This window comes from Triticum aestivum, chromosome 2B, assembly GCF_018294505.1.
Source record: "Triticum aestivum cultivar Chinese Spring chromosome 2B, IWGSC CS RefSeq v2.1, whole genome shotgun sequence".
NCBI lineage: Eukaryota > Viridiplantae > Streptophyta > Magnoliopsida > Poales > Poaceae > Triticum > Triticum aestivum.
Window position 1 is genome coordinate 30,514,808 of NC_057798.1, and position 104,584 is coordinate 30,619,391.

At 46.3% G+C, this 104,584-nt stretch overlaps 5 protein-coding genes across 5 annotated transcripts; all 5 read right to left on the bottom strand.

Annotated features, from left to right (window-relative positions):
* Positions 1–21,366: 21,366 nt before the first annotated feature.
* Positions 21,367–22,813, bottom strand: LOC123040155 (probable WRKY transcription factor 62). Its single transcript, XM_044463085.1, has 2 exons — positions 22,488–22,813; positions 21,367–22,409 (listed from the first exon to the last, which is right to left on the bottom strand). Exons 1-2 carry the CDS (start codon positions 22,730–22,732, stop codon positions 21,809–21,811), a joined length of 846 nt encoding a protein of 281 aa, XP_044319020.1. The 5' UTR covers positions 22,733–22,813; the 3' UTR covers positions 21,367–21,808.
* A 5,903-nt stretch (positions 22,814–28,716) lies between these two features.
* LOC123040156 (transcription factor WRKY19) lies at positions 28,717–29,926 on the bottom strand. The gene is made up of 2 exons (XM_044463086.1): positions 29,621–29,926; positions 28,717–29,399 (listed from the first exon to the last, which is right to left on the bottom strand). The coding sequence occupies exons 1-2, from the start codon at positions 29,872–29,874 to the stop codon at positions 28,787–28,789; spliced, it is 867 nt and encodes a 288-aa protein (XP_044319021.1). The 5' UTR covers positions 29,875–29,926; the 3' UTR covers positions 28,717–28,786.
* A 5,060-nt stretch (positions 29,927–34,986) lies between these two features.
* Positions 34,987–39,614, bottom strand: LOC123043281 (uncharacterized). The gene is made up of 4 exons (XM_044465690.1): positions 39,464–39,614; positions 39,230–39,347; positions 35,724–38,773; positions 34,987–35,566 (listed from the first exon to the last, which is right to left on the bottom strand). The coding sequence occupies exons 2-4, from the start codon at positions 39,239–39,241 to the stop codon at positions 35,563–35,565; spliced, it is 3,066 nt and encodes a 1,021-aa protein (XP_044321625.1). The 5' UTR covers positions 39,242–39,347; positions 39,464–39,614; the 3' UTR covers positions 34,987–35,562.
* A 32,743-nt stretch (positions 39,615–72,357) lies between these two features.
* On the bottom strand, positions 72,358–73,251 carry LOC123040157 (uncharacterized). Its single transcript, XM_044463087.1, has one exon. It carries the CDS (start codon positions 73,249–73,251, stop codon positions 72,358–72,360), a length of 894 nt encoding a protein of 297 aa, XP_044319022.1.
* Positions 73,252–73,786: 535 nt separating this feature from the next.
* LOC123038843 (uncharacterized) lies at positions 73,787–75,419 on the bottom strand. Its single transcript, XM_044462274.1, has 3 exons — positions 75,283–75,419; positions 75,064–75,166; positions 73,787–74,706 (listed from the first exon to the last, which is right to left on the bottom strand). The coding sequence occupies exons 1-3, from the start codon at positions 75,417–75,419 to the stop codon at positions 73,795–73,797; spliced, it is 1,152 nt and encodes a 383-aa protein (XP_044318209.1). The 3' UTR covers positions 73,787–73,794.
* Between the last annotated feature and the right edge of the window lie 29,165 nt (positions 75,420–104,584).

Genomic DNA, 104,584 nt, shown 5'->3' on the forward strand with positions numbered 1-104,584 from the left:
GAGCCCCCGCGCACCTGCCCTCCCCCCTGCCGCCGCCGCCGTATGATGTTTTTTTGTTCATAGATGTGATGCTTTTTTTCATAAATGTTCATGTATATATATTGATGTACGGATATATGTATGATGTTTTTTTGCATATATGTTGATGTAATGTTTTTTTTCTACATATATATATGATGTTTTTTTTGTTCATAGATGATCATATGAATTTTTTTGTTCATAGATGATCATATATATGATGTATGCATGGATGTGGATGGAATATGATGTTTTTTTGTTCATAGAATATGATGTTTTTTTATTCATAGATTTTTTTTGTTCATGAGAGAGGTGGGGACGTCGAGGAAGTTGTACTGTTTAGGGTTAGGGTCGTCGAGGAAGAAGGAAAATAAGGAAAAAGAATAAAAGAGGAAGAAGGAAGAAGGAGAAGAAGAAGGAGAAGAAGAGGAGAAAAAAATAAGAAGAGGAAGTAGAAGAAAAAAAGAAGAAGAAGAAGGAATAGAGGAGAAGAAGAAAAAAATCTATTTTTTCTTCTTCTCCTCTATTCCTTCTTCTTCTCCTCTCTTTTTTCTTCAATTTTTGTTTCTTCTTCTTCTTCTTCTCTTTTTTTCTTCTTCTCATTTCTTCTTCTTCTTATTATTATTATTATTATTATTCTTTTTATCGAGAACAAGGGTGTCGAGGATCGCCGAGGGGTCGAGGGTCGGGAACTAGGCTAGAGGGTCGCGAGGGTCACAGAGGGGTCGAGGGTCGTCAAGGCCGGTCAAGGGTCAAGGTTTTGAGGGTCGAGAGTTCGAGGGTTCTAGGGTCGAGGGTTCGAGGGTTCTAGGGTTCTAGGGTCGTCGAGGGGCCACCGGTTCGAGAGTCGAGGGTCGTTGAGGGGTCGCTGTTTTGAGGCACGAGGATTTGAGGGTTCGAGGGTTCTAGGGTCGAGGGTTCGAGGGGTCGAGGGTCATCGAGGGGCCAAGGGTTTGAGGGTCGAGGGTCGTCGAGGGGTCGAGGGTTCGAAGGTCGAGGGTTCGAGGGTTCTAGGGTCAAGGGTCGAGGATTTGAGGGTTCTAGGGTCGACGGTTCGAGGGTTTAAGGGTCGTCGAGGGGCCGAGGATTCGAGGGTCGAGGGTCACCGAAGGGTCGACAAGTCGATGATTTGAGGGTTCCAGAATAACTTTGGAGAGCTTCGTACCATCATACGCCTGTTACTTTCGCCTAATGATGAAGACATGGTTTTGTTGAATCCTTTGACACTAGACCCTAGAAGCGCTGGCGAGGCCACCCAAATTTACCAAGTTAAAATAGCATTGTCGTCGAGGCCACCCCAAACCCTTGAAGCATTGCCGAGGCCACCCCAAACCCTAGAGAAGCATCGAGGCCACTAATTAATATAATTCCTTGTTGTGATTAGCTATAGATAGGTCTACGTTTGCCACTAATATATTCATCTGCCATGTTTGTATAATAATTTCCATGTTGTAATATTTGCAGAAACTAAGGAGCACGGCCGAGACGAGGAAGCAGAACAGGTGTTGGGGGACATAATCGCAGCCGGAGATGATGTTGTATCTCAACGAAACCGATGGTCTGGAAGGAGAGGGTGAAGTAGACTACGGTTATCGAACAACAAAGGAGGAAGGACATGATTATGATGGCTCTGGTGACCGAATGCCGGTGCAAGAAGGAGACCGTGATGACGGCTCCCGTGACCAAACAGAGTCCGGACAGGTATATATATTAATTAAGCCTCTGCTGACTAGCTAATTGATGCATTCATTTTTTGGTATCTACAAATATTAACTCTCGTCTTTCTTGTTTTCCTAGCCCTCCGGATCGAGCACAACTTCGGTAAAGAGACGAGGCCCGAAGAAAAAGTTGCGCTCGGATGAAAGGTTCACGATCACAGCAATCACGCGTGATGGCCAACCGATTGAACCCCTCCGGACCAAGGATGCATTTACTACTCAGTGCAGGGTTCTTGTTAGGGACATGATCCCGATCAGCATCGAGCTATGGAATCAACCTAAGAAGGAAGAGCTTCAAGTTTCTTTTGTCGAAGATACACATAAAGAGGATCTTTGGAAAGCGCTGAAGGTAAATTTCACCCTACCGGAAGAGGAGGATCCGGAGAATCCAGTTATAGAGTCATTGATCAAGTCCTTTGCTCTCAAGAAGATGCAGATCTATTCAGGAGGTCGAAGAATGAGCTGAAAGCAAAGCTTGTCGACGAAGAAAATACACGAGAATTCATCGGCCGGTATGAGAAGCTCAGAGATTAATAGGACGCATTTGTGGCCAACAAGACATCAGAGAGGAGTAAGAAGATGTCAGTGACAAAAAAGATAAATGCTGCGAAGAAGGAGCATCACCATCGCACGGGGTCAGGTGGCTACCTCAAAGCCCGACCGTTGTGGGCCAAGGCTGAGAATGACCTGCTTGATAAAGGGGTCGAACCAGACACATTGAACTGGCCAGACTGTTGCCGGACTTGGTTCTTCGGGGTTGGTGGAACATTGGACCCTGTAACAGGGAAGTGCATTTGGACGAGCGACCCTGTAATAGGGAAGTGCGTTTGGATCTCTTTGACCTCTAAACCCGGCGCAACTTTTCACTGCCGTCCAATTCCATAAGGATATGCTAGGGACAAAATAACGGAGGGATTTGAGGAGCTCGTGCTTGACCACCCTACCGTTGAATGGGAGACTCGGATGAGTTCTGCTCTGAAGACTCCATGCCTATGGCAGAAGGAGCTCATCAACCTTCCAAACTGGACGCCTCGGCCTCCTCCTCCTCCTCCGGCGAGTCAGGGCACTCCGCCTCCTCCTCCGCCTGCTCCTCCGGCGAGTGATCAAGGCATTCTGCCTCCTTCTTCGGTGCGTGGCGGCACTCTGCCTCCTTCTCCGCCTGCGCCAGCGCGCCCGACCAGCCAGCCTCCTTCTCCGCCTCATCATCAATGGCGGAAGAGACCCGCCATCGCTCCGGCTGCTCCGGCGCATCGTAGTCCTTCTCCTCCGCCTCGTAAGCAACGAAAGAAGACAGCCGCAGCCGCTCGGCCTGCTCCGGCGTCTAGTAGTACAACCAGAGGCGGGAGGCAATACAGATTCGGTCCATCTCTCAAGACTCCTGAGAAGTTACCATACGATATGACCGAACAGGAAAATGTGGAGATCTGTCAAGCCCAAGTGAAGGACTACATTGAAACGCAAAGAGCTAAGAGACATCCACCTCTGGAGGAGAAGATAGATCCGATGAAAGTGAAGCGCACTTTGGATGCCCTGCAGCGACCACCACCGTCTCTGCCGCAAACCAACTATGAGCGGATTACTGAAAAGACATATAAGGAAGCGAAGCGGTCGGGAAGTATTTGCAGTGACAAAATGTTACAAGAACGAAGAAGTGGGAAAAAATTTCCCAACTCAGTGAACACGCGAACCAATCGTGTCCCCCGCTCAAGGTGTCTAGCGATATCGTCACTAATCATCCGGGGATCTTGCCCGGTACCAATCCTACAGACTACATGCACGACGACGATGCACATTTTGATATAATGGAGGTGGACGGATTCAAATACAAGTACGAGAAGCCTCTCGTCAAAGATGGAACTACTCTAACAACGATGATGCGAAGATTCCATGATTGGTACATGGAAACCTGCAGAAACAGTCGGCTGAGAAGAAAATCGATACTTTGACGCTGAAAGTTAAAGAGGATCATCACGACCTCATTGGAATTGAGGAGTTGTCTGTTCCATTTGAGGAGTTCTTCCGGTTTTTCAATCTAAAGGCCCTCGATAAATTAACGGTCACTTGCTACTGTCTGTAAGTAATACTTCTGTCATTAAGTCTCTATATGTAGCTCAGCTCTTTCATTGCATGTATATATAATTATCCTCACTATATTATGCAGATTGAAGATCGTCGAATGCAGAAAAGCTGAAATGTATGATATTGGGTTCATTAACACAAATCTCATAGATGAATTTACGGTTACATTTCATGCCAAAGAAACCGAGGACAACTTGCTACGATCGTTGGTAATAAATCAAAACAAAGATACAATACTCTTTCCTTACAACTTCAAGTGAGTGTTATTGTCTTGTGCATATTCGGTTTCCCTTAATTATTACTCGAGGTTATAGTAATTAATGTAATTGATGAGTTATGCATGCATGCATAGGTTCCACTATATTCTCCTAGAGATTAAGCTTGAGCTGGGACTAGTAAACGTCTTAGACTCGAGACGAAAAGATCCCCAGGACTATGCGGACATGTCTAAAATGCTCGAGAAGTAAGTTGAATTGATCATTATCGCACCATATCGGCAACTTTGTTCATTTCATGATATCAAGTAATTGTTTTCTTTGTCTCGCGGGGTTTGGAAAGTATTCACCGCACAAGTTTCAGGACTGCCGCGAGATCTGTGATGGAAATACCCGAAAGTAAGTACTACTAGCTAGCTAGTTCCGCGCATCTCCTGTTGATTCTAGCTACTTTCATCAATGCCATTTATAATGCTTCATTATCAGTTTGATTGACCTCTATTTCTCGTAAAGTTCTTGTGGCAGGAAGCCGGGAATAATTACTGTGGATACTACGTCTGCGAGTTCATCTGCAACGCGACGACCAAGAATTGGCGGGGCTACTCTAAAAGACAATATGAAGTGTGTAAGCAAAAATATTCACAAGTTTATTTTATTACCATCATATTGAGTTTCATTCATATATATGTATTGACACCCTTATTCAAATTAGATTTGGGAAATGTGGAATGAACTCCTACCACAAGATCGCATGCGAGCAATTCAAGAGGAATTGTTGGATTCTTTCTTGACCACGTCATCAATAAAGCTGGAGAATACCATGTTGGGAATATGCCCTAGAGGCAATAATAAAAGTATTATTATATTTCAATGTTCATGATAAATGTCTTTTATTCATGCTATAACTGTATTATCCGGAAATCGTAATACATGTGTGAATACTTAGACCACAATATGTCCCTGGTGAGCCTCTAGTTGACCAGCTCGTTGTGATCAACAGATAGTCATGGTTTCCTGACTATGGACATTGGATGTCATTGATAACGGGATCACATCATTAGGAGAATGATGTGATGGACAAGACCCAATCCTAAGCATAGCATAAAAGATCGTGTAGTTCGTTTTGCTAGAGCTTTGCCAATGTCAAGTATCTCTTCCTTCGACCATGAGATCGTGTAACTCCCGGATACCGTAAGAGTGCCTTGGGTGTATCAAACGTCACAACGTAACTGGGTGACTATAAAGGTGCATTACAGGTATCTCCGAAAGTAGCTGTTGGGTTGACACGGATCGAGACTGGGATTTGTCACTCCGTATGACGGAGAGGTATCTCTGGGCCCACTCGGTAATGCATCATCATAATGAGCTCAATGTGACCAAGGTGTTGGACACGGGATCATGCATTACGGTACGAGTAAAGTGACTTGCCGGTAACGAGACTGAACAAGGTATTGGGATACCGACGATCGAGTCTCGGGCAAGTAACGTACCGATTGACAAAGGGAATTGCATACAGGGTTTGATCGAATCCTCGACATCGTGGTTCATCCGATGACAACATCGAGGAGCATGTGGGAGCCATCATGGGTATCCAGATCCCGCTGTTGGTTATTGACTGAGAGCGTCTCGGTCATGTCTGCATGTCTCCCGAACCCGTAGGGTCTACACACTTAAGGTTCGGTGACGCTAGGGTTATTAGGAAGACTAGTATGTGACTACCGAATGTTGTTCGGAGTCCCGGATGGGATCCTGGACGTCACGAGGAGATCCGGAAGGGTCCGGAGGTAAAGATTTATATATGGGAAGTTGTCAAACGGACACCGGGAAGTTTCGGGGTCATACCGGTATTGTACCGGGGCCACCGGAAGGGTTCCGGGGGTCCACCGGGAGGGGCCACCCCTCCCGGGGGGCCACATGGGCTGCGTGGGGCAGGGAGCCAGCCCCTGGTGGGCTGGCCGCACCCCCTCCCTTGGGCCCATGCGCCTAGGGTTGAGGGGGAACCCTAGAGGGGGCGCCCCCCTTGGCTTGGGGGGCAAGCCACCCTCTCCCCCTCTCCCCTAGGCCGCCGCACCCCCCCTAGATGGGTTCTAGGGGGCCGGCCCCCTTCTCCCTTCCCCCTATAAATAGAGGGGTGAGGGGAGGGCAGCCGGACCACCCTCCAAGGCGCAGCCCTCCCCTCCCCAACACCTCTCCTCCTCCGTTGTGTGCTTGGCGAAGCCCTGTCGGAGTACTGCCTCTCCACCATCACCACGCCGTCGTGCTGCCGGTGGAGCTGTCTTCCTCAACCTCTCCTTCCCCCTTGCTGGATCAAGAAGGAGGAGACGTCTCCCGTCCCGTACGTGTGTTGAACGCGGAGGTGCTGTCCGTTCAGCACTTGGTCATCGGTGATTCGAATCACGTCGAGTACGACTACATCATCACCTTGCAAGCTTCCGCACGCGATCTACAAGTGGTATGTAGATGCAAACTCACTCCCTCGACTCGTTGCTTAGATGAACTCATAGATGGATCTTGGTGAAACCGTAGGAAAAATTTTAATTTTCTGCAACATTCCCCAACAGTGGCATCATGAGCTAGGTCTATGCGTAGTTCTCTTTGCACGAGTAGAACACAATTTTGTTGTGGGCGTGGATTTTGTCATCTTACTTGCCTCTACTAGTCTTTTCTTGCTCAACGGTATTGTGGGATGAAGCGGCCCGGACCAACCTTACACGTACGCTTACGTGAGACCGGTTCCACGGACTGACATGCACTAGTTGCATAAGATGGCTGGCGGGTGTCTGTCTCTCCCACTTTAGTTGGAGCGGAATTGATGAATAGGGCCCTTATGAAGGGTAAATAGAAGTTGACAAAATCACGTTGTGGTGATTCGTAGGTAAGAAAACGTTCTTGCTAGAACCCAATTGCAGCCACGTAAAAGATGCAACAACAATTAGAGGACGTCTAACTTGTTTTTGCAGCGATTGATCATGTGATGTGATATGGCCAGAAGTTGTGATGAATGATGAATTGTGATGTATGAGATCATGTTCTTTGTAATAGGAATCACGACTTGCATGTCGATGAGTATGACAACCGGCAGGAGCCATAGGAGTTGTCTTTATTTTTTGTATGACCTGCGTGTCATTGAATAACGCCATGTAAACTACTTTACTTATTGCTAAACGTTAGTCATAGAAGTAGAAGTAGTCGTTGGCGTGACAACTTCATGAAGACACGATGATGGAGATCATGATGATGGAGATCATGGTGTCAAGCCGGTGACAAGATGATCATGGAGCCCCGAAGATGAAGATCAATGGAGCTATATGATATTGGCCATATCATGTCACAACTATATAATTGCATGTGATGTTTATTATGTTTATGCATCTTGTTTACTTAGGACGACGGTAGTAATAAGATGATCCCTTATAAAATTTCAAGAAGTGTTCTCCCCTAACTGTGCACCGTTGCTACAGTTCGTCGCTTCTAAGCACCACGTGATGATCGGGTGTGATGGATTCTTACGTTCACATACAACGGGTGTAAGACAGTTTTACACAGCGAAAAACACTTAGGGTTAACTTGACGAGCCTAGCATGTGCAGACATGGCCTCGGAACACGGAGACCGAAAGGTCGAACACGAATCGTATGGAAGATACGATCAACATGAGAATGTTCACCGACGATGACTAGTCCGTCTCACGTGATGATCGGACACGGGCTAGTCGACTCGGATCGTGTAACACTTAGATGACTAGAGGGATGTCTAATCTAAGTGGGAGTTCATAATTTGATTAGAACTTTATTATCATGAACTTAGTCTAAAACCTTTGCAAATATGTCTTGTAGATCAATGGCCAACGCTAATGTCAACATGAACTTCAACGCGTTCCTAGAGAAAACCAAGCTGAAAGATGATGGCAGCAACTATACGGACTGGGTCCGGAACCTGAGGATCATCCTCATAGCTGCCAGGAAACAATATGTCCTAGAAGGACCGCTAGGTGACGCTCCCGTCCCAGAGAACCAAGACATTATGAATGCTTGGCAGTCTCGTGCTGATGATTACTCCCTCGTTCAGTGCGGCATGCTTTACAGCTTAGAACCGGGGCTCCAAAAGCGTTTTGAGCACCACGGAGCATATGAGATGTTCGAAGAGCTGAAACTAGTTTTTCAAGCTCATGCCCGGGTCGAGAGATATGATGTCTCCGACAAGTTCTACAGTTGTAAGATGGAGGAAAACAGTTCTGTCAGTGAGCACATCCTGAAGATGTCTGGGTTGCACAACCGTATGACCCAGCTGAACATTAACCTCCCACATGAGGCGGTCATTGACAGAATCCTCCAGTCGCTCCCACCAACCTACAAGAGCTTTGTGATGAACTACAACATGCAGGGGATGGAAAAGACCATTCCTGAAGTGTTCTCGATGCTGAAGTCAGCAGAGGCTGAAATCAAGAAAGAACATCAAGTGTTGATGGTCAATAAGACCACTAAGTTCAAGAAGGGCAAGGGTAAGAAGAACTTCAAGAAGGACGGCAAAGATGTTGCCGCGCCTGGTAAGCCAGTTACCGGGAAGAAGTCAAAGAATGGACCCAAGCCTGAGACTGAGTGTTTTTATTGCAAGGGGAAGGGTGACTGGAAGCGGAACTGCCCCAAATACTTAGCGGATAAGAAGGCCGGCAACACCAAAGGTATATTTGATATACATGTGATTGATGTGTACCTTACCAGTACTCGTAGTAACTCCTGGGTATTTGATACCGGTGCCGTTGCTCATATTTGTAACTCACAGCAGGAGCTGCGGAATAAACGGAGACTGGCGAAGGACGAGGTGACGATGCGCGTCGGGAATGGTTCCAGAGTCGATGTGATCGCCGTCGGCACGCTGCCTCTACATTTACCTACGAGATTAGTTTTGAACCTTAATAATTGTTATTTAGTGCCATGTTTGAGCATGAACATTGTATCTGGATCTCGTTTAATACGAGATGGCTACTCATTTAAGTCTGAGAATAATGGTTGTTCGATTTATATGAGAGATATGTTTTATGGTCATGCTCCGATGGTCAATGGTTTATTCTTAACGAATCTCGAGCATAATATTACACATGTTCATAGTGTAGATGCCAAAAGATTTAAAGTTGATAACGATAGTCCCACATACTTGTGGCACTGCCGCCTTGGTCACATTGGTGTCAAGCGCATGAAGAAGCTCCATGCCGATGGACTTTTAGAGTCTCTTGATTATGAATCGTTTGACACGTGCGAACCATGCCTTTTGGGCAAAATGACCAAGACTCCGTTCTCCGGAACAATGGAGCGAGCAACCAACTTGTTGGAAATCATACATACCGATGTGTGCGGTCCAATGAGCGTTGAGGCTCGCGGAGGATATCGTTATGTTCTCACTCTCACAGATGACTTGAGTAGATATGGGTATGTCTACTTAATGAAACACAAGTCTGAGACCTTTGAAAAGTTCAAGGAATTTCAGAATGAGGTAGAGAATCAACGTGACCGAAAGATAAAATTCTTACGATCAGATCGTGGAGGAGAATACTTAAGTCACGAATTTGGTACACACTTAAGGAAATGTGGAATCGTTTCACAGCTCACGCCGCCTGGAACACCTCAGCGAAACGGTGTGTCCGAACGTCGTAATCGCACTCTATTGGATATGGTGCGGTCTATGATGTCTCTTACCGATTTACCGCTATCATTTTGGGGATACGCTCTAGAGACAGCTACATTCACTTTAAATAGGGCACCGTCTAAATCCGTTGAGACGACACCGTATGAATTATGGTTTTGAAAGAAACCTAAGCTGTCATTTCTAAAAGTTTGGGGATGCGATGCTTATGTCAAGAAACTTCAACCTGAAAAGCTCGAACCCAAGTCGGAAAAATGCATATTCATAGGATACCCTAAGGAAACTGTCGGGTATACCTTCTACTTAAGATCCGAAGGCAAGATCTTTGTTGCCAAGAACGGATGCTTTCTGGAAAAAGAGTTTCTCTCGAAAGAAGTAAGTGGGAGGAAAGTAGAACTCGATGAAGTACTACCTCTTGAGCGGGAAAGTGGCGCAGCGCAGGAAACCGTTCCTGTGATGCCCACACCAACTGAAGAGGAAAACAATGATGATGATCAAGGTACTTCGGATCAAGTTACTGCTGAACTTCGTAGGTCCACAAGGACACGTTCCGCACCAGAGTGGTACGGCAACCCTGTCCTGGAAATCATGTTGTTAGACAACAATGAACCTTCGAACTATGAAGAAGCGATGGCGGGCCCGGATTCCAACAAATGGCTTGAAGCCATGAAATCCGAGATAGAATCCATGTATGAAAACAAAGTATGGACTTTGACAGACTTGCCCGATGATCGGCGAGCGATAGAAAACAAATGGATCTTTAAGAAGAAGACGGACGCGGATGGTAATGTTACCATCTATAAGGCTCGACTTGTCGCTAAGGGTTATCGACAAGTTCAAGGGATTGACTACGACGAGACTTTCTCTCCCGTAGCGAAGCTGAAGTCCGTCCGAATCATGTTAGCAATTGCCGCATACTATGATTATGAGATATGGCAAATGGACGTCAAAACGGCATTCCTTAACGGGCATCTTAAGGAAGAACTGTATACGATGCAGCCGGAAGGTTTTGTCGATCCTCGGAATGCTAACAAAGTATGCAAGCTCCAGCGATCCATTTATGGACTGGTGCAAGCATCTCGGAGTTGGAACATTCGCTTTGATGAGATGATCAAAGCGTTTGGGTTTATGCAGACTTATGGAGAAGCCTGCGTTTACAAGAAAGTGAGTGGGAGCTCTGTAGCATTTCTCATATTGTATGTAGATGACATACTCTTGATGGGAAATAATATAGAATTTCTGGACAGCATTAAGGCCTACTTGAATAAGTGTTTTTCAATGAAGGACCTTGGAGAAGCTTGCTTATATATTAGGCATCAAGATCTATAGAGATAGATCGAGACGCCTCATAGGTCTTTCACAAAGCACATACCTTGATAAGATTTTGAAGTGGTTCAAAATGGATCAGTCCAAGAAGGGGTTCTTGCCTATGTTACAAGGTGTGAGACTGAGCTCGGCTCAGTCACCGACCACGGCAAAAGATAAAGAAGAGATGAGTGTCATCCCCTATGCTTCAGCCATAGGATCTATTATGTATGCCATGCTGTGTACCAGACCCGATGTAAACCTTGCCGTAAGTTTGGTAGCAAGATACCAAAGTAATCCCGGCAAGGAACACTGGACAGCGGTCAAGAATATCCTGAAGTACCTGAAAAGGACGAAGGACATGTTTCTCGTTTATGGAAGAGACGAAGAGCTCGTCGTAAAGGGTTACGTCGACGCTAGCTTCGACTCAGATCTGGATGACTCTAAGTCACAAACCGGATACGTGTATATGTTGAATGGTGGAGCAGTAAGCTGGTGCAGCTGCAAGCATAGCGTCGTGGCGGGATCTACGTGTGAAGCGGAGTACATGGCAGCCTCGGAGGCAGCGCATGAAACGATTTGGGTGAAGGAGTTCATCACCGACCTAGGAGTCATACCCAATGCGTCGGGGCCGATCAAACTCTTCTGTGACAACACTGGAGCTATTGCCCTCGCCAAGGAGCCCAGGTTTCACAAGAAGACCAGGCACATCAAGCGTCGTTTCAACTCCATCCGTGAAAATGTTCAAGATGGAGACATAGAGATTTGCAAAGTGCACACGGATCTGAATGTCGCAGATCCGCTGACTAAACCTCTCTCGCGTGCAAAACATGATCAACACCAGAACTCTATGGGTGTTCGATTCATCACAATGTAACTAGATTGGTGACTCTAGTGCAAGTGGGAGACTGTTGGAAATATGCCCTAGAGGCAATAATAAAAGTATTATTATATTTCAATGTTCATGATAAATGTCTTTTATTCATGCTATAACTGTATTATCCGGAAATCGTAATACACGTGTGAATACTTAGACCACAATATGTCCCTGGTGAGCCTCTAGTTGACCAGCTCGTTGTGATCAACAGATAGTCATGGTTTCCTGACTATGGACATTGGATGTCGTTGATAACGGGATCACATCATTAGGAGAATGATGTGATGGACAAGACCCAATCCTAAGCATAGCATAAAAGATCGTGTAGTTTGTTTTGCTAGAGCTTTGCCAGTGTCAAGTATCTCTTCCTTCGACCATGAGATCGTGTAACTCCCGGATACCGTAAGAGTGCCTTGGGTGTATCAAACGTCACAACGTAACTGGGTGACTATAAAGGTGCATTACAGGTATCTCCGAAAGTAGCTGTTGGGTTGACACGGATCGAGACTGGGATTTGTCACTCCGTATGACGGAGAGGTATCTCTGGGCCCACTCGGTAATGCATCATCATAATGAGCTCAATGTGACCAAGGTGTTGGACACGGGATCATGCATTACGGTACGAGTAAAGTGACTTGCCGGTAACGAGACTGAACAAGGTATTGGGATACCGACGATCGAGTCTCGGGCAAGTAACGTACCGATTGACAAAGGGAATTACATACAGGGTTTGATCGAATCCTCGACATCGTGGTTCATCCGATGACAACATCGAGGAGCATGTGGGAGCCATCATGGGTATCCAGATCCCGCTGTTGGTTATTGACTGAGAGCGTCTCGGTCATGTCTGCATGTCTCCCGAACCCGTAGGGTCTACACACTTAAGGTTCGGTGATGCTAGGGTTATTAGGAAGACTAGTATGTGACTACCGAATGTTGTTCGGAGTCCCGGATGGGATCCTGGACGTCACGAGGAGATCCGGAAGGGTCCGGAGGTAAAGATTTATATATGGGAAGTTGTCAAACAGACACCGGGAAGTTTCGGGGTCATACCGGTATTGTACCGGGGCCACCGGAAGGGTTCCGGGGGTCCACCGGGAGGGGACACCCCTCCCGGGGGGGCACATGGGCTGCGTGGGGCAGGGAGCCAGCCCCTGGTGGGCTGGCCGCACCCCCTCCCTTGGGCCCATGCGCCTAGGGTTGAGGGGGGAACCCTAGAGGGGGCGCCCCCCTTGGCTTGGGGGGCAAGCCACCCTCTCCCCTCTCCCCTAGGCCGCCGCACCCCCCCCCCTAGATGGGTTCTAGGGGGCCGGCCCCCTTCTCCCTTCCCCTTATAAATAGAGGGGTGAGGGGAGGGCAGCCGGGCCACCCTCCAAGGCGCAGCCCTCCCCTCCCCAACACCTCTCCTCCTCCGTTGTGTGCTTGGTGAAGCCCTGCCGGAGTACTGCCTCTCCACCATCACCACGCCATCGTGCTGCCGGTGGAGCTGTCTTCCTCAACCTCTCCTTCCCCCTTGCTGGATCAAGAAGGAGGAGACGTCTCCCGTCCCGTACGTGTGTTGAACGCGGAGGTGCTGTCCGTTCAGCACTTGGTCATCGGTGATTCGAATCACGTCGAGTACGACTACATCATCACCTTGCAAGCTTCCGCACGCGATCTACAATGGTATGTAGATGCAAACTCTCTCCCTTGACTCGTTGCTTAGATGAACTCATAGATGGATCTTGGTGAAACCGTAGGAAAAATTTTAATTTTCTGCAACGTTCCCCAACATACCATGCATGTGGAAGTTGAGTTCATATGTTAGGGTATTGTAAGAGATCTTATGCATTATATATATATAGCCAGTACCGCCGGTAAGATATACGAAAACTTGTTGTTCGACCAATCTCTCGGAGAAGGAGAGGTCGATCACTTCTCTCTGTATATGTACATGACGATCTTCTGTACCTAATAGTTTCCTTCATTTGCTTACTAGCTAGCTAGCGTGTCGATTCCTCTCTATACGTATAGTACGTAGTGTCAACCAAGCACGGAGATAAGAGAGAACACTTCTCTCTATTAGCTAGCTAACACAATATATGAAACCCCTAAATTAACCCTAAAAAAACCCCAAAACCCCCCCAACCCCCCAACCCCCCCCCCCCCCCAGAAAAAAAAACAAAAAACCCAGCCCCTGAACTGCTGACGCGTGGAAGCCTTTTGGTCCCGGTTGGTGGCACCAACCGGGACAAAAGGCCCCACTGCCTGGGCAAGCGGCAGTGGCCACGTGGAGCCCCAGCTGTCCCGGTTCCTGGGCGAACCGGGACTAAAGGTATAGGGCTTTAGTATCGACCCTTTAGTCCCGGTTCGGGAACCGGGACAAATGGCCCTCACAACCGGGACGAATGGCCCTTTTTCTACTAGTAGGGCTCCAGACTGGGAGTCCAGGACTAACCCCACTGATCGCACCCTGGTGCTCAGTGGGGTGGAGACGCGTCGAAAGGCGGCCTCTCGGAACCATCTCCTGTGGAGGGCCTCTCGAGGCAGTACCCCTGCTAGAAGCGGCAGACATCTCCGGGCCAACCCTGGCCTCACTATGGCTAGGGTCAGTGGAGGACGGGGCACCCAGATTCCCGCGCTCGCTTCCTTTCTGAAAACGTTGTTGTTGAAGAACCATATGGTCTATGTGATGTCATGAGATAATTGGTGTCGATATGCTCATTGATGTAGTTTGATGATCACAGATCCGATCGCTTTCTGTTTTTTTTCTCATCTACATATAGTTTTGATCTTATATAACTTTGCTATTTGCCGGCGTGTTTTTTCTACCGATGTGTTGGCGTTGGCTTTCTACATTCAAACTATGCAAAGACCGGATATGTGTTTATTGTGTTTGTATTCTTTTGATGCTTGATTTTCAATCAACAAAAATCTGAAAAGGGACAGCGGATTTGCGGCCCTGCACCATCAGCTCGGACAGCAGCGCCACAGAAATGGCTGCGCTGGCTAATCCCGCCATGTCCTGTGCATTATATATCCAAAAATGCCCTCTGCAACCGAATTGTTTTCTGTTTCAAGCTGGGCAGGGGAAGATGCCGACGGAAAGGTGATGCCTATTTTTACGAAAAAGGGTTTCTTCCTGCTTTGTATTCCAAAGCAACAGGTGATGCCCATTTTTACAAGAGATCCAATGCAAGCATAGATTTTTTTTTTGCGATGGTAAAAGAGTTTTATTCCATAAACATAGGGTTACAATCAAGTGGCAAAAGCTCCTCCACACACAGAGGTCCCCGCCCAAGCCATACAGCAGTTGTACTCTCTGTACGGCTATACGTAGCCAAACGATCTGCTACCCTATTTTGCTCTCTTTTAATTTTCAAAGGAATAAACTCTCTTTCACTCATAAGATAACGAATCTTTGCAACTAAGTGACCATAAGCCGAGCGGGAAAGGCTGTCCCCTGTCAAAGCTGACAAGGCCTGAGAGGAGTCGGACTGGATGATGATGGGAAGATAACAATGCTGCATTGATATTGCCATTCCTTGCATTATTGCATGTAGCTCCGCCTCCAGCGCATCATTGCAGTTGAAGATACATCGATAAGCAGCAAAAATTACCGTACCATCGTGTCTTCTTAGTATCATGCCCGCTGCTGCAGACCCATCCGATGAAGGAAACGATCCGTCGACCGAAAGTGCGATCATGTGGGAGAGACATCCGGGCCTTTCCTCGGTTGTGGCAGAACGATGGGAGCGGAGCCGGCCGGCGGGAAACCTCGGTGCGGTCTGTGACGCACTGAAAGAGATGATGGTCAAGCTGCGGTCTTGGAGCAAAGAGAACTTTGGGCATGTCATATCTGACCTGGAAAAGCTGCGCGTGGAGTTGGCGGACTTGCAGCTTCGTGACGCTGATAGAAACCTGATAAAACAGAAGATGCATCAACTGGATGAACTCCTCTATAGGGAGGAAATGCTTTGGCTTCAGAGATCTCGGATTACATGGTTAAAGGAGGGAGAACGGAATACGGCATACCCCCACCGTCGCGCGGTGTGGCGGGCTAGGAGGAACTATATCCAACGCTTACGGCGTGCGGATGGTACATGGTGCTCTGTCCCGACGGATATGCAGCGAATGGCGACGTCGTACTTCAAGGAGGTGTATACAAAGGACCCAACTTTGACGCCGGAGGTCGTTTTGGAGAGTATTGCACCCAAAGTAAACCAAGGTATGAATGATATACTATGTGCTCCGTTCACGGAGAAGGAGGTGTCTGATGCTTTATTTCAATTCGGTCCTCTTAAAGCACCAGGGACGGATGGTCTCCCGGCGAGGTTTTTTCAACGAAATTGGGCAGTGTTGAAAGCTGAAATTACAGCAGCTGTGCTGGAGTTCTTTAGGTCAGGTGCAATGCCAGACGGTGTCAATGATACGGCTATTGTTCTTATTCCGAAAATTCCTTTCCCCAAGGAACTTAAGGACTTTAGACCAATAAGTTTATGCAATGCATTTATAAGATCGTTTCAAAATGTTTGATCAATAGACTAAGGCCAATGCTTGGTGAGCTAATATTGGAAAATCAGAGTGCTTTTGTCCCCGAAAGACTTATTTCAGATAACTCTATAATTGCGTTTGAGTGCATTCATCACATACAATCGCTGAAACAAAACAAGCCGGCGGCGTGTGCTTACAAGCTTGATTTGTCAAAGGCATATGATCGTCTCGATTGGGATTTTTTGGAGAGTGCACTTCGCAAATGGGGATTCGCTGAACAGTGGATATCGTGGATAATGGTATGTGTCAGATCAGTCAAATACTCTGTCAAATTCAATGGACAATTGCTGGAGAGTTTCTTTCCTTCAAGAGGACTAAGGCAAGGTGACCCTTTATCACCGTTTTTGTTTCCCTTTGTTGCCAATGCAAGCATAGATTGGGTCCATGCAGGCATCATCATCTTGATCTGGATAGATATGTAAAGTGCTAGCTGGAGGAAGCAGCTACGGAGGGTCCACGAATGCACAATACCACGGCCATTCTTAACCAAATCGTCAGTTGACGCACGTGCCGTTTTATTTCATACACAGCACGGTCTTACACTCATCCCCTTGGAGTTGGATTGACCGACCGATGATGCTTGCATAATGTCGCACGGCGCGTCGTTTAGCTAATTTTGACTAGCGATAGTCTTAGGGGAACCAACCCGATTGAGATGCAGGGTTCACACTGGATGCATGCACGGGCAATCATAGTAGGAGTACCCATTACAATGCAGCACTACAAAACTACAAATTGCAGGCAAATTTTGTTAGTTAATGTGCTGGCCGAAGGAGGACTCCAGAAGAGGCGGCAAACAGATCTATACTAGAAGAACACCCGTGCGTTGCAACGGAGCCACATTAACTTTAAAAGTTCAATATTAATATTCTCATATATATCAAGTGACATTGGCGACCTTTTTTATCATCAATTCCTCACACACACTCTCTGCCTCCCTCTTCCTCACTCTCTCCCCCTCTCCCCCTCTCTCTCTCTCTCTAACACACACATATCCATCTTATTGGGTACGGGACCATAATCCATCTATTTCACACACACAAGCTAGTACATAACAATATGGATTATGTGTATTATATTTGCCACCACAACTGAGGGAATTAATTTCATGTAAATCGGCCAGCCACAGCTCCAAGAATACGCGGAGGAGGTGGCCCGGGTCGGCGTCGGCGCCGTCCGGCACGGGCCACGGGCCCGCTTCCAAGCGCGTTTGCGCGTCGGCCACCCACGCCGTGTCCTTCAAGTGCCACTTCCACCGCACCAACTCACAGGGTCACGGCCATGGCCAGGGCCAGGGAAGCCGCCCTTCTTTGCTCCCTTCACCGGCCGCGGCCAACGCGGTGCCGCGGCACCCGGCCTCGCCGTCCTCGTCCTCCAGCACTGTCGCGACCCAGTGACGCAGCCCAAGCATCGGCCTCGAGAATCAAGAACGCTCGACAACGTAGAGGGAAGGAAAGATCATATACATGTCATAAGAAAGGGAGTTTATTTACTGCTCCCTCGATGTATTGTTTCCTTTGTTTGGAGATTGATTACCATCCGTGAGTTAAGGTAAGGTTTACGTGATTGAGCGATTTTTTGAAAATCAACTATTTGTTTTCTAATTAATGTAACTGAGTGATTTAAGGTAAGGTTAATTAATTTAGATTTGATCTTTAGAGATTGTTCGTGATTGATTCTACATTACTAAATAACTTGCGCCAGTATGAAAAGTTCTGATCTGTTTAGATTTCTTTCGTTGTGTGAGAGGGTGACGCGAAAATAAACCGATGAAGTGAGGGGAGGGAACGAAAAAAATCTACGAAAAAAACCCAGCAAAGGTGGGAGGAGGTACCAAAAAAAACCATGGAAGGTGGGAGGAGACTACCAACTGTTTCATTAGGAGTAGAAATTATTAGAGATTAGAGATTATTTGTTTCTTGAAAATCTATTATTTGTTTCCTAAAGCAAATTGCATTAATGAGAGAGATTTTGTAGATTTGGTTAAGGTAGGAAAGAATCTATTATTTGTTTGCTAAAGCAAATTGCATTAATGGGAGGGATCCGTTGATTTGGCTAAGGTAGGAAAGAATCTATTATTTGTTTGCTAAAGCAAATTGCATTAATAGAAAAGATCCGTTGATTTGGCTAAGGTAGGAAAGAATCCATTATTTGTTTCCTAAAGAAAATTGCATTAATGAGAGAGATTTGTTGATTTGGCTAAGGTAGGCGGTTTTTGCGGTTCGTGGCGGCTTAGTGTGAGGTGGGACGAGGTACCAAAAAAAACCATGGGAGGTGGGACGAAAAAAACCTGGGAGGTGGGAGTTGTCCCTGGTTAACCTACGAAATTTCGTAGATTTTTTTAGGACGAAAAAAAACCGTGGAAGGTGGGACTAAAAAAAACCTGAAAGCGAGACTACCAACTGCTCCCTTAGGAATAGAGATTTTTCTTATGTGTAGGAAGAAAAATAGAGCAATGTTGGATACACCATTGATAGGTAATTGAATTGCAGGTAGAAAGTATACCAATAATTTTACATATACATTTTGACCGAAGAAAATTATGCTTCCAAAAGGGTGGAAATTTGTTTCCAACAACAATCACTTGTACTTCCAATGTGAACAAAATCTGAATCACGTGTGGCTACTACACATATGGTATCCTTCAACCCGGCCAAATGCAAGACCGCTGGAGCACAGCCGACGTAGCACGCATGAGAGCATCGCTACCACGCAGCCACATTGAAAAGGGACCTCATGAGTCTATAGCATGCAGCCCCAATTACAGGCTTCAACGAGCAGAGCACGACCATACCACTTCAAGCAGCAACTACAAAATGTCTGACGAGGAGTAGCAGAGGAAACGAAGGTCTGCACACCGGCGAAATTACAGTGCCACACCGGCCAGATTGGGGATGCAGCGCGACGAACGGATCACAAGGAGCGTTGTGGGGGCATGAAGCACACATGCACATGCTTAGCCATCAAGGCGACATGGTGTGTGCGTTCTTGCCGGAGGACTTGCTGGTCGAACGTAGATGCGGTGGTGCGATAAGAGCGAGGTTGAAGCGAGGAGGATCCAGATGGCAGGTGTGGCAGAGAGGGTGGCGAGGTAGTTGATTAGAGTTTGATGGTGGATGTGAGGATGATTCGGAGGGGTTATATAGTACAGCCAGGCGTTGTTGGATGCATGGCTCCAAAACGATTGGTGAGATGCTGGTCTGACGAAAGCCATGTATTAGACGTCTCACAGGAATAGTTTTCCTTTATATTTATAGCCTTACCATACCTGGATTGATTTATTGCCATATAATTACCATATTCGAAATTTCCTGAGTTATGACCTTACCATACCTGGATGGATTTATTACTATAATAATCATATTTGAGATTTCTGAGTTTATAGCCTTACCATACGTGGATTAATTGTGATTGATTACCATAAATACATTGGGTGTTGCCGGTTAGATGAGAAAAGAGGAAAACCGGTGAGAGGGTGGTGGTGGGAGGTGGGATGAAGAAAAACCAGATGAAAAAAAGCCAGACGAAAATAAATCGTGGAGACTATTCACCAACTCAGATTTCCTTCTCTTTCACTGAACTCGGGAAATCCTTCCTGCATGTGACGCACGGCCTTAACTGCCCTGCAATCTCCACGATTATCTTCCCTACATACACGTGATTGTTTCCTTCTTATTTGTTAACAGATTGGCTAGCACCATTATATATCGGGAGCAAGAAAATCGCCCGAGATATCGCTTCGTTTTATTGAATTGATTGTGTCTGGTTACCTTAAGTTAATTGATTGCGTTTGGAAAGAATTGATTGTCATGCATGATTGCATTTGGAAAGAATTGATTGTCATGCATGAATCGGGGACGTAAGGGGGAAAACGGAACCTGACTGCGTGCGGTGAATGGGGTGGGGTAGGGGTGGGCATGGTGTGATGAAAAAAACCGGTTGAAAAAAAACCATGGTAGGTGGGACGAAAAAAAACCATGGTAGGTGGGACGAAAAAAAACCTCGAAGCGAGACTACCAACTGCTCCATTAGGAGTAGAGATATGGCAGGCATACAACCGAAGAAAGTAGCTAGTTGTAGTATTAATTGGTCAAGCTTGTACATCCATCATCCAGAAATAGGACTTTATCAAAGCCCCACTAGGCTAATTAAACCCCAGTTGGCAGCCTGTTGGCAATACAAAAACATCTGATTCTGCCAATACCATGGGCGGATCTGGTGAGCATGGGAGTGGTCTGGATTTGGCTTTGCGTTTGGTTAGTTACGGACTGGTACCCGAACACTACAAATAGAGAAAAGGAAACTCTTCAAGGGAGGACCCAAAATCATCCCCGAATGTTCAGGTTGTTCGCAAACCCTAAACTCAGCTCATATGTGAGGTGGAAATGGGGTTGCCCGGACATATCCGGAGAGCCCACAACACCCCGACAACTTTTTTTTCTTCTCTCTTTTCTTTCCCACCAATCAAATGCATTTGTATCGAAATTTGGAGACAAATGGATCGTGAACATTGCATGCATCGACAAATAAGATTTCCGTGGGCATGTATAAAGACATTATGTTGTTTGGACGCTTCGGTGGAGAAATGGGCGTTCAAAATAGCCTAGTATGATTCCAGAGGCTCTCCGGTACGCCGGTGTTTTAGGGCTAACTAATCGCATGACAGCCAAGTTTCAGGGAACATGAGCGGTGAATGTGTCGCCCACACTTCTCCCCTAACTCTAGCTAGAAGCCATGAGATGTGCTAATATGTGTTAGGTGCGATGATGAGGACAATGGTAGCAACAGCGAAGCTAATGTGCATGCCGGGTGCCGGTGTCCCTGGCTTTGGCTCGGATGATGGTGGGATTCTTGTTGGCTTAGCATCGCCGATCTTGCCTCGTGTATGGTAGGTTTAGCTGTGATGTATCCTCTGTTCGGGCCGAGCATCCCTTGTCTCTCTGCTCTGGGCAACATGTTCACACCTGCCTACATTTGTGTCATGTGTTCTATCCGTCTATACTCATTCTACTCCTTCTATGAATGAAATGATACACAAGCTTTGCATATTTACGAAAAAAAAGGGCTCCGGCCAGTGGTGGTGCCACTGGTGTCTGGTGATCTACACTCTGTTGAGCAGCTGGTGGTGAGCTTCCGCAGATTTTGTGTGATTTTAGGTTTGGACAAGGATGTCTTTTCCTCGTACACGTATAGGCTACAAGGACCCTAGATTTGCTTAATTCCGGGCTCCATAAATGGATTACAGAATTGCACCTGCTTGATGCGGTGATGACCTTTACCCAAGAAGATTAACAAGAAAATGTCAGCATAGGTATGTACAAACTAGCCAGCTTAATTAGTAGGCTGAGGCTTTACTGACGGCTTTTCGGCCATCGAATCCGTGCTTCACCGACGGAAGGAGAGCGTTGGCACAAGCGAAACATGCTATCGGTACAAAGCAATGTCTTCAACATCGAAGAACTCGCTAACGTAATCAAAGGAGCAGTTGCCAAAGAAATCCCAGTCAGAGCAGACAGCCGCTGACTCCCAGGAGGAGGAACAATGGATGTCGTCGGTGGAGGAGCTCAGCTCCGCCACTTTCCCCGCCGGCCGCATGTCTGGCAACGGCGTTGACTCGACTTTGGCCACCTCGGCTGGGAGCTCCTCCGAGAGTGAGGTTTTTCCACTCGGATCGTCACCGTCGTCAGGCCGTGGCGAGCGGCTGCCCACGGACCCAAAGTCGAGGATCTTGACGTCGTCCAAGGCGGCGAACGCCGCCTCGCCACCGTGGCAGCAGGTGTGGTCGGCGAAGTAGGTGAGGACGTAGAGGGGAGGGTCGTGCTCCTCCGACCGCTGGACCTGCCTCCTGGCCGGGCAGCCGCCGGCGTCGAGCGTGTAATCGGCGCACCTGAAGTAGTGCCTCGGGTGGTCGCTGCCCCGGATGTGCTTCTGCCCGTACTTGGTCCACACGAAGCCGTCGTCCCAGTTCTGCTTCGTCTCCACCCTCGTCGGCGTCGCCGCCGTCTCTCTGCTGCTCGCGCGCGTCCTGAAAAAACACAATGGTGGTTGGCTCGTTGCTCGACGTGTACTGTAGCAGTAGTGCTTCGTAGTTAGTTAGATGTACCTTCTTTTGGTCTGGGTTGTCTCAGTGGCTGCGCTCTGGGGCCCCAACTTGCGCTTCTTCCGGCCTGGTTTGCCGTGGAGGGCGGCGAGGGCGCGGTCGCAGCAGCAAAGGATCTCGGCGGCGAGCTCCCGTATCCCGGCGTGGTCGTCCTGGACCTGGAGCAGGGCCTCGAGGGCGGCGGCGGACTTGCGTCCCTGCGCCATCAGTTCGGACGCCCGGGCAGCCGGAGTGACTAGTGTTGCCATGTCCTCTCCTCTCCTCTGCGACTGGGATGCTTTCTCCCTCTGTGTGAGCGCGTGTGTTTCTCTGAAGCTAGCTGGGGTGGATCTAAGCTGGCGGGAGAAGGTCACCTTTTATATATACAGTAGATCTGAGCATAGATTGGGTACTCCATACTACTTAATCTGGATATTTAGGTCAGTAGCTGCCGGTTGCCAGCTATAGGCGGTAGCCGGAGGAAGCAGCTAGCTAGCGATCGAGGGTCGACGAATGCACATGCCAAGCCGATCGATCGAACCATTAATTACTACGTACTCCATTAACAAAAACATAATCGATTCGTTGACGCACGCGCCGCTTTTATTTCATACTCAAACAACGCGGTCATACTCCCACTTGGAGTGAGTTGGATCGACCGATGATGCATGCATGCTGCCGCGTTGCACGCCGCGTCGTTTAGCTGCATTTGACGATGCAAATGCATGCACGGGCAATCATATAAGTAGTAGTACAAAACTGCAAATTGCAGGGGAATTTTGTTAGCTTTATGTACTGGCCGTCCAGAAGCAAAAAGATCTATATGTGGCAGGCACACCCACCCATGCATCCATCAGCAGGTGTCGTTTTCCTTTCAGAATGCCTCATGTGTGCCGTCTAGTTGTAATATTAATTGGCTAAGCTTGTCCATCCATAATACAGAACAGGAGTTTACCGTGGCCCACTAGGCCAAACCCGGACCCAGTTGGGAGCTTGGCATTAGAAAAGCATGTGATGCTACTAATACCATGGGCGGATCTAGCAGGCATGACAGTGGTCTCGATTAAAATAGGCTCCATTTGGTTTTGCATTTGGTAGTTGCCTTCGTTCGGATTGGTTTGGATGGCTCACATGACATAGAGAAGTTTGGCTTATCAGGTCGACAATGAGTTGTTCTAAAAAAAAAGGTCGACAATGAGTTTTTTTAAGTTCTAAACTAGTTTAAACTTAGTTCAAAATTGCGACACTTATTTAATTAGGATGATTTTTCTAGAATGGTAAGACGAAGTCACGACAAAAATTGTTCATCGGTGGAATAGCGCGCACATAATGGATCGCAACATCTATTGATCCGTAGCCTGTTACTCCTTCACTCTGAAAGAAAAAAAGAAAGAAAGAAAGAAAATTTCTCTTCATAAAGAGGAAAGTATCTTGATCTGTATGGATAGGTAAGGTGAGCTGCCAGCTAGTCTCGCTAGAGGAAGCAGCTACGGAGGGTCAACAAATGCACAGGCCACGGCTAGCTACTATTGTTAACCAAATCGATTAGTTGACGCACGTGCGCGCCGTTTCATGCACGCGGTCACTCACTCACCCCCTTGTCACCGCGTTGCATGGCGCGTCGTTTAGCTTAATGAACCGTACTCTTTGGGATCCATCCATGGTCTCGTCGAACGATCGAGGACCCCAGAAGAGGCAAAAGATCTATACATGGCATGGCAGGCAACCACCCATCAGCAGTTTGCACGTTCCTTTCAAGATGCCCCAATAGTATCTAACGAGTTAAGCTTGTCAATCATCGAGGAAAGGACCCACTAATTAAGCTAAACACAGTTGGCAGCTTGTCATTAGAAAAACACCTGATGTTGCTGCTAATACCATGGGCGGATATAGCAGGCATGGGAGTGGTCTCGGTTAAAATAGGCTCAACTTGGTCGGTTTCGTTCGGATTTGTTTGAACGGTGTGAGATGTTGCTACAAACGATTGGCTAATTATGTCAACAAATGAAGATGAATTAATGCTAAATGCAACATTTTAGTATTAATTAAGTAGTATAGTAGAATCATGACATGAAGTCACCACAGATATTGTTTCATTTACTAGATATTCCTATGCCTTCCGACAGCCACCGTGCCGGTTAAGTAACTGACAATAGAACAATGGATGTGCGTGTTAACACGGAGGCAGGGGATTATCCACTTTCTCGACGAAAACAAACAAATGAAGAAACATCAAATTGGCGTACGGAAAACAAAACAAAAATCATCAAATTTCAAATAATTTTCAAGGAGCCAGTTAATAAACCTTATGTTTTTAGATGATGGAGGTTTTATTAACCCCTGCATCATACATGCATGGAGTACTTATTTACCATGTTTATTATAATATCACATAACAATGTTCGTAACAAACGCTAGAAACCACAACACTAAGACCAATCAACGTCACAACAAGAATATGCCAACCAAGACAACCCCCTAAGCTAAGAAGCCTAACACTGACATGCCATCAAAGCGGGACATAAGCTTAATGATAAGTGATAGCCAACCCAAGTCACTTGGCGCGAAACTCTATCGACATCTTGTGTTGCTCCTTTTGACGATTGCCATGACAACATCTAATAAGTACATGAGAATAGCACTAAAGAGGAGGCGTGCAAAAATCCTTGTGTTTGGCTAGGAATGTGTTCTTCTGGGCCAACATGAATTATCCGTGGAGGTGCACGAACAAGGTCGAAGTTGTTGTACTCCCTCCGTCTTTTTGTTTGCATATAACTTTTGTGCGAAGTCAAAGTATCTCTATTTTGACCAAATTTATAGAAAAAAGTATTAACAATCACAATACCAAATGAATATATTTAGATTCATTATGGAATGTAGTTTTATATTATGTATATTTGGTATTGTAGATGTTGATATTTTTTTATACAAATTTGGTCAAAGTTTGTATTGTTTGACTCGACACAAATCTTATATGCGGAGTAAAACGGATGAGTAGATTTTACATGGAAAAAGCCATTCCCCCACGCAAAGCTCCATCCTCCAAGTATCCTGACGGTGCTGGTTGATAATGATGTTATTTCTAATGTATTCCGCATCATCTATAGAACACACTAAAATATTTATACAAGGTGATATATCTCTTAGTGTTGACTCTAGCACTTATGTTACCAGATATCCTAAAATAGGGTATGTTAAAATTTAAACAAGCGCATAAGGCTATGCAGTCTAGATGTGTCATTCAGTTGGATAACTCCAGTTGGCTCACACATACAAGGCAGGTGGCCTGGACAGTCTAGCAGTTTGAAGAGAGGTCGGTCGGAATAATTTTCTTTAAGATTGATGAAAACATATAGGAGCATGGTGTTGGTGGTGGTCGACTTCTGGGCATGGAAACACATGATTCGTGTGCAAGGGATTGGGATCTTCAACAAGGCGATTGCGCGGGTACGATTCAACACAGTGCACATATGGGAGCTTGAAGCGGATGGGACATGAGATAGCGTGTACAACTACATAATGTCATGTCGAATGGAGCAGGGGTTTGATGGAAGATTTAACTCTCGATGTTGATGTAGGAGTGACAATGTAAGACGTGAGAGAATCAAAACTTATTTTATCGCGCGCGGTGGAGTGGGCAAGCTAGAGCTCCATGCTTCAAGGGATATGTGAAACTCGGCATCGTTCGGTGATGATTTGTGGTTCTCTACAATGGGGGTTGAGTGAGTGCAGTCGACCGGGGCATAGATGACATCGGCAAGACATATGGTATGCACAGAACACGCCAACAAAACCAGGGCATAGGTGGTCACACAATGTGCAGAGAGGATGTCCTTAGGATCAAGATTCAAGTTCATGACTAGATCTATTGATCTTCACCCATCATATGGATAGGAATTGACCATGAAGAACCCAAGAGAGTATTGAAAAGTCTGAAATGTCCAAAGCATTAGAAGTATCTACCCATATATTAGGTAGTTTTTTTTATGAAAACTGTAGAAGTAGGTGGAGTGCTATAGCTATGGGGCAAACATAAACTATCTTGAAAAAAATAAACAATAAGGAATTTGACTTGGAATGACCAAGGCAATGTCAAAGTTTGTTCAAAGTTGAGACACGTAGTTAACAGGAGCAATGATGATTTATTTCAAATAACTCTGATACGTAGCATTCAATATCTGAGTTGTTCACTTTCTTATAGATCTGAAAAGAGGCAACTAGGATACGATGCAAACAATCTTATCGAATATGGTGACTTTATAGTCAACATGTAATGGCATTAAATGAATAGTCCCGAAGATGGGAACGCAATGCAAGAGCCCGAAAGAACTTTACTTTACATAGGAGCATTGAATGTCACGAATAAAAATGAGACTACAGTTGTGCTCCCTCCTTTCATCTATATAGGGCCTAATGTGTTTTTCAAGACTAACTTTGACCAAATGTTAGAGCAATAATATATGACATGCAAGTAACACAAAGCATACCGTCAAATTCGTATGTGAAAGGAGTTTTCAATGATATAATTTTCACATTATACATCTCTGGCATTATTGATCTTATCAATAGTCAAAGGCGGTCTTGAAAAATGCATTAGCCCCTATATATAGATGGAATGAAGGAGTAGGTGAATGTCACGAGTATAGTGACTGGCCGGTTGCTGGTCTCCACACGAGACTACAGTTGTAGTTGGAGATATGTGAAGACAACCGGAGTAGCAACAGCAACAACAACTATCTCAGCTTCTGCTACTTCCTAGCTCCGGCCACCGGAGAGCATGATTGGGTCGAGTGATGGCGTTTGGTGTGCTTGATGCGGTGATGACCATATACGAGACCGTTCACAAACAAATGTCAGCACTATCGTCAAAAACGTTTGTCAACTGAACTGCTTTTTTCTGCAAGTGTTCATCCTTCGTTGGTTGAGTCTGCACCGACAGGTTCTCTACCATTGAATTACTTTGGAGTATATGTTTTAAAGACGAAAGAGGTTTCCCCGCTTTATATTATAAAGCAATCGTCACGGCAATACATCCGAGCAAACAATAAAAAGGAAACAAAGGAAAAAACTGCAAAGATATATGATGCTACAAAACGGCTAACGGGATCCAAATGCACCAAGCCAAGGCTTGAGCATCGAAGCCCTCAGCGAGCTCCACACCCTGCCATTGATAAGGTGAAGCCAAGGGGACTACTCGCCGCCGGAGGACAATCATGTGTCACCTTCCATGAACCACCACCGCAAGGCCGCCATCCGCCTCCGCCACCAAAGAGGCCCCCTACCCTCTCATCCTGGAATGTAGGACGCCACGCTGTCGGTAGGCAGAGCTGCTCACCCCCGAGCACGCATAGACGGCCCAGACGGTGGCCGGGAAGGACGGCAAGACGGCGACCCCACCAAGCAGAGCAATTCCTCCACCGACACATCTTCTCCAGCAAAGAGCGTGGTGCCTAATGCAAGTCGTCGAATGGGGGAACCACTGAAGATAATTGACGACCCACCACTTGCTCAGAAGCTCACACCATTACCTCCACCGACCCAAGGAGGCATCGTCTTCAAGAAGAAAACGGCGCCGGAAGGTCACCGCCGCCCAATCCAGGAGATTTTGGGCTTTCACCCGGGTCACAGAGGTGGAGGAAGAGGGAAAGGATCACGGTGTCGCCTTCAGGAAGGGGAGCAATGCCCGGAGCATTGCCGGCATCGTGGCCACTGACGCCGGCCAGGAGCTTCCCCCGATCCAGAACCCACGCCTGCATCACCCCACCCAGCAGCGGGCTAGCAGGGCGAGGTGTACCTGGAGCAGAGGAGGATGTCGTCTTCAGCTCGATGCACGGGGCCAGCGGGTCAACCACAGCCTCGATCCCCACGTTTGCCACCACCTTGTTGCCTCACCGAAAGGGGCTGCCGCCTCAGATCCGCGCCCACCACACACGGCCCGCGCGCTCGTCCCCACACGCCGGCGGAGAGGGGAGGAGCCCCAAGGCGGCACGCGAGCCACCGCACCGCCCCATAGCCACCGCGCGCCACGCCTCCGCTGGATCTCGCCGCCCCCGCGCCGTCAGACCAAGCAAATGGGAGAGAAGGGCCCGCCGCAGCCAGCGCCACGCGGGCTTAGCCCCGCGACGCCTGCCGGCCGCGGCGGAGGGGAGGGCAGGAGAAGAGGAGACGGGAACCGGCGGCTAAGGTTGAGCCCCCGGGTAGTGGCGGGGGGCGACACGGGAGAGGGAGAGGGGTCTTCTACACCCTGTCAGTCTCAAGGATACGCACCTCAGTCGTAGTACTACGACACAAGGAACTATTGGTAAAGGAGTTACATGCTATTGTTACAAGACAACGTCTTCCAAATCGAAGAACTCTCTAACATAATCCGAAGAGTTGTTCACGAAGTACTCCCAATCGGCAGCCGATGGGTCCCATGCAGCAGGGGGAGAGGAGCAACGGGCGTCGTCTGCCGACGAGCTCATCTGCGCCACAACCGCCGGCACCGCGGGGAGCAAGTCTGACGACGGCGTTGACTCAACTTTGGTCACCTCAGCTCGGAGCTCCTGCGAGCGTGAGGTCTCACCCCAAACAGTATCGCCGTAGTTGAGCCAACAAGGAGAGCGGCTGCACGGTGCGGCCGCCGACCCAAAGTCAAGGACGAGCGGCGGCTGCATCTTGACGTTCTTCACGACGGCGGCCGCGACGCCGTGGCGGCAGCAGGTGTGGTCGGCCAAGTAGGTGAGGACGTAGAGGGGAGGGTCATGCTCCGGGGATCGCTGGACATGCCTCGAGGCGGGGCAGCCGCCGTCGTGGAGCGCGTAGGCGCATCTGAAGTAGTGCCTAGGGTGGTCGCTGCCTCGGATGTGCTTCTGCCCGTACTTGGTCCACATGAAGCCGTCGTCCCAGTTCCGCTTCCACTCCACCCTGGTCGTCTCTCCGCTGCTCGCGCGCGTCCTGAAGTCAGAAAAAGTCGTGGTTGGCTCGTTAGTCACGTGTATGTTATTCACTGTACTCCCTCCGTTCCAAATTACTCGTCGTGGTTACTTTTAGTTCAAATTTGAACTAAAAGTAACCACGACGAGTAATTTGAAACGGAGGAAGTAGGAGTAATGGAGTATAGACTATAGCATGGTTTTGGTTACCGCTCGAGATATTCGGTTATCGCTGAGCCGTACCTTGTTTTGGGCTTTGTCTGAGTGGCTGCGCCGCCATGGCGGGCCGGCTTGCGCTTATGCCGGCCAGCAGGTTTGCCGTGGAGGGCGCCGAGGGCGCGGTCGCAGCAGCGGAGGATTTCAGCGGTGAGCTCACGCATCCCGGCATGGTCCTGGACCTGGAGCAGGGCCTCGAGGGCAGCGGCAGACTTGCGGCCCTGCGCCATCATCTCGGACACCAGCGCCACTGAAGTGGCCCGAGTGATCAGTGCCGCCATGCCCCTCTCTCTCTCTCTCTCCCTCCCTCTCTGTGTGTGTGTGTGTTGTCTCAAGCTGCTAGCTGGGGGTGGATGAGCCGGCAGGAGAAGGACACCTTTTATACACGAGATCTAAGCATAGATCGTGTGTGTGTGTGTGTGTGAGCAATAGATCTAGCTGGAGCAAGGAATGCCCCTGAGGTACTACGTATTGCGTATTGACCAAATGAATTCAAGCACGTGCCATTTCATACAATGAGGGGGGGGGGGGTCACTCGCTCACCCTCTTGGATTAATTTTTATTTTGAAAGATCCCCCGTTGTTGCATTAATTTGGATCGGTCATATGCATCAAGTTGCACGGCATGTCGTTTAGCGGAATTATATAGTCCTTGAGGGCATGTGTTGCATTTCACATGCACGGCAATGATATACACTACTCTCTCTGTTCATTTTTATAATTCGTTTCTAAAATTGAGTTGTTCTGCACGCCGTCTGCAATGTTTACAACGCGTTATAAAACTGAACAGAGGGAGTAGTAAAACTACAAAAAAAAATTGAGGGTGAGTAAAACTACAAGTTGCTCCTACCTTAATACAAATGAAAGCAGGGCTGCTGCTCTTCGTCAAAAGAAAACAATTTGCACGGGAATTTTGTTTGTTAGTTAATGTACTGGTCCAGCAGCGAGGACTTCAAAAGAGGCAAAATATCGATATATATCTATACTCCATGTACTCCGTCATGCCGTGGTGGTGGTGGTGGTATAGTAGGTAGTGGTGGTATTGAATGGTTAAGCTTGTCCACTCCATCCACCATCCAGAACAGGAGTTCAATAAGCCCAAGTAGGTTAATTACACCCCAGTTGGTAGCTTGGCATTTACAAAAACATGTGGTGCTAGCTAGCTAGCTAGCTGCTAATTTTTTTCAGGCAAAGTTAGCTGCTAATACCAAGGGCGGATCTAACAGGCTTGGCATGGCAGTGGTCTGTACTAAAATAGGCTCAATTTGTCCTAATTTGCGCTCGGTTGGCTTCGGACTGGTTTGGATGGGCTGAGATGAAACAGAAAGGTTTTGCCACAAAATTGCAGCATCTATTGATCCATAGCCTGTTCCTACTTCGTGTTTTTAGAAAAGAAACGGAAACGTCAACCTTTTAAAGAGGAAAATGGTTACGTATAAACGTCTCTTCAGAAAAAAAAAAAGCAAGTTCATAGTGTTTTGCATAAGAAAAACCTTGTCTAAAACTCTAGCATTTCTTTGTTTCCAAATGTCTCAAACAGCTAGTACCAAATAAGTTTCACCGAAGAAGAATAAGAAGGCTTATTATTTGAGAGTCCACCTGGCCCGAGATATCATCTTCTCCTAAGAATTGGACGGAGTTAGAGCAAGATTAAAGGATGTTCAGCGGACACTACTTAATAAAAGCGCAATTACACCAAAGATGATCCCTGGTATTCTCCAGTGGCGCACAGAGAGAAGAGGGGAACCGCTATCATGTCTCTGAAGAAATTTCGTCTTAAATCAAAGCTACCTGATCTATGGTGTTTACCGAGAAGCCAGGGGGGGGGGGGGGGGGGGTGATGTGAGTTTGGCTGCGCATTTAGTCTTCTTGATCCACGATGTGAAGGCCGGCAGGTGCTTCGACATGGTCGAAGTAGCTGCGGTATATTTTAGGTGCAAAGAAGCCACCACCACATACGGGGAGCTCCAACCATCATGATCGGCGCGACTTATCTGAATTTGTTGCAGAAACTGTCTTTGCTCACTGAAGTCTGAATGCATCGAAATGCCGTGAAAACACTCGTTGCTGGTGCCCGTGGAGGTGTTGCATGCATGGTACCTAATTGAACGATTTTTTCCTTTCATTTCAGTGACATGGATAAATAATAGGGATTCTGCTTGAGAGCGGCGATAGCGCGGACGGGCTCGCATGCTCCCGTTTCGTCGACCAATGGTATGGCTCGCATGTCTCGTCAGCATTTATTGGTCGAGGAAATACGATTACGGTACGAAAGAAAAACTGGGGCCCAACGCCAACGTCGTGCGTTGGAGTTACTGCGGAACAGGAGGGGCAGGGATGCATGTACCGACGAATGTGGGGAACGGCGTCGTTGAATGGGGCGAGTGGAAAAAAAGGTGAGCCCAAAATTGAAACCCATTATTTGCACTTCCCGATGGAGAAGCCAATGCCATGGCGTCGGGCGGATGTGGATTGGAATTCCTCTTGGATTCGGTCGACAGGTATTCTTTTCTCAACCCGATTTTGATTCCGCTGGTGTTGAATCATTTGGTAGCTTCTTCCTTATTCGATGCGGTCTTCTATTAGGTTTCCACTGCCAGAGATTGGAGGCAGAGGGCACGCCGCAGCAGTTTGGGGTAAGGAGATCACGCCGCCGGTGCAGCCGCTCGCAGATCCGTTTTACGCAGCGTCCGAGTCCAGCATTGGTGAGGTGGGGCAGGAGCTGCTGGCACTGTGAATGAAGTTGAACGCCCTTCGATCAGCTTGTCGGCAGCGGATTCCGGGCAGTCAACGGGCAGGGACGACCCTCAGGAACCAGCCTGTACAAAGAGGTAATTTGGTCGTCATAATTTCAGATTATGTGGATGTGGCGCTCGCAGCGATTGCTGCTTTGCATATGAACAGACTTATATGTGTAGGCCCTAATTGTACCTGTCATGTCGTGCTATGCCTTTGTCAGAAATAATGAAATGCATCTCCTATGTGCAGGGTTCGTGCCTGTCTTTGAAGGCATGTTTCTCAGTGTTGAGGCTTCGATTGTCGTTCATGCATAAACAGGCGTATACATAGAGTCCTGGTATTTGGTGTTATGACCACATGCTGTGCATCTCTACTTGGCGATTTGGATGATTTTCATGGGTTTGCTGTGCGTCTCTGTTATCTCCTCAAGTTTATCAAGTTGGTATGGTTAGAGGGTTAGCAGGTGTACCGTCCACATTGTCAGGCCAATACCAAGGGTACAGGATGGGGGCACCGGGGCTTGTGCGGCAGTCCATGTTGGGCTAGCCGGTAACCAATCCAGGAGTTCCAGCCAAAGGAAGATTTTGCTGTAACTTAGTTGGACGAAAGAGGAGTGTACGTGTTTGTGTTCTCGACTGGAATCGAGTAGTGCGTTGGTCTCTTCTGTACTGCTGCAATGACGAAAACGACAATTTTGTGATGGATTGCAGAGTTCGTGTTTGGTTCAGCAAAAGTAGACTGGATGTTGAGCGGAAAAAATGCATGCAGGAAATCATATGCGGATGCTCGGTGAGTAGTGCATGAATGAAGTTAAGAAAACATAAATCTGCTGTGTGGGATCCACATGTCGATGACAGCCTGCGTGTCTTTTTTGTTAAGGCGAAGAATACAAACACCAGATCATGCAGGTCTGAATGTCACTCCAGGATACAGCTGCAACATTCAGACCACTATGGCCAGTACATTAGTGAACACATACCGGGCCATAATCACACTCTTACCGACAAGTGTTGCGAGAAGATGCACATTGATGTGTATGCATAGAACATCATACGGTAGTTGTGCGACAACAATGTGAGTATTGGAAAGGTGCACCAATATAATGGACTCATAGGGCTATGTGGCGGTGTGGCCAGATAAGTCGTGGCCAAGCAGTCAGTACGATGTCGTCAGGAAAATAATGTAGGTTTTTGCCGAACTTGGGGCAAAAGACCAAGGGTTGTATTACATGGCCCAACTAGAGTCGGAGAGCCGGACCAGGAACCTGATATATCTACATGATCGAGCTGAATGCAGTACAACTTTTTTGGGGATGCAATAACAGTTGACACAAGATACCAAACAAACTTTCATGACATGTTGTTCAGATAGTTTGTCTGTATAATTCCAAAGCACAATATGTCCCGGCATGGGTGAGATTCCAAAGAATCCAAGAAAGGAAGCAAGACGTACGAAATGGAGTGGGTCGGCACCGGAGTGGCAACCCCACTGTGATTCGGTACAAAGTGCCGACGGTGGACGGCATTTCGGAAGGGAGGCTTATATATACGCATCTAGAGTGTTTGTGATTTTTCCCATTAATTCCGCTTTAGAAAAAAAATCCCAGAATTTTTTTTCCTTCGTCCATGTTTACTATTTTTTCCGTCGTTGTGATGTGGTGATGTTGTAACTTAATAAATTTCATCCCGTGTGTGGAAATTGTGTTATGTTGCTATGCTTTCATTATCCATTGGTTTTTTATGTCATCTCTACTCCTAACCGGTACCATCATAGGCATGAAACGGTATTAAAAAACCATCATAGGCATAAATTCGATACTGGTGTGGTTACAAGAATGGCATTTTGGATCTCGGCCTCCATGGAGGCTGAATTTTTGAAAAATTCAAAATTTAAAATGTTTGATTTCATAAAAAACTGAAAAAACTTGTACAAGTAAACAAGGATGTCAGGTGTATGTATGTAAAATTTCAGTATGAAATACGTTGAAATGCGACATGTACAAAAAGACAAATTAATGATCTGGGAGGATGAATATTGTCATGTGTAAAAAGGCCTCAGATTTGTCTTTTTTGCACAGCCTCATTTCAACGTAATTTGTCCTAAAAATTTACACACGTGTGCATTATACCTTCATGTATCTATGTATTTTTTTCATATTTTTTTGAAATGTAAAAATATGAATTTTCGTGAATTTTCAATTTTGCAATCTCCGACGTGGTTATTCTCTTCAATGAGAATGGGTAATTTTACTGTATTTATGCCCGACCTACTGGACTTGAGCACATAAGTCATGCAAATTGTAGCGTGGCACCAACAGACTGCTTTGGATTTTTCTCTTGAGGAGAAACAGTACTGTCTCCTCGTGGTACGATGGTACATGGCCAGGCTGTTAGTTGGGTAGCTTGATGGGCCGCGGGTACAGGATGGAGACGTCCGTCAACTCCACAAACTGTCACAGTGCTGGGTGGGCCACATGCATACATTAAAATGGCAAAGCATGTGCCACGATCAGATTGGGTTTCATATCCCGAGAATGATGGGCGGTTCACGATACCGCTACCACGCGAGGACGAGTGCTCCTTCGAGTTTTCGGATTCTGCTTCTACTTACTTGCCATGTAGGGTTAACATCTTCAGTCTTGCTAGTGTAAGCCAAATCTGCTACAGCCAATAGGGCCTTGCATTAATCAGTTAACCGCTTGTCGCCTAGTACATATTATCTAGCGAGTCTAATTCTAGCTAGTAAAAAGGAACGGTTTCCAGCAACAACCAGTCAAAGAGAAAACGGGTCCAAATTTTACAAGCTTATATGATCAGTCAAAACAAAACATAAAGTCGCATCAGTTCATAGCTGACAAATCACACACCACAACACACAAATGGAGAGCAACAGCAGGAGCAGGCAGGGTGCTCATGCCACCCAAGCTGAATGCCCTCTCTTATTTATTTGTCTCTGTCTCAAAGCTTGTGCCAAACAAACCGAATCAAGCCAAACCAAACCAAAGCAAATCAAGCCAAGCCAAGCCAAACCAAAGCAAATCAAATTGAACTGGAAGACGCACCGCCACACCATGGCAATGCAGATGCAGATTTCACACGGACCAATCAAGCAGCATCAAGTAAGACAGCAATCCACACAAACGTGTACACTCCAGAGAAAGCTTCAGCTAATTAAGCGTCGTAGCACATAGGATCGACGTGCTTGTAGCGCTCAAATCATGGAAGGAATTGTTTACCTACAATGAAGCATAACAAATCGTTGATGATAAGATTGATGCCTTAAACATACATAGTATCCGAACTAGACTAGTACAGATAGAATGGTAAAAGTAAGTTGGCGAGCACACTAAGTAAGTTACTAATGAAATGAGACATGGACCAAACATATCTTACCTGAGCACGGTGCCTCTTGGCAGGTGGGCTTTCTTGTAGTATCGCGAGTGGCGTGTTTCATAGAGCGAAGGGTCGTGTTTCGCCTCCAAACCGTCCCACTTCAGGTTGTCCCACAAGTCCTTCTCACAGTCCACCTTAGGCCGCTTCCTGGCGCTGCCGCTGACGGCCGGCAGGCGGCTAAGGCCCCAGCAGCCCCTAATCTTGATGGTCTCAAGATTGGGCGCAGACATCCTGCTCCCACAGATGCCCTGTAGAGTGGAGAGCTGGTACAGGTGGATGTGCCTTAGCGTGGGAAATCTTATAATTTCCCGCTTCTGTTGGCGCTTAGGGTCCAAAGGGAAGACTTCCTTCAGATCACCGCAACACACGATCTCGAGCGTCTCCAGGCTAGGCAGGATGTCCATATGCTCAGACAAGGGAAGCACATGTATGAGCCTGGGGCAATAGTCCAGGTGCAATAATACTAGGTCTTCGAAGGATCTTCCACTTGGTTGGTATGTTGTACTCCAGTTCCAGATGTAGCACGCCATAGGGAGCTGGGATGCCCAGAGTGTAGACAGCCAGAAAAAGGTGTGCTCCCCACTTCTTAGTTGGGGAGTAGCAAAGACAGAGCAAAGCTTGGGGCACCTCTCAACTCGGCACCATATAAGATTCCTCCACGTTGCACCTTGTGGGCATGGAATGCAAGTAGTGGAATAGCTATCATGCACATACAGCATCCGTGCATTATCACACATGAAAACAGGGGCTAAAGCAACACCAGTATCAATCCTTCGGGCGTTGTATTGTTGCTGTAAAGATCCTCTTTCCATCTTCTCTTCGCCTTGCATGTGGAAGTACCAGTCTTGAGGAAGTGGAGTAGGAGTAGGTGGACAAGCCCACATCCAGCTGATCACACCTTCGATAGTACTGATAGCTTGCGGTTCTTCTTGAAAGACATCACTTGCATATAAGTATTGAGCAAACTGTTGCTGGCTCCCGATGCCTTGAGTAACTTCACCGCCACCAACAGCAGCTCCACTGGCAGGAGATGAATCAATCTCCATGTATACAAAGTTTCTCTTAATTTCTTGCTGAAAGGGCAGAAGCGACCACATGAGCCTTGGATCCACAACAGATATGTACCAATTAAAGTCAAAAGATGCAATACGCCCGGTGCCTAGTTGCGATTCCCCAAAACCAAGGATGGATGATGATCCTCCGGCAACACTAGCCTCCTTGGTCTTCTCTTCCCAATTGTTCTGGTTAGGTGATGCAGATTGGACAGTGCTGATGTGCAACTCCTCCAAATCCCAAACCATTTCATCGTACGCTGGCCATAATATTGCATGGAGCTTCTCGCAGCCCAGCAGCATGACACGCTTGAAGTTTGGAGCTTCCACTTCTCTGAGGTCAAGGGTTTTCACTGCCGTGCCCGAGAGGTCCAGCTCCTGCAGGCTCCCCAAATTTCCTTTGAGAAGTATACTCTTCAACCGAGAACAACCCCGGAAGGAGATGCTAGATATGTTGGCAGCAGTTGCAGCTATGTTGATGAAGCTAAATGACTCGAGCCACGGAGGCAGGACGTCGTTGATGAAGCTAGATGTCGTAAGGCTGTTTGTACTAGACATATTGGGGAAATGTGCTTGATTAGTTGTGTCTTCGTTCTCCATAGGGACCGGATCAGCTACTGTTACTCGAAGTACTACAAGGCTTGGTCTACCGCCACACAAATCACTTATGCTCCCATGCTTGACTCCTTCCACATTCAGCTCCCTGAGGTCGACCATCAACCTCTTCATCATTTCCGACAGTAGCCAGTACCATTCTGTATACCTCAGATCCATCACCCATAGCTTCTGGAAACATGACATGTCTTCATTGTGGCTTGGATGCTCGTCATCATCTGTGATATTTGTGCAATGGTCCAGATGGAGCAATCTTAGTTGGGCACAATGGACGAAGGGAGGAGATGCAAAACTGAAGGTGCAATGAGACAGATGTAACACACGCAGCTTGCTACTTTGTGAATGTTGGAACATGCCAACTGGCAATATTGATGTTGTATTTGTTGGTGGTTCATCTGCAGAAAGGAAGAACGATGTGACCTGTGGAGGCAGCACATGAGTTTTATCATTTCGCAGTTCTTTGTGAGTGGTGAAATTCCAGCGGTTAACATGTGAATCATTCAATACATGTAGCAAAAAAGCTGCAGCCTCATCAGATCCTATAACAGGTGAATCCAAGCTCATGTTTCTCTGAAGAGAATTGCCAATGTCCCATGCTGATGCATTGTCTTGGCCCTGTATAATACCATCACAGATCCAATAGTTTGGTGCATGGGCCTTCAAATCTGTAGCAATCAGTGCCCTGTATATGAGGCACTCCATGACTATCTTGTGGCTCATATCGTCGGGCTGAACAATCCCAGTGCACTTGGCAACATCCAAAGCCTCTTCATGCAGTATATCTAGCACTTCAACTTCAGATTCAGGAGAAGCAGATAAGCGAACATCTGTCTGACTCTTCATCTTTACCTTTTCCCCATCTTCTAATCTGAGAATCATCCGAAACCTCCCGTGCCAGGTCCACAAGACCTTGTTACCCAAAAGTGATATTACTGGGACACCACACTCATACAAATCAATGTATCTGTTGCTTCCGTTGTGGAAAACCACCAGAAATCTACTGTTATAGAGTTTTCTGAATATTTCAATCCTGATATCTGCTATCACCTCTCTGGAGCCTTCATCTTTCCCATTGAAGTCGTCGTCCTTGTCATACTGATCGAAGATGGCCATCACGGACTGCGGAAGCTCCAGCTCCTCCGCTACTGCCTTTTGCAGAGACCTCATGCTTTTCCACGCGGAGCAGTCCACATGGATAACCTTATCAAACTTGCTCGATCTTGTTGATGATTTCAGGCGTTGGGCTACCAGATTGAGAACTGTGGATGCTCCCAATCCTCTCCAGCCCTTGAAGTAGATAACGTTTCCTTTGCGTGCATCCTCCAAAACATCAACTATCTCTCCTGCTGCGGCATCAATGTTTTTTGCCTGGATCTTAATCTTCTGCAGTGTTCAACAAGAATAACACCAAATGAGGCTCGCCATTTTTAGCTTTATTTCTGCAAGTCTTTCATTTCAAACTACAATGCGCATCATAACTAAAAAAAACCATAAATCAATTAAGACATAACTTATGAACACAAATAAAAGCAAGGATCAAGTGGTGCATATAAAATCATGCAAGTGAGTGATAACTGCATAATCACTGATCAACTTGTAAAAAATTAAGTGCCAAAGACCACACTGAATATGCTATAGATTTTTCAAACTTCAAATGCTAGCAGAAGCAAGTGTAAATAAATAGGAGAAAAAGTTCTCGCCATGATGGCCTTTAATTGTTGGGCATACCACTACTGAAGATCCGATTGGAGCTCACAGCTCACTAACTAAAGAAATTAAGAAAGTAGGACACAACTCTGCAGCATTAATCACTGAAGATAAAGGTGAGTGTTACATTACCTCTGGAGGCATGATGAATCAAACCAATCTACTATTTTGGCTAGGATCTAGTTCGCACTTAGCAACAAGGCCAGCAGCTTCATGTCAAACGATGTGCGGCAGCAAATTCCTTCCTTTCCTACACATTTGAACAAGTTAACATCATTTCTCGTTAAAGAATTGGTGACTTGTACAGATTTGGCGAAGGAATTAACTAATCTGTAGATATGTATACAAAATGATTCGGGTTGGTACCTTGATTAATTCCGGCGCTGGCAGAAGCCTAGATAAATCGATGAGGTGGACCAGGAAACTGGAAGTTGCATGGAGACATGTGCCTTGCGTAGAAGGAATATGGATGTAGCTTCGCTAGCTAGCAAGTACAGGAAACGGGACGAGACTTGCCTGCTCCCTCGGCGTGTGCCCATCCGTGCTCCCGCATACGTGGCTTGTTTTGATTGGAACAAAATAAGGCCCGGCCCCACCCCCTTAAAATCAGGGGGGATGATTAGATAGAAAAAGAAAAGGAAAAAAGACAGCTGTAGGATGAAGTGGGAGCACGGATGGGAGCATGGTAAGGGAGCAGGCAAGCCGAATCCAAGGAAACGGGGCATGCATACACATATGTGGTGGCATTCCTTGCGTCTGCTTTGAGGGACGAGACTTGCCTGCTCCCCGCGTGTGTGCCCATCCGTGCTCCCGCATACGTGGCATGATTTGATTGGAACAAAATAAGGCCCGGCCCCACCCCCTTAAAATCAGGGGGGAAGATGATTAGATTAGAAAGGAAAAAGGAAAAAAGACAACCGTAGGATGAAGTGGGAGCACGGATGGGAGCACGGGGAGGGAGCAGGCAAGCCGGATCCTGCTTTGAGCGCTTTTTCTTTGTGCTTTGTCTCTCTAAATAAAAGCTGTGAATTCCTTGCTTCCCACACACCGCATCCATCATTATATTCTTTGCTTGCTGTGTTTAAAGATACACAGGGAAATAGTAAAGCTAAAGATAAAAATGGACTGCTACTTTGTTGCCTGTCATCCCATCAGTAGACCAAGTTATGCATCACGCTATATCTCGTCCGTCTTGAGTAACAGAGAATGACGCTTTGGCAACCCAGACTACCTCTGAAACATAAATCTAATTAACTAATTCCTATGTGCATATACTTGTACGCCATTATCATATAGCCGAAAATTGCATTTTGGACCACATACTTTTATCATATAACCATGTTCTAGGGAGGTACCCTTAAATGTACATTTTAGGAGATCTTTAGTTGGGGAGCGTTGGAACTCCTCGCTACACTTGGTATGGAGGTTGATGGAGATTCAACTATCCGACCAACCTGATTCCTTTCACTGGAAATTAACCAGAAGTGGAGTGATTATGGTCAAATATATGTATATGGATCTAATTAATTCTGGCTCAATCCCAAAATCAATACATATTTGGAAAATTAAGGTTCCCTTGCGTATCGAAAGTTTCATGTGGTTTGTCCACAAGCAAGTGATCCTCACCAAAGCTAATTTACTAAAGCAATGTTGGGTAGGAAGTGCACGATGTTGTTTTTGTGATCATAACGAAAGAGTACAATACCTATTCATAGATTGACCTCTCGCGAAATTACTTTGACGAACTATTCATATAGCCTTTAACATTATTCCTCCAGTTAGCATTGAAGCATTATTTGAGATGTGACTAGATGGAGTAGATCATATTACTGCGTCTCGTACTTGGATTGGAATATTTGCGCTTGTTTGGGCTAGCTATATGGAACTGCAGGAATGATATGATCTTTAACAGACAATATATTTTAACTTTCTTGCAGGTCATCTTCTGAGCTACGACATGGATCCGTACGTGGTCCTTACTCACTCCTACGGACTCCAGAAGCCTTTGGTTACTGGTTGCAACTAGTACGAGATGGTAGCATGGGCTATATTCAACCGGTTTGGATGGCGGTGTCATAATAGGATAGGCCACTATTGGAATTTGCTTGTATGCCGGGTGCAAGTATTTGCCGAGAGCCAAATCTCGGGCACTCGGCAACCTTACGTATGCCGAGAGCTGCACTCGGCAACAATGGGTTCAGACAAACTAGCCCATGTTGCCGTGAGAGGCTCCCGGCGAAGCGGCTACACCCGGCAAACACTACGTACGCCGAGAGCTACACACGGCAAAGACTAGCAACGTGGCATGCTCGTTCGCACCTGACGGTGCCGTCAGTTTCTTTAGACTTTACCAAGAGCCGAATATCGACACTCGGTAAAGACTTTTGATGACTTCTATTTTCCTTTTTATTTGGGTGTGATTTTTGGCCTCTATTTTTGTGTCTAATATTTAATATCTTTTAATGACTAAAGTGTCAAAATACCATGACTTTTGATGACTTATGTTTTGGGTTAGATTTTTTCCAAATCTCAACTTCTAGTTAATTAAGCACTATTCTCTCCGTTCCTTTATGTAAGGTGTATTATTTATGCCACAGTGACCAAGGCAAGTAAATCAATTAGACCAGATAGAAAGAGATACTTGCAACATGGAGAAATATTATTACCGAGCACGGCTACAAACGTAGAGAAGACCCCTAGAGCAAGGGTTAGGACCTGTACCGAGAGGGTTATCGGTAGATGCAGCTATTACCGAGAGTCATAACATGGATAAGTGGGTATTCACTCGATGCCAGTCAATGCGATAAACCGCCGGGGTCACCGGAAGGGCACACGGTCGGGAAGCCGCCCGAGGGGGGTCCGGCAACTAGACCTACATGCGTGTGGCCCAGGCATTTGTACGAAAAGGTGGTGTGGTGTATGAATACTCTATGCACATCCTTGACGTGGCAGACACCTACCCCCTCTCGGTGTCGGTCAGCGCCGTAGACCGTCCGAGGCCACCTCGTGGCCGCTCGGCCGGAACACCCCCTCTCGGTCGAGTGTAACAATAATAGTAAGGTGATTAGTCAAGCATGTAAAAATGATGAAAATAACAACAAACAGAATAACAAACATTTACCGGCTATGGAAGGAGAAGTATCCTTTACCTAGGTTACGACCTTTACCGAGAGTAGCACTCGGCAAAGCAAACTATACCGGGAGGAACGCTCGGTAAAGCTAAGTATTACCGAGGATCGATACTTGGCTCTTGGTAAATACTATGTCAACTTTCTTTTTTTAATGTTTGTTTTTTGGCTCTCTCCTTTTGTGTATAATATTTCATGTGCTTTAATAACTAAAATATCACTTACCACTACCCCCTCGGTGCCGGTCAACGCCATAGACCGTCGGGGCACCGGATGACCTCTCGTCCGGGAAGCCGCACGAGGGGGGTTCCGGCAGCCGCCCCAACATCCGTGTGGCCTAGGAATACGTAAAAAAGGGTGGTGTGGTGTCTGAGTAACCAGTGCACAACACTGACGTGGCATATGCCTCACGTACCGGACAGACGGGCGGGAACGTCGATCACTGGATGCGTGTTGTCCCCTAGATCGGGCCGACGGTGGGCGATCATGTGAGGGGATGTGTCATGGAATCGTCACGGCAGATGTCCTCGTGAAAAGGACTTAGTCGCAAGGCCAGCGCATCTATGTAGTAGTTTGAGAGGGGTTGATCGGAATCGAGAGATGCGACACAAGACAAGGGTTTAGACAGCTTCAGGCCTCGGAAAACATCATCCGGTAATAACCCTACATGTTGTTTGTGGCTAGGTCTCATTATGATCATGAGAGAGTCGCCGCAGTAAGCCGGCTCTCCCTTTGTGTCTAGCCCTAGATATTGTTTCTTGTCCTCCTCCCTCTTTGGGGAGCCCTGCCCCTCCTTATATATGTTGGAGGGGCGGTTTACATGACTAGTCCTAGTTGGATTAGGATTACTCTATTACAAGTGAAGTCCTAGTCTTGCTTCCTTTGTAGGAGAATATTCCTTGTGCTTTCCTCATAAACCGGCCCACCATAACATGAACCGGCCTTCTGGGCCACCGGGTTTTGTCGTTCCTCTGACCCACACGCCGGGTCACCCATGAGACTCCAGGCTCGGGTAGGTCACTTAGTGAGTCGTCCAGTCCGGCCGGGTTATACTTCCGGCCGGGTTACACCACGGGGTATATCCCCGACATTAGCCCCCGGTTTAATTTGGATTTATCCATGTTAAACTGATCTGCAACATAAACACAAGAACAAACTTGGCGGCTTGTGCTCCGGGTTAAAGATTCTTATAAACCGGCACTTGATCATCCTTAAATTCTTGTCATTTCTTCCTTCTAAAAAACCAGAGTCAATAGACCAGCTTCATAATCAATTTTCTTGTAGAAGATATTTTGTAAATAAAGAATCCATTTGAATTGGCCTTCAATGCTCTGAGCTGACAAAAATATTGGTCTTCAAATATTCAACTGATATTCAGCCGGTTTGAAAATGTAGAACTTGCCGATCTATGATTTCCAAAATCGCAGGGTTATAAAAACTGATAATTTCGGGTCATGATTGTTTCCAACGCCGGTTCATGATTGTTTGCCAATGCCGGTTCATGATTGTTGCCAATGCCGGTTCATGATTGTTGTAGACACCGGGTTATAATGATTGGTGATGCCGGGTCATATTGAAAATCGGAAGATATTTCTCCCTTATATCCATACTAGTAAGCTTGCACGTGCAACGCACGTCTCCGCTAATGCTCTTTTCAAAGATTCATCCACTCCCAATCAAATATACCTTGTGTGCATGTCTCATACTCACGTATACTTATGTTGTTGATGGTAGTATAAGATGACATACATAAAAAACAGCCAACGCCGCCGGAGACAACTACCCTACTATCTACACGCTTCAAGCACAGATCTGAGGTCCCCCCACTCCCCTGTCGCTGAAGTAGCGGCCAGAGAGGGAGGGAACCGTCGATCCAGCCGTCGGCGGAGCGAGGGATCGAGGGGAACCTCCTTTTCGCCTCTCCTGTCACTATAGCATGGGGGAGGGTCAGTCCCAACCAAGAAAGCTCCAGGTGCTCGCCTCTTTGACGAATACCGTTGAGTTTCTTTCTTTGTATCGCTATGTTATATTAGGTTTATGAAAGTCAAACTTTAGCTCAAAAAAGTCAAACTTTGATCAAACTCATAGAAATAAATTAACATCCAACAATACCCTAGATATTGTGCCATCCTTGTAATTCCCAAAACAGACAAACGCCCGCTTCTCCTCTCGCATGCCATCTGTTAGCCACAAATGCTCATGTGTGAGAGAGATGCTGGAGGCACAGCGCCACTGCTCACGCCTCTCCCTCTGCACTTTCTATGCCATTGAATTTCAAAGCCATCCACAAGATCGCCTAGGCGCCTCACCACCAACCAAGTCTCCAGGAGCTTGTTGATGTCGTCTCCGAGCTAGTGCCACTTTGGGCCACCGAAATCAGTCGAGGTAAGCTTGCGGTAGGCCTAGTCCGAGAGAACAAGCAAGGGTTTGTAGTACTCATCTTTACAGAAGCTCGGAAATGCCTGAACAGTCTCATAAACAAAATCATGCATGGCAATAAAATTGTCCCGGTGACAAAAAATGCCAATGTAAATAAGTGAACGAATGTGTTCATCATTAGTTGTTGGTGTCACATTTTCCTGTAAAAATAATAAATATGTAAGAATGTGAGCACATGGTTGTCAGTGCCCAAAAAATATATTTTATGTGTGAAGAAACGACACCCACAGGGCATCTCCTATAATTGTGATCAAATTAACATGAGGATCTTGCAGCATCTTCAAAATGACCCCTTGCGTTCACCCTCCCGGCTTGATTGAAGTAGCCCTCAAAGAGTCTATGGATGGATGGCTTCCCGAACATCAGCTCGTATGCAGGCACCAGCATCCTAGTATTAAGCACAAACATAATATAAGTTGGACGTTTGGAGTTATTTTTTATGGGACGTTCAGAGTTAGTTAATTAGGAAATCGGTTGCCCACTTTTTAGATCAAAATGCCATTATCAATGTTTATCAGAGTCAGTCACTTTTGACAGGACATTCAGAGTCCATTTTTTAGATCCTTTTACAGCCCAAGCTAATTTTTTAGACGCCATGAGTTTAATCCTTAATCTCTTGCATCGGCCAAGGGTTCAAATTGTAAGTTTCAGCTGTATGTGTAGGAAAGAACTGCAATCAAAAGGGCAGTGTTGGATGAACAGGGAAAATAGAGCTCTTATATTAGGCAGAAATATAAACCAAAATTTGATGAACATTTTGCAAATCTTCTACAACATGACATTTTTTTTGATAAACTACAAAATAGGAAAACTCTGACCAAGTTAGCACACAAATTACAACAAAGTAAACAAGATATATATTATCTTCTCACAGCTATGCTGCGTTTTGTTTTTCTTGCAAGACCGAGCTTTGTGAATTAACATTAAGGTTTCATAGGTCCATAAGAAATAGATTATCTGAATTAGAAATGCTAAAATATATAGCTCTTTTACCTAGTCAGGAAGCCATATAAATCCATCGTACAATGCTGCATGAAACTTCAACAAATCATAATTAGTACACAATTCCAGGAGCAGATGGGTAAAGAACAATACAGAATTTTGCAAATGAAATCAACGCCTACATCAGTAAAGTTCTACAATACACACCTGCAGATCCTCCCCCACTCCTTTCCTCATCCAGCAATGATTCATATACCACAACCCTCTAAAATTTCAGAGACCTCTTTTGAGCGATAAACTCATGTTTCCTCGGTGCCGTTGTTGCTTCCATTCAACATGACAACATAGAGTGCAGCACGCGGTTTCTTGAAACATCATATAAATTCTATCAAATGCAATATTTCTATGCACTTTATTTGTTTTTGTTCTGCAAGATTGGACTGAATTGATGAACTAAAAAGAAATTTTGGTATATGACACCACAATAAGCACTGGCAGCTCCCAATATAATAACCCACTCGATAAAGAGGCAAAATTAGCTAACAATGCTTCTCTTCATTGGAGGTAAACCCGGTTCCTCCTCTGCCACAACAGGATTATGCTTAATTAAGTGCCCACAGCCACACTTTATAACCCCCACCGATTAGAAGGACACTGCACACAGACACATAGGCTTTCCCCTTGTTGGTAGGTTTATAGCTAGTGTCTTAACTCTTAAGTGCCTTTCGAACCTAAAATAAATTGTGTACTTGCATACATTTCACTTGTGTTGTTCAACAAAAGGCTAGTAGATGGATTACCGAATTAAGGTGCAAGCAACAAAAAGGGTGATTCAGCAACCTACGAACCATAATATGTGGGGAAGTCGGCAATCTACAAATCAAAGCAGCGTGAGATCATCGTGGTCAGTTCATCATTCTACGAATCAAAAAGGTGAGAGCTCATGCAAGTAGCTAAGAAGAACAACACAAACGTTTCCTTCTTCAGCTTCTCCTCATGCTCATCGTCCTCTGCGGCATAGTCATCATACATATGTATGGATGTTCTGAGCATCTCTGAAGATACCCAACAAAAACAGTTAACACACATGCATGCATACGACATTACCAGATTCACGACCTTTGAACATAGTCATAGCCTAGATCAATCAAATTGTCGTAGTAAAACTTGAACGACATGTTACCTCATCGATCTTGTATGTCTCCAGGGCCACCAGTACATCACCATACGATCTCAACCCCGTGGCGATGTTGCGGGGCGGGCGGCTCCGGCTCCAGCGGCTCCCGCGGCGAGCGGCTCCATATATATGAAATATGAATTGAAGAGCATAAAATGGAAAATCTCATTTAAGTCGATTATTAATCCTGTAACAACTTTTAGTGAATTCTCTAAACACTAATTAAAGGTCAATTCCTTTTTTTGCGAGTAAAAGGAATTCCATTTTATCAAAAATATGAAAATTTGCTAAGCTGGATACCATATAGATATATTGTAGGACAAACTTTGATGCTCGTAAAATCGTTTATCACCAACCATAGTGACCCTGAAATATGGGGTTCAGAGCCGTTCAGCCCTACAGCAATGATGTAAACATTTGGAAATATAATTGTCATTTATTTTATAAAATAAAATAGAGTACCATTTCTTCTTTATGGAGTGGACACACATAGTAGTTCAAAGTTCATACTTCAGAACCTTCAAACTTGACAAATATAATGTAACTGGAAATCGACAAGCTTATCATCAAACAACTACCGATTGGCAGGATAACATTCAGAGAAACATATACTGAATTAATCTCATAGAAATTCAGAGAAGCATGTCCTAAATTAAGCCTCACGACAAAGGATGCCGCTTGGTGGCTAAGGCCTCAAAGTGGCGGCGACAGCGGCGAGTGAATTATGATTATGAGTAGAATAAATCAATATAGACCATATGGTAGGAACGTACGAAGCAAATGAGTAATGGGATAGAATGAATGTGGAAATCCTGTAGTAACAAGTTCACCCAATGCACCGTTTATCTGTTTCAAGAAGAAAATGGTAAAATAATTACAACTGAACGGAAGAGAAAATGCATGGATATAAAGGACGGCCATTGAAGATCCAGATAACAAAATTGATATATTTATTTTGCATGCTTTCCAGAGAGAAAATACTTAACTGAAATCTGAATGTCTGAACCAAGCATAGTTAACAACATGGTGATGGTTATGTAATAATCAATTGCATATGGTGGAGGTTATGTAATAACCAAGCACAGTTAACATGGAAGTCTCGAATACCTCGACTATCAGGACCATCTCTTCCAGAATCATCCGGCGACATGGTTCTTGGTATTAGTTCACCTTTCCGAATCCTTGGCACCAACTGCACAGTGGCAAATCAGTCTAAGAAGAGATTGGGGAACTCTGTAACTGGTTACATTGCATGTCAGTGCCAAATAGCACTAAACTATTGATTTGGTAAAACTTCATTGTTGCACAATAGTTGCTTAGATGTCAGAACAAAATTAGAATGCCCCATTACTGACAAACAGTATAGTAGAAATGAAAGCGTCACAACATCTGGTATTGTAATTGGAGAGAGTTATTACATGTTATCTCGTGATTCACCTTCCCTTTGGTCCCGGTGACATGGATGACCATCATCCACGCGATGGCCTCCTCCAGCTCGAGAATCTAACCAAATCCACCCGCATCAGACAACACATTCCCCATCGTGATTCAGGCGGAGCATGAGGAGGGGACAAACCTGGAGGTAGCGGTCCATGAGGTCCCACTGGTTGCCTGGGTTGCCGGTGTGTGTCCGCACCTTCTGCGTGAGAGAGGAGAGCTGCCCAGAACCTCATCGTACTCCCCCTCCGTCGCGGCACCTGTAGCCCAATCCCCAACCCACCGGACGCATCAACCATCAGTACGGTACCCAACCCAATAGGAACCTCTAGGGTCGCGCTGCTCTCACATGCGTGCGCGGCGGCGGTTGAGGACTCCAAGCTGAACGGCTCAGGCGGCTCACGCGGCGGCTCCCCCGCGGGGAAGGGGTCTCCCGCGGCTAAGGTGCGGCGGCTCCGGCGGCGACCTGCGGCGGAAGGCGCGACGTGCGGCTCCGGTGACAGCTCGGGCGTCGGAGGGCGCGACGGGCAGCGCCAGCGGCGGCTCCCGCGGTGACCCGCGGCGGAGGGCGCGACGGGCGGCTCCGGCGGCAGCTCCCGCGGTGAAGGGCGCGACGACGGACGGGAGGGTGTGAGACAAACGGCGCGTGAGGAGGATCGATGGATTAGCGATCGATACTGGTGTGCGAGTGTGCGGGAGGCTACGTGGGCGAGAGGTCGTGCGGGGGAATCGTGCGGGTGTGCGATTTTTTTCCGAACGACAGGGCAGGGTTAGCGATCGATGGATTGTCAGTGGCTTAATGTGTGTGTGGTTGGCAGCGTTAAACACCGAAGGATTAAGGGTCATTAGATCTTGATGATGGATGGGCCTGATTGTTTGGATCTGCCCCTCTCTTCCTTTTATAGTGGTAGTAGATTACCTGTAGCCCCCAAGTCTTGAACAGAACAAAGTGATGATTTGAGACTTGTTTCCATATAATTACTGCCACTTTGAAGAAATCCATGTTGTTCATCTCAGTCACTAGCAAAAAACTGAATACTCCATATATGTAGCCCCCAAGTGCCGGGTTGTCATGCCTGCAACAACCTGGGACTTGAAACTGCCTTATGCTCATAAAAACTTCAACCAGTGTAGCCCCCAAGGGCCGGGTCATTTATGCAATAATGATCAGGGACTTGAATTGTTGACAGGAGCAATTGGTAGCCCCCAAGGGCCGGCTCATTATAATGTGATGAGTCGGGTCTTCAATAAGATGAGCAAAAAATGACTTTGCATTAGCCCCCAAGTGTCATGGTGCATGCTTGCAGCGACATGAGACTTGTGTATTTGATGTAATCTTAACTTGAATAATGTAGCCCCCAAGTGCCGGGTTATAAGCCTGCAGCGACTCAGGACTATTCCTTCAATTGTAGAATAAATCATATCCATTGATAATATGATAGCCATTGCGCTAAAGTGACTTTGAAAACCTTGATCACAATACTGGTTATTGATAACCATAATAAAATCCAGCCATGTTGGCTATTTGAAGATTTGAATAAAATAATCCAATGATTGACGAGCGCATGATTCCAATGGCGCAATCCAAATATATACTGGCGACTTATAGTCAAAAAGCCAGGCCGGGTTAATAAACACCAGTGATTTATAATTATGCCTTATTCAACCTGCTTTTGCACACAACAAGTTTAAAGTGTCCTGGCGGTTTACCGCCGGACGGGTCATAATGCTCAACATATAACCCGGGTTTATAACAAAGGCTGCACTTAAGAATAATCAAATATGAAATATATCATACCTGTGACATTGAATCACATCGTTGGTTTACCAACTTTTTGTAGTAAGGGTGATAACCCAAATCTTGAGTACTGATAACACCTCCCATATTTTGCCGGTTTATAATAAAACCGTACCGGGTTGTAATAAACACCGGTTTATCCATATATAATACCGGCGACTTGTAGTCGAAACCAGACCGGGTTAATAAACACCGGTTTATAATTGGTTGTGTACTAACAACTTATAATTGAAGGCCAAGCCGGGTTAACAAACACCGGTCTATCCATGCACATATGATACATGCTATGATGATGTAATGATAGTGCAACATATGATGATGTATATGTATGACCAAGAGGGTTTAGGCTATGGTTTAGATATGACCAGAGCCCCAAGTAGTCATAATTGTGGCATTGTACCGATCAAGAGGTGTAGCTATGGTTCGGATATGACCAGAGCCCCAAATGATTTCCCTGTTGGCCTTATGCCTAAAAAGAGCTGTAGCTATGGTTCGGATACGACTAAGCCCCCAAGTGATTTCCCTGGTGCCCTTATGCATATCAAGAGGTGTAACTATGGTTCGAACCCATAGCCCCCAAGTGATTTCCCTGGTGGCCTTATGCCTATCAAGAGGTGTAGCTATAGTTCGGATACGACCAAGCCCCCAAATGATTTCCCTGGTGGCCCTTATGCCTATCAAGAGGTGTGACTATGGTTCAAACATAGCCCCCAAGTGATACTGTGAGCTGTGCTCAAGGGATACCCATGTTTGAGCTGTGGTGTGCAGCAGACACGCTTTGTCCCCTTATGATAATATTGGCTTGATAGCCGGATTATCGAGGTAACCAGAGCTGTGCTCTTATGATAACATTGGCTTGATAGCCGTATTAATAAGGTAGTCACAGTTGTGATCAACCATATGATAAGCCAATAAGGCATGATACCTATGTTTGAACCGCGTGTCATGGCAGCAAGTTCTCTTTGGCAACCTTTAATTTTTCTGAGAACTCGAACTTGCGAGAGATGAATTCCTTTTTTGAACCAGAATTTTTAAACCGGATATTGAAAGCTTCAAAGTTTTGTGGTAGATAAATTTCCTTGAACCGGATTGTAAACCGGATATTTTGAGAGCTTCAGTGAGACTGACTTCCCTTGAGCCAGATTTTAAACCGGATATTCGAGAGCTTCAATGGTTCATGGGAGACAAATTTACCTTGATCCGGATGTTGAACCGGTTTTGAGAGCTTCAAAGCTTTGCGGGAGAAAGATGTCTCTTGAGCTGTATTTTAAACCGGAATCTTCATTTTGAACTGGAAATTTTTCTGATGGCCTTTAAATATTTGCCAATAAAGCAGTAGCCTCCAGGGCCGGGTTATCTTCCCTTCAATGACCCGGAGTTCTTGAATTTCATTGAGACAGGCTAACTTTGCCGAGCCATACCATTGTAGCCCCTGAGTCTCAAGATGACTCGAAGTGTTGGCTTGAGATTCTCCATATTTGACCATAGCAGAAGGTGTAAATCATTGGCGTTGATAGCGCAGTGTGAATCCATAGAAGGTTGAGGTGACTGCGGTGGGTTATAAATGATCCCGTATGAACCGTGTCAGCAACTCGGCCAATGGTTCCTTCCAACTGACTGTTTGAAGTTAACCAAACCGTAGTGCGGCGACTTGCGTGCCTGCCCATTGAGCCATCCAGTGCAGACGGCAGCTAATAATACATGATAATTTCCCTTCAATTCGTTGGAAGAAAATTGGGCTTCCCAAGTAGTGACTTGCTCATACTCAATAAACAACTCATGCAGACAGGTGCAGCCCGATGTGTTGATGTAGACCAGGCCACGAGAGACAGATGGTCACTAGTAGAAAAGGGACCTAATATGAGACACATTAGTGCTAGTTTGATTTTGAGCCGGCACTAATGTGTCCAATAGTGCCAGTTCCAACGGCTAGCCGGCCGTTCTCATTAGTACCGGTTCATGGCGAACCTTTAGCACCGGTTCGTGCCATGAACCGGTACTAAAGAGGGTGGTGGCAGGGTGTTGTCAGTCTGGGGCCCCTCCAGCACCTTTAGTACCGGTTCGTGGCACGAACCGGTACTAAAGGTCGACCTACATAAACCCTTCATCCAGCCGAGCCACTCTGTTATTCCCCTTTCCCCTCACATCCTCTGTTCTTCCCCTCTCTTCCTCGAGCTCCTCACAAATTTTGCCCAAAATTTGTCAAGATTTGAAGGCCCCCATCCATTCAAATGATCACAAAAGGTTAGCAACTTTGTCCTTTCAACTCTCATTGCTAGATTAGCTCTTGCAATGCTTTGTATAGTGATTAATTTGGGAGGAAATATATTTGCTAGTATTTTATTTATATGCAATTTGAGGTCAAAAATAACACTTAGTTTGCATATGTAGGTGTGGTTTACTTAGTGCCTTCTAAATCTCCGTCGTAACCACCGTCGATCGCCCGCACCGTCCCGTCACCAGCACCACCTTGTGGTGAGGCTCTTGTTCATGAATGTTTTACATTACCAAATTGATGTTTGTGTGGTTTGGATATATAGTTACTCGTATAATTATCTTACCCGTATGTTGTTTGTTATACATAGTGCCATGGTTTTGATATCCGTCCCTGTCGGCCCTCGTCCTTGTTATGATTCGGATGTGGTATATTCTCTTTTAAAACTAGTTGTTGCATTTCGTGTTTATAAAAAATTATGCCCATCAAGTTGACATAGATATTTTTATCTAGGAGGTATGTGAACCGGAAATTCCAACCGACCCTATTGTCGAGAGGTTAAATTTAGTTGAAAGAGAAAACGAGTATTTGAAAGAAAAATTGAAAAGAATTGAGGGGGAGAAGATGGAATTGGAGTTGCATGTTGCCGATGTCGTCGATAATCACAAGATCAAGATGGAGAAAATGAGGTTGAAGATTAGAAAGATTAGTAAATATGTCATTGATAGTGTGGCTTGGTATCATTATGCTGTTGGATCAATTGTTACCTTAGTTGCGATCTTCATCGCATTTGTTGTTGCATTTAAATTCTTTAGCTAGAGAGTTATTTGTATGTTGCATTTAATTAAGTGTTGTATATGAACTTTATGTATGAACTTGTATTAATTTGGTCTATTCGGTGTTGTGTAATGAAGATGAGCCGACAATGGATGTATGATGACAGATGCTCTCCCGAGTTCATTAATGGCGTGCATACTTTTCTGCTTGCCGCTGAGGCAAACAAGCGGGCGGATGGTTTTATGCCTTGTCCATGTGCTGGCTGTAAGAATGGTCACAGTTACTCTACGTCAAGAACCATTCACGTCCACCTATTTGAGTCCGGTTTCATGCCCCACTATAATGTTTGGACCAAGCACGGAGAAATAGGGGTTATGATGGAAGACAATAAAGAAGAAGAGGACGACGACGGCTATCCTGGCCATGGGTTCCCTGAATACGATGATACAACAATGGGGGAAGAAGTTGAGCCGGCAATGCAGAAAGAAGCTGAAGAAGAGGCATCAGATGAGCCCGTTGATGATCTAGGTCGGGCCATTGTCGATGCAAAGAGAAACTGCGCAAGTGATCTGGAGAGGACGAAGTTGCAGCGCATGTTAGAGGATCACAAGAAATTGTTGTACCCGAATTGCGAAGCTGACAAAAAAAGTTGGGCACCACACTTAAATTGCTACAATGGAAGGCAGAGAATGGTGTATCTGACAAGGGATTTGGAAAATTGCTGGTAATGATAAAGAATATGCTTCCAAAGGACAACGAATTGCCCAAGAGTACGTATGAAGCAAAGAAGGTTGTCTGCCCTCTAGGGTTAGAGGTGCAAAAGATACATGCATGCCCTAATGACTGCATCCTCTACCACGGTGAGTACGGGGATTTGAATGCTTGCCCGGTATGCGGTGCATTGCGTTATAAGATCAGTCGCGATGACCCTGGTGATGTCGAGGGTGAGCGCCCCAGGAAGAAGATTCCTGCCAGGGTGATGTGGTATGCTCCTATAATACCACGGTTGAAACGTTTGTTCCAAAACAAAGAGCATGCGAAGGCGATGCGGTGGCACGCAGAAGACCGTAAGAAAGACGGAAAGTTGAGAGTACCCGCTGACGGTTCGTAGTGGAGAAAAATCGAGAGAAAGTACTGGGAGGAGTTTGCAGGTGACCCAAGGAACGTATGGTTCGGTCTAAGCGCAGATGGCATTAATCCTTTTGGGGAGCAGAGCAGCAACCATGGCACGTGGCCTCTGACTCTATGTTTGTATAACCTTCCTCCTTGGTTGTGCATGAAGCGGAAGTTCATTATGATGCCAGTGCTCATCCAAGGCCCTAAGCAACCCGACAACGACATTGATGTGTACCTAAGGCAATTAGTGGAAGAACTCTTACAACTGTGGAATGGAACAGGTGTACGTGCGTGGGATGAGCACATGGGGGAAGAATTTGACCTAAAGGCGTTGCTGTTCGTGACCATCAATGATTGGCCTGCTCTCAGTAACCTTTCAGGACAGACAAACAAGGGATACCGCGGATGCACGCACTGGTTGGATGATACCGACAGTATATATTTGAATAGTTGTAAGAAGAATGTGTACCTGGGACATCGTCGATTTCTTCCGAGCAGGCATCCCGTAAGAAAGAAAGGCAAGCATTTCAAAGGTGAGGCGGATCACCGGACGAAGCCTCGCCACTATACTGGTGCTGATGTACATGACATGGTCAAGGATTTGAAGGTAATCTTTGGAAAGGGTCCTGGCGGACAACCTGTTCCGAAGGACGCTGACGGACGCGCACCCACGTGGAAGAAGAAATCTATATTTTGGGAACTGCCATATGGGAAAGACCTAGAGATCCGCTCCGCAATCGACGTGATGCACGTGACGAAAAATCTTTGCGTGGCCTTGCTTGGCTTTTTGGGCGTGTATGGGAAGACAAAAGATACACCAGAGGCACGGGAGGACCAGCAACGTATGCACGGAAAAGACGGCATACATCAGGGTCAGGCCAGCTACGCTCTTACCAAAGAACAGAAGGAAATCTTCTTCGAATTCCTGCTCAGCATGAAGGTACCGTCTGGCTTCTCGTCGAATATAAAGGGAATAATAAATATGGCAAAGAAAAATTTCAAGAACCTAAAGTCTCATGACTGCCACGTGATTATGACGCAACTCCTTCCGGTTGCATTGAGGGGGCTTCTACCGGAAAACGTTCGATTAGCCATTGTGAAGCTATGTGCATTCCTTAATGCAATCTCTCAGAAGGTAATCGATCCAGAAATCATGCCAAGGTTACAGAATGATTTGGTGCAATGTCTTGTCAGTTTCGAGTTGGTGTTCCCACCATCCTTCTTCAACATCATGACACACGTCCTAGTTCACCTTTGCGAAGAGATTAACGTTTTGGGTCATGTATTTCTACACAATATGTTCCCCTTTGAAAGGTTCATGGGAATCTTGAAGAAATATGTTCATAACCGTACTAGGCCAGAAGGAAGCATCTCGAAGGGCCATGAAAATGAGGAGGTCATTGAGTTTTGTATTGACTTTATTCCTGACCTTAAGCCGATTGGTGTTCCTGAATCGCAGCATAAGGGCAGACTGGAAGGAAAAGGCACGCTAGGAGGGCATCAAATAATATGTATGGACGGGCATTCTCTCACTGAAGCACACTACACAGTTCTACAGAATTCTGCCTTGGTGGCTCCGTATATGGAGGAACACAAGAATTTTCTATAGTCCAAACACCCGGAGAAGTCTGACTACTGGATTGCACGCGAACAAACGAGGACTTTCGCCGGTTGGTTGCAGAAACGTGCCCTGAATGATGGCGATATTCAAAATGACCTATACTCGCTGTCCCAGTTACCATCTTCGAATATAATGACTTTCAAAGGGTACCAGATAAATGGGAATACATTTTACACGATCGCCCAAGATAAGAAGAGCACCAACCAAAACAGTGGTGTCCGCTTTGATGCAACAACCAACACGGGAAAGGAAACATATTACGGTTACATAGAGGACATATGGGAACTTAACTATGGATCAGGTGATTTGAAGGTCCCTTTGTTTCGGTGCAAATGCGTCAATATGACACGAGGCGGGGTAACGGAAGACCCGCAATACGGAATGACAACAGTGGATCTCAACAATCTTGCGTATGCAGACGAACCATTCGCCCTAGCCAATGATGTGGTGCAGGTTTTTTATGTGAAAGACATGTCTACCAGGCCGAGAAAAAGAAAAGATAAGGAAGCGAATGGATCATACGACAAGCCAAAGCGCCACATAGTTCTTTCAGGAAAAAGAAACATCGTGGGAGTGGATGACAAGACAGACATGTCAGAAGATTATGAAAAGTTTGATGAAATTGCTCCATTCACAGTGAATATTTACCCGAGCATCCAGTTAAATGATGAAGATTTTCCATGCCTACGGCGCAAAGGGACACACGAGAAGAATAAGTTTCACACCCAAAGATCTGGGATGTGATCGGCTTCACTATCATCACTTTCTTCTGTGTTTCACACCTAGGAGGGAATGTCTGTAATAGTTAGGGTAGTTACTTATGTGTTTTGGCATTTGAAACGCGAAGAAATTTTATGTCCAAACAAATTCTTTTCATGCATTTACTGATTTTTTCCAGCTAAATGACCCTGAAATTGAAAAGCATTTGAAATGAACTCAGAAAAGGTTGAAAGTTGGCATGGTATCATAATTTCATACAAATAGCATGTGCAAAAAAGTAGAGAGGGTTACGGCAAAAACTGGATACACTTCTTGTACAAAATGGACAATCTTTTTCGAAGTATCAGGGTTTCCGACGAAAACTGAAATGTTACAAAGGCATTTCATTTTTTTAAATAACGTAAACATTACCAAATTGAATATAATGATAAAACACACTAATATTAAACATAGGAAAAAAGAATCACTGAAAAAACTTTTTTCAAAGTTAAGTTATTCACAAACTAGTGATTCACACAAATTTCAAATAATTCAAAATTTAAACTATTCAAAATTGAAAACTACCGGCACTAACAAAAAGTTTGTAATTTTTTGTACCTAAAGCAAAAATATTCACAAAGAAACTCTAAATACAACAAAAAACAACTCAAAAATAAATAAAACAAAAATAAATAAAGCGAAAAAATTAAGAAAATAAAAAAGCCCGCCTACTAGGCCAAAGCGGCTTACATACGACTAGGAACACAACCTTTAGTTGGGCCAGGATGCAGGCCCGCAAAGGCCCAGTAGGCCCACAGGGCAGAAGAGGACAGGTAGGCCCAGTAGGCCTGCTTAGGAGAGGAGCTCGAGAGAGCTACCGCACTGGGGCTTATAAACCAGTGCGGTAGCCCCTCGGGTAGCGAGGTGGGACTAAACTTGCGCACCGCCTGGATCCAGCGCACCCCCTTTAGTACCGGGTCGTGGCTCCAACCGGTACTAAAGACCCCCCCCCCCCATTTAGTACTGGTTGGAGCCACCACCCGGTACTAAAGGGGGTGCGCTTCCCGCCGCTTGGCCTGGCCAAAACAGACCTTTAGTACCGGTTGGTGGCTCCAACCGGTACTAAAGGTCCATTCTATATATACAACACTTAAAAAAATTCACTTTCCCTCTGTTTCCTTCCTCCGTCGCGCCGCACTGCCCCGATCGATGCCGTCCTCATCGACGTCGCCGCCCCCGCCCCTCGTCGTCGCCCCCGTCGATGTCGCCACCCTGGCCATCCCCGCCCCATCGTCCCCGTCGCCGCGCCCCGCCCCGCCCCGTCGCCCCGGCTGCCCCGCCCCGTCGTCGTCGCCGCCCCGTCGTCGCCGCCCCGTCGTCGCCTCGCCGGTGTCCTACCCCGGCCGCCATGTCCACTACACACACACACACACACATTATTAGTTTGTTTGTTAAAATTTTTCTGTTTTTTAGTTATAGAAATGTTAGGAAATTATTCTGTTTTTTAGTTATATAAATATTAGAAATGTTAGTTATATAGAAATGTTATAAATGTTTTCTGTTTTTTAGTTATAGAAATATTTATAGAAATGTTAGCAATTTTTCTATTTTTTAGTTATATAAATATTAGAATTGTTATAGAAATGTTAGTTATATAATCAGGAAAATTTAGAATTAGTTTTAGTTAGATGAATTAGATTAATGTCAAATTGTTAGAATTTGCATATATATAGAATTTTCGTTATCACAATCCAATAATTTAAAAAATGTTACTTGTTGCGGGCATATAGTATTTGTTCTCGACGATATGCCCGGCCCGCATCCTCGTCGTCGACACGTTCACGACGACGTCCTGCTTCAGAGGACCCATGTCCGGGACTGGGCTCCGCCGGGCTGGCACTGGGAGGTGCTACCTGGAGGGGCGCGCCGCTTGGTGAGGAACCCGACCTTGGGTCCCGTCGTCGACCCTGATCTTCTTTGGTAGCGTTCGCGTGGGCCACATTCGGTGCAGAGGCAGCCGGCCCCGCCGGAGGAGGTGCGTCACCGTGTCAGGGAGGAAGATGAGCACGTCCATCGCTACATGGCTGCTATGGACGACGTCAGGTTCTCCACTACTTGGCGGGTTCTTTGGGGAGATGACCGGAGATATGATCCTGTGATGGTTCCTTCTCTTTGGGTGTGCACCGCCCGCGCCCGAGGAACCGCAAGTGGCGCCCTAGATTCTTCTGTAGTACTCGATCTTTATTAGGTACCTAGCCAGTGATGTATTCGATATATAATATTCGAGACGATGTATTCGAGATTATATATATTAAGACGATGATGTATTCGAGATTATATATTCGAGACGATGTATCAGAGATTAAGTTTTTCCTTATTGATTAATTGCATCCATGCATTGTAATTTGAATACTAAATTGTTTTATATTTCTTCTGTATTAATTAGTAAAGTAAAAGCTATGGCGGACAATGCCGGCAGAGAGAGAGAAGAGGAATTGTTCCTAGATGATCTGAATGAAGATGATGGCTCCCAATATCTCAACAATACCGGAGAGGGTGATGAAAAGATATTCGATCTCGACGACCGAGCTGATGAAGTCATGATCTATGATTATGATGACACAGACAATGTTAGTGATGACACAGACAATGCTGATCTTCAAATAACAAAGACTTCTGGTGAGGTATATATTTATATAAGCATGCATCCTGGTGATCATCACATGTTGTTTTATTGAAGATATATTAACGAATCGATCTTTCTTCTTTCAGCCCTCCGGATCGAGCAAATCTGCTTCTACAGACAGCAAGACAAAGTGAGGCCCGGGCAGATTGTTGAAGGATGGTGTAAAGTACCACATCGAATCCACCAAACTTAGTGGCGAACCCCTCACGCCTAAGAATGCTGCGGACAAGTGGACTCGTCAGTGCGGAGTTCTTGTGAAGGACAAACTCCCGGTCTCCATTCAAGAATGGAAAGAGCCAAAGACTAAACGTCCAGGTGTTACTTGGGTCGATGACAGAGCCAAAAAAGACCTGGTGAAATCTTTAATGGAACATTTCACCCTACCAGGTCATTTCACTAAAGCAGATGTGGAGAAAGTCAAGGTCGCTGCTCTTAAGAAGATGGAGATTGCTTTCAACACCCACAAGAAAACTGTATGGGCCAACTACCTCGCTAATGAAAGGAAGACTCCAGATTTCAAGGGAACACTGGAGAAGCAAAGAGAACACTGGGACGATTTCGTGACCTTCAAGGATTCAGAATTATCTAAGGAACGGTCGATGAAAAACAAGGCAAATGCCGCAAAAAAGACGCAGTTCCATAGGCTGGGTCCAGGTGGCTACGCGGTGGGATTGCCTAAGTGGGATAAGTCTGAGCAAGAGATGCAGGGTGCAGGGGTCACTCCGATTACTAGGAGCTGGCCCCCCAGGTGCAGAACTTGGTTCTATGCGCATGGGGGGCGTTGGACCCGAAGACAGGCCTGGTTTCGAAGAAGCCAAGTCTAAAAGGAGCCGAACAAAATATACTTGACACAATAGAAGAAGTTCGAGTGAGGGTGTTCACGCCCAACAGAGAGAACGACGAGCTTACGCGCGCCCTGGGAAATCCTGAACACCCGGGAAGAACACGAGGCATGGGTGTTATTCCCTGGTATGAGGGCTTTTCAGACTGGAATGACGACTACAGGTCCCGTGCAAGAAAGAAGATGGAGGAGGAGAAGAAGAGGAATCTGGAGGAGGAGCAGAGGAAGCAGGACGCAGAACGCCTTCAAGGCCTAGAAGCAAGGCACGCGGACCTAGCACTCAAATTCCAGCAGCAGCAGCAGCAGCAGCAGATCGGCTCACTTAGCCAGGAAAGGGGGTCTCAGCAGCGACAGCAGCAAGCGGATGATCGTCCAGCATTGGATAGCACCGTCCCATCCATGCCGAGAAGCAGCGTTGGTTCTGCCCCGGACGACACACTGCTGGATACATACCCTGTGGATGATATCATAGAGAACACTAACTGTGAGCTACACTCCAAAATGAAGAACATATCCATGAAGGTGGCGGACGGCGTTGCTTTTCCAGTGACCCCCGAAGCAACCTACCATTGCATCCCGATTACAGAGGGCTATGCTCGTGTCATGGTTGATGAAGTGGTGGACCCATATTCGGGGCTAACGCTTGACATTCCTGGAGGTGAAGACGAGCGCACACTGGAAGAGGCCATACATCGTATCATCCTATGGAGAAAGGATTGCATCATCTTTCGAAGTCCACCGACACCGCGTCGTCTGCCGACTCCTCGAAGTCCGTCACCGAGTCAGCAGACTCCCGCTCCTCCAAGTCCACGAACGCGTGAGACGACTCCTCCTCGAAGTCCGCCACCTCCTCCGCCGGTTTCAAATCCGGCACCGTGTCAGGCCACACCTCCTGCTTCAAGTCCGGCACATCGTCAGGCCACTTCTCCTGGTCCAACTCCACGTCAGCCGTCTCCGCCGTCTCAGCAATCACAGAAGAGACATGTCGCAGCTTTGGTGTGTAGCGGTACGAGTCAAGGTAGTTCAGGAAGTACATACGGAGACAAGCGATATAAATATGGTCCAAGCCTCGCTCCTCTTCCTCAGAGGCCTTGCGACATGACCGAGGAGCAAAACGCAGCCATAGTGCAGGCCCAAGTGGACGCCCATTTTGGACCGAAACCGGCACCGTCGCCAAAGGAGAAAGTGCCTCAAAAAACGATTGACCACTTCATTCATATGGCTAGAGCACCAACTCCCAAGCCTGTTGACTCAGACTATGAGCGTCAAATCAGGAAGCTACATCAAGCATGGCTACAGAAGGAAGCGAGCTCGAGCTCGAGCCAACAAGCAGCTGGCAAAAAATGCGGGAAAACCGTTCCCCAGCTGGGAGAACAGGCGGCGCAAGCGATAATAGGTAATTTCAATCATTATTAACTATATATATCTCGACCTATTATTAGTTCGTCATTTCCTGATATGAACTATTTAATAACCCCTTTATTAATTTTCTTTGCCGGCGGGCAGGGCATGGGCAAAGTTCATCAAGGTGACTCCAGGCGAATGGAAACAAAAGTTGTTTTGGCATCGACCAAATGTAAGTAATTAAGTAGTACTAGCTAACTACCATGCATCTCTTTAATTCTTGTTTCAATATCATTAATTAATTATATTGCTTGATTAATCATTATCTGATTTAATTCCATTCTCGTAAAGGCCCTGAAGCAGGCGCCGGGGAATAATCAGTGTGCATTCTACGTTTGCGACAAAATTCACATGATGACGTCCGAAAGGAGCAGATCTGATAGACAGGACTGGGTACGTTTGTCAGAATACTATTTACACCATTATCGATATCTAGTCACACTACTAACACACATGCATATTGATCTCCTTCTTAACAGTTCAGGAGGTGCGGGATAAGCTCCTACCATCGGACCGCATACTAGCACTTCAAGAGGAAATAGCCGGATTTTTGCTCGACCAGGTCATAAATCCCAAAGAAGAATACTATTACCCGCTACCGCCCCCATGAACCACTTGTCATCGTGCTCCGGAGGCACCAAGGCAACATATGTAGGAGAAATTATATATGTATATACATGTGTATGTGTGAATAATGATGTTGGTTGTGAGACATTCGATGATATATATATATATATATATATATATATATATATATATATATATACATATATATATATATATACACATATATATATATACGGTTCTATATGTACAAGAAAATCTATTTATATATATGCATAACGTGTACAATTTGTAGTATCGTGAAATACCAGCAAACAAAAAAAATGGAATGGAAAATAAAAAAAAACACCCAAACATTTAGTACCGGTTGGTGTTACCAACCGGTACTAAAGCCCTACGCGCACACGGACCTGGCTCGTGCCACGTGTTCGCACTTTTGCGCCGGTTCGTGACGAACCGGTACTAAAGGCCGTTACGAACCGGCACTAAAGGCCGGTTCTGCACTAGTGGGTAAAGACGACTGCAACATCTGAGGTGGCACAGACAGATAAACCGGCCGTGGCGTTGTAAGCCGGTGCGGACGGGCAAGTTGTCCTCCTTGTTGTAAGCCGGTGTGATCGAGGGAGACGACCACGGCGTTGTGAGCCGGTGCGGGAGTCCGTTAAGTAACGACGACCGTCTATGCCCAAAGATGTTGGCATGCCTCCATTTCCGCGGTATAATATGTCATAAATATTGCCCTACATAAACAATATTGCAGACCAAGGCAAAGACAAATTTGTTCTTTGACAAAAACAACATGTGCTAATAAAACAAACTTGGATGAATATCACCTGATTTATTTGGACGACGGATGACCCGTTTATCGCGACAGAGGTAGCTCAGACAGACCAGCGACTCAATATAGTTCCGGCGGCTCAGGCAAACCGGCGACTTAATATAACCCCGGCGGCTCAAAGCGGCAAGGGCGGCTCAACGCGGCTCCGGTGGGTTGATGTAGATTAAGCTGCATGGGTGGCAACTTATGCACACCTGTTCCATCAGTAAGCGGACGCAGACGCCGGTGCATGATGGTGCTGACGTACACTTCAGAGGATAAGTCGGTGCGTGACGGTGTGTCTGTGGCCGATTCCATTGAGGGGGAGTCCGAGGACTCCCGCTCTCCTCCTCCCTCGCCCCCCCCCCCCTCCGGCTCCGGGGGGCAAGGGCCGCCAGGCCGCCCCAGGCCCCTCCGCTGATGACCCCCCGATCCCTGACGGGTCATCGTCCGAGGGGAGCGACATCTCCAGTGTCGGCCTGGTGGTCTGCCCGGCCTCCTCTCCGCGCTCCCCCGTCTCTCCCCCGGCTCCGGAGGTGGCTCCTGTCGACCCGACCGGCGGCCCCATCCCCTCCGCGCCGGCGGCCCCTGAGGGTGGGTCGCCGTCTCCTGCGGACGCCCCCCCCCTCCGGCCTCGCCTCCCCAGCCTCCATCATCTCCTCGCCGCCTGACGCTCCCTCGGCCCCGCCTTGCTCTACGGCCTCGGGTGCGATCTCCCCCCCTCGGGTCGCTCCCACCCCCTCGACAGTGAGCCCCGTCGGCTGTGCTGGGCCGGGATTGGTGCCCCCCCCCCCTCGTCGCCCTCTGGGGAGGTGGCGGCCCAGATCATCACCCCCCTGGCGGCCCAACCTCCCCCTCCTCGGTCTGCCGCCTACTCCCGCCGCAGCCGGTCGGCCTCTTCCCCGGTGGTCGCCGGACGCAGGAGTGCTCGGTTGGACGCCGCTCACCCCGAGGGCCGCCCGGCGCTCCCCATCTCCGAGCGGGCTGAGCTTCGCGCTGCCGCCCGCAACCTGGAGCCAGGTACGCCCTCCGCCCCCCCTTCTACTTCTGCTTCGTCTTGCTCCTTCTCTGCTCTTGAATCTGTCCCTTTGGGCCATCTCGCCCAAGTGGCCGCCGATTCCGCGATCATCTTCCGTGGGGAGGTGGGTCCCCCCCTCACCCAGATTGAGGCCATTCGGGCCCGGGAGATTCTGGATGGGAAACTGGCAGAGGCCCGAGCGGCCCTTGCGGCTCCCCCTCCCCCGGCCCAGGTGCCCCCTAGAGACCCCTCCCCCCCTCCTCGGATGCGGCAGACGGCCCCCCGCCCTTCGGGGGCCGAGCTGGTGATCCGGGGTCGCACCCGCTCCCGCACGGCGGCCCTCCGCGCTCTCAGCGCGTCTCGTGTCTTGGGGTCAAGCAGCCCCCCAATGGCTCCTTGATGCGTGCCCTATTCTGGAACATCCGCGGCTTCGGCCATGATGGCCGACGCCGCCAGTTAGTGGAGTACTTGCGAGAGGAACGCATCGACCTAGTGGCCGTGCAGGAGACCATGCGCCGGGACTTTGCGCTCCCTGAGCTCGACCGGCTGAGCTCTCACCTATTTGCGTGGCACTGGCTCCCTTCTAGTGGGAGTGCAGGCCACTCGGGTGGCATCCTCCTAGGCGTGAAGGATGCCACCTTTGAGGTGGGCAGCATGGACCGGGGCGAATTCTTCGTCAGCATGGAGGTCTTTGAGAGATCTCTCAATTTCAAATGGGAGATCATCATCGTCTATGGTCCGGCTGACCATAGTAGGTCGGCCTCCTTCCTGGAGGAACTTCACCGGAAAATCTCGGCCGCCTCCCTCCCCGTAGTTGTCGGGGGGGGGACTTCAACCTGTTGCGTGTGCGGAAGACAAGAACAATGGCAATGTTAGTTTTGCCCGGATGAACATGTTTAACGACTTCATTGCCGACCTTGCCCTCAGGGAGCTTGATCGGGTTGGGGCTCGTTTTACTTGGACCAACCGCCAAGCCTCCCCGACCCTCTCCGTCTTGGACAGGGTCCTAGTTTCCCCCGAGTGGGACCTCCGGTGCCCCTTAGCCTCTCTTCGTGCCGTCACCCGGATTGGGTCTGACCACGTTCCCCTGCTTCTCTCCTCCGCGGATGAGCGCCCCCCGATTCCCCCTCGGTTCCGTTTTGAGGCTTTCTGGCTCTCCCAGGCCGGATTCTCCGACGCCGTCAGTGCTCGTTGGATCGAGGCTCGTGGCCATCCCCACCCCCGCCCCCCTTCCGCCATAGATGCGTGGCACTTCTGTGCGAAGCGTGCCCGACAATTTATGAAGGGGTGGGGAGCCAACCTGGGAAGAGACTCCAGGGAACGGAAGAAGGCTCTCCTGTCGGCGATCCAGGCCCTCGACTTCAGGGCTGATGCGATCGGTCTCTCTCCTGACGAGTGGATGTCCCGTTATGACCTCGAGGACCAGCTCTCCGTGATTTACTCTGATGAGGAGGCTTATTGGCGCATTCGGGGCGCCCCGCGTTGGGTCTTGAAGGGGGATGCGAATACGGCCTACTTCCAGGCGATCGCAAATGGGCGCCGTAGACGCAACACCATCTCCTGCCTTTGGGAGGGAGCCACTCTCCTTCAAGATCCCCGCGATATCCGCGCCCATGTTGATGGCTTCTATCGCTCCCTCTTCTCCCCCGCTCCTCGGAGCGGCCTCTCTCTTGCCTTTGACTGCTGGACCGGCGACCGTCTAGTCTCTGATGAAGACAATGCCACCTTGACGGCCTCCTTCTCTGAACAAGAGGTCTGGGAGGCTATCAAGGGTATGAATCCCTCCTCGGCGCCGGGCCCGGACGGCCTCCCGGTTCTCTTCTTCCAAACCTTCTGGAGCGTGGTCAAACCCGAGATCATGGCCATTTTCGAGGAATTCTTCGTGGGCTCGATCGACCTTGGCCGCCTCAACTTTGGGACCATCTCCCTCATTCCCAAGGTCCCTAGGGCGACTGACATCCGCCAGTTCCGCCTGACTACGGTCATAAACGTGATCTTCCGGATCTTGGCCAAAGGGTACGCCAATAGGGTGACCCTGCTGGCCGACCGGATCACTCACCCTAATCAGTCGGCGTTCATTCAGGGCCGGTTCATCCTTGATGGGGTCTTGGTCCTGCACGAGGTTCTTCATGAGGTCCGGGTCAAACACCTGAAGGCGGTCTTTCTGAAGATCGATTTTCACAAAGCTTATGACACGGTTAGCTGGCCCTTCCTTCGGGAAGTCCTTCTGCGCAAGGGATTTGACGACCGGTGGATCACGAGAGTCATGCAAATGGTCTCTTGCGGTCGCACGGCGGTCAATATTAATGGCGAAATTGGTCCCTTCTTCCCTACCCTTTGTGGGGTGCGCCAAGGCGACCCCTTCTCCCCGTTCCTCTTCAACATGGTCGTGGACGCTTTGGCTTCCATTCTCGATAAGGCGAAAGCTGCGGGCCACCTCCGAGGCATCGCCCCCATCTCTCCGGGGACGCGGGGATCTCCATCCTCCAGTATGCGGACGACACGATCATCATGGTCGAAGGCTCGGAGATGGACATCGCCAATCTCAAATTCCTCCTCCTTTGCTTTCAGCAGATGTCGGGCCTCAAGATCAATTTTGATAAGAGCGATGTTATGGTGATGGGATACTCTCCCGAGGAGTGAGTGGCCATTGCCAATAGACTCAATTGCCGCTTGGGCTCGTTTCCTTCTACCTATCTGGGGACGCCCATCAGTCACTCGCGCCTCCTGGCCGCCGATCTTCGCCCCTCCGTGACCAAGCTCCAGACTAGATGCGAGCCTTGGCAGGGGAGGTGGTTGTCCAAGGCGGCCAGGACTATTCTTATCAACTCCTCCCTCTCCAGTCTCCTCTTATTTCTTATGAGTCTCTACAGCCTTCACGATTCTCTTCATAAGGAGATCGCCAAAATCCAGTCCCGCTTCTATTGGGCTGGGGAGCACGGCAAGCAGAAGTATCACATGGTCAGCTGGCCTAACATCTGCAAGCCGAGGGAGCAGGGGGGTTTGGGGATCATGTGCTCCAAACGGATGAATATTGCCCTCCTCTCCCGATGGCTGTGGCGCATCTCGCAGGGCCACGGGGGCCTCTGGCTGGACATTATCCGGAATAAATACCTGCGCGGCCAACCCCTTGCCTTCTGCCAGAAGTCGGGTGGCTCTCAGTTCTGGCAGTCCCTTGTCCAGCTCCTCCCTGTGCTCCGCATTGGTACCTCTATCTCGGTAGGATCTGGCCGTTCGATGTTATTCTGGTATGACCGTTGGGCCGGTGACGCCCCCTTTGCGGCTCGCTTCCCCATTCTCTTTGCTATCTCTGTCGACCCCATGATCTCTGTTGATAGGGCCCTATTTGACTTGGGGCGCCTCGCTTTCCGTCGACCATTTGGGCCTGCGGAATCCGCCGCCTGGCGTGAGCTTCTTGAGTGCGTCGCTCTTCATGAGCCGCTGGTTGACGGCGTCCAAGACCGTGTTCGATGGCATTTGGAGCCGTCTGGCCAGTTCTCTACCAAATCGCTCTATGCGGCCATTGCCCCCTCCGCCGCCCCTCCCCCCCTCTCAATGATTTGGTCCGTCCGCCTCCCTCTGAAGATCCGTATCTTCATGTGGCAGTGGATCCGGGGACGGATCCCCTCCGGTGTGGAGGTCCGCAAGCGTAATGGCCCGGGTTCTGGTCTCTGCCCCCTCTGTGCCGTCCCCGAGAACTCTAACCACATCTTCTTCGCTTGCACCTCTGCCCAGTTCCTCTGGAGCTGTTTTCGCGAGCTTGTCGGCGGAAATTGGACTCACACCAACTTCCCCGACCTTTTTGCTGAACTCCAAGCGTCCCCCCCCCCCCCCCGTCCTCCCGCCACATTAGGTGGCTGGAGGTTGGGACCCTAGCCTGGACTCTTTGGACTGTTCGTAATAAGCTTGTGATTGAGCGCACTCCGCTTCTTCGTGCTACTGACGCTCTCTACAAATTCTCGGGTTTCCTGCAGCTTTGGCGGCCGCTTAGCCGTCTCCTGGAGCGCGACGCCATCTCCGCCTTCATCGCCGACCTCCGCTCGATGGCCGTCCGCCTGTCGCCGCTGCCGCCGCCCCCTCCGCCGGAGCCTGACTAGTCCCCTGCGTGGGTCTCTCGCCCGGCCTCGCCCGGTTTCCTTTTCTGTTTCTTTGGGCTTGTTGAGCTGTGCCCTCAGCAGTACCTTATGACTTTGTTGTGCTACTTGGGTGTGTGTGTCTGAACCTGTTGGGGTTATGTGTTTTGTGGCGGTGTGCTTTATCTATAAAGCGGGGCGAAAGCCTTTTTCGGTAAAAAACGAATGTCAGCGTCGTCATGTGCTCCATATCCATGGTATAACATCTTTTTTGGAGTGAATAATTGCCCTGATGGAATAGCACTGTTGCAGCATGATCTTGCCGTGGTCAGTCAAACCATTTTCTTTGGTCCTCGTTTGCTTTTGGTAGCAGATGATTGATAGCTCCTCATGGGTGTAGTTAATACTGCAAATCTTTGATCCGTATGGCAAAAACTTTATATCAGTTTAACACACAAAAAACAGTACCGGCAGCAGCCCATCGATTCCACATTTGTACTGTGTTTGTGACATCATTGCTTTGAACTTCTCGAGCGTAATCCATGGATATGGCCAGCAGCAGGTCAACAGCGCAACCAATTGAGGTTGTACAGTAGCATGAGAAAATCGCGGCATCACAGCCGCGTGGAGGAGGGCGTCCGGCGCAAGAGCCTGGCGCGGCGCGGAGGTGTCGGGCGGCTCACAGCAATGGAGTAAGCGTAAAACGGAAGAGGCCGCAAAGACGGGGCTGCTTGGCCCGCCGGTAAGGCCGCGGGGGCGGCTCTAGAATATCGGCACAAGCGACTGCGAGACCGGCGCGATCAAACATGCGTGCGGCGAGGTCGCGGGCCGGCTTGAAGTGGAGTCAAGCAAGGGCAACCTGTGGCGGAGCATAGGCGGAGGCGACGGCGAGGTTGAGCCAGCAGAGATGCGCCGCGGCAGCTGCCGAGGGCGGCTCGATGAGGGCTCGAAGGCGGCACAAGCTGCAGCAGCTCAGGACGAGGCGGCAGGCCCGCAAGGCGGGCCGGAGAAACACGGCTGTGGCCGGGTCAACGCGGCCACGCAGAGGCGGCAAGACGCGCCAGCAGCTGCGTCGCAAGATGCCAATGGTGTGCAATGAATATAGCGTAGTGTGCCGGTTTGATTTTTTCTCTCATGGCCTGCACCGTGCTTGCCATGGTTTGCTCAATTCGGTGTGGCCTCACACCTTTAAAACAATATCAGATGTTTCTGCACATGTGAGAGCCAAACTATTGCTAATGCCAGCCGGATTCAACCTGGCATGTTGACCATGGAGTTTGTTCGATGATGATGATAGTTAACCTCAGCATGTTCTCTTGTACACTGAACTTATACTACCGGCTTCCCTCGATCAGGCTTGGCGGCTTGGCACGCCGGCAAGAGGAGCAGTAGCAGAGGTAGAAGCCGCGGGACGGCGGGTTGAAGCAGACCGCAGCAATAGCAGTGGTGGAGGCGAGGAAGTAGCCAGCCGCGGCAGAGACAAATTTCCTCCTTTTTTTTTTTTTTTTGAGAAGCTCCATGTAATGTGCATATAGCGCGAAAGCATGCCAGCATCTAAATTTTTGTCTTTGCGTGGCTTTGTAGCAGCGTTGTCCTTCATGTGCGTGTATGTAATGAATTTCTCCGTGCCACAGGGTAGCAGTACGCCTTTGGATTCATGGGAAGCAGCAGCAGCAGCCGGATTGTCGGATCGACGAGAAGTCCTCGCGGAGCGGGGCAGAGGGACCAGCCAGCAGCGGACCACTAACGGTCCCCCCCCCCCCCCCCACACACACACTTTTTTTGCAAATCAGATTGAAACCGCAACAACCGATCCAAACGCCTGCTTTTCAACTTGCGCGACGAGGTCAGCAGCTCCAAGTCGCCTGTTCGACTCCCTGTCGGCTACTCTCATTGGCAATTACATGCGGGTAGAATCATCTGTAGATTGCTAGCATGCTTTTGACAGCCAATGCAGATCGAACAAAAACTGTAGAGATCGTCCGTGGCGGCACAAACAAACTTTTCTCCGATCTCCATTGAAGAATTTTAGAGTTGTCGTTGATTCTTCCGCACCGACTCTTGCTTGATCCGGCCGGCCATAACCTTCTCGAAAACTGGCTAAATAAATCGTGTGACGGCGGCAGCGGACAGACCGTAACCCTAATTTCTTAAATCCTCTTCATCCGATGAATTGCACACTTCTCGATCCCTTAAAAAATTCCCTTTAAGAACTCAACACCACCGTGCGCGAGCCCCACGGTGGGCACCAACTGTCGTGGAATCGTCACGGCAGATGTCCTCGTGAAAAGGACTTAGTCGTAAGGTCAGCGCATCTATGTAGTAGCTTGAGAGGGGTTGATCGGAATCGAGAGACGCGACACAAGACAAGGGTTTAGACAGCTTCGAGCCCCGGGAAACATCATCCGGTATAACCCTACATGCTGTTTGTGTCTAGGTCTCATTATGATCATGAGAGAGTCGTCGCAGTAAGCCGGCTCTCCCTTTGTGTCTAGCCCTAGATATTGTTTCTTGTCCTCCTCCCTCTTTGGGGAGCCCTGCCCCTCCTTATATATGTTGGAGGGGCGGTTTACATGACTAGTCCTAGTTGGATTAGGATTACTCTATTACAAGTGGAGTCCTAGTCTTGCTTCCTTTGTAGGAGAATATTCCTTGTGCTTTCCTCATAAACCGGCCCACCATAACATGAACCGGCCTTCCGTAAACTGCCTTCTGGGCCACCGGGTTTTGTCGTTCCTCTGACCCACACGCCGGGTCACCCATGAGACTCCAGGCTCGGGTGGGTCACTTAGTGAGTCGTCCAGTCTGGCCGGGTTATACTTTCGGCCGGGTTACGCCACGGGGTATATCCCCGACAGGATGGCCTCATATTGGTCTGATGCCTCGCACTGACCTATAGTAACACGTAGAAGCAGGTATTCACCGTGCCCTACCCCCTCTCGGTGCCTGTCAACGCCGTAGACCGCCGGGGATGAGCTCTTGGCCGGGAAGCCACACGAGGGGGGTTCCGGCAGCCACCCCAACATGCGTTTATTATAATGTTCCCAAATTAGACACAAAGGTGCATCTTAACATTACAAACAATGTTGCTAAATAGAGTTTTCTTTTTTGTGCAAAAAATCAATTTTCATTTTCTAAGTGTCAAAACTGGGTGTTTTTTGTGAAGCAACTACAAAAATGAGGGTGCAAAATGGCACCACCATAATTATCACAGTAAGTAGACCATATTTAATGCACAATTCCCAAGTTTTATGGATTTTCTAGTTTTCTAGCTACTTTCGCATATTTAAATGACTTTATGTCAATTTCCCGAAAGTAATTCAAAATTGAACTTTAAGTGTGTGATATCTCAGTCATAAAAAATAGCAAAAAATATTTCTAGATACACAATTAGTCATTATATGGGAGAACCACTTAGAGTTTTGTGAGATTCAACCCCTTGTGATGAATAGCCATGTTGAAAATTTTGACCACGTGTTGGAAAAAATGAAAGAAAAAGAATACAAGTTTAAAAAATGCAATCCTTTCGCATGGAGTCCTTTTATGTGTACTAGTTGCGAGAAAAAAATACCAAACCTTCAATATAATAAATTTTAAATAAAAATCATTCACAAAACGGGCTATCGTGTATGAACATTCATGGCTTTCAAGTTAAAGGACCAAGGTGATGGTCATATTCATTCCATAGTTTATTAAAATGTACCCAAATTGGACAGATAGGTGCATCTTGACATTAGAAACAATGTTGCCAAATAGAGTTTCCTACTTTTTTGTAAAAGAAACAAATTTTATTTCTAAGTGTCAAAAATGGGTGATTTTTGTGAAGCAAGTACAAATCTCAGGGTGCAAAATACCAAACTTTCAATATAACTAATCTGTAAAAAATTCCTTCACAAAACAGGCTATCGTGTATGAACATTCATGGCTTTCAAGTCAAATGGCCAAGATGACAGCCATATTCATTGTATTGTTTAGTACAGCGTGCCCAAATTAGACACATTGGTGTGTCTTGACATTACACATTAGAGTGTAGAGCTGGTATAGGTGGATCCTTCTTAGGTTGGGAAATCTTATAATCTCCTTCTTCAGTTGGCGCTTAGGGTCCAAAGGGAAGACTTCCTTCAGATCATCGCAGCAAACGATCTCAAGCGTCTACAGGCTAGGCAGGGTGTACATATGCTCAGACAAGGGAAGTACATGTATGAGCCTGGGGTAATAGTCCAGGTGCAACAATATTAGGTTTTTGAAGTATCTTCCGCTTGGTTGGGATGTTGTACTCCAGTTCCAGATGTAGCACGCCATAGGGAGCTGGGATGCCCAGAATGTAGACATAGACCAAAAGACGGTCTGGTCATCACTTTGTTGGGAAGTAGCGAAGACAGAGCATAGCTTGGGGCACCTCTCAACTCGGCACCATTGAAGGCAGCGCCATTCTGCACCTTGTGAGCATGGAATGCAAGTGGTGGACGAGCTATCATGCACATACAACATACCTGCATTATCACACATCAAACAGGGGCTAAGGCAACACTGGTTCTAATCCTCTGAGTGTTGTGTTGTTGCTGTAACGATCCTCTCTCCATCTTCTCTTCATCTTGCATGTGAAAGTACCAGGATTGAGGATATGGAGTAGGAGTACGTGGGCAAGGCCACATCCAGTCGATCACACCTTCAATAGCACTGACAGCTTGCGGGTGATCTTGAAAGACATCTCTTGCATATAAGTATTGATCAGTCTGCCGCTGGCTCCCGATGCCTTGAGGAACTTCGCGATCACCAACAGAAACTCCACTTGCAGAAGATGAATCAGTCTCCATGTATACATAGTTTCTCTCAATATATTGTTGAAAGGGAAGAAGCGACCACATGAGCCTTGGGTCCACTACAGAAATGTACCACTTAAACTCAAAAGATGCAGTTCGACCGATGCCTTGTGGTGAAGCCCCAAAAGCAAGGATGGATGATGATCCTGCAGCAACACTAGCCTCCTTGGTCATTTCTTGCCAATCATTCTGGCTATTTGATGCAGATTGGACGGTGCTGATGTGCAACTTCTCCAAAACCCATGTCCTTTTATCTTTCGATGGCCATAATATTGCACAGAGGTTCTCACAGCCCAACATCATGAGACGCTTGAGGTTTGGTGCTTCCACTTCTGTGAGGTCAAGGGTTTTCACTGCCGTGTCCGAGAGGTCCAGCTCCCCCAGGCGCCCCAAATTTCCTCTGAGAAGTATATTCTTCAACTGAGAACAACCCCGAAAGGAGATACAAGATATCTTGGCAGCAGTAGCACCACTGTTGATGAAGCTAAATGACTCAAGCAATGGGGGTAACATGAAAGGGGTGACTTGTTCCAATTCAGCACAACTCTCAAGGATGACTGTCTTCAGGAGACTTGCCATGGACAAGTTGAGGACTGATGCATCACTATTTTTGATGATGTCTTGTGAATGAATTGTGACTTAGTTGGTTGTTACTCGAAGTACGACAAGGCTAGGAATATCACCACACAAATCACTTATGCTCCAATGCTTGACTCCCTCCACATTCAACTCCCTCAGGTTAGTCATTAAACTCATCATCTTTTCCGATAGAAGCCAATACCAATCTGTATACCTCAAAACCAGCACCCATAACTTCTGGAAACATGGTATGTTCTCATTGTGGCTTGGATGCTCCTCATCGTCTGTGATATTTGTGCAATGGTCCAGATGGAGCAATCTTAGTTGGACACAATGAACGAAGGGAGGAGATGCAAAGCTGAAGGTGCAATGAAACAGATGTAACACACGCAGCTTGCTGCTTCGTGAATGTTGGAAGATGCCAACTGGCAATATTGATGTTCTATTTGTTGGTGGTTCATGTGCAAAAAGGAAGAATGATGTCACCTGAGGAGGCAGCACATGAGTCTTATCCTTAAGGAGTTGTTTGTGGGTGGTGAAATTCTAGCGGTTAACAAGTAAATCACCCGACACCTGTAGCATGGGAGCTGTTTCCTCATTATATGTTAGCTCAACATCCAAGCACATGTTTCTGTGCAGAGAATTGCCAATATCCCATGCTGATGCATTGTCTTGGCCCTGTATAATACCATCACAGATCCAATAGTTTGGTGCATGTGTCTTCAAGTCCGTAGCAATTTTTGTCATGTATATGAGGCACTCCATGACTATCTTGTGGCTTATATCATCGGGCTTAACAATGCCCGCACACCTGGCGACCTCCAAAGCCTCTTCACGCAGTAGATCTCGTATTTCCTCATCTTCAAGTTGCGGAGAAGCATATAAGAGAACATCTGTCTGACTCTTCATCTTTCCCTGTTCCCCATCTTCTAGTATTCGATCGAGATCGACCCGAAACCTCCCGTGCCAGGTCCACAACATCATGTTACTCAAAAATTTTGTTATTGGGACACCGCAATCATACAAATCAATGTACCTTCTGGTCCCGTTGTGAAAAACTACCACAAATATACTGTTAACAAGTTTTCTGAAGATTTCCCTTCTGATATCTTCTATCACCCCTCTGGAGCCTTGGTCTATCCCACTGAAGTCGTCGTCCTCCTCACACCGATCAAAGATGGCCATTACTGAATGCGGAAGCTCCAACTCCTCCGCGATTGCCTTTTGCAGGGCTCTCATGCTTTTCCATACCGAGCAATCCACATGGATAACTATATCAAACTTGTTCTGTCTTGTTGATGATTTCAGGCGTTGAGCTACCAGATTGAGAATAGCCGATGCTCCAAATCCCTCCCAGCCCTTGAAGTAGATCAGATTTCCTTTGCTTGTGTCCTCCAAAACACCAAGTATCTCTCCTGCTGCAGCATCGATGTTTTTTGGCTTGATCTCTATCTTCTGCAGTGTTCAACAATAATAACACCAAATGAGGTTCGCCATTTTTAGCTTTCTTGCTGAAACTCTTTAATTTCAAACTACAATGTGCATCATAACTATGAAAAACCGTAAATCAATTAAGACATAACTTATTGATACAAAATAAAGCAAGGACCAAGTGGTGCATATAAAAGCATGGAAGTGAGTGATAACTGCATAATCACCAATCAAGTGTGTAAACAATTAAGTGCATTTATATTCTTGACTGTACCATCACTAAAAAATCAAGATCCAAGTTACGCTCAGTAGCTAAAGAAACCGAAGTAGAACACAAACTGCAGCATTAATCACTGAAGATCAAGATGAGTCACGGATTACCTCTGGAGGCATGACGAATCGGACCAATCTTCCTTTTTGGCTATGATCTAGTTCTTGCTTAGCGACAAGGGCAGCAGCTCCATGTGAAAAATTCCTTCCTTTCCTACACATTTGAACAAGTTAACATCATTCCTTGTAAAAGAATTAATGACTCGTACATATTTGGAGAAGGGATTAACTAATCTGCAGATATGTATACAAAATGATTCAGGTTGGTACCTTGATAAATTGTGGTGCTGGCAGAAGCCTACAGAAGCAAAATAGATCGGGGAGGTAGAAACTGGAAGTTGGCTGCAGACATGTGCCTCGAGTAGAAGGAATATGGATGTAGCTTTGCTAGCATTATGAGCTGGCATGCCTTGCGTCTGCTTTGCGTGCTTTTTCTTTGTGCTTTGTCTCTCTAAATAAGAGCTGTGAATTCCTTGCTTCACACACACCACACGCAGCCATCATCATATTCTTTGCTTGCTGTGTTTAAAGATACACAGGGATACAAAGGTAAAGATAAATGCACGTCATCCCGTCAGTTAACCAAGTTATGTATCAGGCTATATCTCGTCAGTCTTGAGAACCAGAAAATGATGTTTTGGCCACTAAGACAACCTCTGAAACATAAATTTAATTAACCTCACGCTAGTCAAGCCAACGTCTTGTGAAGTTCTGAACCATGTCCTAGGAAGGAACCCTTAAATATATAGTTTAGCAGATCTTTAGTTGGGGAGCGTTGGAACTCCTGGCTACATTTGGTACGGAGGTTGACGGAGATTCAACTATCCAACCTACCTGATTCCTTTCACTAAAAATTAACCAGAAGTGGAGTGATTATGGTCAAATCTATGTATATGGATCTAACTAATTCTGACCCAATCCCAAGATCGATACATATTTGGATAATTAAGGTTCCCTTGCATATCAGATGTTTCATGTGGTTTGTCCACAAGCAAGTGATTCTCACCAAAGATAATTTAGTAAAGCAAGGTTGGGTAGGAAGTGCACGATATCGTTTTTGTGATCATAACGAAACAGTACAACACCTATTCATAGATTGACCTCTTGCGAAATTACTTTGACGAACGATTCATATAGTCTATAACATTATTCCTCTAGTTAGCATTGAAGCGTTATTTGGGACTTGGCTAGCTGGAGTAGATCATTTACTACGTCTCTTATTCGGATTGAAATATGTGCGCTTGTTTGGGCTATAAGGAACTGCAGGAATGATATGATCTTTAACAGACAACATATTTTAAACTTCTTGCAGGTCATCTTCAGAGCTACGGCGTGGATCCGTACGTGGTCCTTACTCACTCCTACAGACTCCAAGGAGCCTTTGGTTACTGGGTGCAACCAGTACAAGATGATAGCACGGGCTATATTCAACTGGTTTGGATGGCGGTCTCATAATAGGATAGGCGTCTAGTGTTCTAGTCCTATTATCCTGCCGGTTGTGGCAATGAGTTTTTATTTTTATTTTTGCTCCGTTTGCGAGCTGTACTAGAATTGAGCTTATGTTTTTATTCGAACTTTTTAATAATATGGCCGCACGCATCGTTCAGATGCAGAAGCCGGGGGTGGGCCTCCTTTTCCAAAAAAAAAAAATATCCTGAGTGTCGTGATCAACATTTATCGGTCTACCAACATTTTCACTTACCAATGAGCAATTAGTTGAGACAGCTTGCAAATAGAATGAGCGGAAGAATTTCCAAAATTTCACCAAGTAAAAACTTGGAAGGAACTCTACTTCAGTTTCTTCCCTTAAGGTAAGAAACATGGGCAGCTATTTTTTTTAAAGAAAAAGCATAATCCAGTTACAAAACGGTGATTGCTCACAGCATTAGCACGGTCTCTACCTTTAGCAAATTCCTCTGTCAACAAGTCAAACACATTAATTCACTGCAAAAGAGAGAAGCAGAAACACTGCTGCCAAGTTAATGAAATCTCTCTCTCTCTCTCTTAGGCTCTTGAAACAAAAACACATCGACTCGGCAAAGAGAGTAATGAGACTGAGGGTTCTACAGGTCCTATCGACGATTTTAAATCGCGAGCGAAATGGCCGCAATCACCGCTGGGAAAGCACGGCGTGATTTGTAGGCAGGAGATTGTGCCAGTTTAGGTTGAAATTTTTCTCCCAAAAAATGCTACTACCTCGGTCCTGGTTTATAGGTTCCCTTTGTAGTTTGTGTAAATTTTGACTAAAAATTTAACTAACAAAATGTTAATGCATGGCAAGAAAAATTATCTCATTGGATTCGTATTTGAACATAATTTTCAAAAATATAATGTTTGGTGACATGCGTGAACGTTTTATTAGTTTAATCTATGGTCAAAATTTGGCACAAAATACAATGGGGACCAATAAACCCAGACGGAGGTAGTACTAGTCATTCTCCGTTGCCCAAAGAATTGGAAGGAGTAAGACTAGCCATAATTGGAGTAACTTCAGCAGTAATATCGAGTCCAACTCAGCAAATTTGATTATGTGGCAATGAGTTAATGAGGAGAGAGGTAGTTTGAGTAACTTAGCTAGTTACTATAACATCACATATCTCAATGTAATATGAGTCTATAACCTAATAAATAAGACTTTGTATGTTACCATACTTATGTTAGGCTGGTCACAGTGGGGAGGAACTTAGGAGTAACATCACACACTCCAATACAACTTTGCTTATGTGGCACGTATTTAATGAAGAGAGAGGTGTTTGTGGTAACTAGCTAAGTTACCGGAACATCACACACTCCAAGAAACAATGAGTCTATAACCTAATAAATACATCATTGCATGACACTACATAGATGTTCCTACCCACTATGGAGGTAGTAACATAGTCTAGGAAAGTGTGAAGTTACTAGCTTATGTTCTTGCCCATTGTGACCAGCCTTACTATCCATTATGAAGGTAGTGACATAGTCTAGGGATATGTGTATGTTACTAGTGTATGCTACTCTCCATTGTGGCTAGTCTAATTAAAGATGAATGAAGATTAAAGGATGCTAGTTCAGCGGTCGCTACTAAAAAAGGAGCAAATTCCTCCAAAGACGATCCCTAGTAATCACCGGAGGCACACAGAGAGCAGACGGGACCACTATCTCCCAAGAAATTTCGTCTTTTTAGTCAATCTAGCTCTGCTCACCTATGGTGTTTAGCCTGGCATTAAAGCAGAGACGCCAGGCAAATAAAGCCTCGAGTTTTGCTGGGCATTTTGTCTTGAACATGGCCTTGGTTGCCGCTGTAGATTTTAGATGCACCGCCGCCTCATATGGAGAGCTGATCGGCGCCACTTATTCGAATCTGTTGCGCAAATCGACTGAATTCGTCCACTTTATCTGTCATTTCAGCAACACTAGTAAGCTTGCACGTGCAACACACGTTTGAACTCCATCACATAATTATTAAAACAGTTGTATGGTTTCATATAGATTTTCATCTGCAAATTTTTCACTAAAAATAATGTTTGTTTGGGTGGGAAAAAATCAAATCACATGGACAAATGAAGAAGGTGTAAATAATATTAAAGATCAATGGAAATCTCTACTGAACATTGGTAGTCTCATAAGCTTCCCATTGAACATCATACATTCTGTGAATTGCCACTGCCCTAGGCAATCCACAATCCAGCTGTCTTGATTGTGAAGATCTGATATTGTTCAGTTCATTCTAATATACATCCTAATATACATCTGCAGAATCGCGAAGTAAAAGCAAAGAGAAAGATTATACCGAATCTGGCGACCCTAATCAGATAGAGACATGAGAGAACAATTAAAAAAGACAATGAAAGATTTTAATGAATAAAATCTTATGCTTACATATCAATCCATGAGAGATAACTATATTTTTGCAAATTTTCATTACAACATTGTCGAATGTGTGATCAACAAAGACAAACTACAGTAGGCTTGTATCATGCATTATGATTTAACAGAGGCAGTCAACAGAGCCGAACTAATGGAGATAATTCATCTAGGTAGCTATAGGATGCATTATAATTTAATTCTCCCCCAAACATGCTTCCTATTAACTCCAAAATCTGATATTGAAATGACACAGTATTTGTCCTATCAGAATTTTTTTAGACAGAGGACCATCACATTCTGAAACTTTATACTCATGCTCAACTTTTTCCAGCACAAAGACTAAGTTGTATGTGTTGAAAAGTATTAATAGGATAAAGCACGTACTTGTACTAACCTTGACAACATCAATGGCCTTGTCATTCCTTCAGAACAACCATAATGAAACTATTCTTGTCTTATCTTTCAAATTGAAATAATATACATGAACAAAGCTTATTTCTGAAGATACATTGTTGCTAACACCCAGAGAGGTTATGGTCCAGATTGAATCGAGCTGCACTGGGTCGGTGGCTGGACAATGGTGGAGTTTCGGTTGCAGTGATGTGGCCATCGTGGTAGAGGCGAACCTCTGTGCTAAAATGCATTATAATGTCAGGTTAGAATCGAGGATTCTAGCAGATAAAGAAGGGATGGAGAGGGAGAGAGATGTCAGGTCGCTACCTTCTAGGTACCGATGGATGGAGCTGCCCGTTCCGAGGAGATAGGGTGGAGGAGGGCGGAGCTGGCAGCAAGGAGCACACGTGTGGCCTCGTTCGCCGGCTCTACACAGGAATGGTTACTTAGCAAGGTTCACAAAGAAATAATATAGAGCAAGAACAAAATCTACTACTTACATAATGTAACACGAATCCTCTTTTATATGGATATATATAGTAGCGACCTGCCACTTGTTAATATTTTGATAGAGGCTCTAACTCTGTTAGTGGTATTCTCCTCGAAAATAACCTGCAAGTCAAACAATTGTTTATGCAAGTAGCATATACTCCCTACATCTCATAATATAAGAGCGCTTTTAACACTACATTAGTGTCAAAAACGCTCTTATATTATGGGACAGAGGGAGTAGTTCCTTTCTTTCCAGAAGCTGGAATCACAATGTGCATCAGTTGGTACAATTCTCAATGATTACCTTGACAGTGTTTATAAATATTTGTATTGATGTTTCCATGATCATTAGATATAAGTTAATTTAGATAAGCAGTACCACCAACCTTTACCAAAATTCAGAGAAGCATGTACTGAATATTCACAGAATCATTTGTATAGTTGACTCATTGTATCTTTTCTCTCGGGTATAACATCTTCCATGACCAAGCTTTAGCGATGCAAATAGCAGAGCAATGTGCCACCATGCAAGAGAAAGACACCTGAATGTTCAAATAAAATGAGGATTGCTCCTGTTGATGCATGATCATAATTACATTTGCATTGACATTAAAGTTGAGGAACAAATGCTATATCGTTGATCCAAGAGATGCTAGCTAAAAGTAAATATTTCGCAGTATTACACCTAAAGTTTAACATGCAGATGCAAGAATCACTATCTAATGTTACCCTCCCCACATTAATGCGACACGGTTTCCTTTTTCCATCTCTGTATATATTTTTTCATACAATCTAGCTTGCAAAACAGGTGCAAGGAACAGACTGTTTCTGTGCAATAATATTAGAAAACCTTAACCATGGCGGACATATATAAATATGTGATGAGCATTAAAATGGGAAGACAAAAAAAGGTAGTAAATTTCATGGACAAACCTTTCTTCTAGTCAGTGTTGAGACATGGTCCGGTTTTGCAAATTCTCCCAATAGAAAGTGAAAGTGAAGCAGACTACAATATATAGGGTCCACAGATTATGGCTTCTACTCTGATTGAAATATTAATTCAATTTTCCTTCATGTACATATATTACACCGCATATATCAATGCCTAAAGGAACCACTTCACCTGAGTGAAGCTTCGATTCTAAAAAGTGAAGTTCTCGATGTCCTACAAAAACAAATCTTATCAAACAAATCAAACAAGCTCAATGGGCTAAGAACAGAAGTCCTACAAATCAAAGACGCCAATCCTTAAAAACTCAATTGTACCAAACATCCGAAGAATTTGCTAGCTTAGCAGTCAAGACCAATCTATCAACATTTAACTGATGTTGGCAAACAATATAGACTATCTATCTAGTTCACTAAAATGACCATGCATCCAGCGTTGTCAGTTGTGATTAATGACCATTTACATCAAAATTTCATAATTCTCTGCCACGCATATACACAAGTAGAAGGATGAAAAAACTCAAAACAGATTATGAAGCATCTCTTGCATCAAATTGCAAGTAATTAAGCACTCTGGATGGACCCGGACGGCGGCGAGATCATTGCTCTGTCCATCTATGAACCAGACCTACGTACCTCAAGGGTCTCTCTTACTCTGTCCATCTCAGAGCGGCTTTAGGCGGGCACTAACATTGATTATGTAATTTCCTCAAGATAAAAGAACATTATTCTGGAATTTAATATGTCATCACTTTTTTTTGAGCTGTTAGAGCACCCGGGAGAAAAAGCTTTCGAAATGGTGGGCATTCAGTTGTAGTTCTTTTTCATGCAGATAGGCCTTCCAACTTTCCAAGAATCTTACTCTGGACTAATTACATAACATACAGAAGCAGAGTCATGTTGTTGGTCTATTGAGCATAAAATTAAACTTTGTATAAAAGCAGGGCTGTTAAGCCTATTATTCTCTACAAGATTACCTTCGTAGAACTATTAAACATGATCGAATTTTACGTAGTAGAACAATGTCTAATTTCAAGCATATTGAAGTACAGTTATAGGTTTTCTTTTAGTGAATATAGTGACACCATTATTTGGTTTCAAGCTTGGGAGTTACAGTGCATATAATCTCTCACCTGAGAAGCCATCACCGAGAGGCCTACTCATCATGTAATGAAAGAGATCGTCGACGAGCAGCAGGAAGTAGCGTCGACCTCCTGGGGTGGCTGGCGTCACCGGGCCGCACAGGTCTCCGTGCACGAGCTCCAGCCTCTCCTTGGCCTGAAAACTCGCCTGTTGGGGAAAGGGGAGTCGTGTCTGCTTCGTCAGCAACAGATGTCACAGAACTGCTCCACATGGTCAAGGCATGGCAGACCTTGTACCATCTCCTTGGCACTTAGACGCTTCAGGGCCTCAAAATGAAGGTGCCCAAAGCGCTCATGCCATTGCCACCCCTCGTCATCCCGACGGACAGCGAGACAGACTGGTTGTGCCACCTGCACATCAAGGACGTAGAGTCGATTTTCACCTCTGGGAACCTTGGCGAGAAGACGACGCTGGCGATCCCACCGGTGCTCTCCCGTCTTGGTGGTGAAGATGACGGAGCCGACGCCCTTAATTTCCACAACGGAGGAATCCCCAAACATGACGGAGCCTCGCGCATCGGAGTCGAGCTCGGCGAAGAATTCCCTCCGATCGGTCATGTGGTGGGTGGCGCCAGTATCGAGGCACCACCCCGCAGTCTTGTCCTTCCCGGAGCCATCGCAGAGAAGAGCGTGTGCTTTTGGCTCATCGAGGTGGATGAGAGCCTTTGCGACTGGTGTCGCTGGAGGTAGCTCGATGCTTGCATGCGCCATGAACAGAGCCGTCTCCTCCTCCTTCGCCTGTGCGACGTGAGCCTGGCCTTGTCGTGGTTGTCGACACTCATTGGCCCAATGGCCAAGCCGCCCACAGTTGTGACAACTGTTGTCCGGTGCCGGCTTGGGCTTGCTAGCGGCGCCGTCCTTAGCGCCTCCGCGGGCGTAACCTTTGGCATGTCCTTGTGCCCTGCCCGGGGGGGCCTCTTCGCGCCTTACGCTGCTTGCCACGCTTGCGTCCGCCCGTCGTGCCCTTCTTCCTGTCACTAAGGCTGGGATCCCACTGCTCCCGAGTTAGGAGCAGCTTCCCGCCAGTGGTGATGGGCCCCGAGGAAGGCTGTGGCTCGTCGGTGTCGACGACCTTGAGGCGACCTATCGCCTCCTCGATCGTCATCGTGGAGAGGTCCAGCAAAGACTCGATCGAGCGAGCCATCTGCTTGTACTTGTCGGGGATGCACCGGAAAAGCTTCTCGATAGCTCTCTCCTCGGTGTAGGTGGCATCTCCAAACTTCACCATCTTCTGCAGCAGAGTGTTGAGACGGAGAGCAAAGTCATCAACGTCCTCACCTAGCTTGAAACCCAGGCTCTCCCACTCTTTATGAAGTGCCTGCATGGTGGACTTGCAGGCATGATTGCTGCCGATGCGTGCCACGGCGATGGCGTCCCAAGCCTCCTTCGCAGTCCGCTTGTTAGAAAGCGAGAACTGCATCTCGGGCGGGACTGCGGCGATGAGGGCATCCAGCGCCCGTCGATCCTCTTGGTGGTCGACTTGCTGTCCTGGACTGCCTCCCATAGACGCCGCACCTGGAGCCTGACCTTCATGATCCCGGCCCACTCGACGTAGTTGGTTTTAGTGAGGGTAGGCCACCCAACACTGGGACCAACATCCCTGACCACAGTCTGGACCTCGTAGAGGCCGCGGTCCTGGTCGTTGCAGCCGCCGTCACGATGTGCACCTCCACCTAGAGCGCGGGCATGCTCGGCTGCCCACTACGCCGTCCGCTCTTGCGCCACTTTGGCACGGTCTGCGTCGGCGCCGTCGTCCGCAGGTGCGGAGCTGTTGGAGTTGCCGGAGCCGTCGCGGAGTGCCTTGGCATCCGACGTAGCCTCACGTGTTGCTTCTTCTGTTGCTGCTGCTTCTACCTCCGCTCTGGCTGCTGCCAGCTCCACTGCAGCCATCCTCGACACCCTTGCTGTCGCAGCAGCTGCTGCTACAGCTGCTCGCTCACGCTCCTCTACCACGGCGCGCTCGGCCTCCTGCCGGCGCCGTATGCTCGAGGTAGCCATGTGCTGAGAGCGACCCGCAGACATGGCTTGCTGCAGGGGGGCTGTTGCGTGAAGAGGAGGTTGTTGACGAACTGTTGCTCGACAGTCCGGAGGGAGGAGGTAACCAGAGGCAGACGAGCAGATGCTGCTACCGACTTAGGCTGCTCACAGGAAATGCTCAGCGTGCAAGATAACGAGGCTCTGATACCACTTATTAGACCTTTGAACCTGAGCATTGATAGTTGTGGATGACACTAGGAGAGTTGGGACAATTTTTGTTGGTTTATTTCTCACACAATGCCATGCCAACCTGAGGGGTTGGGGATACATATTTATAGGGTGCTAGCCAGCCAAGCATATGCTAAGATGCTGCTAAGATGCCAGTCCAAGATGCTAGTCTAAGATGCTATCTCAACTGCCAGTCTTTGATGGTCAAGGACTCTATCCTAACTGCCACAAGGACCATGTGTTGCAGCCCCACAAAGACCCTAGTACGTAGACTTATCCATCATCTGCAACATTAACCACCTTTAGATTGAGGTGTGTGTGATGGATTAACCACCTTTGGTCAATCAATTAACATTTCCCCTTACCAATGAGTTTAGACAGCTACAAAACAACTGAACTTCACCAAGATAACATAAACTTCATAGGAAGCATATATAGGCGGTGGAACGAGATCACAAAAAACTTGACCAAGTAAGAGCTTGGAAGCAACTGAACTTCCATTACAGTCCCTTACTCGGAGAAGCATAGGCGGCTCCTTCGGAATGTCAGCTACAAAGCATTGATGAATTGCTCTGTGAAGAAATCTGACACCTGTTAATTCTCGGCAAAAGAGAGAAGCGGAGGAATCAACTTTGCAGTCTGCCCGTGCCACATTTCTCAAACTCAAGAACAGAGCAACTTCACCTGTCCGACCAGAGACCAGACCAGACCAGGGTACCCCGCGGTGTGACGCCGGGGCCGCCGGCCGCTGCTGCGTTCAGCCCGCCCACCGACACAAGCATTTGGACAAGTTACGACCTGATGCCTTGTTAAAAGAAGACTTGCATATATAGCGATTGGTAAGTTTACCGTGATCAATTGGCACAAGCGTAGATACAGTACACAAGCAAACTAGACCGTTGGTTAGGAAACTGGAAGTTGCAGGCAGAGTTATGCTTGAGATAGCAAGGTAAGGGAAACGGCTATGCAGAAGCATAGCCGGATAGCCCTTACCAACATTCCTTGCGTCTGCTTTCCTTCTCTCTTTGCTTTCTCTCTCTCTCTCTCTAAGTAAAAGCTGCAAATTCTTTGGTTCATACAATGATACACATCACATCCATGCATCACCAGATTCTTTGCTTGGTGGGTTTAAAGATACACAGGGGTGTAAAGGTAAAGATAAATCTGGTTGTTGTCTGCCATCCTGTTAGTCGAGCAACTTTTGTACGCCATTAATATTACCTTGAGGAACACACAGTGTGTCTTGGGCACCAACACTGCCTCTAAGCCATAGTTCTAACAGTTTTTATTTTCATATAGTACTTGTAAAGCAAATGAGGTAAAAAAATATAATTAAAGCAGTTCGAGCTGGTGCAGTGACGTGGACCCACATGTCAGCTGCTGTGTGGAGGCCGCCTCATTCCTTTGCCACGTCAATGCAACCTCACGCAAGTCAGAGCCAAATGTTTGCTGGCCTGAAGTTCTTCCAAGCGCCATACTGAATGTTGGTCAGTCAGTTAACATTTCCTCTTACAACTGAGTTTGGACAGCTACTAGTAGCTTGCAAATGGAATGGAAGGAGGTCACAAGAACTTGAGCGAGTAAGAGCTTGGAAGCAGCTGAACTTCCATTTACAGTCCCTTGCTCTGAGAAGCATAAGCCGCTCCTTTGGAGTGAATACATCTTCTTTAATTCTTAGCAAAAGAGAGAAGCAGAGGAATCAACTTTGCAGTCTGCCCCTGCCCCAGCTACGAAACATTTTGGAGCTCGCGGAGTAGGACAAGGATAGACGACTGGGTGGTAGGCTTGAGTTTTGCGTCGCCCCGCTCTGAGTCGGCGACCCGCCGATCCCGCCAGGGTTGAGGTGGTCGCGGGAGACGGCACGCTGAATTCACGGTCGGGCATGTGTGCGACACAAGATTGGGGAATTGCAAAATTACCAAAGCGGTACCTAGTTTTTTCGTTTTTATTTTACTAGCCAATTGTGCACCCTTTAAAATCCAAAAAATAGAAAACAAATTCAAAAATATATTGATGGAATGATTTTTTTTTATTTTTTTGCAAAAAAGATCAGATCTATTACAAAGATCGAATTGACTCCTTTGCACTTTCTCAAGCTGCGGTTAGTTTTCGACAAAGTAATATTCCTTTGTCGGAGTAATTAATGCAAATGGGGCCAGCTTGATCTGGTCGATGACGCTAAGGACCAGCACCCTGGAGCCGCAGCTCCCCGATGAATCCTTAAATCGTTCTGAAGAACTTGACACCAAATATCGTCATTGCGCGCGCACGGCGAGAAATCTTTGTTGGGTTTCGTAGTAATTTCAAAAATTTCCTACGCACACACAAGATCATGGTGATGTATAGCAACGAGAGGGGAGAGTGTTGTCTACATACCCTTGTAGACCGTAAGCGGAAGCGTTAGCACAACGCGGTTGATGTAGTCGTACGTCTTCACGGCCCGACCGATCAAGCACCGAAACTACGGCACCTCCGAGTTCTAGCACACGTTCAGCTCGATGACGTCCCTCGAACTCCGATCCAGCCGAGTGTCGAGGGAGAGTTCCGTCAGCACGACGGCGTGGTGATGATCTTGATGTTCTACCGTCGCAGGGCTTCGCCTAAGCACCGCTACGATATTATCGAGGTGGACTATGGTGGAGGGGGGGCACCGCACACGGCTAAGAGATCCAAGGGATCAATTGTTGTGTCTTTGGTGCTAGCCCTGCCCCTCTATTTATATGTTGAGCCCCGGGGTCGAAACTTGGAGCAAAAGCCTCCTCAAAGTCGGTTTTTCCCGAAAGGCAAGAGTCCCACTCGAACTCCAGGACCAAACGCCACAATCCTTGGCGTCTGGCCCAGACGCCATGGGCCTCGGCGTCTGGCCCAGGGCCAGACGCCAGGGTCTCCGGCGTTTGGCCCCCTGGACTCCGCAAAACTCCTTTTGCACCGATTTAAAGCCTCATGGGCTTGACCCCTTGGCCTAACTATTGGAAATATGCCCTAGAGGCAATAATAAATTGATTATTATTATATTTCCTTGTTCATGATAATCGTTTATTATCCATGCTAGAATTGTATTGATAGGAAACTCAGATACATGTGTGGATACATAGACAACACCATGTCCCTAGTAAGCCTCTAGTTGACTAGCTCGTTAATCAATAGATGGTTACGGTTTCCTGACCATGGACATTGGATGTCGTTGATAACGGGATCACATCATTAGGAGAATGATGTGATGGACAAGACCCAATCCTAAGCCTAGCACAAGATCATGTAGTTCGTATGCTAAAGCTTTTCTAATGTCAAGTATCATTTCCTTAGACCATGAGATTGTGCAACTCCCGGATACCCTAGGAGTGCTTTGGGTGTGCCAAACGTCACAACGTAACTGGGTGGCTATAAAGGTACACTACGGGTATCTCTGAAAGTGTCTGTTGGGTTGGCACGAATCGAGATTGGGATTTTATCACTCCGTGTAAACGGAGAGGTATCTCTGGGCCCACTCGGTAGGACATCATCATAATGTGCACAATGTGACCAAGGGGTTGATCACGGGATGATGTGTTACGGAACGAGTAAAGAGACTTGCCGGTAACGAGATTGAACAAGGTATCGGTATACCGACGATCGAATCTCGGGCAAGTACCATACCGCTAGACAAAGGGAATTGTATACGGGATTGATTGAGTCCTTGACATCGTGGTTCATCCGATGAGATCATCGTGGAACATGTGGGAGCCAACATGGGTATCCAGATCCCGCTGTTGGTTATTGACCGGAGAACATCTCGGTCATGACTACATGTCTCCCGAACCCGTAGGGTCTACACACTTAAGGTTCGATGACGCTAGGGTTATAAAGGAAGTTTGTATGTGGTTACCGAATGTTGTTCGGAGTCCCGGATGAGATCCCGGACGTCACGAGGAGTTTCGGAATGGTCCGGAGGTAAAGATTTATATATAGGAAGTCCTGTTTCGGCCATCGGGACAAGTTTCGGGGTCATTGGTATTGTACCGGGACCACCGGAAGGGTCCCGGGGGCCCACCGGGTGGGGCCACCTGCCCCGGGGGGCCACATGGGCTGTAGGGGGTGCGCCTTGGCCTACATGGGCCAAGGGCACCAGCCCCTAGAGGCCCATGCGCCAAGATATAGGAAAAAGGGGAGAGTCCTAAAAGGGGAAGGCACCTCCGAGGTGCCTTGGGGAGGATGGACTCCTCCCCCCCTCTTAGCCGCACCCCTTCCTTGGAGGAAGGGGCAAGGCTGCGCCTCCCCCCTCTCCCCTGCCCCTATATATAGTGGAGGGGAGGGAGGGCATCCATACCTGAGCCCTTGGCGCCTCCCTCCCTCCCGTGACACCTCCTCCTCTCCCGTAGGTGCTTGGCGAAGCCCTGCAGGATTGCCACGCTCCTCCATCACCACCACGCCATTGTGCTGCTGCTGGATGGAGTCTTCCTCAACCTCTCCCTCTCTCCTTGCTGGATCAAGGCGTGGGAGACATCGTCGAGCTGTACGTGTGTTGAACGCGGAGGTGCCGTCCGTTCGGCACTAGGATCATCGGTGATCTGAATCACGACGAGTACGACTCCATCAACCCCGTTCACTTGAACGCTTCCGCTTAGCGATCTACAAGGGTATGTAGATGCACTCCCCTTTCTACTCGTTGCTGGTCTCTCCATAGATAGATCTTGGTGTTACGTAAGAAAATTTTGAATTTCTGCTACGTTCCCCAACAGTGGTATCAGAGCTAGGTCTATTGCGTAGATTATTTGCACGAGTAGAACACAAAGTAGTTGTGGGCGTCGATATTGTTCAATATGCTTGCCGTTACTAGTCTTATCTTGATTCGGCGGCATCGTGGGATGAAGCGGCCCGGACCAACCTTACACGTACGCTTACGTGAGACCGGTTCCACCGACAAACATGCACTAGTTGCATAAGGTGGCTGGCGGGTGTCTGTCTCTCCCACTTTAGTCGGATCGGATTCGATGAAAAGGGTCCTTATGAAGGGTAAATAGCAATTGGCATATCACGTTGTGGTTCATGCGTAGGTAAGAAACGTTCTTGCTAGAAACCCATAGCAGCCACGTAAAACATGCAAACAACAATTAGAGGACGTCTAACTTGTTTTTGCAGGGTATGCTATGTGATGTGATATGGCCAAAGGATGTGATGAATGATATATGTGATGTATGAGATTGATCATGTTCTTGTAATAGGAATCACGACTTGCATGTCGATGAGTATGACAACCGGCAGGAGCCATAGGAGTTGTCTTTATTTATTTGTGACCTGCGTGTCAACTTAAACGTCATGTAATTACTTTACTTTATTGCTAACCGTTAGCCATAGTAGTAGAAGTAATAGTTGGCGAGGCAACTTCATGAAGACACGATGATGGAGATCATGATGATGGAGATCATGGTGTCATGCCGGTGACGATGATGATCATAGAGCCCCGAAGATGGAGATCAAAAGGAGCAAAGTGATGATGGCCATATCATGTCACTATTTGATTGCATGTGATGTTTATCATGTTTATACATCTTATTTGCTTAGAACGACGGTAGTAAATAAGATGATCCCTTACAACAATTTCAAGAAGTGTTCTCCCCTAACTGTGCACCGTTGCGACAGTTCGTGTTTCGAAGCACCACGTGATGATCGGGTGTTAGATTCTAACGTTCACATACAACGGGTGTAAGACAGATTTACACACGCGAAACACTTAGGGTTAACTTGACGAGCCTAGCATGTACCGACATGGCCTCGGAACACGGAGACCGAAAGGTCGAACATGAGTCGTATAGAAGATACGATCAACATGAAGATGTTCACCGATGATGACTAGTCCGTCTCACGTGATGATCGGACACGGCCTAGTTTGACTCGGATCATGTAATCACTTAGATGACTAGAGGGATGTCTATCTGAGTGGGAGTTCATAAGATGAACTTAATTATCCTGAACATAGTCAAAAGGTTTTTGCAAATTATGTCGTAGATCACGCTATAGTTCTACTGTTTAGATATGTTCCTAGAGAAAAATTAGTTGAAAGTTAATAGTAGCAATTATGCGGACTAGGTCCGTAAACTGAGGATTGTCCTTATTGCTTCATAGAAGGCTTATGTCCTTAATGCACCGCTCAGTGTGCTGAACCCCAAACGTCGTTTGTACACGTTTTGATAACTACGTGATAGTTCAGTTAAACGGTTTAGAGTTGAGGCACCAAAGACGTTTTTGAAACATCGCGAAACATATGAGATGTTTTGAGGGCTGAAATTGGGATTTCAGGCTCGTGCCCATGTCAAGAGGTATAAGACCTCCGATGACTTTCTTAACCTGCAAACTAAGGAGAAAAGCTCAATTGTTGAGCTTGTGCTCAGATTGTCTGAGTACAACAATCGCTTGAATCGAGTGGGAGTTTATCTTCCAGATGAAATAGTGATGGTTCTCCGAAGTCATTGCCACCAAGCTGTTAGAGCTTCGTGATGAACTATAACATATCAGGGATAGATATGATGATCCTTGAGGTATTCGCGATGTTTGACACCGCGAAAGTAGAAATCAAGAAGGAGCATCAATTTGTTGATGGTTGGTGAAACCACTAGTTTCAAGAAGGGCAAGGGCAAGAAGGGATACTTCATGAAACGGCAAATCAGCTGCTGCTCTAGTGAAGAAACCCAAGGTAAAACCCAAACCCGAGACTAAGTGCTTCTGTAATAAGGGGAACAACCACTAGAGCAAAATTACCCTAGATACTTGGTAGATAAGAAGGCTGGCAAGGTCGATAGAAGTATATTGGATATACATTGTGTTAATGTGTACTTTGCTAGTACTCCTAGTAGCACGAGGGTATTAGATACCGGTTCGGTTGCTAAGTGTTAGTAACTCGAAACAAAAGGCTACGGAATAAACGGAGACTAGCTAAAGGTGAGCTGACGATATGTGTTGGAAGTTTTTCCAAGCTTGATATGATCAAGCATCGCACGCTCCCTCTACCAAAGAGATTGGTGTTAAACCTAAATAATTGTTATTTGGTGTTTGCGTTGAGCATAGACATGATTGGATTACGTCTATCGCAATACGGTTATTCATTTAAGGAGAATAATGGTTACTCTGTTTATTTGAATAATACCTTCAATGGTCTTACACCTAAATGAATGGTTTATTAAATCTCGATCGTAGTGATACACATGTTCATGCCAAAAGATAGTAATGATAGTACCACTTACTTGTGGCACTGCCATGTAAGTCATAATGGTATAAAACGCATGAAGAAGCTCCATGTTGATGGATCTTTGGACTCACTCGTTTTGAAAAGTTTGAGACATGCGAACCATGTCTATTGGTGTATATGCATGAAGAAACTCCATGCAAATGGACCGTTTTGACTCACTTGATTTTGAATCACTTGGGACATGCAAATCATACCACATGGGCAAGATGACTGAAAAGCCTCGTTTTCAGTAAGATGGAACAAGATAGCAACTTGTTGGAAATAACACATTTTGATGTGTGCAGTCCAATGAGTGCTGAGGCATGCAGTGAATATCATTATGTTCTTACTTCACAGATGATTTGAGTAGATGTTGAGTATATTTACTTGATGAATCACGAGTCTGAATTATTGAAAGGTTCAAGTAATTTCAGTGTGAAGTTGAAAGATCGTCGTGACAAGAGGATAAAAGATCTATGATATGATCATAGAGATGAATATCTGAATTACGAGTTTGGCACAGAATTAAGACATTGTGGAAATTGTTTCACAACTAATACAGCCTGGAACACCATAGTGTGATGGTGCGTCCGAACATCATAGTTGCACCCTATTGGATATGATGCATACCATGATGTCTCTTATCGAACTACCACGATAGTTTATGGGTTAGGCATTAAAGACAACCACATTCACTTTAAATAGGGCACCACGTAATTCCGATGAGATGACACCGTATGAATTATGGTTTAGCGAAACCTAAGTTGTCGTTTCTTAAAGGTTTGGGGTTGCGATGCTTATATGAAAAAGTTTCAGGTTGATAAGCTCGAACCCAAAGCGGATGAAATGCATCTTCATAAGACACCCAAAACAGTTGGGTATACCTCCTGTCTCAGATCCGAAAGCAATAAGGGATTGTTTCTAGAATCAGGTCCTTTCTCGAGGAAAAGTTTCTCTCGAAAGAATTGAGTGGGAGGATGGTGGAAACTTGATGAGGTTATTGAACCGTCTCTTCAACTAGTGTGTGGCAGGGCACAGGAAGTTGTTCCTGTGGCACCTACACCAATTGAAGTGGAAGCTTATGATATTGATCATGAAACTTCGGATCAAGTCACTACCAAACCTCGTGGGATGACAAGGATACGTACTACTTCAGAGTGGTACGTAATCCTGTCTTGGAAGTCATGTTGCTGGACAACAATGAACCTACGAGCTATGGAGAAGCGATGGTGGGCCCGGATTCCGATAAATGGCTCAAGGCCATAAAACCCGAGAGAGGATCGATGTATGAAAACAAAGTGTAGACTTTGGAAGAACTACTTGATGGTCGTAAGGCTGTTAGGTACATATGGATTTTGAAAGGAAGACAGACAATGATGGTAAGTGTCACCATTGAGAAAGCTCGACTTGTCGTTAAGATGTTTTCGACAAGTTCAAGGAGTTGACTACGATGAGACTTTCTCACTCGTAGCGATGCTAAGAGTCTGTTGGAATTATATTAGCAATTACTGCATTATTTATGAAATCTTGCAGATAGGATGTCAAAACATTGTTTCCTCGACGATTCTTGAGGAAAGGTTGTATGTGATACAACCGGAAGGTTTTGTCTATCCTGAAATATGCTAATAAGTATGCAAAGCTCCAGCAATCCTTCTGAGGACTGGAGTGAGCATCTCGGAGTTGGAATGTATGCTTTGATGATGATCAAAGATTTTGGGTGTATACAAAGTTTATGAGAAACTTGTATTTCCAAAGAAGTGAGTGGGAGCACTATAGAATTTCTGATGAGTATATGTTGTTGACATATTAATGATCAGAAATGACGTAGAATTTCTGGAAAGCATATAGGGTTATTTGGAAAGTGTTTTCAATGGAAAACCTGGATTAAGCTACTTGAACATTGAGCATCAAGATCTATAAGGATAGATCAAAACGCTTAATAGTACTTTCAAATGAGCACATGCCTTGATGTGATCTTGAAGGTGTTCAAGATGGATCAGTCAAAGAAGGAGTTCTTGCCTGAGTTGTAAGGTATGAAGTTAAGACTTAAAGCTCGACCATGGCAGAATAGAGAGAAAGGAACGAAGGTCGTCCCCTATGCTTAAGACATAGGCTCTACAGTATATGATGTGTACCGCACCTGAAGTGCGCTTGCCATGAGTCAGTCAAGGGGTACAAGAGTGATCCAAGAATGGATCACAGGACATCGGTCAAAGTTATCCTTAGTAACTAGTGGACTAAGGAATTTTCTCAATTATGGAGGTGGTAAAAGAGTTCGTCGTAAAGGGCTACGTCGATGCAAGCTTAACACCTATCCAGATAGCTCTGAGTAGAGATACCGGATACATATAATGGAGCAACAATTTAGAATAGCTCCAAGTAGAACAGTTATTTGGAATAGCTCCAAATAGAACGTGGTAGCTGCATCTAGGAGATGACATAGAGATTTGTAAAGCACACACGGATCTGAAAGGTTCAGACCCGTTGACTATAACCTCTCTCACAAGCATAACATGATCAAACCCAGAACTCATCGAGTGTTAATCACATGGTAAATGTGAACTAGATTATTGACTCTAGTAAACTCTTTGGGTGTTAGTCACATGGGGATGTGACCTTGAGTGTTAATCACATATCGATGTGAACTAGATTATTGACTCTAGTGCAAGTGGGAGACTGTTGGAAATATGCCCTAGAGGCAATAATAAATTGATTATTATTATATTTCCTTGTTCATGATAATCGTTTATTATCCATGCTAGAATTGTATTGATAGGAAACTCAGATACATGTGTGGATACATAGACAACACCATGTCCCTAGTAAGCCTCTAGTTGACTAGCTCGTTAATCAATAGATGGTTACGGTTTCCTGACCATGGACATTGGATGTCGTTGATAACGGGATCACATCATTAGGAGAATGATGTGATGGACAAGACCCAATCCTAAGCCTAGCACAAGATCATGTAGTTCGTATGCTAAAGCTTTTCTAATGTCAAGTATCATTTCCTTAGACCATGAGATTGTGCAACTCCCGGATACCGTAGGAGTGCTTTGGGTGTGCCAAACGTCACAACGTAACTGGGTGGCTATAAAGGTACACTACGGGTATCTCTGAAAGTGTCTGTTGGGTTGGCACGAATCGAGATTGGGATTTTGTCACTCCGTGTAAACGGAGAGGTATCTCTGGGCCCACTCGGTAGGACATCATCATAATGTGCACAATGTGACCAAGGGGTTGATCACGGGATGATGTGTTACGGAACGAGTAAAGAGACTTGCCGGTAACGAGATTGAACAAGGTATCGGTATACCGACGATCGAATCTCGGGCAAGTACCATACCGCTAGACAAAGGGAATTGTATACGGGATTGATTGAGTCCTTGACATCGTGGTTCATCCGATGAGATCATCGTGGAACATGTGGGAGCCAACATGGGTATCCAGATCCCGCTGTTGGTTATTGACCGGAGAACATCTCGGTCATGACTACATGTCTCCCGAACCCGTAGGGTCTACACACTTAAGGTTCGATGACGCTAGGGTTATAAAGGAAGTTTGTATGTGGTTACCGAATGTTGTTCGGAGTCCCGGATGAGATCCCGGACGTCACGAGGAGTTCCGGAATGGTCCGGAGGTAAAGATTTATATATAGGAAGTCCTGTTTCGGCCATCGGGACAAGTTTCGGGGTCATCGGTATTGTACCGGGACCACCGGAAGGGTCCCGGGGGCCCACCGGGTGGGGCCACCTGCCCCGGGGGGCCACATGGGCTGTAGGGGGTGCGCCTTGGCCTACATGGGCCAAGGGCACCAGCCCCTAGAGGCCCATGCGCCAAGATATAGGAAAAAGGGGAGAGTCCTAAAAGGGGAAGGCACCTCCGAGGTGCCTTGGGGAGGATGGACTCCTCCCTCCCTCTTAGCCGCACCCCTTCCTTGGAGGAAGGGGCAAGGCTGCGCCTCCCCCCTCTCCCCTGCCCCTATATATAGTGGAGGGGAGGGAGGGCATCCATACCTGAGCCCTTGGCGCCTCCCTCCCTCCCATGACACCTCCTCCTCTCCCGTAGGTGCTTGGCGAAGCCCTACAGGATTGCCACGCTCCTCCATCACCACCACGCCATTGTGCTGCTGCTGGATGGAGTCTTCCTCAACCTCTCCCTCTCTCCTTGCTGGATCAAGGCGTGGGAGACATCGTCGAGCTGTACGTGTGTTGAACGCGGAGGTGCCGTCCGTTCGGCACTAGGATCATCGGTGATCTGAATCACGACGAGTACGACTCCATCAACCCCGTTCACTTGAACGCTTCCGCTTAGCGATCTACAAGGGTATGTAGATGCACTCCCCTTTCTACTCGTTGCTGGTCTCTCCATAGATAGATCTTGGTGTTACGTAAGAAAATTTTGAATTTCTGCTACGTTCCCCAACACTAACCATATCATCCAATATATGAATCTTTACGTCTCGACCATTTCAAGACTCCTCGTCATGTCCCCAATCTCATCCGGGACTCCGAACTCCTTCGGTACATCAAAACATGTAAACTCATAATATAACTGTCATCGTAACCTTAAGCGTGTAGACCCTACGGGTTCGAGAACAATGTAGACATGACCGAGACACGTCTCCGATCAATAACCAATAGCGGGACCTGGATTCCCATATTGGCTCCTACATATTCTACGAAGATCTTTATCGGTCAGACCGCATAACAACATACGTTGTTCCCTTTGTCATCGGTATGTTACTTGCCCGAGATTCGATCGTCGGTATCCAATACCTAGTTCAATCTCGTTACTGGCAAGTCTCTTTACTCGTTCCGTAATACATCATCTCACAACTAACATATTAGTTGCAGTGCTTGCAAGGCTTATGTGATGTGCATTACCGAGAGGGCCCAGAGATACCTCTCCGACAATCGGAGTGACAAATCCTAATCTCGAAATACGCCAACCCAACATCTACTTTTGGAGACACCTGTAATGCTCCTTTATAATCACCCAGTTACGTTGTGACGTTTGGTAGCACCCAAGGTGTTCCTCCGGCAAACGGGAGTTGCATAATCTCATAGTTATAGGAACATGTATAAGTCATGAAGAAAGCAATAGCAACATACTAAACGATCAGGTGCTAAGCTAATGGAATGGGTCATGTCAATCAGATCATTCAACTAATGATGTGACCTCGTTACTCAAATAACAACTCTTTTGTCTATGGTTAGGAAACATAACCATCTTTGATTAACGAGCTAGTCAAGTAGAGGCATACTAGTGACACTCTGTTTGTCTATGTATTCACACATGTATTATGTTTCCGGTTAATACAATTCTAGCATGAATAATAAACATTTATCATGATATAAGGAAATAAATAATAACTTTATTATTGCCTCTAGGGCATATTTCCTTCAGTCTCCCACTTGCACTAGAGTCAATAATCTAGTTCACATCGCCATGTGATTTAACAGCAATAGTTCACATCACCATGTGATTAACACCCATAGTTCACATCGCTATGTGACCAACACCCAAAGGGTTTACTAGATTCAGTAATCTAGTTCACATCGCTATGTGATTAACACCCAAGGAGTACTAAGGTGTGATCATGTTTTGCTTGTGAGAGAATCTTAGTCAACGGGTCTGCCACATTCAGATCCTCATGTATTTTGCAAATTTCTATGTCAACAATGCTCTACATGGAGATACTCTAGCTAATTGCTCCCACTTTCAATATGTATCTACATCGAGACTTAGAGTCATCTAGATTAGTGTCAAACTTGCATCGGCGTAACCCTTTACGACGAACCTTTTTCCACTTCCATAATCGAGAAACATATCCTTATTCCACTAAGGACAATTTTGACCGCTCTCCAGTGATCTACTCCTAGATCACTATTGTACTCCCTTGCCAAACTCAGTGGTATGGCATACAATAGATCTGGTATACAGCATGGCATACTTTATAGAACCTATGACTGAGGCATAGGGAATGACTTTTCATTCTCTTTCTATTTTCTGCTGTGGTCGGGATTTGAGTCTTACTCAATTTCATACCTTTGCAACACAGGCAAGAAACTTTTCTTTGACTGTTCCATTTTGAACTACTTCAAAATCTTGTCAAGGTATGCACTCATTGAAAATCTTATCAAGCGTCTTGATCTATCTCAATAGATCTTGATGCTCAATATGTATGTAGTTTTACTGAGGTGTTTCTTCGAAAAACTCTTATTCAAGTATCCTTTCATGCTTTGCAGAATAATTCTACATTATTTCCGATCAGCAATATGTCATTCACATATACTTATCAGAAATGCTGTAGTGCTCCCACTCACATTCTTGTAAATACAGGCTTCACCGCAAGTCTGTATAATACTATATGCTTTGATCAACTTATCAAAGCGTATATTCCAACTCTGAGATTCTTGCACCAGTCCATAAATGGATCGCTGGAGCTTGCACACTTTGTTAGCTCCCTTTGGATCGACAAAACCTTCCGGTTGCATCATATACAACTCTTCTTCTAGAAATCCATTCAGGAATGCAGTTTTGACATCCATCTGCCAAATTTCATAATCATAAAATGCGGCAATTGCTAACATGATTCGGACAGACTTTTAAGCATCGATACGAGTAAGAAAATCTCATCGTATTCAACACCTTGAACTTTGTCAAAAACCTTTTTCGACAAGTCTAACTTTGTAGATAGTAACACTACTATCAACGTCCGTCTTCCTCTTGAAGATCCATTTATTCTTAATGACTCACCGATCATCGGGCAAGTCAATCAAAGTCTACACTTTGTTCTCATACATGGATCATATCTCAGATTTCATGGCCTCAAGCCATTTCGTGGAATCTGGGCTCATCATTGCTTCCTCATAGTTCGTAGGTTCATCATGGTCTAGTAACATGACTTCCAGAACATGATTACCGTACCACTCTGGTGCGGATCTTACTCTGGAAGACCTACGAGGTTTGGTAGTAACTTGATCTGAAGTTTGATGATCATCATCATTAACTTCCTCACTTATTGGTGTAGGAATCACTGGAACTGATTTCTGTGATGAACTACTTTCCAATAAGGGAGAAGGTATAATTACCTCATCAAGTTCTACTCTCCTCCCACTCACTTCTTTCGAGAGAAACTCCTTCTCTGGAAAGGATCCATTTTAGCAACGAATGTCTTGCCTTCGGATCTGTGATAGAAGGTGTACCCAACAATTTCCTTTGGGTATTCTATGAAGACGCACTTCTCCGATTTGGGTTCGAGCTTATCAGGATGAAACTTTTTCACATAAGCATCGCAGCCCCAAACTTTAAGAAACAACAGCTTAGGTTTACTGCTAAACCATAGTTCATACAGTGTCGTCTCAACGGATTTAGATGGTGCCCTATTTTAAAACGTGAATGCAGCTGTCTCTAATGCATAACCCCAAAACGATAGTGGTAAAGAGATATCATAGATCGCACCATATCAAATAAAGTGCGGTTACGACGTTCAGACACACCATAACTATGTGGTGTTCCAGGTGGCGTGAGCTGTGAAACTATTCCACATTGTTTTAATTGAAGACCAAACTCGTAACTCAAATATTTGTCTCCGCGATCAGATCGCAGAAACTTTATTTTCTTGTTACGATGATTTTTCCACTTCACTCTGAAATTCTTTGAACCTTTCAACTATTTCAGACTTATGTTTCATCAAGTAGATATACCCATATCTGCTCAAATCATCTTGTGAAGGTCAGAAAACAACAATGCTTGCCACGAGCATCAGCACTCATTGGATCGCATACATCGGTATGTATTATTTCCAATAAGTCAGTAGCTCGTTCCATTGTTCCGGAGAACGGAGTTTTAGTCATCTTGCCCAAAAGGCACAGTTCGCAAGCATCAAGTGATTCATAATCAAGTGATTCCAAAATTCCATCAGTATGGAGTTTCTTCATGCGCTTTACACCAATATGACCTAAACGGCAGTGCTACAAACAAGTTGCACTTATCATTATTAACTTTGCATCTTTTGGTTTCAATATTATGATTATGTGTATCACTACGATCGAGATCCAACAAACTATTTTCATTGGGTGTGTAACCATATAAGGTTCTATTCATGTAAACAGAACAACAATTTATTCTCTTACTTAAATGAATAATCGTATTACAATAAACATGATCAAATCATATTCATGCTCAACGCAAACACCAAATAACACTTATTTAGGTTCAACACTAATCCCGAAAGTATAGGGAGTGTGTGACGATGATCATATCAATCTTGGAACTACTTCCAACACACATCGTCACTTCACCCTTAACTAGTCTCTGTTTATTCTGCAACTCCCGTTTCGAGTTACTAATCTTAGCAACTGAACTAGTATCAAATACTGAGGGTTTGCGATAAACACTAGTAAAGTACACATCAATAACATGTATATCAAATATACTTATGTTCACTTTGCCATCCTTCTTATCCGCCAATCACTTGGGGTAGATCCGCTTCCAGTGACCAGTCCCTTTGCAGTAGAAACACTTAGTCTCAGGCTTAGGATCAGACTTGGGCTTCTTCACTTGAGCAGCAACTTGCTTGCTGTTCTTCTTGAAGTTCCCCTTCTTCCTTCTGCCCCTTTTCTTGAAACTAGTGGTCTTGTCTACCATCAACACTTGATGTTTTTCTCGATTTCTACCTTCGTCAATCTCCGCATTACGAAGAGCTTGGGAATCGTTTCCGTTATCCCTTGCATGTCATAGTTCATCACGAAGTTCTACTAACTTGGTGATGGTGACTAGAGAATTCTGTCAATCACTATCTTATCTGGAAGATTAACTCCCACTTGATTCAAGCGATTGTAGTACTCAGACAATCTGAGCACATGCTCACTAGTTGAGCGATTCTCCTCCATCCTTTAGCTATAGAACTTGTTGGAGACTTCATATCTCTCAACTCGGGTATTTACTTGAAATATTAGCTTCAACTCCTGGAACATCTCATATGGTCCATGACATTCAAAACGTCTTTGAAGTCCCGATTCTAAGCCGTTAAGCATGGTGCACTTAAACTATCAAGTAGTCATCATATTGAGCTAGCCAAACGTTCATAACGTCTGCATTTGCTCCTGCAATAGGTCCGTCACCTAGCGGTGCATTAAGGACATAATTCTTCTGTGCAGCAATGAGGATTTAACCTCATATCACGGATCAAATCCGCAACATTGCTACTAACATTTTTCAACACAATTTTCTCTAGGAACATATCAAAATAAACACAGGGAAGCAACAACGCGAGCTATTGATCTACAACATGATTTGCAAAATACTACCAGGACTAAGTTCATGATAAATTTAAGTTCAATTTAATCATATTACTTAAGAACTCCCACTTAGATAGACATCCCTCTAATCCTCTAAGTGATCACGTGATCCAAATCAACTAAACCATGACCGATCATCACGTGAGATGGAGTAGTTTTCAATGGTGAACATCGTTATGTTGATCATATCTACTATATGATTCACGCTCGATCTTTCGGTCTCCGTGTTCCGAGGCCATATCTGCATATGCTAGGCTCGTCAAGTTTAACCTGAGTATTCTGCGTGTGCAAAACTGGCTTGCACCCGTTGTAGATGGACGTAGAGCTTATCACACCCGATCATCACGTGGTGTCCGGGCACGACGAACTTTGGCAACGGTGCATACTCAGGGAGAACACTTCTTGATAATTTAGTGAGAGATCATCTTATAATGCTACCGTCAATCAAAGCAAGATAAGATGCATAAAAAGATAAACATCACATGCAATCAATATAAGTGATATGATATGGTCATCATCATCTTGTGCTTGTGATCTCCATCTCCGAAGCACCGTCATGATCACCATCGTCACCGGCGCGACACCTTGATCTCCATCGTAGCATCGTTGTCGTCTCGCCAATCTTATGCTTCCACGACTATCACTACCGTTTAGTAATAAAGTAAAGCATTACATCGCGATTGCATTGCATACAATAAAGCGACAACCATATGGCTCCTGCCAGTTGCCGATAACTCGGTTACAAAACATGATCATCTCATACAATAAAATTCAGCATCATGCCATGACCATATCACATCACAACATGCCCTGCAAAAACAAGTTAGACGTCCTCTACTTTGTTGTTGCATGTTTTACGTGGCTGCTACGGGCTTAAGTAAGAACCAATCTCACCTACGCATCAAAACCAGAACGATAGTTTGTCAAATAGACTCCGTTTTAACCTTCTCAAGGACCGGGCGTAGCCATACTCGGTTCAACTAAAGTTGGAGAGACAGTCGCCCGCAAGCCATCTATGTGCAAAGCACGTCGAGGGAACCGGTCTCGCGTAAGCGTACGCGTAAGGTTGGTGCGGGTCGTCTCGTCCAACAATACCGCCGAACCAAAGTATGACATGCTGGTAGGCAGTATGACTTGTATCGTCCACAACTCACTTGTGTTCTACTCGTGCATATAACATCAACATAAATAACCTAGGCTCGGATGCCACTGTTGGGTTTCGTAGTAATTTCAAAAATTTCCTACGCACACGCAAGATCATGGTGATGTATAGCAACGAGAGGGGAGAGTGTTGTCTACATACCCTTGTAGACCGTAAGCGGAAGCGTTAGCACAACGCGGTTGATGTAGTCGTACGTCTTCACGGCCCGACCGATCAAGCACCGAAACTACGGCACCTCCGAGTTCTAGCACACGTTCAGCTCGATGACGTCCCTCGAACTCCGATCCAGCCGAGTGTCGAGGGAGAGTTCCGTCAGCACGACGGCGTGGTGACGATCTTGATGTTCTACCGTCGCAGGGCTTCGCCTAAGCACCGCTACGATATTATCGAGGTGGACTATGGTGGAGGGGGGGCACCGCACACGGCTAAGAGATCCAAGGGATCAATTGTTGTGTCTTTGGTGCTAGCCCTGCCCCTCTATTTATATGTTGAGCCCCGGGGTCGAAACTTGGAGCAAAAGCCTCCTCAAAGTCGGTTTTTCCCGAAAGGCAAGAGTCCCACTCGGACTCCAGGACCAAACGCCACAATCCTTGGCGTCTGGCCCAGACGCCATGGGCCTCGGCGTCTGGCCCAGGGCCAGACGCCAGGGTCTCCGGCGTTTGGCCCCCTGGACTCCGCAAAACTCCTTTTGCACCGATCTAAAGCCTCATGGGCTTGACCCCTTGGCCTAACCATATCATCCAATATATGAATCTTTACGTCTCGACCATTTCGAGACTCCTCGTCATGTCCTCAATCTCATCCGGGACTCCGAACTCCTTCGGTACATCAAAACATGTAAACTCATAATATAACTGTCATCGTAACCTTAAGCGTGCGGACCCTACGGGTTCGAGAACAATGTAGACATGACCGAGACACGTCTCCGGTCAATAACCAATAGCGGGACCTGGATTCCCATATTGGCTCCGACATATTCTACGAAGATCTTTATCGGTCAGACCGCATAACAACATACGTTGTTCCCTTTGTCATCGGTATGTTACTTGCCCGAGATTCGATCGTCGGTATCCAATACCTAGTTCAATCTCGTTACTGGCAAGTCTCTTTACTCGTTCCGTAATACATCATCTCACAACTAACATATTAGTTGCAGTGCTTGCAAGGCTTATGTGATGTGCATTACCGAGAGGGCCCAGAGATACCTCTCCGACAATCGGAGTGACAAATCCTAATCTCGAAATACGCCAACCCAACATCTACTTTTGGAGACACCTGTAATGCTCCTTTATAATCACCCAGTTACGTTGTGACGTTTGGTAGCACCCAAGGTGTTCCTCCGGCAAACGGGAGTTGCATAATCTCATAGTTATAGGAACATGTATAAGTCATGAAGAAAGCAATAGCAACATACTAAACGATCAGGTGCTAAGCTAATGGAATGGGTCATGTCAATCAGATCATTCAACTAATGATGTGACCTCGTTACTCAAATAACAACTCTTTTGTCTATGGTTAGGAAACATAACCATCTTTGATTAACGAGCTAGTCAAGTAGAGGCATACTAGTGACACTCTGTTTGTCTATGTATTCACACATGTATTATGTTTTCGGTTAATACAATTCTAGCATGAATAATAAACATTTATCATGATATAAGGAAATAAATAATAACTTTATTATTGCCTCTAGGGCATATTTCCTTCAATCTTAACCTCACCGCTCCAAGGAGCTGGCAGGAATCTACGTCGGAGCTCCTTCTAATCCGTCCCAACGGAAGAAGAGTGGCTCGAAGAAGGAGCGCGGCCATCCGTCCAAATAACGCCCATGCGAGGATGAAAACCCTATCTATCTACTAGCGGGAGTCGAGACACCACTGGGTGAGCTCTCTCAAAACAAGCGATGTCGCCCATGGGGTGAAGGTTGGTCTGTTTGGTGGGTCAAACGGTGAGTGATGAGAAACTAAACAGTTACGACCAAATACCGTATAGCCGTGCCTCTGAATAATTTTGTTTGGAAATTTTCTACAGACTGAAAAGCAAATAGCCTTGCCTCTGAATATTACAGTATTCAATCAATCACACACACACAGCACTGCATGAGCAGGCAGGGTGATCATGCGGCACAAGCTCAATGCCCTCTCATTTATTTCTCTCTTGCTCAATGCCCTTATCGCCGCCATTTTTCTCAACCTGTTGCAGAAATCATCTGACCTCACTGAATTCGTTGAAATGTCGCCAAAACACTTGCTGGTGGTTGCTCCTGGAGGTGCTGCAGGCTAGCTACTTGAGCAACTTTTTCTGCCATTTCATTGACACATTGATAACCAAAGGATTCTCTTTCTACTTGTCTGCCATGTATGTATTGGTTGTTAGCATCTTTAGTCTCGCTAAACTCGGAGTTGCTTAAGTCATATCTGCTACAGCCAAGTCCCAGAATTAATTCACGGAATCTGTTGCGGAAATCATCTGAACTCGCAGAATTCGTTGAAATGTCGCCAAAACAATCACCGGTGGTTGCTCCTGTAGGTGCTGCAGGCTAGCTAGTTGAGCAAGGTTTTCCTGCTATTTTAGTGACAAATTGATAACAAAAGGATTCTACTTCTACTATTTGCCTGCCATGTATGTACTGGTTCTGTGTTGTTAACATCTTCAGTCTTGCTAAATTCAGAGTTGCCTAAGTCACATCTGCTACAGCCAATAGGACCTATTATAAATCAGTTAACCGCATGTGGCTTGCTATCTACTCTAATCCAAGCATAAATCTAGTTAGTACAAACGAACGGTTTCCAGCAACTAGTCAAGAAAAAACTGACTCAAATAAATTTTACAAGCTTATATGCCATCAGCGCAGAACAAAACATAAAGCTGC

What these genes read in the sequence shown, in the direction of transcription:
- LOC123040157 (XM_044463087.1), bottom strand. Translation starts at nt 73,251, where the DNA reads ATGGCAAGTCTCCTGAAGACAGTCATCCTTGAGAGTTGTGCTGAATTG.
- LOC123040156 (XM_044463086.1), bottom strand. Translation starts at nt 29,874, where the DNA reads ATGGCGGCACTGATCACTCGGGCCACTTCAGTGGCGCTGGTGTCCGAG. An exon ending in CAGACAAAGCCCAAAACAAG is followed by an intron (nt 29,400 to 29,620) that starts GTACGGCTCAGC and finishes TTCTGACTTCAG; the next exon opens with GACGCGCGCGAGCAGCGGAG.
- LOC123038843 (XM_044462274.1), bottom strand. Translation starts at nt 75,419, where the DNA reads ATGCCAGCTCATAATGCTAGCAAAGCTACATCCATATTCCTTCTACTC. An exon ending in CAGCACCACAATTTATCAAG is followed by an intron (nt 75,167 to 75,282) that starts GTACCAACCTGA and finishes TCAAATGTGTAG; the next exon opens with GAAAGGAAGGAATTTTTCAC. An exon ending in GATTCGTCATGCCTCCAGAG is followed by an intron (nt 74,707 to 75,063) that starts GTAATCCGTGAC and finishes TGAACACTGCAG; the next exon opens with AAGATAGAGATCAAGCCAAA.
- LOC123040155 (XM_044463085.1), bottom strand. Translation starts at nt 22,732, where the DNA reads ATGGCAACACTAGTCACTCCGGCTGCCCGGGCGTCCGAACTGATGGCG. An exon ending in ACAACCCAGACCAAAAGAAG is followed by an intron (nt 22,410 to 22,487) that starts GTACATCTAACT and finishes GTGTTTTTTCAG; the next exon opens with GACGCGCGCGAGCAGCAGAG.